The sequence below is a fragment of the Puma concolor genome, chromosome C1 (genome assembly GCF_028749965.1).
Source record: "Puma concolor isolate L17-30 chromosome C1, mPumCon1.1.hap2, whole genome shotgun sequence".
Taxonomy (NCBI): Eukaryota; Metazoa; Chordata; class Mammalia; order Carnivora; family Felidae; genus Puma; species Puma concolor.
Window position 1 is genome coordinate 126,088,079 of NC_141674.1, and position 144,179 is coordinate 126,232,257.

Genomic DNA, 144,179 nt, shown 5'->3' on the forward strand with positions numbered 1-144,179 from the left:
CCAGCAGTCTGGAACTTGCAAGGATGGATTATTAATCTCAGCCAAAAGTATTTGAGAATAAGGTCTGTATTCTCCTTCTGGAACTAGTTATGTGCAACATGATAGTGCATTGTTATTCTTACATCTACTGCTGATCTCTGGATTCTGGATTGTAAGTGAGCAGTTTAAAACACCACAGCCTTCTCTTACATGAAAGGAGAAACCTGTCTTCACCCAGCCTTCCTCTAATTGTGAAGACATGGCAATTATTTTTTTATTTTTTTTTTCATTTATTTATTCTCAAGAGACAGAGAGAACACAAGTGGGGAGGGGCAGAGAGAGAAGGTGACAGAATCCAAAGCAGGCTCCAGGCTCCGAGCTGTCAGCACAGAGCCTGACGCAGGGCTTGAACCCACAAACTGTGAGATTCTGACCCGAGCTGAAGTCGGACGCTTAACCGACTGAGCCACCCAGGTGCCCCAAGACATGGCAATTATTATTTGAAGGCACAATTATCTACCTATGAGTCTGATGGAAATTATTTCACCCATCTTCATCCCTAAAGCACTTTTCATTGAAAATATTACCCATATACAGGCAGGAAATTCATAACAGATGTGTAGCTTCCTTTAGATGTGCATTCTGGCCTTGTCACATTTGTGTCATCAAACACATTATTGACAACGTGAAAATAAGCTCTCAACATCAAGATGGTGACATTAGAGAATGTGGTATAAATAGAATATCATATGTTCTCAATTAGAAATAATTTTTTAATGGTGAAGGACAAATTTAAAGTATTGTCCAATTTTATTGAAATGTAGCAGACACACCATGTTGTATTAGTTTCAGGCATATATAATAGTGATTCCGTGTGTATACGTTATGCTCTCCAGATACCTGTACAAGTGTAGGTATCATGTGAAAGCATGCAACACTTTCTTACAGGATTGACTATATTCCATAGGCTGTACCTGGTATCCCAATGACGTATTCATTCCATAGCTGGAAGCCTGTATGTCTTTCTCAAGGGTGTCAATTTTTTATTCAACCCAAGTATTTTTGTGGTAAACACCACTGCCTGTGGTTCATTCAGCATGTGTCAATTTGTCGTCTGTATTTCTGGGAATGCTGCTTAAAGCATTACAAATGATATCATGACATCAATAAATTCGGTTTCGTTCTTCACTCAGTAAAAAGGAGAAGGAAAAGATTTCTTTGGGTCCCAGGCCCTTCACTAAGACCCTTCCCAATCTGGAGAACAGGCTTCACTGGACCAGCTGCACTCTCAGTACTTCCAGCTGAGCAGCCATGGCCTTGAGCATTGCAGGAATTCCCACGGAGGCCGGCAGGGGGCGCGCACGCACCACGCCCAGGGAAGGGCAGGGCGTCTGCGTGCGCAGTGATGGCCAGAGAAGGCGCCCGTTAGGCTTTTCTGATCCAGGGCGCCACAGAGCTGGAAAGGCTTCCTTGCTTCTGAGGACCCAGTGCCTCTGAGTGTGGGCAAAGAGCCAGAGCTGCATGTCCAGCAGGTTCCGCCCCCGGTCGGGGGGGGGGGGGGGCAGGGGTGCTGGGCAGCTTCCCCAGAAAGGCCAGATGGTCAGTGAGTGGCACAGTCCCTTACATTTTCTGGGTTGTTCCGTGGCTTATTCCTCATTTCCCCTGCCGCTTTGTGAACAAGATGTATTTCACTCAAGGATCCAAGGATTCAGGGGGTCCCGCCACGCCGTGTCAGAGAGGCTGGGGTTGGCTTGTGCCAGGTTCAGGCTTGTTTGGGGGAGAAATCCTGACACAAATTCGGAGGAACACGAGCCCCATTCAGTTGGGAAGTGAAGACGCCGAATGTTGACTCTCAGGACCTTCTAGAAGAATGAGCTAGGACCCACTCTCCGAGTCCTGCCGCAACCAGAGCCCGAGGTAAAAACACAATGTGCCCTCCACATCATACATGCTTTTATTAACTTTCAGTGGGGATTTTTTCCCAAGAATGTTCTCGTCGTTGAAAACAACTGAAAACCTGACAGGGACGTTGTGCCAGGAACCTCCCGTTATTCGAATGTTCAATATTATTCCTGCAACAGAATTCCTTACACTTATCCTTTCTTGCCTTTGTTGGAAGGAATCTCCTCAATAATACCTTCAAAACATACTCGTTACCTTATCTCCTTTTTAGTTGAGATTTGGCATGTTTTCTAATTTCTCATGAACTCGTGAACATCTGAAATACTTTTAAATTGATTGCAGATTTTACTAAAAACTCATTCATGGGATCCCTCTGTGACTGCTGCTGGTCAAAGGACATACCAAGGCCACTTCTCAGTGTGGGTAGGACTGTAGCAAGCAAACATTGTGAATCAATTTTAGAAGAAAAAGCCTCATGGTATTCTGTCTTTATGAAACTTGATGCTCAGATCCCCTGTTCGATACATTTCCACTGTTTTTTAATTTTTCTTTTTTGCTCATTTTCTCATTCAGAGATTCATAGACCTGCCCGAGTTTTACATTCACCACACATACTTGCAAGGCTCCTTTCTGTCACCGTAAGAGAGAAGACAGACCTGATGCACATGCAAGTTTCTGTAACTTCAAGATTTGTTGTGTAGGTCTCTGTTAACTTTTCCCACCCAGTTGAAAATATCATCCCACCTTGAGTGGTTCCATAAAAAATGTAATCTATGTGCACCAGTATGATTTCATTTCATTATACTGGGTTTCTTCACTGGATATTTTATGTATGTGTATACATTAGATGGTTTAGTCCTGAGAAAATCCCACACGTAGTTGAATTTGAAAGAAAAATGTATATCCTATACAGAAAATTAGAAGATTTGCACATTAAATTCATAAATGTAGAATTTTTGCAAGTGAAATTAGGGTTATTTTCTGAGGAAGATGCAAGGGGAGAATAACCATTTCAGGGGAAAAGAATGGTGTGTAGTTTTCACATGTCTGCAGGAGTTACTCAATTACATATGTGTTTATGAGCAATTTTATGACAGTGTCCCATTTTTCCAATTCATTAATGATTTCATAAGCTACGTATATCATTTTTCATTCCAAGATTATAAAAGTAAAACTTTTATCTTCTGTTGCTATGAGAGTATTTCCATTTTGTAGTAATTTTTAAAATTCAAGTGTAATTAACATCGGGTTAAGTTTGCTTCACGGTGTACAGTGTAATGATTTAACACTTCTTGTATGACTCCATGCTCCTCACCATGGGTGTATTCTTCATCTCCTTCCCCTATTTCACCCACCCCCCACCCACCTGCCCTCTGGCAAGCACCATTTCCTCTCTAAATTTAAGAGTCTGTTTTTTTGTTTTTTTGTTTTTTGTTTTTTTGTTCTGTCTTCTTTTCTCCATTTTCTTTGTTTCTTTGTTTTGTTTCCCAAATTCCACATAAAGTGATGCCATATGGTGTTTTTCTTTCAGCGCACAGCCTCATGGGGGGCTTGAACTCCTGAACTGCGAGAGCATGACCTGAGCCCAAACCCAGAGTCAGACGCTTAACTGACTGAGCCCCTCAGGCACCTAAGGTGAATGACTTTTTAAATGCATTGTTGGATTTGGGTTGCAAATGTTTTCTCGACAATTACTATATCTATGTTCATCGGAGATATTGGCCTGTTGTTTTGCTATTGTTTGTAATGTCTTTATCTGGTTTGGTATCAGGGTACTGATGGCCTCATAAAATGAACTTGGAAACTTGCCTTCCACTTTCATATTTTAGAATATTTTAAGAATAGGTATTAACTCTTTATTTTTTAATATAATTTATTTTCAAATTGGCTTATATTCAACACCCACTGCTCATCCCAACAAGTGCCCTCCTCAGTGCCTATCACCCACTTTCCCCTCTCCCCCACCCCCATCCACCCTCAGTTTGTTCTCTGTATTTAAGAGTCTCTTATGGTTTGCCTCCCTCCCTCTCTGTTTGTAACTATTTTTCTCCCTTTTCTTCCCCCATGGTCTTCTGTTAAGTTTCTCAAGATCCACATATGAGTGAAAACATATGATATCTGTCTTTCTCTGACTGACTTATTTCACTTAGCAAGACACCCTCCAGTTCCATCCACATTGCTGCAAGTGGCATGATTTTATTCTTCCTCATTGCCAAGGAGTATTCCATTGTGTACATAAACCAGTTTCTTTATCCATTCATCAGTTGATGGACATTTAGGCTCTTTCCATAATTTGGCCATTGTTGAAAGCACTGCTGTAACCATAGGGGTACATGTGTCCCTATGCATCAGCACTCCTGTATCCCTTGGGTAAATTCCTAGCAGTGCTCTTGCTGGGTCATAGGGTATTTGTAGTTTTAATTTTTTGAGGAAGCTCCACTCTGTTGTCCAGAGCAGCTGCACCAGTTTGCATTCCCACCAACAGTGCAAGATGGTTCCCATTTCTCTACAACCTCGCCAGCATCTATAATTTCCTGATTTGTTCATTTTAGCCACTCTGACCATTGTGAGGTGGTATCTCAGTGTGGCTTTGAGTTGTATTTCCCTGATGAGGAGTGACATTGAGCATCATTTCATGTGTCTGTTGGCCATCTGGATGTCTTCTTTGGAAAAGTGTCTATTTGTATCTTCTGCCCATTTCTTCACTGGATTATCTGTTTTTCAAGTATGGAGCTTGGTGAGTTCTTTATAGGTTTCGGATACTAGCCCTTTATCTGATATGTCATTTGCAAATACCTTTTCCTATTCCGTCAGTTGCCTTTTAGTTTTGTTGATTGTTTCCTTTGCAGCGCAGAAGGTTTTTATCTTCATGAGGTCCCAATAGTTCATTTTTGCTTTTCATTCCCTTGTCTTTGGAGACGTGTCGAGTAAGAAATTGCCACGACCGAGGTCAAAGAGGTTGTTGCTTGCTTTTTCCTCTAGGATTTTGATGACTTCCTGTCTCACATTTAGGTCTTTCATCCATTTTGAGTTTATTTTTTGTACGGCATAAGAAAGTGGTCTAGTTTTATTCTTCTACATGTTGCTGTCCAGTTCTCCCAGCACCATTTGCTAAGGAGCCTGTCTTTTTTTTTTCCATTGGATACTCTTTCCTGCTTTGTCAAAGATTTGTTGGCCATCCATTTGTGTGTCCACTTCTGGGTTCTCTATTCTATTCCATTGGTCTGTGTCTCTGTTTTTGTGCCAATACCATACTGTCTTGATGATTACAGCTCTGTAGTAGAGGCTAACATCTGGGATTGTGACGCCTCCTGCTTTGGTTTTCTTCTTCAGTATTACTTTGGCTATTCGGGGTCTTTTGTGACTCCATACAAATTTTAGCATTGTTTCTTCTAGCTTGGAGAAGAATGCTGGTGCAATTTTGATTGGGATTGCATTGAATGTGTAGATTGCTTTGGGTAGTATTGACATTTTAACAATAGTCTTCCAATCCATGAGCATGGAATATTTTTCCATTTCTTTGTGTCTTCTTCAGTTTCTTCCATAAGCTTTCTATAGTTTTCAGCATACGGATCTTTTACATCTTTTTGGTTAGGTTTATTCCTAGGCATTTTATGGTTCTTGGTGCAGTTGTAAATGGGAACCGTTTCTTTATTTCTCTTTCTGTTGTTTCACTATTGGTGTATAAAAATGCAGCCGATTTCTGTACATTGATTTTGTACCCTGTGACTTTGCTGAATTCATGTATCAGTTCTAGCAGTCTTTTGGTGGAGTCTTTTGGGTTTTCCATGTAGGGTATCATGTTGTCTGCAAAAAGTGAAAGTTTGACTTCTTCTTTGCCAATTTTGATGCCTTTTATTTCATTTTGTTGTCTGACTGCTGATGCTAGGACTTCCAACACTATGTTGAACAACAGTGGTGAGAGTGGACATCCCTGTCATGTTCCTGATCTCAGGGGGAAAGCTCTCCATTTTTCACCATTGAGGATGATACTAGTTGTGGGCTTTTCATCTATGGCTCTTATGATGTTTAAGTATGTTCCTTCCATCCCGACTTTCTTGCGGGTTTTTATTTAGAAAGGATGCTGTATTTTGTCAAATGCTTTTTCTTCATCTATTGAGAGGATCATATGGTTCTTCTTTCTTGTACTAATGTGATGAATCACATTGATTGATTTGTGAATATTGAACCAACCCTGCAGCCCAAGAATGAATCCCACTTGATGATGGTGAATAATTCTTTGTATATGTCATTGAATTCGATTTGCTAGTATCCATGAGAATTTTTGCATCCATGTTCATCAGGGATATTGGCCTGTAGTTCTCCTTTTTTGTGGGGACCCTGTCTGGTTTGTGAATCAAGGTAATGCTGGCTTCATAGGATGAGTCCTGAAGTTTTCCTTCCATTTCTATATTTTGGGGACATCTTGAGAAGGATTGATATGAACTCTGCTTTAAATGTCTGGTAGAATTCCCCAGGGAAGCCATGTTTGTCCAGGACTCTTATTTGTTGAGAGATTTTTGATAACTGATGCAACTTCTTTACTAGATATGGATCTGTTCAAATTTTCTATTTCTTACCATTTGAGTTTTGATAGTGTGTGGGTGTTTAGGACTTTGTCCATTTCTTCCTGGTTGTCCAATTTGTTGGCATAGAATTTTTCATAGTATTTGTGGATAATTGCTTGTATTTCTGAGGGATTGGCTGCAAGAAATCCCTTTTCATTCGTGATTTTATCTACTTGGGTCCTCTCTCTTTTCTTTTTGAGAAGCCTGGCTAGAGGTTTATCAATTTTGTTTATTTTTTCAAAAAACCAAATCTTGGTTTCATTGATCTGTTCTATTTTTTTGGGGGGGTGGGTTCTGTATTGTTTGTGCTCTGATCTTTATTAATTCTCTTCCTCTTCTGGGTTTGGGGTTTCTTTGCTGTTCTGCTTCTAGTTCCTTTAGGTGTGCTGTTAGATTTTTATTTGGGATTTTTCTTGTTTCTTGAGATAGGCTGGATTGCAATGTATTTTCCTCTTAGGACTGCCTTTGCTGCATCCCAAAGGTTTGGATTGTTGTGTTTTCGTTTTCATTTGTTTCCATATATTTTTTAATTTCTTCTTTAATTGCCTGGTTGACCTATTCTTTCTTTAGTAGAATGTTCTTTAACCTCCACGCATTTGGAAGTTTTCCAAACTTTGTCCTGTGATTAATTTCAAGTTTCATAGCATTGTGATCTGAAAGTGTGCAAGGTATGATCTAAATTCTTTCATATTTATTGAGGGCTGTTTTGTGACTCAGTATGTGATCTATCTTGGAGGATGTTCCCTACGCACTCGAGAAGAATGTATATTCCACTGCTGTAGGATGAAAAGTTCTAAATATATCTGTCAAGTCCATCTGGTCCAGTGTATCTTTCAGGGCCATTGTTTCTTTATTGATTTTCTGTCTAGATGACCTGTCCATTGTTGTAAGTGGAGTGTTAAAGCCCCTGCAATTACTACATTCTTGTCAATAAAGTTGTTTATGGTTGTGATTAATTGTTTTATATATTTGGGTGCTTCTGAATTCGGTGCGTAGACATTTATAATTGTTAGCTCTTCTTGATGGATAGACCTAATAATTATTATATAATGCCCTTCTTTATCTCTTGTTACAGCCTTTACTTTAAAATCTATTTTGTCTGATAGAAGTATGGCTACTCCAGCTTTCTTTTGACTTCCAGTAGCATGGTGGATGTTCTCCATCCCTTCAGTTTCAATCTGAAGATGTCCTCAGGTCTAAAATGGGTTTCTTGAAGGAAGCAAATAGATGGGTCTTGTTTTTTTTTAATCCATTCTGATACCCTATGTCTTTTGATTGGAGCATTTACTTCATTTGCATTCAGTGTTGTTATTGAAAGACATGGGTTTAGAGTCATTATATTGTATGTAGGTTTCATGCTTGTGGTGATGTCTCTTGTCCTTTAGTGGTCCTTGCATCATTTTACTCAGAGAGTCTCCCTTAGGATCTCTTGTAGGGATGGTTTATTGGTGATGAATTCCTTCAGTTTTTGTTTGTTTGTTTGGGAAAACCTTGATCTCTCCCTCCTTCTATTCTGAATGACAGGCTTGCTGGATAAAGGATTCTTGGCTGCATATTTTTCCTGTTCACCATATTGACAATTTCCTGCCACTCCTTTCTGGCCTGCCAAGTTTTAGTGGATAGGTCAGCTACTACCTTTATGTGTCTACCTTATATGTTAAGCCCCGTTTATCCCTGGCTGCTTTCAGAATTCTCTATTTATCTTTGTATTTTGACAGTTTCAGTATGATATGTCATACAGAAGATTGATGCAAGTTACATCTGAAGGGGATTCTCTGTGCCTCCTGGATTTCAATGTTTGTTTTCTTCTCCAGGTTAGGGAAGTTCTCAGCTATGTTTTGTTCAAGTACATTGGCCCCTTTTTCTCTCTTCTTCTTCTGGAACTCCTATGATATGGATATTGTTCTGTTTGATTGCATCACTTAGTTCTCTAAATCTACCCTCATATCCAGAATTTTTTTTATCTCTCTTTTCCTTAGCTTCCTCTTTTTCCATAATTATCTTCTAATTCACCTATTCTCCCCTCTGCCTCTTTAGTCTTCGCTGTGACCACCTCTATTTTATTTTGCACCTCATTTATAGCATTTTTAAATTCATCATTACTATTGTTTAGTTCCTTGATCTCTGCAGCAATAGATTCTCTGCTTTCTTCCATGCTTTTCTCAAACCCAGCGATTAATCTTATGACTGTTATTCTAAATTCTTGTGCAGTTATATTGTGCATATCTATTTTGATCAATTCTTTAGCTGTCATTTCATCCTGGAATTTCTTTTGAGGAGAACTCTTCTATTTCATCATTTTGGATAGTGATGTGTTTTAAAAGCTTGTTATGTGCCCTGCACCTGCGAGCACTTGTATATTAAAGACGGGCCATACCCTATCCAGAGCCTGGCCCTTCAGGAGATGTTTTTTTGGAGAGTGTTACTAGCTCTCTCTTGTTGTGACCTTGGGTACTTTATCTCCCAACTGGTAGTGATGTTTTAGACCCTCCACCAGGTGTGCTTTGACTTGTTCATTGAAGTAGCTCTGGAAAGGAAAACAGACAAACAAAAAACAAACTGAAAACAAAAACACACAAACACACAAGCAAGCAAACAAACCAAAAAAACCTAGAACAAAAAAACCAGAAACACCAGCTACGACTAAATCACAGGGTGGAGGTAGTGCTGATAGAAGAGGCCTTATCCCATACAAAGAGAGACATGACATGGGTGGGGAAAAGAAAGAGTAAAAATGGACCAGAGAAACTTTTTGGCTTAATCCAGAGAGAGAGAAAGGAAACTGAAGAAGGAGGTGGGGAAGAATGAAGGAAGATAAAGTTGTCCAGACAGAGAAACTATAGGGCTTAATCCAGAGAGAGAAAATGGAGAATAAAGAAGGAGGTTTGGAACATATATCAAGAGAATGGATTAAATATGTCTGCTTAAACAAACCAACAACCAGAGTAACCAGACTAGAGGAGGGAAGAGATGAGAAGGAGAAAGGAAGGAAGAATGTATCTATATAATTAGAATTGTTTGAGAATTAAACCAGGCAATGCAGCAGTGCAGGTCTGGAGAAGGGGGCATCCACTGTGGGTCCTGCTGTCCAATCCCTGAGGCCCCATCTTGGTGGTTGTGGGGAGAAAAATGGCAGCCCCCCCCCCTCCCCCAGTCTCTCCTCCGCAGACCACTCTGTTTGAGCTATCTGTCCTCACTGTGCCGTGGATACAAATGAGACAGTTTGTCTCGCTCCCCCGACTCCCGTGCCTGGCATTTGGCTGGGATTTAAACTCTTGCTCCCTGGGCCCCGGGAAGCATCTCTCCCCACCACCTGATATGTGGTCCCTGACTGGCAGGTGCAGGCAGGCTTTGTCCTGTCCCACAGGGAGGGGGATCACTCCAGGGAGGGGATCACTTTTTCCTAGTGTGGACTGTGCCCCTGACCTAGCCCCCGAGCCTGGGGGCTGGCTCCCCTCCTCCCCAGGTTTGTGATCGGGCAGCTGGCCCCAGTCCACAGCAAGCCCCACAGTTAGAGATTGGATCTTTCTCTGTCCTGGCCTGAGATTTTTCTCTTGTCCAGATACAGTCCTATGCTTCCCCAGCCACTCTTTCTCTTCCCTTTGTCTCTCAGAAGAAGCGGATCCCTCCCTCTGTTCATTTCATCTCTCCCAGGTCACAATCACGCACCTGTGGCCCATCAGGTTGTCCCATGGGTCCCTGGAAGCGTGATTGTCTCTTTTCCACCCAGACTCTTGGGATTCAAAGTCCTTTGGCTTCAATACTTCTTTGTTTGGGAGAAGAGGGAAGTTTGGATACCCCTACTTCTCTGCCATGTTGGCCCCTCCCCTCAGGCATTAACTCTTTAAATGGTTGAAAGGATGCAGCTCTGAAGCCATTGGATCTTGGCCTTTTGTTTGTTGGGAGTTTTTGGATTACTGGTTGAATTTGATTGCTATTCATCAGTCTGTTCAAATTTTCTATTTCTTTCAGGTTCAGTTTCGGATGTGATGTTTCTAGGAATTGATGCATTTCTTCTAGGTTGTCCATTTGGTTGGTCTATGATTTTTCATGATATTCTGTTATAATATCTGTGTATTTCTGTGATGTCTGTCATTATTTATCCTCTTTCATTTCTGCTTTTAGTTTAGTCCTCTTTTTGGGGGGAGGGGGATGAGTGTAGCTAAAGGTGCATCAATTTTGTTTATTCTTTGAAACTATGAGCTTCTGGTTTCATTGAAGCCTTCTGTTATCTTTGGGGTTTGTTTATTTTTTTCTAACTGCTTTATGTGTAAGTTTAGGTGGTTTGTTTGAGATTTTTCTTCCTGAGGGAGGCGTGGTTTGTTGTAATCATCCCTCTTAGATCATTCATAGCATCCCAAGGATTTTGGACCCCGGTGTTTCCTTTTTCATTTGTCTCTCTATATTTTTGGATTTCCTCTTTGATTTCTTGGTTGACCCATTCATTGCTTAGGAGCATGTTATTTATCCTGCATTTCCTGATTCTTTTCCTGTGATTGATTTCCGGTTTCCTACCATTGTGGTCAGAAAAGATGCATGAGATGCATTCATCTTTTTGAATTTGTTGAGACTTGTTGCCTAACATGTGATCTCCTCTGGAGAATGTTCCATGTGCATTTGACAAGAATGTGTATTCTGCTGTTTGTGGATGGAATGTTTGAAATATATTTATTAGATCCATCTGGTCCAGTGTGTCATTCAAAGCCACTGTTTTCTTTTTGATTTTCTTTTTTAAAAAAAATTTTTTTTAACGTTTATTATTTTTGGGACAGAGAGAGACAGAGCATGAACGGGGAAGGGGCAGAGAAAGAGGGAGACACAGAATCGGAAACAGGCTCCAGGCTCCGAGCCATCAGCCCAGAGCCTGACGCGGGTCTCGAACTCACGGAGCGCGAGATCGTGACCTGGCTGAAGTCGGACGCTTAACCGACTGCGCCACCCAGGCACCCCTCTTTTTGATTTTCTGATTGGATGATCTGTCCATTGTTGTAAGGTGGTGTTAAAATCCTATACTAATTAGTGTTGCTCTGAATTTCTTCTTTTAGGTCTGTTGTTAGCTGATTATATATTTCAGTGCTCCCATGTTGGTTGCATGAATATTCACAATTGGTATGTCTTCTTGTAGATTGTTCCCATTATCACTATGTGGCATTCTTGGTCTCCTGATGTAGTCTTTGTTTGAAAGTCTATTTTGCCTGATTGGAGTATTGCTACCCCACGTTTCTTTTCACTTCCATTTGCCTGATAAATGTGTTTCCATCATTTCACTTTTGATCTACATGTGTCTCTAGTTCTGGAATGAGACTCTTGTAAGTAGCACATAGGTGGGTCTTGCTTTTTTATCCATTAAGGCACCCTGTGTGTTTTGATTGGAGCACTTAGTCCATTTATATTCAAAGCTATTATTTATTGTAGTATATTTTATTTGCTGAATAGTTAACATGCAGTGTTCTGTTAGTTTCAACAATTTTCTACATCACGAATGCACATCACAATAAGTCTACTCCTTAATCCCCATCAGTGATTCCACCCATCCCCCACCCCACCCCACCCCCTCTGGTAACCGTCGGTTCTCATTAGTTAAAAGAGTCTGTTTCATGGCTCATCTCTCTTCTCTCTCTCTTTTTCCTTTGGTCGTTTGTTTCTTAAATGCCACATGTGAGTGAAGTCATAGGGTATTTGTCTTTCTCTGACTGATTTATTTCACGTAGAAGTATACTCTGTAGCTCCATCCATGTTATTGCAAATGGGAATATTTCATTCTTTTTTATGGCTGATATGATTCCATTGTGTGTGTGTATATATATATGTATGTATATATATATGTACATGTATGTATGTCTGCACATGTATACATACCTGTATACGTGTGTGTGTGTGTGTGTGTGTGTGTATTTTCCAGGTCTGTATGTATTCATCTATCTAGGGACACTTGTGCTCTTCCATAATTTGTCTTGTAAATATTGCTGCCTAAACATGGGGTGCATGTATCCCTTTGAAAGAGTGTTTTTGTATTTTGGGGGTAAATACTCAGTAGTGCTATTGCTGGATCATCGGGTAGTTCCATTTTTAAGCTTGTTGAGGAACCTCCATACTATTTCCACAGTGTGGCAGCAGTTGGCATTCCCACCAACAGTGCACAAGAGCTCCTTTTCCTGCGCAACCCATTCTACCCTTGTTTCTTCTGTTGTTCATTGTAGCCATTCTGACAGGTATGAATTGATGTCTCCTTGTACTTTTGATTTGCATTTCCCTGCTGAGGGGAGATGTTGAGCATCTTTTCATGTGTGTGTTGGTCATCTCTGTATCTTCTTTGGAGAGAGATCTGTTCATTTCTTCTCATTTTTTAATTGGATATTTTTGTGTGGGTTTATTTGCACAAATTCTTTATATATTTGGGATACTAACCCTGTTTCAGATATGTCATTTGCAAATATCTTCTCCCGTTCTGTAGGTTGCCTTTTAGCTTTGCTGATTGTTTCTTTTGCTATGCAGAAGCTTTTTATTTTGATGAAGTCCCAATAGTTTATTTTTGCTTTTATTTCCCTTGCCTCAGGGGACATATCTAGAAAAATGTTGCTATGGTAGTTACTAGAGACATTACTGCCTGTTCTCTGTTCTGGGATGTTTATGGATTCATGTCTCATATTAGGTCCTTAATCCATTTTGAATTTATTTTTGTGTATAGTATAAGAAAGTGGTCCAATTTTATTCTTTTGCTTATAGCGGACTAGTTTTTCCAGCACCATTTGTTGAAGAGTCTGATTTTTCCCATTGGATATTCCTTCCTGCTTTGTTGAGGATTAATTGAACATAAAATTGTAGGTTTATTTCTGAATATTTTATTCTGTCCCCTCAATGTATGTATTTATTTTTGTGCCAGGACCATACTGTTTTACTGCCTACTGCCTTGGACTAGAACTTGAAGTCGTGAATTGTGATCCCTCCAGCTTTGCTTTTGTTTTCCAAAGCTTCTTTGGTAATTTGGGATCTTTGCTGGTTCCATATATACTTAGGATTTTTGTTTTAGTTGTGTGAAAAAATGCTGTTGGTACTTTGATAGAGATTACATTAAATCTGTGGATTGCTTTGGGTAGTGTAGACATATCAAAAATATTGGTTCTTTTTTATTTATTTACTGAAAAATTTTTTTATGTTTGTTTATTTTTGAGAGAGAGAGAGAAATAGAGTGTGAGTGGGGGAGGGGCAGGAAGAGATGGAAGCATAGAATCCTCCAGCCTCCACACTCTGGGCTGTCATTCAGCATATGGCCCAACGTGGGGCTCAAATGCATGAACTGTGAGATCATGACCCAAACTGAAGTTGGACACTTAACCAACTGAGCCAGCCAGGTGCTTTTCTTTTAAAAAAAATTTTTTTTAACATTTATTTTTATTTTTGAGACAGAGAGAGACAGAGCATGAACAGGGGAGGGTCAGAGAGAGAGAGAGAGAGAGACAGAATCTGAAACAGGCTCCAGGGTCTGAGCTGTCAGCACAGAGCCTGATGCGGGGCTCGAACTCATGGACTGCAAGATCATGACCTGATCCAAAGTCAGACGCTTAACCGACTGAGCCACCCAGGTGCCCCTAAAAAAATTTTTTTTAATGTCTTATTTATTTTCGAGAGACTGAGACAGAGCATGAGTGGGGGAGGGGCAGAGAGAGAGGGAGACACAGAATCCCAAGCAGATTCCAGGTTCTGAGCTATCCATACAGAGCCCGACGCAGACCTCAAACCCACAAACATGAGATCATGAACTGAGCTGAAGTCGGACGCTTAATCGACTGAGACACCCAGGCACCCCTGGTTCTTTCTGTGCATGAGCATGGAATGCCTTTCCATTTATTTGTGTTGTCTTCAGTTTCTTTCATCAGTGTTTCACAGTGGTCAGAGTAAAGGTCTTGCACTTATTTGCTTAGGTTTATTCCTAGGTATCTTATTATTTTTTTTGTGTGTGTAAATTAATTGGGATTGTTTCCTTAATTTCCCTTTTATTGCTTTATTATAATAGAAATGCTACTGATTTCTGCACATTGATTTTCCATCCTGTGACATTACTAAATTCAAGTTTCAGTTCTGGTAGATTTTTGGTGGAGTCTATTGGATTTTCTATATAGAGTATCACATCATGTGTGCATAGTGAAATTGTACTTTCACTATGTGAAATGCCTTTCATTTCTTTTTGTTGGCTAAGTGCTGTGACTAGGACTGCCAGTACTATGTTGAATATAAGTGGTAAGAGTGGAGATTTTTACTTTTTACTGACCTTGGAGGGAAGCTTTCTGTTTTCTCCACTGAGTACGATGTCTGCTGTGGGCTTACATAGATAGACTATATTAAGCTGAGGTATGTTCCCTCTAAACCTGTTTTTAGAGGGTTTTTATCATGGATGAGAGTTTTACTTTGTCAAATAATTTTTTCTGTGTCTGTAGAAATGATATATATTTTATCCTTTCAATTATTACTGTGATATTACAGGTTGATTGATTTTTGAATATGGAACTACCCTTGCATTCTGGAAGATATCCCACTTTATGCTAGTGGACTATTTTTTGAATGTGTTGTTGGATTCTGTTTGCTGAATCTTCGTTGAGGACTTCTGCATCTGTGTGCATGAATGATATGGACCTGTAGTTTTGTTTTTCCATGGTGTCTTTATTTGGTTTTAGTATCAGGGTAATGCTGGTCTCATGTAAGTAATTTGGGTATTTTGTTTCCTGTTCTGTTTTCTGTTATAGTTTGACAAGTACAGGCATCAACTTTTCTTCAGATGGTTGGTAGAATGTGCTTGTGAAGTCCCCTGGTCCTGGACTGTTTTCTGTTAGGTGATTTTTGATTACTGAGTCTGTCTTCTTGCTAGTAAACAATCTGTTCAAATTTTCTATTTCATCCTGCTTCAGTTTTGGTAGGTTCCATGTTTCTAGGAATTGATCCATATATTCCAGTTTGTCCAGCTTCTTGGCATATAGTTTTTCATAATATTCTGTTACAATTCTTTGTATTTCTCTGGTGTTGGTTGTTCTTCCCCGTCATTGTTATTTATACGTGTTGTTTCTGTTTTCTGATTAATGCGGCTAGGGGTTATCAATTTTATTGATCTTTTCATGGAAGCACCTCCTAATTTCATTTACCTTGTTCTACTGTAGTTTTAATTTCTGTATCATTTATTTCTCCTCTGCTTTTAATTATTTTCTTCATTCTGCTATTTGGGGGTTTTGTTTGTTGTCCTTTGTCTAGCTTTTATTGTCATAAGGTTTTGGAATTTACTTCAGGTTTTTGTTGTTGTTGTTTTCCCCCTGCGGCAGACCTATATTGCTATAAACTTCCCTGTTAGAACCACTTTTCCTGCTTTACAAAAGTTTGGATTGTTGTGTTTTCATCTTCATTTGTTTCCATGTCCTTTTGGATTTCTTCTTTGATTTCTTGGCTGACCCATTGATTGTTTAGGAGCGTGTTATTTAACTTCCATGTTTTTGTGCTTTTTCCAGATTTTTTTCTTGTTGTAGACTTCTACTTTCATAGCACTGTGGTCTGAAAAGACACATGGTATGACTTCGATCTGTTTGATTTTGTTTCGGCTTGTTTTATGACCTAATATTTTATCTAGTGTGAAGAATGTTCCATGTGCACCTGAAAAGAAAGTGTATTGTGCTGTTTTAGGATGGAATGTCCTAAATATATCGGTTAAGTCCATCTGGTCTACTCTATCATTCAACATCACCACTTCCTTGTTGATTTTATGATTGAATGATCTCTCCATTGATGCCATTGGGGTGTAAAAGTGCCCTACTAGGATTGTATGACTATCAATTCCTTTACTTTTGTTTTTGACTGTTTTGTGTATTTGGATGCTCTCAGGTTGAGTGCATATATGTTTACAATTGTTCTTTTTGTTGGATTGTACTTTTTATTATTAAGTGTCCTTTGTCTCTTGTTACAGTTATATTTTTAAATCTATTTTGTCTGATATGGGTATTGCTACTGCAGTTTTCTTTTGATACTTTAGTTCTATAATTAGTCTCTTATAGGTAGAAGATAGATAGGTCCTATATTTTTATCCATTCTATCACCCAGTGCCTTTTATTATTAAGAGAGAGAGAGCACAGGCGTGGGAGGGTGGGGTGGGGGGAGTGGGGGGAGAGAGAGAGAGAGAGAGAGAGAGAGAGAAAGAGAATGAGAATGAGAATGAATCTTAAGCAAGTTCCATGCTCAGTGCAGAACCCGACATGGGTCTCAGTCCCATGATCCTGGGATCACAGCCTGAACCCAAATCAAGAGGCGAAATCTCAAGCAATTGAGCCATCCAGGTGCCCCTATCTGTCACCCAGTGCCTTTGATTTGAGCATTTATTCTGTTTCCACTCAAAGTAATTGATAGACATGTACTTGTCATTTTATTACTTGATTTTGGTTGTTTCTTAATCTTTCTGATCCTTTCTTCTATTTCTCTTTTTTATGGTTTGCTGGGTTTCTTTAGTAACACATTTGAAATTGCTTGTCTTTATTCTCTCCACATATATTACTGGTGTTTGGTTTGTGGTTATTATTAGGTTCGTACCTAACCACTTCTGCATATAGAGGTCTATATTCAGTTGATAGTTGTTTAAGTTTGAACCAGTTCTTTACTCCTCTCCTCCCTGTGTTGTAGATATGTAGTATCATATTTCAAAATCTTTTATATCATGAATACCTTGACTGATGTTTTACAGAAATACTCGTTTTTATTGCTTTAGCGTTTTGCACTTTAATACTGTCACTTTAGGTGTTTCTTTTCCACTCAAAGATTCCCCTTTAACATTTCTTGCCAGGGTGGTTTGTTGGTTGTGAACGCGCTTAGTTTTTATTTGGGAACCTCTTGATCTCTCCTTCCATCTGAATGATAGTGTGCTGGATAGACTCTTTTTGGCTGCAGATGTTTTCCATTCAGCACCTTTAACATACCATGCTGCTCACTTACTGTTTCAAAGTTTCTTCTGAAAAAAATCCAGTGATAATCTTATAGGGTTTCCCTTGTAGGTAACTGTCATCTTTTGTTTTCCTGCTGTTAAAATTTTTCTTTATAATGACATTTTGGGTTTTATTTTATGACTTGGTGTGGATATGCTTCTGTTGAATATATTGGGGGTTCTTTGTGCCTCCTGCTTCTGGATCTGTTTCCTTCCCCGCATAGGGAAGTTTTCCATCTGTTGTGTCTTCAAGTAAATTTTCTGGTTCTTTTTCTCAGAGTTCTGAGAATCAGAGATAGGACAGGAAAGACCTGTTGAAGGTTCTCTGATGAGTCACTGGATTTGCATGCATGGAGGATAGATTTGGGACTCAAGTGAACAACCTAACTAACTTCAAAGAACTAGAAGAAAACAACAATCTAAGTCCAATGTTCTCAGAAGGGAGAAAGTAATACATATGAGAGTGGAAACAAATGAAACTGAGACCATGAAATCAGTAGAAAATATGAAGAAGACCAACAGTCGGTTTTCTGAAAAGTTAAACAAAATTGACAAGCCTGTACATAGACTATGCTAAGACAGAGAGAGGACCCAAATCAAAAGAATTATAAGTAAGAGAGAAGACATTACATCTGATAGCACAGAAACATAGAGGAGACAAAGAGGCAACTATGGCCAAATTAGATGCCAACAAACTGACTACCTAGAAGAAATGGATAGGTTCTGAGAAACACACAACCTACCAAGACTGTATCAGGAAGGAATAGAAGGTTTTTACAGACCAATTAAAGGAAGACTGTATCAATACCAGAAGATAACCAATGCAAGTAATTTGAATCAGTAATTGAAAATCTTCCAGTGAAGAAAAGCCCAGGACCAGGTGGATTCACTGGTGAATTTGAGCAAAAGTTTGTAGAAGAAACCTAACAGCAGCCCTCTCACCGATTAAAGAGGAATGAACACCACCAAACTCATTTCGTGAGATTGGAATTACCCTGTTAGGAAGCCAGAAAAGGATACTACCTGAACAGAAGACTATAGGCCAGTATCCCCGTGATCAATATAGATGAAAAATTTCCAATAATACACAGGCAAACCAAATTCAGCAGCACATTAAAAGGATCATTGACCGTGATGAAGGGTCTTTTTTTCCCTGTAAAGGAAGGATGTTCAGCAATGCAAATCAATAAATGTGACCCCTCACATACTTGAATGAAAGAAAAATCAAGCAGAAACCAGACTCTTAACTATAAATAGCAAACTGAGGGTTACTAGAAGGGAGGTGGGCAGGGGGATGGGTTAAATGGGTGATGGGCTAAGGAGGACACGAGTATTGAGGAACACTGGGTGTTGTATGTAAGTGATGGATGACTAAATTCTTTTTTTTTCAATATATGAAGTTTATTGTCAAATTGGTTTCCATACAACACCCAGTGCTCATCCCAAAAGGTTCCCTCCTCAATACCCATCACCCACCCTCCCCTCCCTCCCGCGCCCCATCAACCCTCAGTTTGTTCTCAGTTTTTAAGAGTCTCTTATGCTTTGGCTCTCTTCCACTCTCACCTCTTTTTTTTTTTCTTCCCCTCCCCCATGGGTTTCTGTTAAGTTTCTCAGGATCCACATAAGAGTGAAACCATATGGTATCTGTCTTTCTCCGTATGGCTTATTTCACTTAGCATAACACTCTCCAGTTCCATCCACGTTACTACAAAGGGCCATATTTCATTCTTTCTCATTGCCACGTAGTACTCCATTGTGTATATAAACCACAATTTTTTTTATCCGTTCATCAGTTGATGGACATTTAGGCTCTTTCCATAATTTGGTTATTGTTGAGAGTGCTGCTATGAACATTGGGGTACAAGTGCCCCTATACATCAGTACTCCTGTATCCCTTGGGTAAATTCCTAGCAGTGCTGTTGCTGGGTCATAGGGTAGGTCTATTTTTAATTTTGGGGGGAACCTCCACACTGTTTTCCAGAGTGGCTGCACCAATTTGCATTCCCACCAACAGTGCAAGAGGGTTCCCGTTTCTCCACATCCTCTCCAGCATCTATAATCTCCTGATTTGTTCATTTTGGCCACTCTGACTGGCGTGAGGTGATATCTGAGTGTGGTTTTGATTTGTATTTCCCTGATGAGGAGCGACGTTGAGCATCTTTCCATGTGCCTGTTGGCCAGATGGATGACTAAATTCTATACCCAAAACTAGTATTGCACTGTATGTTAACCAACTGGAATTTAAGTAAAAACTTGAAAAATACATACTAAATAAATACATAAATAAATAAATTGTTAAAAATTTAAAGTAAAAATAAATAAATTTTAAAAATTAAAAAGAAAACTCATATGACCATGTCAATAGACACAGAAAAAAGATTTGAGAAAATTTGGTATCCATTTGTGCTAAAAAAAACTTTAAAAATCCAGTGTAGAAGGAACATATCTCAACATAAGAAAGGCCATGTATGTGAAGCCCGCAGCTAACATCATACTCAATAGTGATATTGTGAAAGATTTTCCTTTAAGATCAGGTACAAGACAAGGATGCCCTAGTTATGTGAAGGGGATTGGGTGATGCGGGCTTCTGGTTATGTAATGAATAAATCACAGATAGAAGATACAACATAGGGAACATACTGAATGGTACTGGAATAGATGCATGGTGACACATGATAGCTACACCTGTGTTAGTGTAGCAGAATGTATATACTTGCCCAATCACTATGTTGTTCCTCTGAAACTAATGTAACATAGTGTGTCAGCTATTCCCAAATAAAATGATTTTTTTAGTAAGGTGAAGGAATGAAATAAAAAGTTTAATGTAAAAGAGCCTGTTAATATCTAATCAAGAAATGCAGTAAAGTTGCAAAATAGAAAGTCTCCATACCAAATTCTATAGCATTCCTATCCACTAACCACATTATGTAAAAAGAAGTAAAGAAAAGAATCCCATTTACAATAGCATCAAAAACAATAAAATATATAGGAATAAATTTAGCCAAGGAAGTGAAAGATCTCTCTACATAAAACTATAAAACCTGTGTGGAGAAATGGAAGAAATTCAGTTTGGATGAAAGAAACGAAGAACACACAAGTCAGTGAAAAGCCATCCATGTCCATCTTTTGGAGGAATTAATATAGATACAATATCCATACTACCCAAAGCCATCTAGAGACTCAATGCAATCTCTATCAATACTCCAATGCAATTTTTACGCAATTAGAAAAACATATCCTAAAATATATTTGGAACCACAAAAACACCCCAAGTAGCCAAAGCAAGAAAGAACAAGATAGGAGGCATCACACTTCTTGATTTCAAGCTGCATTCTGACACGAAAGAAATCAGTTATGTCACTGGCATAAGCACACACACAAGACAATGGAACAGAAATTGAGAGCCCAAACTAAACCCATGCATGCACAGTCAACTAGTATTTGACAAGGGTGTCCAGAATACACAGTGGAGAAAAGTAGTCTCTTGAATAACTGGTGCTGGGAAAATTGGATATTTACATGCATAAGAATAAAGCTTACATCCTTATGTTACACCACTGACAAGTATGAACTTGAAATGCATTAAAGATGTAAATGTATGATATGAAAACATAATTCTTCCTCATCATTTCAGCTCTTATTATGCCAAGATGGAGCTGTTGAGGTGGTGAAGGGCTGGGTGGAGAGTAGTCCTGGAAATAGAAGCCTCTGTGTGTGTGGAACAGACTTTCTTTAGTAGTCTGGAATTATCCCTCTGATCCTTTAAGACTAGCCACTTCCTTCCCTACATTTGCAGACACAGCTAGTACCATGCATGCTGCAAGCAATGCACTGCATTGTCTCCTCAAACTCCTAGAAGCTCTAGGTGGGACCTGGTGGGAAGGGTGGAGTTTTGTGGCACTGCTGCTGCCCTGTTGAAACCAGGTGGAGGGGAAGGAGACAGGCACTGTTCCTGCTTCACTGCGGTTCAGCTATGTTAGTGTTGGTGTTGTTGTTGGATTTTTCACCTTTTACCCTAACACAGCTCAAAAGTTTAATTTCTATCCTACAGGTCAACGTGGCTGCCAGAGCGTTTCCTCCTTTCCCAGAAGTGCCCTCAATGTCGTACCCTGTGGGCTGCCCTTTATCACCATCCATGGGCTTTGGGCCACCCCACCTTCTCCAACCTGGTGGCCTCTGGGACCTCACCCTCCACCTCCACCATCTGGAAAGATGATCTGAACAGTATGAGTTGACTTATAAAACACTTTTTGTCTTTTTACTTGTGTGTTTGGAAAAGATGCAGTGATGGCACCACAGGGCTTTCAGGTCGGCCTGACTGAGGATGTTACAAAGTTCTTCAAGTTTCTCAGGACATGCATGAGACAGGTTGTCATTTCCACATAGTGAGCTGGGCAACATGTGTCTCTTATAGAGAAGGAAAGAGGCCTTATACAGGCCGACAGACATAGCACTCCCTAGGATGTAGCTTGTACAGAGACCATGTGCTGGGCTCTCCAAAGGATCAGACACACCCTTAACTTTATTTCTAGCTACTTGAGATCTGAAATGCTCACAGCTGCTTGATCAGTTATAAAAACACCTGAACCAGGGCCCTGTGAACTGTCCTCAAGGAACAGGATCAGATCTCCCTCTTGTTCTCAACGGTCACCCGAGGCACCTGAAAAACCTGCTGCCCCTGGTAAAGGACCAGAGAATGGGAAAGAGTTGAATATAATGAGACATGGTGTGGAGGGTTTGTTTTTCTCCTGCACAGTCTATGCAAGTCAGAATCAACTTCCATCCACCTCCAGCCTTTATGAGACCCAGGATGTGGCACAGCTCCCATGGGGGAACATCAGTTGTGTCTCTACCAAGGAGGCAGAGTAAGACAAGGTAAATTCTGTTGCCCATTTCAGTTGCAATGATTTCTGGTAACTTTTATGTGGCCTTGTCTGGTTTTCTGTGTCCTCTGGTGTCTTTACTGTCTTTATTTACTTCCTCACAAGCCTCCAGGCTTCTCCAGTTTAAGATCTTCATGTTAGCTGGCGCCCCTGGAAGCCACAAGTGCGTGGAGGCCGAGGACCACGTGGCTCTCACTTTGTGTTTGTGGAAATAGCTTGAGGAGGATGACACTTCACCGCACCCTCAAGTCTTCTGGAGCAGCTGACTCCTTCCACACCTTCTTTACATGGGATTTTGTTATTATTTTCATTTTTTCCTATTTCAGTGTAGGCGATGAACTTGTTCAGAATGTCTGCGATGAGCCTCATGACTGGAAAAGATGAAAACTCTTTCCAACTTTATATTCTGTGCTTTGTGCAGTCCTGAGTGTTCTTAGATAAATTTCAGAATTCATTACTGATCCTTCTGTGTTGGTAAATGTGCGATAGAGAATTTCTCCAGTTGTCCCCTAGGTGGAAATACTCTGAATTATCAGAAGCAGCACGTGTACTCAAAAATGTACGTGGAACTGCAGTCGTGAAGGGAGAGAATCGGTGATTACCTGTAGGGCCAGTACCTCACAGAGTCCTTCAGTTGTGTTTATATGAGCAGGTTCTCTTGTGTCCCAGGAGCAGCTGTAACTGGTACTTTGTCTCATGATACCTTATGGGAGTTTCACAGCTGAAATTGAGACCTGTTTCTCTTCATTCTTTTATGTAGAATTTCTACTCCCTTTTACAATGGGACAAAATAGCTCTGCACCTCATATTGTACTTAAAAGCTGAATTATCTGTGTATTAACATAAACATATCTGAGACCAGTGAATGTGCACAGGTAACATGTTTCTCTCAGAAAACACATTTCCAGGCCCCCTGCATGACTCCAGGAATCCCCATCTCCTCATAGGTCTCTGTGGCCGTGCAGAGAAGATGCCTTTGTCAGGGAGGGAAGCAGAGTGAGGACAGGCACGGGCTGGCTGGCTGAGCTTTGACCCTGGGGTGGCCCTGAATTTCTGTGTGGTGCTGGGCTTTTCTTTCATTCCTTCATGTTCTGTCTATTCTCAACGTGCAAATAAAAAGCCTGCAGATGCGGTGGAAGAGGACACCAGAGGGGTCCTGGACACAGATGTCTGCCTCTCTGGAATATTCTCCTTTATTAGACTGGCATTACTGCCATCAATCTTCTAGAATAGGAAGCCTTGGCTTTCCGCATTTATAAACACGGGCAGTGACGTGTGGCAACAGTAGTTTCTTCTTGTAGCATCCGGTACCTTCAGGCTGTAGGTGGGATCTTGTGGGAAGGTAGAGTTTTCTGGCACTGATGCTCTGTTCTAGAACCTGTGAATGAACAAGAGGCCAGGTGCTGACACCTGCTTCCACTGGGTTTCAGCTCCTGTGGGCATTGTGCTTCTGTCTGTCATACCAACATACCCGTCACTTCTGTTGTGTAGGTCCCTGTGGATGCAAGAAGACCTCCTCCTTTACCAGGTCCACCCTGCAGGCCCTTCCCCACAGACCCCCTTTTATCACTGTTCATAGGCTCTGTGAGCTGCCTCCAGCTCCTGGATGTCCTCAGGGACAGGACCCACCACCTCCACCTCGACTATTTGTAAGATAATTTGAACAGTATGAGTGGACGTGTTCAGCACATTCAGCTTCTGCCTTGTTGAGTCTTTGGGAAGACGTAGAGATGGCCTCACAGGCTTTGCAATGCAAGGGTGCTGCTGGCTGAGGACACTGTTAAGATTCCTCAGGTTTCTCGGGACATATGTATGTTGGGCTATGTCATTTTCCCTTACTGAGCTTGGCTGCAGGTGTCACTTGTGGAGAAGGAAAGGGTCTTTTCGTAGAAAAGCAGGCATATCAGTTCTGCTCATGTTTCTCGTACAGAGTCCATGTTCCTGGGTCTATGAGAGATGAGGCACACCCCTACCATCAAGGGCTTCAGGTGTCCTAACGGGGAGAGAGTCACATGCATTAAATGACATGGAGCTTCTGATTTACAATAGTGGAAGCTCCAGTAATGGGTCCTCAAGTACAAGAGACAGAGATGTGAATCTCATGAGAATGAATTGGAGGCTGTGGGCGAGAAGGAAGAGCTGAGATGGTGCAGAGGGGAGGGTGATGGACTCAGTGAGATGGAGTTGGAGGCCATTTCTGGCAGGGCCCACAACCTGGGCAGGGAGAGTGAGTGCAGTGTGAGGTCCACACAGAGCTGCTGCATGGATTCAAGCACAGTTCATGCAGGTGTCATCTCTGAAATGTCATTGTGGCCAAAGTGCACCTAGCTCATTATCTAAATAAAGACTGTTGTTTCCCTTGGTTCTGTGTGAAAGAATGCCCTGGAGATTTGTAGTTTAAATTGGTTCTTATGGGATGCTTGTCTGCCTAAGTTTGTGTGCTTCTGTGAGACTAAATGCGACGGAAGGTTGTAGATCAGCTGTGCGGCTTCCTTGGCCTTCAGCCTGAGTCAGACTGTTAGAGGGAAATTCAGGGTTGACCAAGGAACCGCCCCTGCTGGACTCCTGTCATCGCACCCCTGCACTGCTGTCACCACCCTTCCTGAAGGTTTGCATCTCCAAAACTTCCCTCACAATTTCCTGAGGCTTTGCCTGTGTTCCCGCTGTCTCAGCCCTAATACCCACTCTCAATGGGGCCATCGCAGAGCCTCAGGTTTGTAATCTGAGAAACAGGGACAATGTTGGTTTCTGAGATCAGTATAATGAAGAGGTGGTTAAGCACATAAGGAATTTGTAAAATGTATAGGACGAATGGGCATTCACCCTTCTCAGGGTGGAAACGAATGTATCTGCACACAGAATATCATCAACAGATGTTCATTCAATTTCATGAAACTAAGGGTATAATGCCTGAGGCTGGGAGATTGGCAATTCCTGTTTCAAAAGATCCAACAAAGACGCCTGTGTGTTTTCTATGAAAATTCAGGTCCTACTTTACAAAGAAGGAAAAGATAAGTATGAGAATGTGTACATCCAGGGACCTACCTCTAAGATCTGAAGGTAATCTTCCATTACAGGTAGACACACAAATGCAGCCACACAATTAAGTGCTCATCCCAGGCCACACATATATCATAGAAGACAAAATGCATAGAGGAGAACAGAAGATCCCATTGCAATAACTCAAAATCACTTTGGCATAGAGGACAATCAGTCTGAAATTTGAAATGGACAGTGAACCATTACAAACCAGCTGTGGTTATTATATATTTAGAGAAGGTATCTAATCTGCCCCTTGGTCTGAATGCTTTCCCTGCCCACCCCATCCCCTCCACTTTGTCCTTCCTAGTGTCCCCTAATACACTTGTCACAGTTGTGTCTCTGTGTCAGCATCTGCTTCCAGGAAAATCGACACTCATTCCCCATCAGGTGTACCCTTTGGGGTTCCTGTACACACAGTTAACCAACAGGTAGAATGTATAGTATTGGTGGAAGAAGACAGACCATTCTTTGGGGTTGTATTGCCTGGAAAGGACCTGTAGTTCCATCTAGGAGTTGGACACATACTTTAGGAAGCTCTGGTGGTGGTGGTTAGTTTTGTAGATAGATACTCATGAGCATACGGCACCTGCTAGTTTATGGGGTTTGTGCTGATGAGCAGGGCAGGTATCTGTTTCCAGGAAAGGGTCTATTCTGATGGTGAGGAGTGGATTCAGGAGACCAGTAAGGAAGCTCTGCATTAATCCAGCTCTTGTGCCCTTGTGCACCTTACCAGCTGCCCCCAGTAGCACTAATCCAGGTGGCCTCCAAGGGGGCAAATGGCAACAATTTTTGTGGTGAGTCACAGGATGTCCCATAAACCTCCCCCTGTTGCCTTATTGAGGCATGGGGAGGGCAGAGGTCAATGGTATGAGATAGGTTCCTCCAACACAACCGAGGAGAGTTGGGTGTAAGATATGGCTCCTTCTGCATAGGCCAATCCAATCCACTTTGCCCCCAGGGACCTTGAACCCTGTGAGCCCCTTTTTCCTCCCAGCTTAGGGAAGCAGCCAGACTTCCAGCAGCTTTCGGGTTATGGCTGGGCCACCAAGGGTAGATGTCTGGTTGTCTACATGCTGCCAGCATTGCTATAGCAAATGTCAACATAAGCAGCTGCTGTATGGGGGGTGGGGGGAGATTCTCCTCTATTGTGATCAGGGCCTGGGACCAAACATGACAGGAGAGAGGGAGAGACAGGAGTGCCCTGTGCTCCTGGAGAGGGCTGCATGCACAGAGCAGATAGCCTGAAGCCTGGGGAAAGGTGGAGAAAGAGATAGGCAGGAAGAGAGACACTGGATGAGTAATGGGGGAATTGGGAAAGTCCTAGGGAGTAAAAGGAAGAAACAGAGAGAGATGGGGTTAGAGAGAAACAAAGAGGAAGTACAAGGAGGAAATTAGGGACCTGGTCCAGGTACATGGACAGCGTGACATGGGCCAGGGGAGAGGGGATGTATAAAGTGGCTCTGAGTGATGGGGCAGAAAAGGCTGGTATCATGGGCATCAGAGTTCCATGACTCCAAGACTCCAACTTCTCAGGGGCCAAGCTCTGCAGAGGCCATTGCATTTGAAAAGATGGGTGTCCCTCATTTCTCCTGGAATTGTGGGGCTCAGCCCATGTTCTGTCATGGAGAGAAATGTCTTGAGGGAGAATGTGCTGCTCTTTGGCAGGTAAACTCCAGAGCCTGCCCTTTGGGGAGGTGACCCTGAGCCATCTCCCTCACTGCCCCAGGCCCTGCTGCAGTCCCACCCCCACCCCCAGCTGGCCTTCCTCATGTTCTGAGCCCAGGCATCAGGCATTGTGTTGCCCCCAAGTCCTGCAGGCTGGACCTGGCAGAGGTGGACTGCTGATATTGATAAAAAGTGTTTGACAATAAGGTCCATATTCTCCCTCTGGAACTAGCAACGTGCATCAAGATAGTGGGTTGCTATCCTCCTGTCCACTGCCAATCTGAGGATGCCAGATGGTAGGTGAACCCTTCAAAACACCATAGTCTTCTCTTACATCAAATTCAAAGACATTTTCTTCCCCTAGCTTTTTAATTCGGAAGAGATGGCGATTAGTAATTGAAGGCATAATGGTCCTGTAGGAAATTGACCTATAAGACTGATGGACATTGTTTGATTCATCTATATCCCTAAAGCCCATTTCATTGAAAATATTAGCCAAGGATACTTACAGTAATCCATAACAGATGTATAGCTCCCTGTAAGTTGCATTCTGACCTTATCATCTATGTGTCCATCAAAGATATTATTAGTGACTTTTCAGACAAGCTCTCAACATCAAGATGGTGATGTTAGAGAATCTGGTATAAATGGAATTTCATAGATTCTAAATAAGGAATGATTTTTTATTAGTTTTACTTATTTTTGAGAGGCAGAGACAGAGCACGAGTGAGGGAGGGGCAGAGAGAGAGGGTGACACAGAATCCAAAGCAGGCTCCAGGCTCTGAGCTGACAGCACGGAGCCCAATGCGGGGCCAGAACTCACGAACTGTGAGATCACAACCCGAGCTGAAGTCAGACGCTCACCCGACTGAGCCACCCAGGCGCCCCAGAATGATTTTTTAATGTTTATTTTTTTCTTTTTTCAAGAGAGCCCGAGCTGGGGAGCGGGGAGAGAGAGGGAGACACCGAATCTGAGGCAGGCTCCAGGCTCTGAGCTGTCAGCACAGAGCGGGACGTGGGGCTCAAACTCATGGATTGCAAGTCCATGACCTGAGTCGAGGTTGGACGCTTAACCGACTAAGCCACCCAGGCACCCCAGGAATGATTTTTTAATGGCAAAGAAGGAGAAACTAAAAATAGTGTAAAGGATGTCGATTTTTAATTGAAATATTGTTCACACATTTGTTGTATTAGTTTTAGGCATACATCGTATTATTCCATATGACTATAAATTATGTGTACCTAACCACAAGTGTAGCTATCATGTGAAAGCATGCAACATTATTATTACAGGATTGACACTATTCCATTGGCTGTACCTTGTATCCCTTGGACTTACTCACTCCATAGCTGGAAGCCGGTATCTCTCTCTCAAAGGTGTCAATTCTTTATCTAACCTAAGTATTTTGGTGGTAAACACAATTACCTCTTGTTCAGTATGTGTAAATTGGCAGGCTATTTTTCTGTGAACATTGCTTAAAGCATTACAAATGATGTCATTACATAAATAAATGTGGTTTCATTTTTCACTCACTAGAAAGAAGGAAAAGATTTCTTAGTTTCCCAGGCCCTGTCACCAAGACCCTTCCCAATGTGGAGAACAGGCTTAGTTGCCAGAACACCTTCTATCCCTCAGCTGAGCGACCAGGGCCTCAACATTGCAGGAATTCCCATGGTGGCCAGCAGAGAGTGCTCGACCACCACAAACTAGGAGGGGCCGGTTCCTCTGGGTGTGCGGTGATGGCCAGCAGAGGGCGCCCCATCAGCTTTTCTGACCCAGGGCACCTCAGAGCGGGAAGGGCTTCTGTCGCCCCCAGAGGACTCAGGGCCTTTGCTGCTGCCTCAGGACAGAGACCAGAGCTGCGTTTCCAGCAGGTTCTGAAACCCGACCCAGGGGAGACCTTGGGAGCCTTGCAGCAACTTGGTGTCTCCTGAGTCGCCAGAGAGAAGCTGCCTTGTTGCACTGAGTGTTGAGGAGGGGGCGCTGGGTGGCTTCCCTGGGTGCGCTGGTTGGTCAGCAGCACAGGCCCTTGCATTTTCTGGGCTGTTCCCGTGTTTCATTCCTCACTTTCCCAGACAGTATTTGAGCAAGACGTATTTTACTAAAGGACCCGTGGATTGAGGGGTCTCATGACATCACATCATAGATGCCATGGATGGTTTGTTCCAGATTCAGGCTTGTTTCCGCGGAGAAATCCTGACAGAAATTCAGAAGAACGGAGCTGCATTCAGTTAGGACGTGAAGACATGAAATGCCCGTTTGTCTCAGGACCTTGTAGAAGAATGAGCTGGTAGCCACTTTCCGAGTCCTGCTGGAACCAGAGACCGAGGTAAGGGCACAAAATCATACATGCTTTAAAAAATTTCATGGGGGCGCCTGGGTGGCGCAGTCGGTTAAGCGTCCGACTTCAGCCAGGTCACGATCTCGCGGTCTGGGAGTTCGAGCCCCGTGTCAGGCTCTGGGCTGATGGCTCAGAGCCTGGAGCCTGTTTCCGATTCTGTGTCTCCCTCTCTCTCTGCCCCTCCCCCGTTCATGCTCTGTCTCTCTCTGTCCCAAAAATAAATAAATGTTGAAAAAAAAAAATTAAAAAAAAAAAAAAAACTTATGTTTTTTTCCCAAACCTAGTGAAGTGATGGAAAACTACAGAAAACCTGGTAGGTAGGTGTCATTCACCTTATGTTATTTTTTAATTTAAATTCCGGTTAGTAAAGATAGAGTGTAATATTAGTTTCAGGTGTACAATATAGAGCAACACTTTCACACATCACCGGGTACTTACCCCAGGTGCATGTCTTAATCCCCATCACCTGTTTCACCCATCCCCCACACCACTGTAGAAACCCTCAGTTTGTTTCCTAGTTAAGAGTCTGGGGCGCCTGGGTGGCTCAGTCGGTTAAGCGTCGGACTTCAGCTCAGGTCAGGATCTCGTGGTGCGTGAGTTCGAGCCCCGTGTCGGGCTCTGGGCTGATGGCTCAGAGCCTAGAGCCTGCTTCAGATTCTGTGTCTCCCTCTCTCTCTGCCCCTCCCCCATTCATGCTCTGTCTCTCTCTGTCTCAAAAATAAATAAACTTAAAAAAAAAAAAAAAGCTGCTGAGGATTCAACTCAGTTAAAAAAAAAAAAAGTCTGGGGGCGCCTGGGTGGCGCAGTCGGTTGGCGTCCGACTTCAGCCAGGTCACCATCTCGCGGTCCGTGAGTCCGAGCCCCGCGTCGGGCTCTGGGCTGATGGCTCAGAGCCTGGAGCCTGTTTCTGAGTCTGTGTCTCCCTCTCTCTCTGCCCCTCCCCCGTTCATGCTCTGTCTCTCTCTGTCCCAAAAATAAATAAACGTTGAAAAAAAAAAAAATTAAAAAAAAAAAAAAAAAGTCTGTTTGTCACTGTCTCCTTTCCCTCCCCGCCCCCCTTTGTTTTGTTTCATTTCCATGTGTTAGTGAAATCATCTGGTACTTGTTTTTCTCTGACAGGCTTATTTCACCCAGCATAACATTCTCTCGCTCCATCCACCTCATGGCAAAGGACAAGATTTCATGTTTTTATGGCCAAATAATATTCCATTCCATATACTACATCTCAGTTTATTCATCAGTTGATGGAAACTTAGGCAGTTTCCGTAACTTGGCTGTTGTAGAAAATGATGCTGTAAACATCAGGGTGCATGTATCCCTTTGAAATATTATTTTTGTATTCTCTGTGTAAATACCTTGTAGTGAAATTGCTGGATCATAAGGTAGTTCTATTTTCAATTTTTTTAGGAATCTCCATGATGTTTTCCAGAGTGGCTGCACCAGTTTGCATTCCTACCAGTAGTGCAGGAGGTTTCCTTTTTCCCCACATCCTTGGCAACATCTGCTGTTTCATCATCCATTGATTTGAGTCATTCTGACAGATGTGATGAGTTATCTTATTGTACTTTTGAATTGTATTTCCCTGAAGATCAGTATTGCTGAGCATCTTTTCATGTGTCTCTTGGTTATCTGTATGTCTTCTTTGGGAAAATATCTATTCGTGTCCTCTGCCCATTTTTGATTTGATTTCTCATTTTGGGGGTGTGTATAACTTTATATATTTTGGACACTAACCCTTTATCAGATGTCATTTGCAAATATCATCATGCTGTAGGTTGTGTTTTAGTTTTGTTGATTATTTCTTTGGTGACAGAAGCTTTTTATTTTTACGAAGTCCCGTTATTTTTGCTTGTGTTTCCCTTACCTCAGGAGATAGATCTACAAAGACGTTTGTACAGCCAATGTCAAATAAGATACTGCCTGCGTTATCCTCTGGGACTTTTATGGTTTCAGGTTTACCACATAGGTCTTTATCCATGTTGGATTTATTTTTGTGTATGTTGTAAGAAAGTGGTCTGTTGTTGTTTTGTTTTGTTTTGCAGGTTGCTGTCTAGTTTTTCCAAAACCATATATTGAGGAGACTTTAAGTGTATTTATTTATTTTTGAGAGAGAGACAGAGCATGCAGAAGAGGGGCAGAGAGAAATGGAGAGAGAGAATCCCATTCAGGCTCTACATTGTCAGTGCAGAGGCCTACACGGGTTTCAAACTGATGAACCCTGAGATCATGACCTGAGCTGAATCCACGATTAGATGCTTCAGTGACTGAGACACCCATGTGCCCCAAGACTATCTTTTTTTCCATTGGATATTCTTTCCTGCTTTATTGAGGATTAATTGACCATATAGGTGTGAGTTCATTTCTGGGTTCCATTCTATTGATCAATGTGTCTGTGCGTTTTTTTCTTTTTCTTTTCTTTTTTTTTTTTTTTTTTTTGCCAGTACCATACTGTTCTGATCACTACAGCTTTATAATAATATAAAGTCTGGAATTGTGATGTCTCCAGCTTTGCTTTTCTTCTTCAAGTTTGTTTTGGCTGTTTGGGGTCTTTTGTCGTTCCATACAAATTTTGGGATTATTTGTTCTAGTTCTGTGACAAATGTTTTGTTAGTGTGATAGGGATTTCATTACATGTGTAGATTGTTTTGAGGAGTGTAGACATTTTAACAGTATTTGTTCTTCCCATCCATGAACATGAAATGTATTTTCATTTGTGTCCTCTTCCATTTCTTTCATCAGTGTTTCATAGCCTTTAGAGTATAGGTGTTTCATAGCCTTTAGAGTATAGGTCTTTCACCTCTTTGGTTAGGTTTCTTCCTGGTAGGTTGTGGTATTTGGTGCACCTGTCAATGGGATTGATTCCTTACTTTCTTTTAATTCATGATTCGTCTATAGAAACACAATCAATTTCTGTACATTGATTTCTGTATATTGTGACTTCTCGAATTCATATATCACTTCTAGCGATTTTTATGGGAATCTTTCATGTTTTCTATAGAGAGAATCATGTCAGTTACTAATAGCGAGAGTTCTACTTCTTCCTTGCTGATTTGGATGCCTCTTATTTCTTTTGTTGTCTGATTGCTGTGGCTAGGAATGCCAGTACTGTGTGGAGTAACAGTGGTGAGAGGGGTCATCCCTGCCTTGTTCCTGACCTTAGAGGAAAAGCTTTCAGTTTTTCCCCATTGAAGATGAGATTAGCTGTGGGTTTTTCATAGATGGCTTTTATTATGTGCAGGTATGTTGAGTCTCAATCTACTTTGCTGAGGATTTTTATCATGAGTGAATGTGACATTTTGTCAAATGCTTTTCCTGCATCTGTTGAAAGCATCATATTGTTCTTATCCTTTCTTCTATTACTGTGGTGCATCATGTTGATTGATCTGTGAATGTGGAACCACCCTTGCAGCCCAGGAATATATCCCACTTGATTATGGTAAATGATTCTATTAATGTATTGTTGACTTTAATTTGAATGTATTTTAATGAGAATTTCTACATACATAGTCATCGAGCTATTGGTCTGCAATTTTATTTAAAAATTTTTTTTAATATATTTTTAAATGTTTATTCATTTACTTAGAGTACATAAAGGTGAGGGAGGGCAGAGGGATGGGAGAGAGAGATTCCTGAGCATGCTCCACACTGTCAGCACAGGGTCCAATGTGGGGCTTGGACCCAGGATAATGACCTAATCCGAAGCTAAGAGTTGGACAGTCAACCGACTGAGCCACCCAGGCGCCCCTGCAGTTTTCAGTTTTAGTGGAGTCTTTATCTGGTTTTGGTATCAGGGTAATGATGGCCTGATAGCATGAATTTGTAAGTTTTACTTTTTTATTTTTCGTAATAATTCGAGAAGAATAGATATTACCTCTTCTTTAAATGTTTGGTAGAATTCATCAGTGAAGCCAGCTTGCCCTGAACTCTTCTTGTGTTGGGGAGATATTTTTTTTATTACTGATTCAACTTCTTTCTGGTTTCAGATTTTATGTATCGTTTCAGTTTTGGTTTTCATTTTTATTTGTTTCAGTGTATTTTCTCATTGATTTCCTGGTTGACCCATTCATTTAGTAGCATGTTGCTTAACTTCCTTTATTTGTAGCCTTTCTTTCTTTCTTGCTTTCTTTCTTTCTTTCTTTTTTTTTTTTTTTTTTTTTTTTTTTTTGTGGTTGACTTCAAGTTTCCTAGATTTGTGGTCAGAAAAGACGCCTGGTCTAATCTCTGTCTTTGGGTACCTGTTGAGGCCTGATTTGTGACCTAGAATGTGATTGATTCTGGAGAGTGTCCCATGTGCACTTGAAAAGAATGTGCATTCTGTCATTTTAGTATGGAGTGTTCTGAATATATCTGTTAAACCCATCTGGTCCAGTGTGTCATTCAAAGCCATTGTTTTCTTATTGATTTTCTGTTCAGAGGTTCTTTCCATTGATGTGAGTGATGTGTTAAAGTCCTCTACTATCCTTACATTATTAGAAATGAGTTCCTTTATGTTGTTAATTGTTTTATATATTTGGTGATTGCCATGTTGGGTGCATAAAAGTTTACAATCGTTGGACCTTCCTGTTTGGTTGTCCCCTTTATTATGAGATCATGTCCATCTTCATCTCTTATTACAGCTTTATTTATTTTTTTTAATTTAAGTTTTAGTTGACATACAGTGCATTATTGGGTTCGGGAGCAGAATTCAGGGATTCATGAGGTACATACAACACCCAGTGCTCATCACAAGTGCCCTCCTTAATACCCATCTCCCACCCATCTCCCTCCATCAACCCTGTTTTTTCTCTATAATTAAGAGACTCAAATGGTTTGTTACCACTCTTCTCTTTTCCTGCCCTCTTCCCGTGTTTTCATCTATTTTGTTTCTTAAATTCCACATGAGTGAAATAATATATTTTTTTTCTCTGATTGACATATTTCACTTAGCATAATACATTCTAGCTCTATCCACACCACTGCAAGTGGCAAGATTTCATTCTTTTTGATGGCTCAGTAATCCATTTTATGTATGTATATACATATATATGTATGTATGTGTATACATACACACACACACATACCCCATACTTTCTTTATACCTTCATCAGTTGATGGATATTTGGGCTTTCTTCATAGTTTAGCTATTGTTGATAACGCTGGTATAAATATTGGGTGCATGTAATTTCACTATTCGGTATTTACCCAAAGGGTACAAAAATACAGTCTTGGTTTTAAAGTTTATTTTGCCTGATATAAGTATTGCTCCTGGCTTTCTTTTGACATTATTGGCATGAGAAATGTTTCTTCATTCCCTCACTTTAAATCTGCAGGTGACTTTAGGTCCAAATAAGGCTTTGTACACAGCATCTAGACGGGTCTTGCTTTGTTTGTTTGTTTGTTTTTCTTTTTTTTCTTTTGTCCATTCTGACACCCTACCCAATGTCTTTTGATTGGAGCATTTAGTCCATTTACATTCAGAGTAACTATTTATAGATGTACACTTAATGCCATTTTATTAGTTGTTTTGCCATTGTTTCTTGATGTTTTCTCTGATCCTTTGTTGTCTCTATCACTTTTGGTCTTTCATTTCCACTCAAAGAGTCCGATTTAAATATTCTTTTCTTTTGACTGGTATTACACTTATTTATTTTTAATATTTCTTTTTTTTTTTAATTTAAGCTCAAGTTAGTTATCTTATAGTGCAATACAGTTTCCAGAGAAGAATTTAGTGATCCATCAAGTACAAAAAATACCCAGTACTCATCCCAAGTACCCCACCCCCCCGGCCAGTGCCCGTCACCCATTTAACCCATTCCCCTATTCAGTAACCCTCCAGGAACCCTGAGTTTGTTCTCTGTATTTAAGAGTCTCTTATTGTTTGGCTCCCTCTCTGTATCTTATTTTTGCTTTCCTTTCACTATGTTCATCAGTTTTATTTCTTAAATTCCACAGACAAGAGAAATCATATGATGTGTGTCTTTCTCTGACATACTTTGCTTAGTTAGCATAATAGAATCCGGTTCCATCCACGTTGTTGCAAATAGCAAGAGTTCATTCTTTTTGATCGCAAAGTAATATTCCATTGTATAACTATACCTCATCTTCTTTATCCATTCATCAGTCAATGGTCATTTGGGCTCTTTGCATAACTTAGCTATTTTTGATAATGCTGCTTTAAACATTGGAGTGCATGTGCCACTTCGAGTCAACGTTTGTGTATCCTTTGGATAAATACCTGGTAGTGCAATTGTTGGGTCATTGTGTAGTTCTATTTTTAGTCTTTGTGATAAATCTCCATACTATTTTCCAGAGTGGCTACACCAGTTTGCATTCCCACCAGCATTGCAAAAGGGTTCCCTTTCTCTGCATCCTTGCCAACACCTTCTTTTTCCTGAGATGTTAATTTTAGACATTCTGATAGGTGTGAGGGGATATCTCATTGTGGTTTTGATGATCTCATTGTGGCCAGTGATGACGAGTGAGGTTGAGCATTTTTTCATGTGTGACCAATCTGGATGTTATCTTTGTTAACATGTTATCTTCATGTCTTTTGCCCATTTCTTCACTGGATTATTTGGTTTTTGGGTGTTGAGTTTGATAAGTTCTTTATAGATTTTGGACACTAACCCTTTATCTGATATGTCACTTGCAAATATCTTATCCCATTCCATTCAGTTGCCTTTTAGTTTTGCTGATTGTGTCCTCTGCTGTGCAGAAGCTTTTTATCTTGAAGTCCCAATAGTTCATTTTTGTTTTTGTTTCCCTTGCTTCTGGAGACATGACAAGCAAGAAGTTGCTGCAGCCAGGATCAAAGAGGTAGGTTGCCTGTTTTCTCCTCTAGGATTTTGATGGTTTCCTGTCTTCCATTAGATCTTTCATCCTTTTTGAGTGTGTGTGTGTGTGTGTGTGTGTGTGTATGGTTTCAGAACATGGTCCACGTTCATTCTTCTCACTGTCCAGTTTTCCCAGTACCACTTGCTGAAGAGACTCTTTTTTTTCTATTGGATATTCTTTCCTGTTTTGTCAAAGATTAGTTGGCCATATGTTTGAGGGTCCGCTTCTGGGTTCCCTATTCTGTTCCATTGATTCATGTGTCTGTTTTTGTGCCCATACCACACTGTCTTGATGATTGCAGCTTTGTAATACACCATGAAGTCCAGAATTGTGATGTCTCCAGCTTTGTTTTTCTTTTTCAACATTACTTTGGCTATTCGGGGTCTTTTCTGGTTCCATACAAATTTTAGGATTGTTTGTTCTAGCTCTGTGAAGACTGCTGGTGTTATTTTCATAGGGATTGCATTGAATGTGTTGATTGCTTTGGGTAGTATTGACATTTCATGAATATTTGTTCTTCCAATCCATGAGCATGGGATGTTTTTCCATTTCTTTGGGTCTTCTTCACTTTCTTTCATAGATCTTCTGTTAATTTTTTTAATGTTTATTTTTGAGAGAGAGAGAGAGAGCGTGCATGAGCAGGGGAGGGGCAGAGAGAGAGGGAGACACAGAACCTGAAACAGGCTCCAGGCTCCGAGCTGTCAGCACAAAGCCCTGCATGGGGCTAGAACCCACAAACTGGGGGATCATGACCTGAGCTGAAGTTGGCGCTTAACCGACTGAGCCACCCAGGCGCCCCCCTGTTTTTTTCAGTGTACTGTATTTTACCTCTTTGGTTAGGTTTATCCCTAGGTATTTTATGGTTTTCAGTGCAACTGTAAATGAGATCAATTCCTTGATTTCTCTTTCTGCTGCTTCATTATTGGCATATAGAAATGCAATCAGGGGCGCCTGGGTGGCGCAGTCGGTTAAGAGTCCGACTTCAGCCAGGTCACGATCTCGCGGTCCGTGAGTTTGAGCCCCGCGTCAGGCTCTGGGCTGATGGCTCGGTGCCTGGAGCCTGTTTCCGATGCTGTGTCTCCCTCTCTCTCTGCCCCTCCCCCGTTCATGCTCTGTTTCTCTCTGTCCCAAAAATAAATAAAAAACGTTGAAAAAAAAATTTTAGAAATGCAATCAAATTCTGTATATTGATTTTATATCCTGAGGCTTTCCTGAATTCCTGTATGAGTCCTAGAGGTTTTTTGGTGGAGTCTTTTGGATTTTCCATGGAGAGTTCATGTCTGCAAGGAGGGAAAGTTTGACTCCTCCTTGCCAATTTGGACACCTTGTGTTTCTTTTTGTTGTCTGATTGCTGAGGCTAGGACTTCCAACAGTATGTTGCATAACAGTGGTGAGAGTGGACATCCCTGTCATGTTCCTAACCTTAAGGGGAAAGCTCTCAGTTTTTCCCCATTGAAGATGATATTAGCTGTGGGACTTTCATATCTGGACATTATGATGTTGAGGCACAATCCTTCTATCCCTCCTTTCATGAGGGTTTTTTCCATCAAGAAAGGATGCTGTATTTTGTCAAATGGTTTTTCTGCATCTATTGAGAGGATCATGTGGTTCTTCTCCTTTCTTTTATCAATGTGATGTATCACATCCGTTGATTTGCAGACATTGAATCATTTGTGCATCCCAGGAATAAACCCCACCTCATTGTGGGGATTAATTCTTTTTATGTATTGTTGGATCCGGTTTGCTGATTTTTGTTGAGAATTTTTGCATCCAGTTTCATCAGGGAAATTGGTCTGTAGTTTTCCTTTTTAGTGGGGTCTTTGTCCAGTTTGGACTCAAGGCCATGCTGGCTTCATAGAATGAGTTTGGAAGTGTTCCTTCCATTTCTCTGGCCATGACCTTATCTTGTTCTTTCATTTGGGATGCATTCCTCTTGTCTTGGCATTTTGGCTGAGTATTTGCCTTCTCTGTGTTACAAAAGCTCATTATGTTACCTGCCTGTGAGATGAATGGCTTTATGAAGAGGAGGTCATCTAGTGTCCAGGGCCTGGCGGCAGCCAGTGTGGGAATTGCCTTGTTTCCAGCAAGTGGCTCTGTGTGTACAGTGGGGGGCAGAGGAGGGAAATGGCACCACCCAGCTCCTCTGTCCCAGCTCCTTTGTCCCTCTTTGTGAACACTGCCTCTCAGGGATGCTCTCCAAGATGAGCATATAATCTCCCCACTGTGTGCACCAGCCATTGTACAGATTAGTTTCTATGCCATCTGCCTGCAAGTAGTTTGCTGCCTTCTCTCCAGAAGTAGGCCAGTGCCCTCAGGGCCCTCAGGCCCTCAGTTTCTGACTCTTGATCCTGGCTCAGATCATGACCTCGTGGTCGTGGGGTTCTCTCTCTCCCTCTCTTCCTGCCCATCCCTTGCATGTGCTCTCTTTCTGTCTATCTCAAAATAAATAAACTTAAAAAAAATTAGTGGTACAAAATACCTTATTTAGGCAATATTGCTTCCCTGAGGGGAATGGCAGGGGTCTATCAGTTAAATTTCCAACACTGACTAGGAAATTCTTTGTTGACTGGTTAAAGGTTACATTCCTGCAGGAATGAAAATAGGTTTGGTGACATGGAACCTTAACATAAGTAACTCCATGATGGGCCTGTGATTTTTCTTAACATTCCAAACCCAAATTTTTACACATCCATTTTTTATTAGAAAGATAGCCCTAAATAATATTTTAGCCATCTACTGCCAGCCCGATTTTCATATCCTGTGAAACTGTGACCATTTGCTAATCATAGATGAAGATCAACTCTGTGGCTCTAAGATCATTGTGGGTCTAAGTTACTTTGATCTATGTTACTAAGATCTTTGTGCGTCTAAGTTACTGATGGACTTTGGAAATCTTTGACACAGGGACCACAGCCAGGTTGCTGAGCCATCACTTAGGCACAGAAGCACCCTTTCCATGTCACCTCTCCCTGAAGCATTGCCTTTCCCTCTTGTACTTGTGGGTCTTACCCTTTGGCAAGTCACATATCCTCATGCAAACCTGTCAAAGTGGCCCAGAGAAAGCTGCTTGCCTGTGACTGCCACTTCATGGTCACATCTTTTCCTTCTGAAACCCCTTGAACTTCCTATCATTCTTCTAGTCTTTGAATATCTCTTTGATTTGGAAATATTTGATTCTGTTGTATTCCTGCTAAAAATATGCATGAAAATATTAAAGCAAGGATTCTTTAGAATAAGTGAGCCAGTCACAATGATTCATCTGGCCGTTTGTACATTTTTTTTTTTTAATGTTCAGGCATGATGTGAAGTACATCCTGTAAAATCTGGGTATCATTCATTATCTAGGATAACCACCTTTACAGAAAGCCATTCAATGACATGCTCATTCAAGATCAGAAAAAACACTTAATTTACATACCACATAATACAGTGGTATATACATATGTTATTACCTTAAAATATGTAAAGTAGATGTTTCTTTGAATTGTATCTCATTGTGCATTCGGTTTTCCGTAACATGAATGCTATTACTTAAATTAAACAATAGTAAGAACAACAAGAATAGGTGAATGTCAATCACTAGCAACTAATACTAGAACTAGTTATATAATATTATGTGTTGAAAAAGTAAAACCATGATTACTAATCTTTTCATTCATGATGGGTTTCTAGTTACAAAAAAAAATGAGAAGATAGTACTGAGATCTCCACATATATCAGACTATTTTCTGAATATTGATGTTATATGAGTTGGTACATTATCACAATCAATATCCTGAAGAGATACGGTATTATTAACTAAAGTTTATATGTTTACTCAGATTTCTTTGGTTTTAACCTCTTCTGTTCTAGACTCATCCCAGCTGGCACATTACATTCAATCATCCTGTCTCCTTAGGCTCCACCTGGTTATGACTATTTTTAGATTTTCCATATTTTTCATAATCTGCAAAGTTTTGAGGGTACATCTGTAGAATGTATTTTGTAGAATGATCCTTGGTTGGGATATGTCTAACGTTTGTTCATATGCTTAGGCCAGAGTTAATGTGTTTTGGAGCAGAAGATCCAGAGGCATCATGCCATCCATAATTATCACTTCACATAAAGGATGTTTACTCTGAAGACTGGGGTCTTTTGTGGTTCCATACAAATTTTAGGGCTGTTCTAGTTCTGTGAAAAATGCTGCTGGTATTTTGATGGAGATTGCATTAATTGTGTCAATTGCTTTGGGAAGTATAGACATTTTCACAATATTTCTACTTCCGATCCATGAGCATGGAATGTCCTTCCATTTCTTTGTGTCATATTGAATTTCTTTCATCACTGTTTTATAGTTTTCAGAGTATAGGTCACTCACCACTTTGGTCAGATTTATTCATAGGTATCTTATTTGGTGTGCAACTGTAAATGGGATGGTCTTCTTAATTTCTTTCTACTGCTTCATTGTTGTCTAGAAATGCTACAGATTTCTGTATGATTTTGTATCCTGTGACATTGCTGAATTCATTTATCAGTTCTAGCAGTTATTGGGTGGACTCTTTAGGGTTTTCTATATATACTGTCATGTAATCTGCAAAGTATGAAAGTTTCACTTCTTCCAGATTTGGATTTGTTATGTTTTGTCTGATTGCTCTGGCTTGGACTTTCAGTACTATGTTTATTAAAAGTGGTGAGAGTAAATATCCTTGTCTTCTTCCTGACCTTAGAGGAAAAGTTCTCAGATTTTCCCCACTAAGGATTATGCTAACTGCGGGGTTTTCACAGATAACCTTCATTATATTGATGTATGTTCCCTATAAACCTACTTTAGGGGGTTATAATTATGAATGGATGTTGTCCTTTGTCAAATGCTTTTTTCTGCATGTATTGATATGACTGTGGGTTTTTTTTTTTTTTTGAAACATTCATTTTTGAAACACAGAGACAGAAGGTGAGTGGGGTAGGGGCAGAGAGAGAGGGAGACACCGAATTTGAAGCAGGCTCCAGGCTCTGAGCTGTCAGCAGAGAGCCCAATGAAAGGCTTGAGTCATGAACCATATGGTCATGACTTGAGCCAAGGTCGGACGCTTGAAGGAATGAGCCACCCAGGAGCCCCGATCATACGGTTCTTACCCTTTTTCCCAGTGATGTAATGCATTACAGTGATTGATTTGTGAATATGTAACCACCTTGCAGCTTTGGAACAAATCCACTTAATTGTGGTGAATGATTTTTTAAGGTATTTTTGAATTTGGTTGGTAGTATTTGATTGAGAATTTTTTGCATCCATGTTCATCAGGGATATTGGCCTGGGGTTCTCTTTTTTAGTGGACTCTTTATCTGGTTTTGGTATCAGGGTAATGCTGGCCTCATAGAATGAATTTGGAAGTTTTCCATCATTTTTCATATTTTGGAATAGCTTAAGAATATGAGGTCTTAACCCTGTTTTAACTGTTTGGTGGAATTCACTTGTGAAGTCATCTGGTCCTAGACTTTTGATTGTTGAGAGTTTTTTGATTACTGACTCAATTTGTTTGCTGGCTATTGTTCTGTTCATGTTTTCTTTCTTTCTGTTTCAGTTTATGCAACTTATATGTTTCTAGGAATTTTTCAGTTTCTTGTAAATCGTCCAAATTTTTGACTTATAAGTTTTCATAATACTATCTTATGATTCTATTTCTGAGGTGTTGGTTGTGATTTCTCCTAATTTGTGATTTTGAGTCCTTTCTCTTTTTTTTCTATCTGATACAAGCATTGCTACCCTGGCTTTCTTTTGACATTCATTTACGTGATGTTTCTTGACATCCTCTGATTTTCATTCTGTAGGTGGCTTGAGGTCTAAAATGGGTCACTTGTAGACAACATATAAATCTGTTTTGTTTTTTCATCCATTTTTACACCCTATGTCTTTTTATTGGAGCATTCATTCCATTTACCTTCAAAGGAATTATTGATTTGTATGTATGTATTGCCATTTTATTACCTGTTTTGTTGTGGTGTCTAATGATTTTCTCGATCCTTTCTTGTCTTTCTCTCTTTCATGTTTTGCTGATTTACTTTAGTGATATATTTTGATTTCTTTCTCCTTATTCTTTGCATATTTATAAGTGGTTTTTGATATATGGTGACCATTAGGTTTTTACAGAATTTCTTTGCTTTTAGCTATTTGTATTAAGTTGATGGTCATTTACCTTTGAACCCATTATTTTCTCCTCCTTATGTTTTGGTACATGTTATTATATTTTATATCCATTTTTGTGAGTTCCTCAATTGATTTTTTACAGAAATATTCATTTCTACTGGATTTGTGTTTTCTACCTCTCCATTGTCACTTTTGGTCTCTCCTTTCCACTCAAAGAGTCCCCCTTAGTATTTCTTGCTGGACTGACTTAGTGGTGCAAACTCCTTTAGTTTTTGTTTGGGAAGCTCTATGTCTCCCTTCTATTCTGAATGACAGCCTTACTGGATAGAGTATTCTTGGCGGCTGATTTTTCCATTCAGCACTTTGAATATGTCATGTCACTTCCTTCTGGCTTGCCAAGATTCTGTTGACAAATCTGTAGCTGTCCTTTGGTGGCTGGGGGCTATGTACCAGGGCAACCAGGGGCTCAAGGCTGTGCACAGAGTATGTCAGTGGCTGGGGACATGTGGCTGGGTGAGACAGATGAGGGTAGCTGGGGGTGCACAGCTGGGTGCGGTGCAGATGGGCACAGTGTGCAGTGGCAGCTTTGCCTGCAGCTGGCCAGACAGGGTGTCCATGCAGTTTTAACAAAGTTTGCCCTGAGGCCAGCAGGCTTGGAGTGGGTGAGTCCCCCAGAGAACTCTTGGGACTGGCACACAGCTAGCACGTTAGGTAGCAAGTGTCTTTGCAGGTCCACTCCCTGGTAGGTGCCTCCGTGCTTAATCTGGGGGTGGGGGAGAAAAATGGTGACTGTAAGCTCCCTCATTGTTGGAAAAGTCCCCCAACCACCCAGAAGTCAGCATGAACAGATCTGTCTCCTGTTGCCTTGGCATTGTGTAAAATGCCATGTTTACATTGCCTCTCTACACAGGCAGGGACCTGATTATCTCTCATCCTCCTGGATCACCCAGTGCTGGGCCAACTGACCTCCAAAGCTCCAGGATCCAAATTCAAGGGAATTCAGCCCCTCTGGTTTTAAAGCCAAATGTTCTGGGGATTAGTCTTCCCTGTGTGAGCTCCCTGGTGTGAGGGCTCACTTTCTCTGCCCTTCCTGCAGGCAGCCGCCCTCCACCTTTCTGACATTCCTCACCTTTCAGATACAGCTTCTATTTAGTTGTGGAGTTTGTTCTGCCACTCTTTGGATTGCTCTGTGGTTTATGGACTTGGATGTGGATGTTATGTAGTTGAAAACATGGGACAGGATGAGCTCAGGGTCCTCCTAACTCTGCTATTATTAATTTTTTAAATGTCTTCATTTTTTGGATTGTTGAGATATGGTCAGACAAACTCCTATCACCCATGCACTTCAGGATTAGAAAGGAACTTTCCAGCATTTTCTTCAGTATTTTATGTTTGAAACTCTCTTTAATGAGGTGCAATTTACATATAACAAATAGCCTCAAGTTAAAGGGTATAATTTGATGAGACTTGATCTCATGGGTATAGCACCATGAAGTCACATGGTTTCTCTCTAACCCTTACATCACGATCCCTTTGTGTCTAGTACTAATGTTGCTTTGGAAGTAAGGACTACATTTTTTTTTTACACATTTTCGGATATTTCCCAGGTGTCTGAATGCCTGCACTGGGGTACTTCCTTTTCTGATAGATTATATTCCCATAAGTATTGCAGTGGGTCTACCTTTGGACTTTATCCTGTGTTGTATCTTTCAGTCTGTTCACTTAATTTTGTTGCAGTACTTTAATGTTGAGGAATTCATAATTGGATTGATTTTCACTAAATGGTATGAGCTGCAGTTCCAATTATGACAGAAAGCACGGGCTTCCTGTGTTAGGTACTCAAGAGCAAGGCAGATACCCTGGGCACTTGAGCTGAGAATGTCACTCTTTCTTTTTGCCAGCCCTCTTCCCTACCCTTGGAGACAAGAATCTCCTTTTGTTCACACAGAAATGTAGGTGAAGTCAGCAGAGAAAGGTCCTTTCTCTTCTCTTCCCTTTGTCTCTCAAACTCCCTGTCGCTACCTTCTGCCTGTCCCTTTCTCTGACTCAATCCCCCAGGTCCACTGCTCCACTCCAGCCATGATCAGGGTGTCTGCTAGCTGCTGGCCTCTGCTCTGGCCATCCCTCAGTGAGGAAACTGAAGGAGGATTCTGTAGTTCATGGGTCTGATCAAGAAATCTCTGCTCCTCAGAGACCTCCTACACATGGTGCTGTCTGTGGAGACCTGGCATACTGGGCGAGGGTCTGACTCCATGTGTGGCCTCCTCACTCCTCTCCCACAGTCACTGCTGGTCCCTCATCCTTCCCCACCATTAGAACTCAGCCATTTCCTAGGGACAGATACCTGTCTATCTGACCCAAGGCACCAGGGAGTCAGTGAATATTTCTAAAATAAGCACCCCATAAATCTAGATATAGGAAGTTACCATCACCCCGGAAAACTCCCTTGGGCTTCTCTCTTCCATCACCACCATTTCTGCCAGTTTGTTACCTGTGTGTACAGGAACCCCACTGTGTACACTCAATGGGGAGTGAGGGTAGATGGTCCTAGAAGCAGACGCTGACACAGAGAGAGAACGATGAAAGGTGTATTAGGGGAGAGTAGGAAAGACAAAGTGGAGGGGACAGGATGGCCAGGGAAAGCATTCTGGCAGATCCGACACCTTCTTAATATATATATATATATATATATATATATATATATATATATATATAATCACCATAGTTTGTCACTGTGCACAGTCCTCTTCAAATTTCAAAATAGTTGTCCTATAATGCAAAGAGATTTTGGTTTATTTCCCTCTGATCTTATGTTTTCCTACATGCATTCTGTCTTCTGTAGTTTATCTGTGGCTGTGGCCATAGATGAACACTTTAGTGTGTGGCTGCATCTGTGAGTCTATATGTAATGGAAAATGATTGTCTTCAGATCTAGATCTCTGAAGGTACACATTCTCATAATTATCTTTTCTTTCTTTGTCTGGTAGGGCCTGAATTTTAATAGAAAAATGAGGGACCCTGTCTTACTGTTTAAAACAGTGATTCCCAATCCCTGGGCTGAGTTGTTAATGGTCTTAGTTTAATGAACTCCTGTGACCCTCTTTTTTGGATGATCATTGTGTGGAGATATCTTAATTGAAACTGTGAGAAGGGTGAGTGGACACTTCCCAGAGATTTTGCAGATGCTTTATGTATTTAATGTCTTCTTCTTATAATGTTCTTAGAAACAAATATTACCCCTGTTTTCACCGATAACACAGCTGAGGCTCCGTGTAGGTCCCACTGAGAACTGGTATTAGGGCTGAGACAGCAGGAACACAGGCAAAGCCTCAGGATATTGTGAGAGAAGTTTGAGGAGATGCAAAGCTGTAGTCAGGGTGATGACAGGGGTCCAGTGGGGGCGGCTTCTGGCCAACCCTAGATTGTAGGTTGACCCACTAAGTGGGTCTGAGTCAGACTTAGGCTGAAGGCCAATGTAGGCACTGAGCTGATCTAGATCCTGTCTCCACTTTTAGTCTCACTGAGGGATATGAACTTGGGCATGCAAGCATTTCCATAAGACCAAGTTAAATTCCCCATATATCCAGGGCATTTTCTCCCCCACAAATTTCCAGAACCTTCAGGAAAACCCAGGGAGACAACAGTCCTTTTAGATGATTACCTACATGCACTTTGGCAACACACTGACATTTTGGAGATGAACACTGCATTGTGCACTGAGAGTGATCCCACTTAGCAGCTCTGTGTGGACTTCACACTCCCTGCTCAGGCTGTGGCCAGGAATGATCTCCAACTGCATCTCACTGATCCCAACACCCTCCCCTCTGCACCTCCTCAAACTCTGTGTACTGTCTTCAACTTCCCTTCTATTCCTGTGTGGTTCTGCACCGGATCCTTCACTGGTGTTTCCATTATGGTGATCACAAGGTCTGTGTCATTTAATGCATGTCTCTCTTTCACACAGGACACCTGATGCTCTAAAAGTTAGGGGTGAGCCTCATTCTTCACAGAACCCAAAACATTGTGTCTCCAAAATACACAACAGTACTGCTGATATGTCTGCTTTTGTGCAAAAAAAATCCTCTTTCATTTTGACAAGAGAAACCTATAGCTCACTGTATTACAGGGAAGTGACACTGCCCACTGTATGTATGTCCTGAGAAACTTGAGATATGCTACCGTGTCCTCAGGCAGGTTGCAGTTGGATTGCCAAAACTCACAACCATCTCGACATCATTCCCACAAAGTCAATCATGAAGAAGATGGATACGCTTTATCAGTCACTCATCCCGTTCAGGTCGTCTTACCAAACTGAGTATGTGGAGGAGCTGGTGGAGGAGGGGAAGTGGCCCATAGCCCATGACTGGTTATGAAGGGTGATCCATGGGGTACAGCCTGCAAGGCGAACCTAGGAAAGGGCCAGGCCCTCTTGCATACATAATGGCCTGTGGAACAGAAACGAAAGCTGTGTTCATAGGACAGAACCAAGCACCGACACTGGCAAAAAGCAAAAACCTAAAGGAGTAGCGCTCATATCCTACTATGTTTCCTACCACCGGGTTCCAAGCAGGCAGCATCAACATCAAAAGAACTCTACCCATACTTTGGGTTCCACTTACAGCTTTGGGTGGGGAATGGATGTTATTGGGATAAACTAGCATCTCCATGTGTCTGGAAATGTAGAAACAGCAAGGGCTCTTTTCCTAGATTTATAGACTGAATACCAAATTAGCAAAGTAGCATATTTCACATAGGAAGGTATCTATGTCCAGAATCAACCTCCATCCTTCATCCCCCTCCACCACAAGGCTGCTTATGTGTATGTGAAGAACTATAGAATGAGAAGGAATGACAATGCCAGTGTCCACACTGGAATCATAGCCCTCGTGGCTCAAAGCTCTGCCTCTAAGCCCCTGCCTGTGCCCAATCTACTTCTCTCCTGACAATGGGGAGATGGGGATCCTGAGGTCCTGCAGAGGACCTGGAAAAGCATGCTCTTAGAGAAACAGGTAACCTATACATGTTAGTTGGGTTCAGCTAATTTATTTTAATTCAGAGGTACTTCTCAGTTTAAGTATAGTACAATTTGCAAGGTAATTGTGTCCTCCGGAAAAATGAGCTGAAATTCTAACAGACAAAATTAACACAAATGCACTTTGATTTCTGGTGTAAGTTTCCATGTGTTAGCTGTACCTGTGACACGGGACACAAGAGAACGTGCTCATGTGAACACAAGTGAAGGACACGGTGGGGACTTGCCACACAGGTAATCTTGGATTTTTTTCTCTTCACAACTTAAATTTCAGTGCATGTTTTCTATGACAAATATGTCACCTCTTATAGTTCAGAGTATTTACACCCAGGGCACATCTAAAGGGATTCTGGACAGCAAGTTTACCAAAATGCTGATGGGTATGAAATTTGCTTTGTCTAAGACCATTCTAAATGACACATACAAAAATAGAAGTTGGAGTGAAGGCATTTTGCATTTTCAGATTGTAAGGATACCCACAGATTTTTCTGAACACATTAAAACCCTTGATAGAAATAGGAGAGGAAGAAACAGCAAGAGCAACGATTACACACTGAGGAGATCCAGGAAGAATGAGGCAAGGTAGGCGACTTCCAAGTGGAGTGTGGTGTCATCCTCCTTGATTTACTCCAGGAACACATTGGAAAAGCCCTATGGTCCTCACCCTTAAGCACGCTTAGCTTCTAAAGTTACCACAAAGAGATGCCAGGTGGAAAACAGGGAAGCCCGTAGACTCAGGGGTAAAGGTTTTGCATTTGGAAAAAACAAAAAAAACAAGAACAGCAGGCATACCATATGACACACAAACCAGAGATGATGGCAGGAGAGTGTGCTGCACAGAAAGATGCGGCTGTCCGTAAAGACATAGAACTGAAAATGGCCACAGCATTTACCTTGTGCTTCTTGGCAGTTCTGGCAGAGCCAGTGTTGATGTTACTCTTGGGAGTGACACCTACTTCTGGATCTGCAAAGAGCCCTAGAAGGGATGGAGGTTTATTCTGATTTGAGTAGACTGTTTGGAGATCAAAAACAAAAACACCCTCCCCTCATTCTTCCAACAACTTAAACTCTTTGCCCCAGTCAGATCTCAAATCACATGCAGAGGGTATCCCACATGCCCCAGGTGATCCCCGAGAAGAACTTGAAGAACCATCCCTTATAACTTGATGAAGACTCCTAAAAGCCCTGATTCAGATCTATTCATCGCTCATCGAACAACTATGGATGGCTGGGGCCAGACTAGATGGACATACATTAGGCTGTGCCTTATGCCTCACAGATCCCAGCATGTGGAATGTGTACAGGGCATTTCTGCTGAAGCGCTATGTCTGCTTTTCTGCACACAGCTCCATTCCTTCTCCACAAGAGACACCTGTACCAACACATGGTAGGGGAAATGACAAAGATGAGATCATGAGAAACTTGAGGAATGTGGTAATGGCAGCAGACACATTCCCCTTGCATCACAATGGTCTGTGGTACTGCCTCTGCACCTTGGCCAAAGACCTAACAGCAACAAAAATATGAGTGTGTTTTACAAGTCAACTTCTAGTGTTCACATCATCTTACCAAGAGTTGCAGGTGGAGGGGTTCGGGGTGGCCCCAGGGCCACCAAGATTCAGGAGGTGGATGTGCCTAATAGTCCATGGGGGCAGGGTGCCTCTAGGGTAGGGCAGGTAGAATCGTCCATTAATGGAGGAGGTCCCCAGAATCCAGACTGCCCTGCAGAACAGAAGTGACAGCTACATTCATATGCCAGACAAGAGAACCAATACCAAAAGCAGCTGTAACTCAGAGAAGAACGTGTCAGCACCTGCCACCTTCTCTGCCACCAGGATCCAAGAGAGTAGCATAAGTACCTGAAAACTCTGTCCCTGCCACTGGATAACACCTACAGCTTGGGGTAGTAGGTGCCAGAGGTGAAACTACTGTCATCGCACATCACTGCCCATGTCTGCAGAAGAAAAATGACAAGGGTCCTGTCCTACAGGGTTAACAGAAGTAATTACAGACTAATGAAGTAGCATTCCCCAGACAGGCAGACATCGATGTCCAGGTTCACCCTGCATCTCTCCTCTACAATGACTCCAGATGCTCTGTTTTTGGTATATTAAGAACACAAAAAAATGGGAATAAACAGCTCATATTCTGCTCATGGAATCACAGCCACTCCTGGCGAAAAGTTCTGCAGCCGGACCCTCACTTTGCCTCCTCTGCTCCTCTCCCTTACAAAGGAGTCTTCCCTCTTAAAGTGTTGTCAAAGGCCTCTGAGACCTCTGGAGAGTGGAGGATGCCTGGAATCTTGCAGGGGAATGATAGTCTTCTGTGAAGAACAAGTTACTTGTAAATGTCTACAAAGCTCAGATGTGTTCATCTTAATTCATAGGGAATTCCGACTTTAAGCATATTACAGGACACAGTAATTATGTCCAACAGAAAAAAGAGGTAGAAATTCACATAACAGATTTAATGCAAGTGTTTTGGTATAAAACTCCTGGTATGTGTCATGAGACTGTATCAGCTCTAACAGTGACTGGGGACACAACCAGAAACTGCTCATGTAAACATAACTGAAGGACACGGTATTCAAACTATTTATACATCAGGTATAGCTGGAAGGATTCCAGACAACTCATTTACCAACAAAGACGGGAAGGTGATGACTGGTGACATTGACTTTATCAAAGACCACTCTAAATAGCACAGGGCACAACATATAAAGTTGGAGTCATGATGTCTTTTTGCACTTTTGAATTTTAAACAATATGGCAGACTTTCTAACAGGTTCATCTCCTAGCCAGAATCAAGAAAGGAAGACACAGCAGCCACACTGTTCCCACAGAGGTGAAGTTGGAAGGGGTCACCCAGGCCAGGAGACTTCTGTTTGGAGTGTGGGGTCATCCTCCTCTTGTTATTTCCTGAAACACATGGAAAGACCTTAAGGTACTCAGTCTCTAAGAACTTTTGGCTTCTAAACTTACCACAGAAAGCTGACACACTACAAATTGACAAGCCTGTGGGCTCCTGGGTTATGAGTGTGCATTTGGAAAACAAAGAATTAAACAGACATACCATACAACATGCAAAATGGCATGACAAGGCCAGGAGAGTGTGCTCTACAGAAAAGAGGAGGTTTTCCCGAAAGACTTGTAACTGAGAATGGCCCCAGCATTTACCTTGTCCTTGTCTGCATTCTTGGTACAGAGCTGCTGTAACTCACAGAGGTTTCAGAGTTTCTGGATCTACTAAAGACCCTAGAAGGGACAGAGGTTTATTCTGCTTTTAGAGGACTGTGCGGAATGAAAACAATCCCTCTTCTGATTGCTCAAGTATCTTAAACTTTTCCCTACACTCAGGTCCCTGACCAGAGGCAGAGGGTATCCCACATGCCTCAGGTGACCCCCAAGGATAAGGGGGAGAACCATCCCCTCACTTTGATAAAGACCTCATGGTGCCCTAGTCCATGTTGTTTCATAATTAAATAACTGTGGACAGGTCAGGCTCAACTAGCAATTTAGAATTCATCAATAAAACAGAGGTTTCTCAGTATACATCATGGGAAATCACCATTTCATTACAGATTAAAAATAAATATGAGGACGCTTGGGTGGCTCAATGCTAACGCTTGGGTTAAGCATCTGACTCTTGACTTTGGCTCAGGTCATGATCTCACAGCTTGTGAATTCGAGCCCAGCATTGGGTCCTCAATGACAGTGTGGAGCCTGCTGGGGATTCTGTCTCTGCCTCTCACTCTATGCCTCCCAGACATACTCTGTCTCTCTCAAAATAAATAAACTTTAAAAAAAAGAATAAAATTGAGAATACCGGTTTGGTGTATATCCTCGATGAATCCTTAAGAAGGGTGCCTTTCTTCAGACTTAAGGCGAATTGTTCAATCTTTCAGCTTATCTATAAGCTGCCTTCCACGTGTGAGAAGTTATTATATAAGTAAAGACTAATTTTACACTATTGAGAAAATGAAAACTATGAGAATTTAGCAGTTAAACTGCAGAGTTGAACTGATAACATCAGAGGACTAAGCTATATGGAACTTGAATTTAGGCATGTAGGGCTACAGTTCACAAAACCAAACAAAAATAAAGAACATTAAAAATAGTAAATAAATGACCTTCTCCTCAAATAAACTAAAGTCTTCACATTGAGTCCAGGTGGGAAGAAGGATGAGGCCCATGTCCTGTCATCCTTTCCAGGCTCTTCAGACAGGGGGATGCTAGAGGAGGTGGGAGGGTCACAGAGGAGGGGCATGTGTCCACCAGTCACAGGGACAAGTGCCCCACTGCCTGCGGCACCAGAGGAGAACACCCTCCTATCACCCCTTCAGACCACCTGCTGTCCTTAGTGCCCGTGATTCTTTCCAGACCACACGATGATCACCCACAGGAACAGGCTGCACAGCAGAAATTAGGCCACTGTATGTCACAACATGCTCCTTACCTCTCCTTGGAGGGTTCTGCATCTCTGGTCTTCCAGGCATTGGTTTCTTCCTCATGTATCCCTCAGGCAGCCTCTTTCCTTCCATCCAATCCAGTCTTAGATACAGACAAAGAATGGACTTCTGTAAGAGTTGCAACAATACGTCCTCTAGTAGACAACAAACAGTGCAGGTGTCATCCCTCGAAACACCCATAAAAATGCCAGTCAAATGGCCACACCTGTATTTTAAGTAGGCGACCTCCCTGCTCTGCTCTGCCACCTCCCTGTCCCAGATCTGAGTCTTGATCTGGGGGAGAAAAAAACACATCCACCTTCAGTCTTGCCAGACTGTGCACCAAAGAAAGAGGAGGAAACAAGAAAGCACCCAGTTGTGCTGAGCATTCTTCTCATGAACTGCAATCTGAAAAAGCCAACAATGAAAAGCCCGTGTTTAGGGATTCCAAGGGCCACTACACTCACCTGCATGAGGTGCTTAGGGTTCAGTATGTCAGGCAGAACTCAGATTACCTAGTGTCTGAAGGTGAGCTCTGCCTGCTGCAGCTGTTCTTGTGTTTGTTCAATTTGTTGCCTCTGAGTTACAATTGCTTTTGTCAGATAAGGCCCAATATTGGGTATGATTTTAAATAATCTGCCCACGTTCCCATCAACCTCGTATCTGTCCCCGATACAATTTATTCTTACATGATTATAAATGTACGGTAGGATCAAAGCTGTTGTTACATCCTTTCCTTATTATTCCATGATTGTAGGGTTCAGAGTTCATAGAATTCCTTCCCATTTTCAATCTTGGCCTAATTCATCATGTGACAAGTGTCTTTCACCATAAAGCTCTATTCTCCTTTAACTTATATCCTCACCATGTTTCCCAGGGTTGCAAAGACAAGGGCCATGAAATGGCACTACCATGTTGATGGGTATGATTCATCATATGACACACTGCTCTCCTATAGATTATGACAATTGACACCACCCCCAAGGAATGTTGGCATGGACGAAGTTTCCACACAGTCTGGCCATTGCTTGAGATCCACAAATGTTTAGAAACTTAATTGTTTTGTTCTAAAACTTACCTTTTTTTTTTTATCTGTTAATACTCTATGCATATGTCCTCTGAATTTTTGCTTATATTACTATGTTGAGTCTAAACACTGTAAAAAGGTTAAAAACAAAAAAATGAACAGATGTTTCATGAGCTGCTGGTAATCAGTAGCTGAACTCACTTGTACTTGTTTATTTCTTCTGTAGCTATTTTCTTTTTTTTAATGTTTGTTTATTTTTGAGACAGAGAGAGAGAGAGAGTGAGCGCGTCCATGAGCGGGGGAGGGACAGAGAGAGAGGTAACAGAATCAAAAGCAGGCTCCAGGCTCTGAGCTGTCAGCACAGAGCCTGACACAGGGCTCGAACTCACGGACTGTGAAATTATGACCTGAGCTAAAGTTGGACACTTAAACGACTGAGCCACCCAGGCACCCCTTCTGTAGCTATTTTCAAATTTTACCTGCAGCTGCCAGCTGATTCTTCTTTGCCACCAGTTCACAGTGTCATTTTCAGCTTCCTAAGATGGGAAAGATATATACACAGTCAGGACCAACGTCCAGAAATTCTCCCTTTGTACCTCCCAGCACTCTTGAAGGCCTATGCAAATATCCCTTCCCCCACATCTCCCATAAATGCACAGACTGACAACACAATCAGAGAAATGAAGTGAACACCCCATTTAAGTTAAAGAAAATTCAACTTCTGTCTGCTGCCACAACTCTGCTATCAGAACTGTCTTTCTAGTTCTCTGTTTCCTCTCCTTTATCATAATGTCATCAAATAACATTGCACTTTGTGCCTTCCCAGAGTTGGTCTTTTGTTTGAGATGGTGAAGACTCATTTCATCAATGTGAAAAACCATGTCTGACCAACTGTACCCATTAGGATGAAGCAGGGGATCATCACTAGTCTTACACCTCCCATGGGGAGACCTGATTCTCAGTCCAAAAGTTGTACCGTGACACAATCACCCTGAAAGATGACCTTCCAGGATATGGCTTCACCAACATTGCAGCTCACTCCCAGACATTGCTAGAGTTCAGGACTACAATCCCTGCCTCCACCTTCCCTATCCTGGTGGAGAAAAAGGCCAATCTTTGCAGTAACATCTCCTGAAGTACAACCTGATATGAATGGTCACACAGTGTGCGTTTACTTCCTGGAAACAGATTTCAGATGGAAAACTCTCAACTTCATAGAACCAAATCTACTTTAAAAAGACTGATTCCATTGATAGTGAAAGCAGCAACAGGCAATGCTTGGCAAGGCTGGTTTGCTGTGTTGCCCTCAGACTATTTTGTTTGTGGTGTTGATCTGGTTTCAACTTGACACTTGATGTACTCAAGAATCACATGCAAAATTGAAAATCTCTTAGAAACGGACACAAAAGCACTAGACAGAGAAAGGCACAAGCATTTACTTCTGGCCTCTCAGGGAGTCCTTCAGCAAATGTTTTCTGGAGTGGTTGTCATGTAGTGGCTCTGTTGTAAGGGGCTGGAGAGAGAGAGGTGGTCAGGGTGCTGCACCCACTCACAGAAAGAGCTTATGAATTAACAAAAACAAGATGCGACACAGAGCAGGCCCTAACCCCAGGTGTGGGAAGGACTAACATAAAGCTGAGTCTCCAGGGAAGAGAAGGAAGACTTCACTTTCCAACATGAATGAGGGACTCTAAAGTCCCTGATCTCCTCGTGAGAACAAAAGGAAATCTGTACAAAGGAGGAAGCATGTGAGTGAATGCACCAAATATCTAACAACTCCACAAAGACACACAAGACCAAGGAGGAGAAGAAGGAAGCCCAGAACAAAGCCAGCCTGGCAGTTGGACCCAATCTCCCTAGGACTCATCATTGATTTGGGGGGGGGGGGGGGCGGCATACATCTGAACAGCAAAGAAGCTGAACAACTTTATGGGCACAGACTTAGAAGTAAACAAGTGTAGTTCAGGGGCGGCCAGCAAAGATGAGCCCTAGTGAAGCTGCAGACTTTGATCAAGACTCAGAAGAGTTACACTTAAAAACTCAGGGGACAGGAAACAACTTCACTTTCTTAGGGATTGGGCCTACAGTGAATAATCTCACTGGCAGAATGGATGCAGGGATCCAGTACTGCTGGCATCCCTACCCACTTTCCAGAAAGCAACATCTATTGTTTCTGCAGCAAGATAATTCAGTTTTTTCCCCACACATATTTGACCCATGTCTGGTCCTGAACAAAAATGACCTAATTGCTGGATGACAAAACAGTGTGATGGGATTGAAACCTACAGGACAATCCAGAGTACCTTCCCTCTTCCACCCCCAAATACATGACGCAATGTGTGACAAGCACTTAGGACAGAAAGGAAAATGCAGGTTATGTTACAGAAAGCAAGGTATGAAGGGCAGGCCCAATTCTACGGAGTTCATTTGGCAAAAACACCCTGGATCCAGTTCCAAAAGAAATAGAATTATCTCTACTGTCTGCCACATTCTTTCATACAATGCAGTCCTTGTGACAGTTCTCACATGAACATCTTACTTTTCTGTAGCCACTTTTCTTTGTTCATAGAATTCTTCCAGTTTATGTGCTTTTTCCTTCAGCTGTTTGACTTTTGCTTCCTTTGTGGCTTTCACAGACCTCAATGCATGACACTTGTCTTCCAGGGTCTTTTTATTTTCTGTAAACAAACAAACAAACAAACAAACAAACAAACAAAAAAGGTGTTTTCTTTATAAATGTGCACATGACCTGCGTCTTGATTTTGGTGAGACAGAAAAAGGGCAAGAACCATGAAGGTATGAAGGTATTCTTTCCCTTTCCAATGCAAAGTCATTGCCACCATATGGGGATTTCTCCCCAACAGAAAATATACCTTCCAGTTGGCAGTTATTGGACCTCAAGGCTCTTAGCTCTACATCCTCGAATTCAACATTTGCATCTTGTGGTTAAGACAGATATGAGAAAAGACTTTCATAGAAAACTGATTGCACAATTTGAGTGTACCTCACACAGCAGGATTGTGCATTACAATAAACAAAGACCTTGAGGCATAAATATAACTAGAAGACAAAGATGGTGGAAAATAGTTCATGTCTTAAAAGTCATAAATGGCTTTCTCAGTGGTATACAAATGTGTGTGTGTGTACACACACACACACACACACACACACACACACACACACACGTGTGTGTATCCCCCTCCCCCATTCATGTTGAAAATTCACTGTTCAACATTAAGAGAGAAAGAGACTATGGAGCACCTGGGTGGCTCAGTCAGCTGAGCATAAGACTCTTGATTTTGGGTCAGGTCATGATTCTAGGATCATGAAATCCAGACCTGTGTTGGGCTGCACACACACTGAGTGTGGATCCTGCTTAAGATTCTCTCTTTCCCTCTGCCCCTCTTCCCAATTCACATGCCCTCTTTCACTAAAATTTAAAAAAAAATTCATAAAGAATTATTTAAAAATATTTTTTTAAAGTAAAGGATTATACACTGTGGCTATCACCCTTTCTCTCCCAACTATATTTGGGTATTTTCTACATATCTTGGAGGGCAGAATTGAATGATGTGATAATTACCTAGTTGTGAAAATAAAAGATAACACCTAGTCCTTGAAATAGCAAAACTCATCTTGGTGGTCCTAGTGAAATTCCAGCTCATTGTTCAGAAAGAGGTTTGGCTCCCAGAGGCCCACTCTCTACTGTGGTAAACGGCAAGCAAATATGCTGTGCTCACTTCACCCAATGAACAAAAAGCCTCCAAAGCCAAATTACAGTAAAACTCAGCAGCCAACTCTTACCACTTCCTGATTCTTCACATTCCTCTCTCTCTCTCTCTCTGAGTTTGCAAGGTAGCAAGTGCACTTTGAAGGGTATCATTTAAATTTTCATTAAAGTGGGTCCCTGGGTGGCTCAGTCAGTTAAGCATCTGACTTCAGCTCAGGTTGTCATCTCATAGTTTGGGAGTTTGAGCCCTGTGTCGGACTCTGTGCTGACAATTCAGAGCCTGAAGCCTGTTTTGGATTCTGTGTTTCCCTCTCTCTCTATACCCTCCCCTGCTTGTGCTCTGTCTCTATCTCTCAAAAAATTAATAAACACTATTTTTTAAAAATTTCATTAAAGTGCTCCACTATTTTGATGTTCTCCTTCAACAAAACATGTTTAATGAGTAATAATAGTTTGTTACTTTTACTTGTGTTTTTAGAATGCAATCCAGGCAAAGAAGGGATTCTTACCATCAATTTAAGAGCTTCATCAGAGAGAAATTTACTTTCTCTCTTAGTTTCCTGAAGACACTTCCTTAATTCATTGTTGTGTAAAACACGAAAAAGGGATCAGAATTAAAAAAAAAAGCATAATGCTAGATAAACCTATCTTCTAATGTGTGACTCCTTTCACAAATAAAGAGGTAGCTCTTTACATTTGTGAAGGTTGTCTTGAATTGGTACTGTTTATAGAACACATGAAATAGGTCAGTAGGATGATCTACCAGAGTGGAAGTAACCACAATGAAATCACAAAAAAATATTTGAAAGGGCAATGCTACCTGCTGTTCCCAAATGGATATTTCTTCAGCAAGTGAAGTTCTCTGTTTTCTTTCTTAAAAGTATTGACCTTCTCAGTTATTTGCTGTAAACTAACTAAAAGGAGATAACACATTTTCTAAGGTTGTTACCAAACCAGTGACATCGAATAATCCCAGTGTATTAGCAGCACAGATACATGATCTGACAGGTGGGTGTAACTAACATTTTAGCTTTCCTGTTGTGCCTGAAGAAATCAAGTTTTAGCACATTCTAAACCTAAGAAAACCTTATTTCAATGAGATTCCTATTTAAAATATTGTCCAAAATGGAGAAACACAATAAAATATCTTCTAATTTCTCTCCCATCTGGAAGCATCCTTCTTGGAAAATTCAATCACTTCAAATACTTATGTCACCACCAGAGATGAAACAGAAAAATCAAATCCTATCAACTTACATTTCTCTCTTCCAAGTATTAAGGTACATAGATAGGTCCCTGCAAATAAAGGAACAAACAAAAACAAAAAATCATCATTTAGTCTTGATTTGAGCCACTTACACCCCCAGGTGCTATTTGGAATTCCACACAAGGAAAGCTCAAACCGCTGACTGATTGACTACTCAAAGGCCTTGGATGACTTCCTGCTGCTCACAGATTGCCGTTCATGAACCCAAGGCTGGGGGCCCTGGAGGACAAGGTCTTTGGAATCAAACATACGGGTACCATCTCAGCTTTACACTTAGTGGCTGGAGGCTCTGGATTAATGGCAATTCCTAGAAGACAAACTTTTTTCATCCCAACGTGAGAATGTTACCCTCCAATCTTACAGGAATATTATTCAACACACACGAAGGACCCAATTACAGGCAACACATGTAAGCTCTAGAACAGACTCCTCTAACAGGGATTCTTTCTGTCATCTGACCATAAAGTGCAAACTTCTCTTCTGTTGGCCCAGTGTGAGAACTCTCATGCTCTGAGATCACTCTTCCCCGCCACCACTGCTGCATTCAAAGGGATGAACACCAGCCTTTGAGGGCTTGCTAAGTGTCAGGCATCCACCCTGGCTGTCAACAGACAGCACCACAGAATCACCACAGTCTATTAAGCCCATGCAGAATACATTACCCCCATTTGTAACAAATTCATTTCCACTCATTCTCCCCTGGCATGAATGGCTCCCTCCACCTCAGACTCAAAACCATAGTTTAAACCTCTCTTGTGACACACACCCTGCCTGGCAATATCTGGCTTCGTCTCTAAGCTTAGGCTTCTTGATAGGCTTGTAGATAGAGTGTTTTCTCATTCTCACATTTCACCAAGAACCAGGTCATAGCAAAGTACTCACTCCAAACCTCAGGCTCATATCATCACTTGTTTCCTAACCATTTCTATGTAAAATTACACTCATTTCATTCCCTCTACTCTGGTGACATGTTCCTCCTCCTGATGTCTTAAGGGATGGCAACTCCCTCCACATTATTACGTAGGCTCTAAACAGGGAAGAGAAAGATGAATTTCAAGAGTTAACAAGTCAATTAGACGTCAGAAGTCACCATATTTATCCTTAGGTGAATTAAAACGTACATCAAGGGGCACCTGGGTGGCTCAGTTGGTTGCATGTCTGACCTTGGCTCAGGTCATGATCCCACGGTTCATGGGTTCTATCATCCCATCGGCCTCTGTGGTGATAAGTAGAAGCCTGGAGCCCACTTTGGACTCTGTGTCTCCCTCCCCCACTCACACTCTGTCTCACTCAAACATTAAAAAAAAAAACAACCCATCAAACACCAGTACTGAGAAAATATTGCAAAGAAAACTAAAGCTTAAATTCTTACCGTGATATTCTTGAGGCTCTAAGAGGGGAAAAAACAAAATTAAATTTGTTGTCAAAACATATTATTAGTAAAAACCTATAGTTCCTGATAAATAACAAAATAGTAAGTAATCCAATGAAATTACAATAATTTTATTTTGCATAATTAATTTACAGCAAGAAGTTGCTGCAGCCAGGATCAAAGAGGTAGGTTGCCTGTTTTCTCCTGTAGGATTTTGATGGTTTCCTGTCTTACATTAGATCTTTCATCCATTTTGAGTGTGTGTGTGTGTGTGTGTGTGTGTGTGTGTGTGTGTGTGTGTGTTTCAGAACATGGTCCACGTTCATTCTTCTCACTGTCCAGTTTTCCCAGTACCACTTGCTGAAGAGACTTTTTTTTCCATTGGATATTCTTTCTTGCTTTGTCAAAGATTAGTTGGCCATATGTTTGAGGGTCTGCTTCTGGGTTCCCTATTCTGTTCCACTGATCCATGTGTCTGTTTTTGTGCCCATACCACACTGTCTTGATGATTGCAGCTTTGTAATATACCATGAAGTCCAGAATTGTGATGTCTCCAGCTTTGTTTTTCTTTTTCAACATTACTTTGGCTATTCAGGGTCTTTCTCTGCTGTCCCCTATGCTTTTTCCAAGCCCAGCGATTAATTTTATGACTATTATTCTAAATTCTTGTTCTGTTATATTGCTTAAATCGTTTTTGATAAATTCATTAGCTGTTGCTACTTCCTGGAGTTTCTTTTGAGGAGAATTCTTCCATTTCATCATTTTGGGTAGTCCCTGCGGTTGCTCCAAACTGCAGGGCACTTCCCTGTGTTGTCCGGAGTAGCTTGTGTTGATGGGCGGGATGGCAGTCAGACCTGATGTCTGCCCCCAGCTCACCACTGGGGCCACAGTCAGACTGGTGTGTACCTTATCTTCCCTTCTCCCAGGGGCAGGACTCACTGTGGAGTGGTGTGGCCCCTGTCTGGGCTACTTGCACACTGCCAGGCTTGTGGTGCTGCTTCGTGGGGATCTGGCATTTTAGCCGGGATGGATCCACAAGATGCACAGGGGCGGGAGAGGCAGACTCAGCTCGCTTTGCCTTTGGTGGTCTGCTTCTGGAGGGGCCCTGTGGCACCGGGAGGGAGGCAGACCCATCGGAGGGATGGATCCACAAGAAGCACAGTGTTGGATGTTTGCGCAGTGCAAGCAAGTTCCAGGATGGGAACTGGTTCCCTTTGGGATTTTGGCTAGGGGATGGGCGAGGGAGATGGCTCTGGCTAGCGCCTTTGTTCCCCGCCAAGCTGAGCTCTGGCCTCTGGGGCTCAACAACTCTCCCTTCCATTGTCCTTTAGCCCTCCTGCTCTCCCAGCAGAGCTGCTGACTTATAACATTCCAGATGTTAAGTCCCGCTGGCTGTCAGAACTCATGCAGTCTGGCCCCTCCGCTTTTGCAAGCCAGACTCGGGGGCTCTGCCTTGCCAGGCAGGCTGCCCCTCCACCGCCCCGGCTCCCTCCCGCCAGTCTGTGTAGCACGCACGACCTCTCCGCCCTTCCTACCCTCTTCTGTGGGCCTCTTGTCTACACTTGGCTCTGGAGAGTCTGTTCTGCTAGTCTCCTGGCATTTTTCTGGGTTATTTAGGCAGATGTGGGTGGAATCTAAGCAATCAGCAGGACACAGTGAGCCCAGTGTCCTCCTATACCACCATCTTCCATGATCTCTCTCTTCCTGACAGCTGATGTTTAAAAAAAGAGCAAGAAGTGCTCTCAGACGTCAGTCACGCCTGACAAATTCTAGCTCAATCAAATCTAGGCATGACCCAGTTTTGACACCATTAACTTATTTCCCCATTCTAAAGTTTTAAGGGATGATGAAAGGCTTAGGCCAGCCCTAAACTCCTGCCAGGATATTGGAATATCATCATGCTATCAAAAAGCCACTTAGGAAACTCTGAGCTTCCCTGTGTCACCCAGCCCCATGGGCAGGGGAAATGAAAAGGAATATGAACACACCAAATACTTAATATGTGTGTTTCTTTGTGAAGGCAAGTTTTCTACAGTGGCAGGGAGAGGGGGAAATACTCATTTAGAAATAAATTCCAAAGTATTCTGTTCTTCCAGAAAAGATCTGCCCTCAAAAGGAACTAAGAGCCTAACTGGGGATTTCCCAAAGAGTAAGCAATACAGGTGAGGGAAAATACTCAACTCCAGGGCTCTCTCCTTCCTGTCTCACCTGGGAGTAAATTCAGCCTAACTCCTAGCCAGATAAATATAAAAACCTCACACTCATGTCCTATTTACCTCAGTTTCTTTACCAGCACATAACATTTACCTTTCAACACAACTTACAAGGCATAGTAAAGTAAAAACCACACAGTTTGAACACAGACAGGAAGCATTAGAATCACACTTCCTATGGCAGAGATGTAGGGATTATCAGTCTGGGAACTTAAAACCACTTCCATTCCTATGATAATGCAGACAATGAAAAAAGTGAACAACATGCAAAAAGAGATGGTGAATGTAAGCTAACAAACATTAGCACCTCTGTTGCTCTAGTTACCTTTATTATTCTTATTTTACTAACAATCCTTGAATTTGCCCTAGCCCTAATTCAAGCTTATGTTTTTACCCTACTAGTAAGCCTATACCTATATGACAATACCTAATGACCCACCAAACCCATGCATATCACATAGTCAACCCTAGCCCATGACCACTTACAGGAGCCCTTTCAGCCCTCCTAATAACTTAAAGGTCTAGCCATATGATTTCACTATGACTCAACATTACTACTAACTTTAGGAATAACTACCAACATATTAACCATATACCAATGATGGCGAGACATTATCCGAGAATACATTCCAAGGTCACCACACACCTATTGTTCAAAAAGTTCTGCGATACAGAATAATTCTCTTCATTGTCTCAGAAGTGTTCTTTTTTGCAGGCTTCTTCTGAGCTTTCTACCACTCAAGCCTAGCCCCAACTCCCGAATTAGGAGGCTGCTGACCCCTCTTAACCCCCTAGAGGTATTACCCCTCTTAACCCCCTAGAGGTCCCATTACTTAATACCTCAGTATTTCTAGCCTCTGGAGTATCAATTACTTGAGCTAACCATAGCCTAATAGAAGGTAATCGAAAACACATACTCCAGGCCCTATTTATTACAATTTCCCTGGGAGTGTACTTCACACTCCTTCAAGCCTCAGAATACTATGAAACATCATTCACAATCTCAGATGGAGTTTATGGATCCACTTTCTTTATAGCCACAGGATTCCACGGACTACATGTAATCATTGGCTCTACTTTCCTAATTGTATGCTTCTTGCATCAACTGAAATATCATTTCACATCAAATCATCACTTCAGATTTGAAGCCGCTGCTTGATACTGACATTTCGTAGACATGGTCTGACTATTCCTATATGTTTCTGTTTATTGATGAGGATCCTATTCCTTTAGTATTAACAAGTACAGTTGACTTCCAATCAACCAGTTTCGGTATAGTCCGAAAAGGAATAATAAACGTAATACTTACTCTACTCAGCAACACACTCCTATCCACACTACTTGTACTGATCGCATTCTGATGACCTCAACTAAATATCTACGCAGAAAAAGCAAGCCCATATGAGTGTGGATCTGACCCTATAGGGTCTGCTCGTTTACCCACCTCCATGAAATTTTTCTTAGTAGCCATCACATTTCTGTTGTTTGACCTAGAAATTGCATTGTTACTACCCCTCCCTTGAGCCTCACAAACAAATAACCTATCGACTATGCTCACCATGGCTCTTCTACTAATCTCACTATTAGCCGCAAGCCTAGCCTATGAATGAACCCAAAAAGGACTAGAGTGAACTGAATATGATAATAAGTTTAAATTAAAACAAATGATTTCGACTCATTAGATTGTAGTTTGCCTTATAATTATCAAATGTCTATAGTCTATATTAATATCTTTCTAGCTTTCATTATGTTATTTATAGGACTAATATATCAGTCCCATCTAATATCCTCCCTCTTATGCCTAGAAGGTATAATGCTATCTCTATTCATTATAATAACTGTAGCAATCCTAAATAGCCATTTCACACTAGCTAGCATAACCCCTATTATCTTACTAGTATTCGCAGCCTGCGAAGCAGCATTGGGCCTATCCTTACTAGTAATAGTATCAAACACATACGGTACTGACTACGTACAAAACTCAAACCTCCTACAATGCTAAAAATTATTATCCCTACCGCAATACTCATACCACTAACATGACTATCAAAACCCAACATAATCTGAATCAACTCAACAGCCTACAGCCTGTTAGTTAGCCTCATTAGCCTTACTTACCTCAACCAACTAGGCGAGAACAGTCTTAACTTCTCACTATTATTTTTCTCAGACTCACTCTCTGCACCCCTATTGGTACTAACAACATGACTCCTACAATTAATACTTATAGCCAGCCAATCACACCTATCAAAAAAACCCCTAACCCGAAAAAAACTATATATTACAATACTCATTCTCCTGCAGCTTCTCTTAATTATAACATTTACTGCCACAGAATTAATTATATTCTACATTCTATTTGAAGCCACATTAATCCCTACCCTAATCATCATTACCCGATGGAGTAACCAAACAGAACGATTAAATGCCGGCCTATATTTCTTATTCTACACCCTAATAGGCTCACTACCTCTACTGGTCACACTATTATATATCCAAAATACAACAGGATCCTTAAATTTCCTAATTATTCAATACTGAGCCAAGCCAATTTCAACCACTTGATCCAATATTTTTCTCTGATTAGCATGCATAATAGCATTTATAGTAAAAATACCTCTGTACGGACTCCATCTCTGACTACCAAAAGCACACGTTGAAGCTCCTATTGCCGGATCAATAGTTCTTGCCGCCATATTATTGAAACTAGGCGGATACGGAATGATACGTATTACGGTCTTACTTAACCCTGTAACAAACCAAATAGCATACCCCTTCATAATACTATCCCTATGAGGAATAGTTATAACAAGCTCTATCTGCCTACGCCAAACAGACCTAAAATCTCTAATTGCATACTCATCTGTAAGTCACATAGCTCTAGTAATTGTAGCAGTACGAATCCAAACACCATGAAGCTATATAGGAGCAAGAGCTCTCATAATCGCCCACAGACTAACTTCATCAATACTATTCTGCCTCGCAAACTCAAACTATGAACGAGTATATAGCCGAACAATAATCCTAGCATGAGGCTTACAAACTATTCTTCCCCTAATAGCTGTCTGATGACTACTAGCTAGTCTTGCAAACCTAGCCCTGCCCCCTACAATTAACTTAATCAGAGAGCTATTTGTAGTAATAGCCTCCTTCTCATGATCTAACGTTACCATTATTCTCATAGGTACAAATATTATCCCCACAGCCCTATACTCTCCTTACATACTTATTACAACCCAACGAGGTAAGTATACACACCATATTAAAAACAACCCATCATTTACACGAGAAAATGCTCTAATAACTTTCCACCTACTCCCACTCTTTCTCCTATCGCTTAATCCTAAAATCATACTGGGTCCTATTTACTGTATATATAGTTTAACAAAAACATTAGATTGTGAATCTAATAATAGAAGTGTAAACCTTCCTATTTACTGAAAAAGTATGCAAGAACTGCTAATTCATGCCTCCGCATATAAAAACGTGGCTTTTTCAACTTTTATAGGATAGAAGTAACCATTGGTCTTAGGAACCAAAAAATTGGTGCAACTCCAAATAAAAGTAATAAACTTATTTGCCTCATCTATACTAACTGCAATATTCATCATACTACTACCCATTATCATATCTAATACTCAGCTATACAAAAATAATCTATATCCACACTATGTAAAAACCACAATTTCCTATGCCTTTGTTATTAGCCTGGTCCCGACCATAATATTTATTTCCTCCAGACAAGAAGCAATCATCTCAAACTGACATTGACTATTGATCCAAACTCTTAAACTATCACTAAGCTTTAAACTAGACTATTTCTCAATTATTTTTGTACCTGTAGCACTCTTCGTTACATGGTCAATTGTAGAATTTTCAATATGATACATACATGCAGATCCATACATTAACCGATTTTTTTAAATATCTCCTTATATTCCTAATTACCATAATAGTCTTAGTAACCATGAACCCCTAAGATTTTAAAGTGATTCGAGATATCAAGAGCACCATAAAAGAAATAAAAAATGCCTTTGATGGGTTAACAGACTCAACATAGCTGAGGAAAGAATCATTGAGCCTAAAGAAATGCCAGTAGCACCTTCCAAAAAGGAAACACAAAGAAAGAAAATAAAAAATATGGCACAGAAAACCCAAGACCAGTGGGACAATTGCAAAATGTGTAATACACACGTTAGGAATACGAGGACAATGGAGAAGAGAGTTATTTGAAGCAATAATGACTGAGGATTTTCCCAAATAAATAGTCACCAAATCACAGATCCAGGATGCTCAAAAAATCAAAAGCAGGACAAATACCCAAGACAAACATACAAATGACTAATAACAAGAACAAAAAACCCACCAACTATGCTTAATATATTCAACTATGGATAATTAAAACAGCCTTGGAAATCTGGAGCAGGGGTTGTGGGTGTAAGGAGAGAGGGGTAAGAACACCTTACCCAAGAGGAACAAGGATAAGAAATACCTGAGATTTCTTTTCATAAACCATGCAATCAAGAAGAATGGAATATTTCAAGTGTTAAAAGAAACATCAAACTATCTAACCAGTGAAATTATCCTTCAAACACACTACAGAGTAAGGAAAATTGTCAGGGATAATGACTGGCATTACATCAATGGTAAAGAAGTCAGTTCTCCAAAAAGGCACAACAGTTTCTAATGTGCATGCATTAGCAAGAGATGTGTCAAGATACATAAGGCCAACATTGACAGAACTGCTGGTAGAAAGAGCTGAATCCATTACTACAGCTGGAGAATTCAATACCCTCTATCAGTCACTGACAGATCCAGCATACAGATATTCAGTAAGATCACAGATGACCTGAACAGTATCACCAATCAACTGGATCCATTACCATCTGTAGAACACTTCATCCAACAGAAAATTATATATTCCTGTCAAGCTCACAGAACATTCACTGAGATAGGCCATATTTGCGGCCATAAGATACATCTGAACAGCCACAATAACAGAAATCATAGGAACTATGTTCTCAGACCACAAATGAGTCAAATTAGACCTCACAAACAGAAAGATATCTGGAAAATGACAAAAACATTGTAGATTAAATAAACTTCTAAAGAACACATGGTCTGTTAGAGGGGAGGTTTGTGGGGGGATGGGAAAAAGAGGTCAAGGGGATCAAGAGTACATTTATGGTGATGAGCACTGAGAAATGTAAAGAATTGCAGAATCATAATGTACACCTGAATCTAATATTACATTGTATGTACATTATACTTGGACTTAAAAAAAATATATATGTGTCAAAGAAGACATTTCTACAGAAATTTTTAAATAGTTCAATCTAAATGATAGTGACAATTGAACAGATTAGAGGGAAATTTGTAATACTGAGTGCATATAAAGGCACAGTGAGTATAAAATTTTCTGCTTATTTATGATTTAAAAAAATATAAGGTACTTTAGTATACTCACAGCAAGTACAGTTCTGAAGAGGCAAATTAGAAATGCACAAATTCCCAGGGAGGCAGTAATAATGTTATGATTCCACAGAATTCCAAACACATCAGAGCCAAGAGAGAAATGGTATGCTAAAATATGGAGAAGCTGAAATAATATTGGAGACAACAAGGAATCCATCAAAGACATTTACAATATATCTGTCACAAAGAATCATCTTTACAAACTCTCAACCAATCTCCAGGAGACTTTCAAATGCCTCCTCAAAGGAGGAGGACAGACGGCTTAGAAAGCAGCAGGAGCAAACTTTTGGGAGTGATGGAGTGTGTTTACTCTCTTACTGTGGTGATAGCTTCATTACTCCTTACATATGTCAAATATCAACAAATCATTTCCTTTAAAAAGGTGTTACTATACATAAATTACACCACACTGAAGCTATTGGAAAACTCTAACAGGCAACACTTAGGGATTTTATTTTGCTGACAAACACATTCCAAATACTTTCTAAATAGTTAACTTAAGAATTTATAAACAAACTTAAAATAGAAAAATATGTAATGCAAACATATGGTACATAAGAAGTCAATGACTTCTATTGTACATTCTTAAAGTACCTAAATAAACTCCTTTGAAATATCCCCAAAAATATGCCCCAAATTTTTGGAAGAATGGGAGAAAGTAACAATAAAAAATGTACTAGAGATACAAATGAGAATGTTAGACAGATAGATGTTTACAGATAGGGATATAACTGAGAGAGATGGGTAGTTGCTATTATAAATATGAGATTATTATTCCAAGCAAATTATACTTCTTTTTCACTTCCTAAACCCATTGACATTTTCTTTTAATGTTTGATACCAAATCATAGCCCAAAATGTCAGATTTCTGAAGTAAATAAAGATTTGCATAATCAGATGATCTTGTATATTCTGATGATATCTATGAGATTTTAAGTTCCTCTGAATACACCCGTCAAATAGCCAATGAAAGGAATTCACATTCCTATTTCACAGTATTGTACCTAAATCAATCAATAACAACTTTGAAAATTAATTTCTAAAAGAATACAAAAGTCCTGGATATGGTTATCAAAACAAAAGAACACATATCATTTTACAAAAACTAGACTTACCAGTATTTTAGGAGCAAACACACACACAATGCAATTCACACGAATTCACATATGAAGCTGTAATTTTGTGCAACTGAACCTTTCTAGAAAGTAGCCTCCACAATGTGTACCATTTGTTTCTTCAGCTCTCAGAACTGAGGTCACTAAAATGTGTGCTGATTGGAAGTGTACACGGTCTTTGAGTGGCCACTGTCTGAAAGAGAGCAGGGGCTGTCAGCACAATGATCATGGGGATCAAATGCACCAAAAATGGGCCATATTGATATGAATGTAAACCATCCTCAGTCTTGGGTACTCTTGAAACATCTGGCAGCTGTCTAGCTGCTAATATTAGTAATTGACTCCTTTTTAAAAAAAAAAATATTGTCAGGTTAGCTAATATACAGTGTATACAGTGTGCTCTTGGTTTTGGGGGTAGATTCCGTGATTCATAGCATATATACAACACCCAGTGCTCATCCCAACAAGTGCCCTCCTCAATGCCCATCATCCATTTCCTCCCTCTCCCATCCCCCCCCCATTCAACCCTGTTTGTTTTCCATATTCAAGAATCTCTTATGGTTTGCCTCCCTCTCTGAAACTATTTTTTCCTCTTCTCTTACCCCATGGTCTTCCATTAAGTTTCTCAAGTTCCGCATATGAGTGAAAACATGATAATCTGTCTCTGACTATACCCTCCAATTCCATCCATGTTGTTGCAAATGGCAGGATTTCATTCTTTCTCATTGCCAAGTAGTTTTCTCTTGTATGTATAATCCACATCTTTATGCATTCATCAGTTGATGGACATTTGGGCTCTTTCCATAATTTGGCTATTGTTGAAAGCATTGCTGTAAATGGTATAAAGGGTATATGTGCCCCTATGAATCAGCTCTCCTGTATCATCTGGATAAATTCCTAGTAGCACTATTGCTGGGTCATAGGGTGGTTCTATTTTTAATTTTTTGAGGAACCTCCACACTGTCTTCCAGAGTGGCTGCACCAGTTTGCATTCCCACTGACAATGCAAGAGGGTTCCTGTTTCTCCACATTCTTGCCAACATCTGTTTCCTGAGTTGTCAGTTTTAGCCACTCTGACTGGTGGGTGGTATCTCAGTGTGGTTTTGATTTGTATTTCCCTGATGATGAGTGATGTTGAGCAGTGTCTGTTGGCCATCCGGATGTCTTCTTTGGAGAAGTGTCTATTCATGTCTTCTGCCCATTTCTTCACTAGATTATTTCTTTTTGGGTGTTGAGTTTGGTAAGTCTTTTATAGATTTTGGATACTAACTCTTTATCTGTCATTTGCAAATATCTTCTCCCATTGTGTCAGTTGCCTTTTAGTTTTGTTGATTGTTTCCTTTGCAGTGCCGAAGTTTTTTATCTTCATGAGGTAGGTCCCAATTGTTCATTTTTGCTATTTCCCTTGCCTTCAGAGATGTGTGGAGCAAGAAATTGCTGTGGCTGAGGTCAAAGAGGTTGTTGCCTGTTTTCTCCTGTATGGTTTTGATGGTTTCCTCACATTTAGGTATTTCATTCATTTTGAGTTTATTTTTGAGTATGGTGTATGGTGTAAGAAAGTGGTCCAGTTTCATTCTTCTGCATGTTGCTGTACAGTCTCTTCACTACGTTCTCACAGACAATGTCCATTAACAGGGGCAGGTGGGAAATACAACAAAAGTTAGTTTATGCAAAACTCAGAGATGAGGTAGGAGAGAGAGCTGAACTGATCTATGAGATGCAACCCAGGTAGAGAAGGAAAATTCTAATAAAGACGACCAAGAAATTTCCTCCTTTGTAGTCTCAAAAGAAACAGAATAGATTCTATTTTGACTAGAGTTATTCATGGGGGATGATTCTGCCTCAATACAAGGGTTGTTCCAGATTACTGGGGCTTTCCAGATCCAGCTCTATGAATCTGGTGCCTGCCAATCTAAAGAAATCTACTTATTTCTATAGGTATTCCCTGTCTCTCTCCCCTGGGGGGTACAGATTTTGATGTTTAAAAATGTTTATGTATTTTTTGAGAAAGAGGGACCATGCAAGTGGGGGAGGGGCAGAGAGAGAGGGACATAAAGAGTCCCGAGCAGGCTCTGAGCTGTCATTGAAAAGCCCAACATGGGGCTCAATCTCACAAACGGTGAGATCATGACATGAGCCAAAATCAAGAGTCACACACTTAACTGATTGAGCCACCCAGGTACCCTATAGGTTTGCCTTTTCATAAGTAAGTGAAACATTCACATCGGGATCTAGGTATATCTTTATATTCGAATAATCCTAAAGACATTTGGGAACTTTTTGCTTTGGGTAAATCAACCCTCTGCACATACATGGTTAAAGAAAGGACAAATTCCTTCACTTCCTGATCATGTGGCTTCTAGTTATTTTCCTATTGTACATGTCCCAGCAGGATGCAGCTAGTTTCTGCTGGGCTGCTCAGAACTCCCATCAATGTTATGGGACAGAGTCCCTAGGGGCAGCCTCCAAAACCACAAAGAATAGGCTGATCAGAAATTCTTAAAAGTCAACAAACAAGGAAGCAAAGAGCACAAAGGACATTTCACTTTTTAACCCTCTAGTGTGAACACCAATGCTTCAGATACCACTGTTCCCAGGGCTAGCAAACTTCACAAATATGAACAGTGTGCTGACAGGAAAACAAATCACATCTAAGACGGACCCTAAACTTACAAGGCTTGAATCAGGATCTTGACAGGGCTTCCAGGAGTCAATCTAATATCCATAGATGCTATTAAATAAGTTTCTTACATTTTTGAAAACAATTTTAATGAGATATAATTCACATATCATATAAGCCCCTATTGAAGACTCAGATCTCAGTGGCTTTTAGTATCTTCATAAATCCTTCCTTGTTGACACTATAAATATACTGTTTTTAGGTTCCCATCCTGTCAATGCTGATCTTTTTGGACAAAGCAGCACAAACCGAACCCAGAACTGGATGTGGACAGCTGTGGAGAAACCTGGCCTGTGGTCTTCAGTCTTCAGGAAGAACTGAAGTTCTTCTGAAGTTCCCATCAAGAACCCCATGAAAAAGCTGTTGTTTAACCACAGTATGAATGAACCCAATAGGAAGGAAGAATCCACCTATGTCCCATGTTTACTCACATTTGGGTTTGAGTAACTGGAACACCAGAGCATGAGTAGACAGAAAAACACCCTCTGCACCTTCGTGTCCTGGTTGTTATCAGGGGGCACCGGGGCACCAGGGAGGAAGTGGGGGAATGGAGTGGGGTGATAATTGGGGCTGGAGGTGGTGTTTCAGTAAGGGTGGGATTGGGGAGGGTGTGTGTGTCAGGAGAAGAAGGGGGTGAGGGACAGTACCAAGATCAGATCAAGTTCTTGAGTGGAGGAAGGGGGGTTCAGACAGGTTAGTTGGTCAGCAGGTCAACAAATCACTAGGTGAGCAGGACACAAGTAGCAGCTGAAGCAGAGGAGGATCCATCTATCTTCAAGCCTTCAACTCCCTGAGCATTAACAGCCTGTAACATTTATACTCTCTCTCTCTCTCGAACAATCAGCTGCCTTCACCCCTGGTAGATCAACACAGACACCCAGTGTGACTTAATTTTTTAAAAAGCCACTTCTCACCTGCCACATCACCATGTGCCATCCCAATGACTGTTGCTCTCTGGAACACTGGCAGATCTTCTGGTTTCTGGTCCCTCCCAACCCAGGTCCCTTTCCCCTCTTCTTGGAGCTCTCTCCTTCCTTTCAGAACTCCAATGAAATACATAAGCAGAGTGAGCATCTTCAACCCTCTCTAAATAACCCAAAGAAGATAGAACATACATAAGATATAGATCTTGATAGCAACCATCTAAATCCTACAGCAATATCCATTTATGTGTCCACATCTACATGTAACACTGTTGAGGACACATTAACTTTAAGCACATAGGATGCAGATATAAAAATTCACACTATTTTGGCCATCCGTGAAATTTCAATATATTCCAAAGGAATGAAACACACAGAATATCTTTTGGTAATTTAATGTGCTAGAAATAGCTGCTAAAAACCTAACTAGAAATTCCCGTATGTTTAGTAATTGAGAAGTACCTTCATAAATATGAATAAAGAAATCCCAAAGAAAAAGAGCTATATTTGACTGAATGGTATGAGCATGATAAAATTATATCAAATATGTCTCCAGACCTGGAATATCCTGAAATATTGGTGTGAGAAGATTGTCTGGTCCCCAAATCATCTCTAACTGACCTAGACCTTTTAATACCCCAAATAGTGGTCGATCTGTCACTTGTCTATATGACCCTCCTACCCATTAGGATGGACTTTACATTATGAATCCCAGAGGAGGAATAATCCAAGGTGACTCTCATGGGATCTCCTGGGATCTGCAGGAATGAGAGCATTTTAAGAGAAATACTTCATCAGCTTATCTCCTGGGAGCCCTGGGACAACACCCATATTGTTGGCAGCACTAGGTGTGCTGGGCAGGGAGGGCCTAGCAGGTGGCCAGGGTCACCCCAATTATAACTGGAGCAGGGATCAGGGAAAGAAGCAGCAGTGAACAGAGACTGGGGGCCTCAAACAGGTGAGATCATTCATGGAGGTAAAGTAGTGTCCCCAAAGCCAGTATCAGCTTCCCATCTGGAGAGCCCTTTGTGGCCCCTGGGGACAAGGCCAGGAGCCTAGAGTTTGAGATCCAGCTGTGCTGCTTACCAGCTGTGTGACCCTGGGCTGGTTTCTTTCAGTAAAATGGTGTCCTTCCGTATCCATGCCTGTGTCTATAACTGTGCTGTGGACAGGAGGAAGCCACGTCTTGAGCACCTGTGCACATTAGCATCACCATCTCCATGTGATGCAGGATCATCGAGCCCAATGGTCATGAATGAATTGAGATATCGTATCGTGCAAAAAGGTGTTTTAATTATACCACAGGGACAGGACCCATTGGCAGAAAGAGTTGTACTTGAAAGGTGAGGAATGATTGTATACTTTTAAGTTTGGGGGTGTGTGGAGGGTAAAGATAATCTAAGTCTCTAAAGCGATTTGTGCATGTTAAAGAAGAGTCATGGGATCCTGGAGTTCTGGCTGTTGTGAAGACAGGGTTGCTTTCAGTCTCTAGCAAAACATCACCATTAAGGCAGACATGAGCGTCTTGAGCAGGGTCACGCTCTGCATGTCTCAGGGATTTATCAGTGGGCTGCAAGTTGTGAGAAAATATAATTTTGATTATTATTCTCTTCCCTTTGTTCTCCTCATTCTCCCACCCCGAACAATTTTTTAAGTTTCTTTATTTTGAGAGAAAGACACAGAGAGTGAGCAGGAGACGGGCAGAGAGAGCGGGAAAGAGAGAATCCCAAGCAGCATCCACTCTCCTATTGCTGAGCCCAATGCAGGGTTGAACTCACACCATGAGATCATGGCCCAAGCTGAAATCAAGAATCAGAGCCTTAACTGACTGAGCCACCAAGGTGCCCCCCTGTCCTGTGAACAATTCTGACCCTTAAATCTTTAAGATTGTTGAAGGCAGGTGGAAGGCCTCATCTTCTGTACCATCTTCCTGCTGAATAGAGACCTAGAGATGTCCCTACCTAATGGGTCAACATTGATTAGTCAGGAATGTATAGGGGAATTGGGAAATGTGGAGGCAGCCAAGTCCAATGTGGACATCAAAGAAGTATCTCTGTGGGTGGTAAGGACCATCTGTCAACCTGAAGTTATTGTAGTGATGGAGTCTTGGCACTAGCAGAGAAACTTTGGAAAAGGCAACATATGAGGATTAGTATGGCTATAAGAATGAGAAGCCCAACAAAGAGACCCATAATAGTTGACCATAGTCCTCCTGTGAACCAGGAACTTAACCAGTCCTTGAAAGAGAGGGAAGAATTTTGTAGACCCTTAATTTGAGCATAAGTGTCAGGTGGTAATCCTGTCTTATTTTTGTGAAAATCTGGAGTACAAACCTACCACTTTGCTTTAATGAAGCATAGGTGCCTCCTTGGGTTGCAGTCAGGATATCAAGGGCCATTCAGTTTTGGAGGGCCAGTTTTTAAACTGAGCTGGGTCTTTTAAAATGGCTACTGTATGTATGCTTGGCTAAAGCCTCTATTTGCAATTTTACATCAAAAGAGGTGGCCCCTGGGGCGAATATGGCTAAAGGATAAAACCACCAAGAAGTCCTCTTTGTTTGATGTCTAAATTTAACAATATCCTAATTATGAGGAATCACTGGCAAGTGGGAGAAAACTTGCCTCAGGAGATAAGGGCATCCCCAAGTGTATCATCCAATCCAGGTATAAGGAAGTGGGGCCATCCATTATATCCACAAGCATGGTTGACCCCAAGGACTGGGACACACTCTGGTGTTGTCATCCCAGCCACACAGAATTGGTCAAGGTGATAGCTGAGTTTACCACTGTGGGAATCCATCCCATTTTCCAGCTGTTCAAATAATCATATGCCCATGGAGTCCTATTATTATGCCCAGATAATAACAAGCAAGAAGATTCTCTATACGTGAGCTACTGTGGCAATTTCTCTGAAGTTTACCTCAAGTTGTCTAGTTTAGGCAAACAACAGACATTCAAAGACAATCAGAACTAGAGTTTAACACCTGCAAAGATATGTTACTGAAACATAATTTTCTCTCCAAAATCACCCTATTTCCAGAGATAGCCAAATCAAAACTAATTCATTTGAAAAACAAGTTTGGTTTTAACAAACTTGGCCAAATTATTTACATAGGCTCAGCAAGAATAGTGACTGGTCATATAGATCTTTGCTAGACAAATTTGCTTTCCTGGAACTTTTTATAAAGAATGTTGATTGAACTTTTAGTAGCTGCTCTAGGCCAAAGTCCAAGCCAAATATTTGCCATCAGACATGCCTGCAGTACCTGTAGATGTGGGTGAGTTCCTCTTCTTAAGGTTCCCCAAATATCCTGAGGTTCCTACACCAGCCAGGAAGTGATATTCTTTACTCACCTGGTAAGGCTGCTGGGAAATCTATAAGCAAGGTATCAGGCCAACAGTTCAAAGAGGCTTTGCTGGCTTAAGTTTCATTTTTTAAAATGTTTATTTTTGAGAGAAATATGGGGGGGGGATGAGTAGGAGAGGGTCAGAGAGAGGGGGAGAGAGAAGATCCTTGAAGGCTCTGTACTGACAGTGCAGAGTCTGATGTGGGGCTCGAACTCACAAACTGTGAGATCATGACCTGAGCTGAAGTTGGACGCTTAAGTGACTGAGCCACCCAGGGGTCCATTGGCTTTTTGTTTCATAAAAGCAACCTTGGTTCCTTAAAGCTGTATGGTCATATCTGACATCTATGTATGTCTCTCTGAAATATGACATTCCAGTCAAAGCTTTGGTAAAATAACCAATATTTCCAATGGTGTCCTGTTACAAGGAGAACAGATTCTTTTTTTTAAAATTTTTTAAATGTTTTTATTTATTTTTGAAGGAGAGGGAGAGATAGAGCATGAGTGGGGGAGGGGTAGAGAGAGGAGGAGACACAGAATCGGAAGCAGGCTTCAGGCTCTGAGCTGTCAGCACAGAGTCCGACGCAGGGCTCGAACCCACGAACCATGAGATCATGACCTGAGCTGAAGCTGGACGCTCAACTGACTGAGCCACCCAGGCACCCCTGAGAACAGATTCTTATTGAACTTATGCAAACAACTGTAATTGCCTTGAAAGAAAGGATATTCACTGAGAGCTTTTGAATCTCAAAGGGTTCAGCTAGGGAGGAAAGTTCGATGCTTCAGTTTGTTCACAAATGAATATCTTACCATGTTTCTGTAAGTCAGAGAGAGTCATCTTAAGAGAAAGTTTCTTAATCTGGAAAAGCAAATATCAGAGAACAAGCAATGTTTCAAATAAGAGTCACAAAAACTATAATCATCTTCTTCAGTTCATTTAGTTCCATGTTACTAATTCTTGTTCAGTTTGAATGTAGCTTTTCATTAGTTCTGGAAATTCTTCCCCATTTCAGCTTTATGATTTTTTTTTAAGTTTATTTGTTTGAGAGAGATAGAGAAAGCACGAGTGGGGAGGGGGCAGAGAGAGGGAAAGGAAGAATCCCAAGCAGACTCCACACTGTCAGTGCAGAGCCCCACACAGTGTTCAACCTCATGAAGCATCAGTTCGTGACCTGAGTCAAACCAAAAGTCAGACGCCTAATTGAGTCACCTAGGCACCCCAGTTTTATGATCTTAAAAATATCAAAAACCTGCATTTGTTAAAAAAAAAAAGTCCTTTTTATGAATCTGGTTTAAGATGAAACTCATTTTGCAAATGACAAAAGACCATAATCCAATTGATAAGAAAATTCAGTTATGTCTGTGACACAGAACACTTCAATAATCAGAATATCAAATGATATTAAAATGTCAGGAATTTCATATCTATCTATATCCATATCTATCTTTCTCCTTATATGAACAGTTATAGCATTTACCCAAGCAATACAACCTAAGGTTTATCATTATTTGTTTGTACTTTCCATGTAACTTAACATACCAAATAAACAAGCGTGGTTGGTCAAAAAGACTTCATTTACAATTCAAATCGTGGTAAAATTTTAAAGTTCATGCCTAAAAAAGATTATGGATCATTATAAAACTTGAAATTTAATTATTTATTTAACCAACGTTACAAAGGTGAATAGATAGGGTAATATACTTGTTAGTAAAACTTAGCTCCTTTGACATTGAGAAGTTTTAACTTTCTTAACAAACCAAAGACCTGATAAAGACAAAACACAGAAACTGGTTTTTCTGGGCAAGGAAAAGAAAAGAGAAAAAAACTTTGTTTACATTTTCTTATCAAGTGCAAACTAGCAATCCAAGAAAACTTTGTCTTTTTTTAGAAGAGAGAGAGCAGAATTTCAATCTTCTAACAGTGAACTTTTAAAATCCATTCATTTGGGGGTGCCTGGGTAGCTCACTTGGTTGAGCGTCCCACTCTTGATTTTGGCTCAGGTCATGGAATCAAACCCTAAGTCAGGCTATGCACTGGGCGTGGAGCCTGCTTGAGATTCTCTCTCTCTGCCCCTCCCCCACATGCACACACACACACACACACACACACACACACACACACACACTCAAATACAAAATAAATAAAATCCATTCATTTCAATCTTATTCTGTCTTGACCACATATAAAATTGCTGTCCAAAGTCTTTTCTTCACAAACCTTCTACAACTTTCTTTAGCATTCAGATTTTCTCCCAAGCCCTTTCTTTCCAAACAACCAATCTCATTTTAGGAGAAAATTACTTTCTTCTACCTCAACAGAAATGTATTCTTATTCCTCACATCTTTCTTACACATCTCTTCCTTTTCTACATGCAGAGTTACTTTCCTTATTTCCGTCAGTCCTAATTACATTTAGCAGAAAAATTTTAACTGTTAGAAACCTACGTCTCCAGTGAAAACTAAGTAGTAATCAATTGTGAACTGTCTGTTATACCAGAATTTTTCTAGATCTAAAATTTATAATTATATCTTATAATTAAACAATATTTTTCCATAGTACAATCTTTTAATAAATCACAATGCATATTTACCAATAGACCCAAATACCCTCAGCTTCTCTGCAGTAAGAAGCCAAAAGCACAAATCTATGTTCAGTTATCAATGCTACAGCACTCAGTCCTATTTGGAAAAGGCATAGATGGCCAATGAATTCAATTGTATTCATCATTCAAGCAAAACTTTCAAGTTAAAGACTTTGAAAGCTATCTTAACAATTATCCAAGAAAACTCTGAGACAGACAAAATTAAGAATCATTTTAAGTCATCTTTTTGCTAACAAACTGCAACAGAAATAACACAAGCTTATTTGACTTTCTGCACAACTTGGTAGAATAAAAGTTTTATATGTAATGCTGACAACTCCAAAGACACGTCCATCTTCATTAAACCAACAAATGTAGCTTAAATACCATATATATTCCACCTGGGGCCACTAAAAAGTCAATCAGTTTGTTCCCCATGGTCAATTTTTACCTGGGGCCACAGCTGCAAATCTGAAGTAAGTGGTGTAAGTCCAAGGGGGTATTCTTTGCTCCTTGACGATGAGGATAGAAGAAGCCAGTGCTGCCAGAGGCACCAAGGATGGTATGTGAGCCTAATATGAAGGCCATACCCCAGGTGGTAGAGAAACAGGAGGAGGGATCCTGGGGAGGCTCGCCTGTCTCCCGCACTTGACCTGGCCCTGTGAAACACCCCCGCTCTAAGTGTACCCTGTCCCTACCGTGTACCCCTGTCCTCATGGCCATTCTACCCTTTCTGGAATCCAGGTCTGGGCAAAACCCTCCATAAGCCACTGGCATGGGACAGATGCCCAGCACAGGGTTGGAACCAGGAAAATGCCTTCTTCCATGACAACTTAGATGGAACAGGTCATGCCAGGGTCTGTGCATTCCATCTGCCTGTGCTGGCCTTCAATGGAGTGCCAGAGTTATGTATAATGTGGTGTGTGTGTGTGTGTGTGTGTGTGTGTGTGTGTGTGTGTGAATCTACAGTATGCCCCTGTGAGCTTGAGTTCTGTTTCTGTGAGTATATTGACTATGGACATGAGTTTCCTCTTTTTGGTTGTTTTCATGTTTTACTCATGTTTATCTGTGTGCATGTGTATCTGTGTCTGTCTGTGAATGAGCATATATCCACTGTGCAAATCTCTGTGTCCGTGACTGTATTATCTGTATCTCTCGGGTATGTGTGTCCCTGTGGGAGAATCTGTGTGTATCTCTTTCATGTCTGTGTGTGAATTGGTCCTATGTGTGAATTTGAGGCCCCTTTGACTGTTCTTGAACATACCTGTGGGTATGTGTGTGTGTTTTCTGTGTGTATGTCTAGTATGTGTAGAGTTTGCTTTATGGGGCTGATTCACGTAGCCCTGAGTGTGTGTGTGTGTGTGTGTGTGTGTGTGTGTATTCCCCTCAGGATGTCATTGGCTATGCCTGGTGTGTGTGTGTGTGTGTGTTCCCCTCAGGGTGTCTAAATCTGCTGTGTGGGTCTGTGTGTGAGCCTGTCTATGAGCCCCATACCTGAGTCCCCAGATGAGGCTGTGGGTGGTTCCATGCCTGTGTGTCTGTGTTTGTGGTGTCTGTTTCTTCCTCTGCACATGTGTGTCTGTGCAGCTCAGAAATAAGCAGCTGCAGAGGGGGCCCTTCAAGGGTGACTCCTGGGGTGGATGAGCAAGAGACAATATGTGCTTTCCCCACCCTCAGGCTCAGCTCCCTCTGCCCATTTTTCTCTCATCCTCCGGTGTTCCCCTCACCCCCCACCCTTGTGGTGCCATCTTAGTCCCCAAGGATGGACAGAGTGAAGGGTCAGCTCAGGATCACAGGCCAGCAGCTGGGAGAGCTGCAGATGGCAGGAGGAGGTGATAAAGTGTGGTGGGGTGGGGGCTCTGGGCCCCTGGTGAGGCTGAGAATACTATTCCTGGACCCTGGGAAGGGTGAGTGAATGGAGGCCCCAAGGGAGGGCTGGGGAAACAGAGCTCCTGGGACCCACGGAAGGAAGGCAGGATTGGGCATCCCGGGAAAGAGCTGGAGGAGTCCTGCAGGACTCATGAGTCCCCAAGGGGCAGATCCCTCACTCACCTGTGCTGGTACAGGCTGGGGCCGGGAAGCAGCAGCAGCATTCAGAGGCAGCAGAGGCAGCAGATCCATGGGATGGTGGATGGAGCAGTGAGCCATGGTCTTACAGGCAAGTGGGGTCACCACGCTGGGCTGCCCTCGGCCCCTTCTCCCTTCCCCAGACACCTCACTAGCTCTGGCCCTGGCATCACCTCCAGCAGGGCATGGGCAAACCAGGCAGAGACGGACACCTGAGGCCACAGGAGTGTCCCCCTGACCTCTGTGTCCTAGTTGCTGAACGGGCATAAGAAGTCACCCAGGGCCCCTGGAACCAGGAGAGAGAATCTAGCCCTGGAAACTTCTCTTATGGGACTTGGGGAGAATTATGCAGGGACAGCATTTAATTCCAGTTCATTCACAGAATAAAAGCACAACACGAGGTTACCTTAGCTGCTGCTGTCAGTGTTTTCTTGCCCAGGCCACATTTGAGCACTTACGCAGGGATTTGGAGGACTTAGATGCAAAAGAACTTAAAATTCAAAACTCTCAATAAATTTGGTATAAAAGGAATTTACTTCAACATAATTAAAGGCCATATATGACAAGCCCACAGTGAATATCACATTCAGTAGTCAAAGTTGAAAGTTTTTGCTATAATATCCAGAGCAAGACAAGGGTGTCCACTCTCTCAACTTCTATTCAACGTAGTATTGGAAGTCCTACAACAGCAATCAGGCAAGCAAAAGAAATAAAAAGCTTCCAAATCAGGAAGGAAGTTGTAAAATCACCCATTTGCAAATAACATGATCTTATTATATAGAGAAAACCCAAAACCTCCACCAAAAAAGAAAGAAGCAAACAAATGAACATAGTACATGTTGTCACTACATTTACCAAGTCACTGTATTTTAAGGGCAAATCCTGGCAATATGCCATTCCATCCATTCCAAGGCTCTACAGTAACTGTACTTAATCTGCTGTATGTACTGCAAAGTCAGTTGCTAGGGCTTATATTCAGGCTAGGGATCAGCCTGATTGCCAGGGGTGTGTCAGTGCCTTATGGCCTTGAAGGAGAGGGAGACCAGCAGCTTTAGTAACTTAACCTGATTGTGCATGCCATGCATGTTGGCAGGGGGAAGCAGCACTGTCAGGCATGAGGCGATAGATTGGGGCAGAATGCCATACCAGGACCCCCATGTTCTCTCCTCTTTCGATGGGGTGTGCTCCATTCCAGGTATAGTGCATTTCCACAGGTATACTTTCAGCAGAACAACAGAATCACAATGGAGATTGAGTAGATCCTCTCACCCAGGGGTACAGAGTAACTCACCTAACCTATAGGACATCCCAGTGCAAATTCCAGTAGACAACACCTTTTGGTGTTCTCAGCAGCACAGCATATGAATCCACAGTGAGAGCTGGGGCCATAACTGTCTCCCTAGACTTCTATACCTTTATAGTATTGGGTGCCTCAGCAGGGGTCCCCAGTCTGGCATATGGGGCCACAGACCCTACTGTTTGATCGTTCAAATGCATTAAAGCCTGTGACAGCACATTAGTCACTGGGCCAAGGTGGTTTTCCCTGTTAATAATTTAATCTGCTGCTTTAATATTCCATTTTTCCTTTCTACCAACCAGTGCTTTATGAGCCAGGACATGGAAAACAGTGAGGATCACCTCAGGCTCTTGCAGGTGAGCCAAATGTCCTGATACCATAGGGCTTAGTTATGATAATCTGCCCTTTGGCTTCCCAGTGTCTAAATTCTAGGCTTATCTCTTTAGAATAGCCCACCTGTCAGTGCAAAGGGTTAATGGCTATAGCTCATGAGTGCTCACCAGTGAAACCTTTCTGAGTTCAGCCCAGTGACTGCTTAGCTTGTTCCTGTTTCCACCCAGATGGTGTCAGTATTGGGTTGAATAGCAACTTGAGTTCCTCTGTGTGGGTTTCCCCAAGTAGATCTGTCTGTATATTAGGCATCAGAGGGAATTTCTTCCATTTCCTCTATAGGCCACAGAGGCCACAACACAAATAAGAGTGGGGGCATTTGAAGAATCTACATATTCTATAGGACCCAGTAGCACCTACATTTCTGGAGACAGTGGGCTGTACACGGAAAATTATAAAACTTATATGAAAAATTAAAGAAAACAGAAACAAATGAAAAGATATCCTATGTTCATGGATCACAAGAATTAATACCATTGAAATGTCCATATTACCTAAAACCATCTATAGGTCAATGCAATCTCTATCAAAATTCCAATGGCATTTTCACAGAAGTGGAAAAAAAAACAACCCTAAAATTTGTATGGAACCACAAAAGATTTCAAATAGCCAAAGCAATCTGAGGAAGTATATAAAGCTAGAGGCCTCATACTTCCTGACTGAAATTGCATCACAAGGTTACAGCAATCAAAACATTATGGTACTGGCATAAAAAAAAGACACATAGGCCAATAGAATAAAGATCCCAAAAATAAATCCATGCATATGTGGTCAATTAATTTATAACCAAGAAGGCAAGAATATACAATGGGTAAAGGACAGTCTCTTCCATAAATGGTGCTGGAAAAACTGAGTAGCTACATGCAGAAGAATGAAATTGAAATCATATTTTATACTAGTCACACAAATTAACTCAACATACTTAAATGTTGTACATGAAACTGTGAAAGTCCCAGAAGAAAACCAACAGGAAAAGCCCCTTAATATTGGTCTTGACATTTTTTGGATGTGATACTAAAAGCACAAGCAATAAAAATTAAACAAGTGGAACTACATGAAACTAAGAAGCATCTCACAGCAAAGGAAATTGTCAATAAAATCAAATGTGAACCTACAGAACGAGAGAAAATATATGCAAATCATATATCTGATACGGGGTTAATATCCAAAATATTTAAAGAACTCATATCACTCAATAGCAGAACCCACAAATAATCCAATTTAAAAATGGGCAAAGAACTTAAATAGACATTTTCCCAAAGATTTTTCCAAAGACACACAATGGCCTACAGGTACACGAAAGGTGCTTAATATCACTAACGCCAGGGGAGTGCAAATCAAAATCATAATGAGATAACTGTCTCACACCTGTTAGAATTCTTATTATAAAAAAGATAAGTGATAACAAGTGTTCTTGAGAATGTACAGAAAAGGGAATCTTTGTGCACTGCTGGTAAGAATATAAATTAGTATGCCCACTATGGCAAACAGTATGGATGATCCTCAAAATATTGAAAATAGAACTACCAGGGCACTTGGCTGACTAGGCCACTGGATCATCCAACTCTTGATCTTAGGGTCATGAGTTTGAGTCCCACACTGGGTGTAACAAACAAACAAACAAACAAACAAACAAACTTAAAAAAAATAGAACTACCATATGATCCAGCAAACCCACTCTGGATATACAACCAAAGGAAACCAAATTACTACCTCAAAGAGATATCTGCCCCTACATGTTCATTGCAGCATTATTCAAAATAGCCAAGACATGGAAACAACCAAAGTATCCACTGACAAATAAATGGATAAAGAAGATGTGATTTATATATATAGATATAGATGGATATATGATATATGAATATAATACACATAATGAAATATTATTCAGCCATAACAAAGGAAATCCTCCCATATGTGACAACATGGATGGACCTTGAGAGGATTATGCTAAGTGAAATAAGTCAGAAAGAGAAAGACAAATCTTACATAATACCACTTATTTATGAATCTAAGAAAGTCAAATTCACTCATAGAAACCAAGAGCAAATTGGTGACTGCCAAGGGCTAGGGATGGAAAGATGTTGGTCAAAGTACGCAAACCTTCAAGTATAAGATAAGTAAGTTCTGGGGATTGTGCAGCATGGTGACAATGGTTAACAATACTTACTGTATTGTATACTTGAGAGTTGCTAACAGAGTATTTTTGCCACCCCCAACCCCACATACACAAACAGGTAACAATGTGAGGTGTTGGATGTGTTGACCAACCTTACTGTGGCAATAATTTCATAATATACATGTGTACCAAATCATCACATTGTACATCTTGAACTTACATAATGTTATTTGTTAATTATATCTCAATAAAGCAAGAAAAAAAATCAGGTCAAGCATCTACTTCCTTATACAGCCTTTCTGGGACCCTTTTCCCATCTAGTGAGAGTTGACTCAGTTCTTCTGTGCCAACCATACTATGGAATATGTTCTGATAATAACACTAATCACATTTTATTACACTTATTTACCTATACGCCTATCACCCACTAAAAGATTATAAGCTCTTTGAGGACAGGGACAATTTTATTCATCATTATACCTTTCATGACTAAAATACAGCTTGACATAATTAGATTACAAATGGGAAAAATTAAATTATCAATGGGAAATTAAATAAACTTTGCTTCTCCAATAAAAATTCAAACTGAGAAAAAACAGATGTGGGAAATTTGGCTCAAACTTCTCAAGCATGCTTTAAAAATTCTATTTGAGGGGCACCTGGGTGGCTCTGTTGGTTAGGTGTCCAACTTTGGCTCGCGTGGTGATCTCGCGGTTCTTGGACGGAGCCCTGTGTGGGGATCTGTGCTGACAGCTCAGAGCCTGGAGCCTGCTTCAGATTCTGTGTCTCCCTCTCTCTCCCTGCCCCTCCCCTGCTTGTGCTCTGTGTCTCAAAAATAGATAAACATTAAAAAAAATTTTTAATTCTATTTGAGCTGACAAGGTATAACTTTTTTAAAAACCAAGAGGGAAACAAGAGGTTGTAACATATCCTGAGGTCGCTATGCCTACATACATTATGCCCTAAAGTCTGAGGCAATGAACACAATAAAAAAAAAAATCTGTTTATTCTTCTGGGAAAAATAACTCTTTACGTAAATGACTGATATGTTTTACATGGGAATACTCCTCACTTGTAAGGAATTTTCTATTTGGTAGGGTGCTTGTTAAAAACTCAGATTCCTAAAGCCCATGCCAAACAAGCCCTATTAAATCTGAGTCTCTAAGCAGGTGCAACTTTTGCAAGGTTCCCAGATGTTTCCTGACATTTGACCATGGCTTCTCTACCCCCAGTTTATTGTCAAAGTCCCAGATTCTACTCTTGGGGGCTGGGGCTATTTTCCCCTCTTTCCTGACAGTTCTTAGAACTGGAGATTTTTTCTCTGATGCAAACCTAATGGCCCAATTATACATGACTTTTTAACCCCAAATCTTATTATTGCAAAGCACATTTTTGCTTTGAAAATCACTTCAAAGTGGAGATAACCCAAACATTCACTGGTTTATTTGATTAAGACTCTAAGCCCTTCTGATTACATCACACCTGTCCTCTTCCCTCTGCACTAGCAGTATGCAATTTGCTTCAGAGCACAGGTCTATGGGCTTGAATCTGTTTAAACCTAACAGCAGAGCTTCAGAAAATATACATATATGTCATTATGCGGTCATTAATATCGGTAAGTGAATCAATATAAGATTTTGTGGTAGTAAGTTATATGCAGTACCTATTGAACATATGTGGTAGAATTTTTCTGGTCAATCAAAGCAATACTATTATGGTATTTTCAGTAAATTTATAACAATGTAGAGGTTAATTAACAATTAGTGATCCTCATAGATGCCAGTTTACCAAGATATTATTCTATTCTCTTAGCAATGGAGCAATAAAGCCCTCCAAATCACACAACAGATGTTATACTTTCATTGTTGGTCTCATGGAACTTTTCCAACAATCTATGAGGTTTTCTGAAGGTGTTAGAATTACATCCATTTGAACAACAGAAAGTATATGGGTTTCTATTTATATCTATCATGAGTCAAATGTTCAAACAATAGCTTTTTCGGAGATTAGTGCCACAAATGCAAAATAATCCATACCCAATGGAGCCTAACAGAGAGAATTCCTTACATTCTTTTCTTATCAGAGAAGTAGGCTCTGCTTTGAGGGGGGCTGGGTGTTTTTATCTGCCTTTTCACTAATTTTACTAGGAAACAAATGCATAGTTTACTTCCACATATAAATTCACAAAGCTGTAGAACAAAAGAGCCAGAAGGGACTTAAGAAGTCAACCTCCTTGTTCAAGGTCAGTGGCAAAAATGGGACTATAACCAGATCTGCTCTTTCTACTGTTCCATAAATTCAGTTCAGGTGATTTAACATATGTATATTAGATACCAACTTTGTATAAAGGAAACATCTTTTGAAGCATAATGTTTGTAAAAACACAGCTGTCCCAAAATATCTGCCACAAATCCCTCCTTCGCTATGACATGGTCTCTTGATAAAGTTTTTGTTAAAGCAAAATGTATACCCTGTATACAATAACAATCTGAAAAGAGAAATTCTTTGTCCACCCATGACTCATTCATTTGTCCAGTCAATTATCAAGGATATAGTAAGAGTCTTACCATGTCAGGCACAACTAAGTCTAAGGGTAAGTAGATCAACCAGACATGGTTCCTACCGTTGAGGAATGTACTGGCTAATGGGGAGAGACAGAAATATCAACTAATGACTAATAGCATTATGACCAAGGCAAAGAAATGCTGAAACAGCAGTTTAACATTTAGCTTGAAGGTAGTCAATAAGAGAACATTTGTGATGGATTTGGAAGTACACCTGGTCATCTTTCTTTAAGGTTTGAGTGCAATTAATGGGATGCTACTCTGCTATGCTCGGAGTTACCAACCATCACGTACTGTAACAGAAAGTTCACTCATTCGGAATCTCTAAAATTCTCTTCTCTTTCATACATCAAAACAGCAGTGGGATTCAGTTTTGCCCTAACCCAGTTTGCTAAGTGGAGATTTAAAACCTGGCATCAGCAGGCTGTGTTGGAAGCATGGTACTGGGGGTTCAGAAGTTATCTCAAGGAGTAATGCAGCATCTATTCACAGTCATAAAGATTCTGAGGATGGAAGAACACACTCCCCAGCATTATGCTCAGAGAAGGGGCCAGGACTCTGAGGATCAATGCTCTGTCATTTCCTCGCCTATGCATATTTGCAAGGCATAAGGCAGCCCCAGAGTGGTGAGGTCAAGTCAGGTGATTACAGAGTGCCTGTCACCTCAAGGGTTAGTGATTATGGAGTTCAGGCTGTAAGACGAACATTTTTTTAGGAATAATGGCAAGAACTGAACAGAAGATTGTAGGGGGCTGTGCTCCTGCATAGGAAACTTTTCCCAAAGGCCCTATGAGGACAGCTATAGGGTTTGGTTGAGATGATATCTTGCCCTAATGGGCCCAGTTTTCAAGGCTTCTCTGAGTCAGTTTTTCAGTTCACCTGCCCAGTTGCTTACAGGAGAGCTAGCTGGCTGGGTTAGGACTAGTTCCAGGGCTTGCCACATCATAGAAACAGAGTACTCTCTTTGCTTCTTGCCACAACTCAGAACTATTTCTGATCCCATGTCTCACCATGATAATAAGAGTTGTCACCTTCTCTAACACCGTAACGTACCAGAAATGAAGTCATAACTCAAGCTTTCTTCCTAAAATATCCACAGACTCCTTTATGCCAATTTATCCAATCCTTTTTAAGAACACTCAGATGCCATCACTAAGAGGAACTGGCTGGCTTCCATAAGTCAAATGAAAGTCTCTATTCACCTTTTCTGCAGACCTCCTTAAAACAACTTCTATCTGTAAGCAGCGTAACACAATGGTTGAAAGCACAGCCTTTAGAGCCATATTCCTTGAGTTTAAAATATCCTGGCTCGCTTTGGACCAGAGCCCTTTCCTACGGACCTTACCTCGCTGCGCCCCTTGGAAGAGGAAGGCCTCCACCAGAACTGGGGCTTGCTTCTTAGGTGGGGTGCGCCAGACGTTTTTATGGAAAACACAGAGAGAAGGAGCCTCGGGGACCCACGACTCCCGGCAGATTCTCCTCCCAGGATTCCCCTGGCATTCCCCTGGAACTCGTGAGATCCCGCGAGATCCACTTCCTCTGGGAAGAGCCGCGAGTGGAAGAACTAGCAGTAACTTGTTCCTGATACCTATTTTCTGAGCCGCCCCTGACGCAACGCGCCTCCAACCCTATCTTTTCCTGCCCCTCCATCTGGTTTCTCCTACTCTCTCTAAACACTGCGTGTCCGGAGGGAGAGAGGGAAGATGGCGGCGTAGGAGGACGCTGGGCTCACCGCGCGTCCTGCTGATCACTTAGATTCCACCTACACCTGCCTAAATAACCCAGAAAACCACCAGAGGATTAGCAGAACGGAGTCGCCGGAGCCAAGCGCAGACCAGAGGCCCACGGAAGAGGGTAGGAAGGGCGGCCAGGCGGTGCGCGCTCCACGGACTGGCGGGAGGGAGCCGGGGCAGAGGGGCGGCTCGCCGGCCAAGCAGAGCCCCCGAGTCTGGCTTGCAAAAAGCGGAGGGGCCTGACGGACTGTGTTCCGACAGCAAGCGCGACTTAGCGGCTGGGAGGTCATAAGTTAACAGCTCTGCTCAGAAAGCGGGAAGGCTGGAGGACAAAGGGAAGGAGAGCTGCTGAGCCCCCGGACGACAGAGCTCAGTTTGGTGGGGAACAAAGGCGCTCGCCAGCGCCATCTCCCCCGCCCATCCCCCAGCCAAAATCCCAAAGAGAACCAGTTCCTGCCAGGGAACTTGCTCGCTCCGCGCAAACACCCAACTCTGTGCTTCTGCGGAGCCAAACCTCCGGCAGCGGATCTGACTCCCTCCTGCTGCCACAGGGCCCCTCCTGAAGTGGATCACCTAAGGAGAAGCAAGCTAAGCCTGCCCCTCCTGCCCCTGTGCACCTTGCCTACCCACCCCAGCTAAGACGCCAGATCCCCAGCATCACAAGCCTGGTAGTGTGCAAGTAGCCCAGACGGGCCACCCCACCCCACAGTGAATCCCGCCCCTAGGAGAGGAGAAGAGAAGGCACGCACCAGTCTGACTGTGGCCCCAGCGGTGGGCTGGGGGCAGACATCAGGTCTGACTGCGGCTCCGCCCACCAACTCCAGTTATACACCACAGCACAGGGGAAGTGCCCTGCAGGTCCTCACCATGCCAGGGACTATCCAAAATGACCAAGCGGAAGAATTCCCCTCAGAAGAATCTCCAGGAAATAACAACAGCTAATGAGCTGATCAAAAAGGATTTAAATAATATAACAGAAAGTGAATTTAGAATAATAGTCATAAAATTAATCGCTGGGCTTGAAAACAGTATAGCTGACAGCAGAGAATCTCTTGCTACAGAGATCAAGGGCCTAAGGAACAGTCACGAGGAGCTGAAAAACGCTTTAAACGAAATGCATAACAAAATGGAAACCACCACGGCTCGGATTGAAGAGGCAGAGGAGAGAATAGGTGAACTAGAAGATAAAGTTATGGAAAAAGAGGAAGCTGAGAAAAAGAGAGATAAAAAAATCCAGGAATATGAGGGGAAAATTAGAGAACTAAGTGATACACTAAAAAGAAATAATATACGCATAATTGGTATCCCAGAGGAGGAAGAGAGAGGGAAAGGTGCTGAAGGGGTACTTGAAGAAATAATAGCTGAGAACTTCCCTGAACTGGGGAAGGAAAAAGGCATTGAAATCCAAGAGGCACAGAGAACTCCCTTCAGACGTAACTTGAATCGATCTTCTGCACGACATATCATAGTGAAACTGGCAAAATACAAGGATAAAGAGAAAATTCTGAAAGCAGCAAGGGGTAAACGTGCCCTCACATATAAAGGGAGACCTATAAGACTCGTGACTGATCTCTCTTTTGAAACTTGGCAGGCCAGAAAGAATTGGCACGAGATTTTCAGTGTGCTAGACAGAAAAAATATGCAGCCGAGAATCCTTTATCCAGCAAGTCTGTCATTTAGAATAGAAGGAGAGATAAAGGTCTTCCCAAACAAACAAAAACTGAAGGAATTTGTCACCACTAAACCAGCCCTACAAGAGATCCTAAGGGGGACCCTGTGAGACAAAGTACCAGAGACATCACTACAAGCATAAAACATACAGACATCACAATGACTCTAAACCCATATCTTTCTATAATAACACTGAATGTAAATGGATTAAATGCGCCAACCAAAAGACACAGGGTATCAGAATGGATAAAAAAAACAAGACCCATCTATTTGCTGTCTACAAGAGACTCATTTTAGACCTGAGGACACCTTTAGATTGAGAGTGAGGGGATGGAGAACTATTTATCATGCTACTGGAAGCCAAAAGAAAGCTGGAGTAGCCATACTTATATCAGACAAACTAGACTTTAAATTAAAGGCTGTAACAAGAGATGAAGAAGGACATTATATAATAGTGACAGGGTCTATCCATCAGGAAGAGCTAACAATTATAAATGTCTATGCGCCGAATACCGGAGTGCCCAAATATATAAAACAATTACTCATAAACATAAGCAACCTTATTGAGAAGAATGTGGTAATTGCAGGGGACTTTAACACCCCACTTACAGAAATGGATAGATCATCTAGACACACGGTCAATAAAGAAACAAGGGCCCTGAATGAGACATTGGATCAGATGGACTTGACAGATATATTTAGAACTCTGCATCCCAAAGCAACAGAATATACTTTCTTCTCGAGTGCACATGGAACGTTCTCCAAGATAGATCATATACTGGGTCACAAAACAGCCCTTCATAAGTTTACAAGAATTGAAATCATACCATGCATACTTTCAGACCACAATGCTATGAAGCTTGAAATCAACCACAGAAAAAAGTCTGGAAAACCCCCAAAAGCGTGGAGGTTAAAGAACACCCTACTAACGAATGAGTGGGTCAACCAGGCAATTAGAGAAGAAATTAAAAAATATATGGAAACAAACGAAAATGAAAATACAACAATCCAAACGCTTTGGGACGCAGCAAAGGCAGTCCTGAGAGGAAAATACATTGCAATCCAGGCCTATCTCAAGAAACAAGAAAAATCCCAAATACAAAATCTAACAGCACACCTAAAGGAACTAGAAGCAGAACAGCAAAGGCAGCCTAAACCCAGCAGAAGAAGAGAAATAATAAAGATCAGAGCAGAAATAAACAATATAGAATCTAAAAAAACTGTAGAGCAGATCAATGAAACCAAGAGTTGGTTTTTTGAAAAAATAAACAAAATTGACAAACCTCTAGCCAGGCTTCTCAAAAAGAAAAGGGAGATGACCCAAATAGATAAAATCATGAATGAAAATGGAATGATTACAACCAATCCCTCAGAGATACAAACAATTATCAGGGAATACTATGAAAAATTATATGCCAACAAATTGGACAACCTGGAAGAAATGGACAAATTCCTGAACACCCACACTCTTCCAAAACTCAATCAGGAGGAAATAGAAAGCTTGAACAGACCCATCACCAGCGAAGAAATTGAATCGGTTATCAAAAATCTCCCAACAAATAAGAGTCCAGGACCAGATGGCTTCCCAGGGGAGTTCTACCAGACGTTTAAAGCAGAGATAATACCTATCCTTCTCAAGCTATTCCAAGAAATAGAAAGGGAAGGAAAACTTCCAGACTCATTCTATGAAGCCAGTATTACTTTGATTCCCAAACCAGACAGAGACCCAGTAAAAAAAGGGAACTACAGGCCAATATCCCTGATGAATATGGATGCAAAAATTCTCAATAAGATACTAGCAAATCGAATTCAACGGCATATAAAAAGAATTATTCACCATGATCAAGTGGGATTCATTCCTGGGATGCAGGGCTGGTTCAACATTCGCAAATCAATCAACGTGATACATCACATTAACAAAAAAAAAGAGAAGAACCATATGATCCTGTCAATCGATGCAGAAAAGGCCTTTGACAAAATCCAGCACCCTTTCTTAATAAAAACTCTTGAGAAAGTCGGGATAGAAGGAACATACTTAAAGATCATAAAAGCCATTTATGAAAAGCCCACAGCTAACATCATCCTCAACGGGGAAAAACTGAGAGCTTTTTCCCTGAGATCAGGAACACGACAGGGATGCCCACTCTCACCGCTGTTGTTTAACATAGTGCTGGAAGTTCTAGCATCAGCAATCAGACAGCAAAAGGAAATCAAAGGCATCAAAATTGGCAAAGATGAAGTCAAGCTTTCGCTTTTTGCAGATGACATGATATTATACGTGGAAAATCCGATAGACTCCACCAAAAGTCTGCTAGAACTGATACATGAATTCAGCAAAGTTGCAGGATACAAAATCAATGTACAGAAATCAGTTGCATTCTTATACACTAACAATGAAGCAACAGAAAGACAAATAAAGAAACTGATCCCATTCACAATTGCACCAAGAAGCATAAAATACCTAGGAATCAATCTAACCAAAGATGTGAAGGATCTGTATGCTGAAAACTATAGAAAGCTTATGAAGGTAATTGAAGAAGATTTAAAGAAATGGAAAGACATTCCCTGCTCATGGATTGGGAGAATAAATATTGTCAAAATGTCAATACTACCCAAAGCTATCTACACATTCAATGCAATCCCAATCAAAATTGCACCAGCATTCTTCTCGAAACTAGAACAAGCAATCCTAAAATTCATATGGAACCACAAAAGGCCCCGAATAGCCAAAGTAATTTTGAAGAAGAAGACCAAAGCAGGAGGCATCACAATCCCAGACTTTAGCCTCTACTACAAAGCTGTCATCATCAAGACAGCATGGTATTGGCACAAAAACAGACACATAGACCAATGGAATAGAACAGAAACCCCAGAACTAGACCCACAAACGTATGGCCAACTCATCTTTGACAAAGCAGGAAAGAACATCCAATGGAAAAAAGACAGTCTCTTTAACAAATGGTGCTGGGAGAACTGGACAGCAACATGCAGAAGGTTGAAACTAGACCACTTTCTCACACCATTCACAAAAATAAACTCAAAATGGATAAAGGACCTGAATGTGAGACAGGAAACCATCAAAACCTTAGAGGAGAAAGCAGGAAAAGACCTCTCTGACCTCAGCCGTAGCAATCTCTTACTCGACTCATCCCCAAAGGCAAGGGAATTAAAAGCAAAAGTGAATTCCTGGGACCTTATGAAGATAAAAAGCTTCTGCACAGCAAAGGAAACAACCAACAAAACTAAAAGGCAACCAACGGAATGGGAAAAGATATTTGCAAATGACATATCGGACAAAGGGCTAGTATCCAAAATCTATAAAGAGCTCACCAAACTCCACACCCGAAAAGCAAATAACCCAGTGAAGAAATGGGCAGAAAACATGAATAGACACTTCTCTAAAGAAGACATCCGGATGGCCAACAGGCACATGAAAAGATGTTCAGCGTCGCTCCTTATCAGGGAAATACAAATCAAAACCACACTCAGGTATCACCTCACGCCAGTCAGAGTGGCCAAAATCAACAAATCAGGAGACTATAGATGCTGGAGAGGATGTGGAGAAACGGGAACCCTCTTGCACTGTTGGTGGGAATGCAAATTGGTGCAGCCGCTCTGGAAAGCAGTGTGGAGGTTCCTCAGAAAATTAAAAATAGACCTACCCTATGACCCAGCAATAGCACTGCTAGGAATTTATCCAAGGGACACAGGAGTACTGATGCATAGGGGCACTTGTACCCCAATGTTCATAGCAGCACTCTCAACAATAGCCAAATTATGGAAAGAGCCTAAATGTCCATCAACTGATGAATGGATAAAGAAATTGTGGTTTATATACACAATGGAGTACTACGTGGCAATGAGAAAAAATGAAATATGGCCTTTTGTAGCAACGTGGATGGAACTGGAGAGTGTGATGCTAAGTGAAATAAGCCATACAGAGAAAGACAGATACCATATGGTTTCACTCTTATGTGGATCCTGAGAAACTTAAGAAAAACCCATGGGGGAGGGGAACAAAAAAAAAAAAAAAAAGAGGTGAGAGTGGGAGAGAGCCAAAGCATAAGAGACTGTTGAGAACTGAGAACAAACTAAGGGTTGATGGGGGGTGGGAGGGAGGAGAGGGTGGGTGATGGGTACTGAGGAGGGCACGTTTTGGGATGAGCACTGGGTGTTGTATGGAAACCAATTTGACAATAAATTTCATATATTAAAAAAAAATAATAAAAAAAAAATAAAAGCTAATGCTTCTGCTACTGTAAAAAAAAAATAAATAAAAAAATAAAATATCCTGGCTCCACTACTTACTACCTGTGTAAATTTAAATGTCTTGTGTCAACCATTTGTAAAATAGACATTACAATAGCTCCTACTTCATGGGGTTGTTATGGTACCTATAAAATAGATAAAGCATTTAGATCAGAGTCAACATAATATAAACACTAGTGATTATTATTTTAGTAAATGCAACTAGAAGCTGTTTTCATGAGAGAGGAAAATCTGACAGGATGCTGTATTACAAAAAGATTAAAAAATTGCCAAATAAACAGCATTCAGGACATCTCAGAGGAAAGAGTTCATATAAAGATACGAAGGTATTTGATCTTTGAACATGTATTTATTGAAGCCCTGTTCAAAGCACCAGTGATATAGGCATTCACAAAAAAGACCCCACTCTCTGTCCTCATGGAGCTAATACTCAATGGGGGGGTTGGGGAACAGATAATTTACCAAAAACATAGGCAAAATGATATAATATATGAGCTCAGGATGAGTATTATGGAAAAAAATAAATGGGTATGAGAATTCAAAGTTGGGAAAGATGGTGTAATTTAGTTAGGGTGGTTGGGAAAGCTTTATTGACAAGATAGCATTTGCTTTAGGGAAGGAGGGAAGGCTGCAATCCATGGGTATAGTTGAGGAAATCCTTTCCATGTTTCTTGCAAAGTTTCTGAGATAAAAACTTGGTGTGTTTGAAAAACAGCAAAGAGGTCAATATAGGTGGAGCAGAGTAAGGGAAGGAGAGACTGGTAGAAGATAAGGTCAAACACTAGCAAGGATGGGGGCAGATAATATAAGATCTCGTAAGCCACAGGGTAATGACTCTGGGTTTTACTCTGAGAGAGCTGGAAGATAATGCAGAATTGTGAATGGAAGAGTCATATAGTCACACTTCAGTTTTTAAAGGACCATTTTGGCTTCTGTGTTAAAAATAATAATAATAAAATTATGAGTCAAAGAGGGAGAAAGCAGGATACCAATGAGAAGGCGGCTACAATGTTCTAGATGAAGAATCATGGTAGCTTGGACCAGGGTGGTAATATCAGAGAGGATGAAAAGGAGTCTGGTTTAGATATATTTAAAGGTAAGGCCAACAGTACCTGCTGACAGACTGGATATGAGGGTAGGGTATAAAATAAAGTGGGGAGTCAAAAAAAAAAACTCCAAGAAATTAAAACCCAACACCTAGAAAAATAGAAATTATATATTTAAAAAAAATTTAATATTTATTTATTTTTGAGAGAGAGAAAGAGAGACAGAGTGCAAGTGGGGGAGATGCAGAGAGATGGAGACACAGACTCCAAAGCAGGTTCCAGGCTCTGAGCTGTCAGCACAGAGCCCAATGTGGGGCTTGAACTCACAGACCACGAGATCATGACCTGAGCTGAAGTCGGACGCCTAACCAAGTGAGCCACTCAGGTGCCCCAGAATTTATATTTACTATGGGAAAAGGACTATGGAATGAGAAGGTTGTAAGAGGATCACAATTTTAGTTTTGAATATAATGTGTTTGAGACGTTTGTTAGACATACAAGCAAGGGCATCAAGTGGAGAAATAGGAGACAGGAGTTTGGGGGAGGTCTGGGCTGGTGATTTAAATTTGAAGATCATCAGGGGAAAAGGTATTTAGGAGAGTGATAACAGTGAAAGGAAGAGATGTAAGGATTGAGATGTGGAGCCTCCAATATTTAGGGTTTGGGGAGACAACAGGAACCAGCAAAGAAAACACTGAGGAAGAAGAGACTTGAGCGATGTGGTATATTGCAAGCCAAGTGATGAAGCTGTATCAAGGAGAGTGTCTTAGTTCTGATTAATATAACAGAATACCACACATGGGTGTCTTATAAACAATACAAACTTATTTCTCAAAGTTCTGGAGTCTAGAAGTCCAAGATCAAGGAGCATCATGGTCAAGTTCTGGTGAGAGCTCTCTTCTGGGGTGCAGATTTCTCTTTGTATCCTCATGTGGCAGAAGCAGAGAAAGGAGGCAGGCTCTCTCATGACTCATTACAAGGGCACTAATCCCTTCCTTAAGGACATCATCCTCATGACTGCATCTAATCTAATTACTTCCTGAATGTCCCACCTCCTAATACCATCATATTGAGGAGCAGAGTTTTAACATATAAATTTAGGGTAGGACATAAACATTCAGTCCCTAACAGTGAATATTTGCATTAATCTAAATATTATTGATAGGTCAAGTAATATGAAGACTAAGAATAAAGAAATAAGTCTAGTATTGCCCAAGGGACTTAGCAGTATGGAGATCTTTGGTGACCTTGAAAAAAAGAAGCCTGATTTGAGTAGCTTCTAGAGGTCATGGATGAGAGAAACTGGAAAAAATTAATGTATTTCTGGTGTCAGCAGCAAAAGGGGAACAGAAACATGGAATGGTATCTAAGACTGACCAATGGGATCAGGAGAGGAATATTTTTCTTAGGGGAAAGCAACATGTTTATATACTTTGGGGGATGATACAGTCAAGAGGGGGAAATTGACATGCCAAGGAGGTAAGAGTTGCCAACATCCTAAGTAAGGGGGAAGGAACTGAATGTAGTGAATCTAATTGGATCCAATGTAAGGCTGGAGGGGCTGGCTTCAGGCAGGAGCATGGACAATTCCTCTCTAGGAGCAGAAAGATATATCTAACTAATTCCGCTTTTTCAGTGGAATAGAGAACAAAGCAATCAGCTGCGATGAATGATCAAGACTGATGTATTAGAGGGGCGCCTGGGTGGCTCAGTAGGTTAAGCGTCCGACTTCAGCTTAAGTCATGAGCTCATGGTCCATGGGTTCAAGCCCAGAGCCTGGAGCCTGCTTCAAATTCTGTGTCTTCCTCTCTCTCTGCCCCTCTCCTGCTTGTGCTCTCTCTCTCTCTCTCTCTCTCAAAAATAACAAATCAACATTTAAAAATTTTAAAAAAAAAAGACTGATGTATTAGAGATTGGAGGAGTGAAGGAAAGCTATGGAGCAGTCATGTAGGTGAGTGGACCAGAGAAACGCAGTAGGATGGCAGGGTGGCACTACCACCCGTTTAATATTAGCACTTAGGAATTTCAATGAGACCAAGCAGCTGGAAAAGGCAGAGACAGAAGAGGTGAGAGTGAAGAGTTGGAGGGTTTGGTAAACAGTATAAAAACCCTATTAAGGATTTTATACTCCAACCTACAAGATAAAGGGAAGCTAATCCTGCTTGTCAAGCAGGGCAATGGCATAATTTAAGAGGGCTTGCCAGAGAGAAAATTCTGGTCAGCAAGAACATGATGGGCTAAAAGTTTTTAGTGGAGATATGGTCTTTGTGGTATCTAAAACTCCTTCTTATAACCAAAAAAAAAAAAAAAAATAGAGTTTGCTCTATAAAACTAACCCAGTAGGTGGGGGAGCCAAGATGGCGGAACAGCATGGAAGTTGTTTTTGCATTTCACATCCATGAAATACAGCGAGATCAACCCTAAACCATCCTATACATCTAGAAAACTTATTTGAATATTAACACAACAATCTGCATAACCTGAACCACAGAACTCAGCAGGTACACAGCGCAAAGAGGTAAACGGGACAGAAGCTGCAGAAGGCTGGGAGCTGTTTTTGCTTGCAGAGAGAGGACAGAGACGGGGATGAGAGTATGAGAAAAGCAGCCCCCTCAAAAGCAGCCAGAAAGAAATTGGAATAGTGGAAACAGTCGCAGGGACTGAACTAAAAAGGGAGAAAGGAGAGGGTTTAAATTCCATTAAGACTCTATAAACAGGGGGAGTGCAGAGTCTGAAACTCCAACGCTCAATACCTGGTGGTGCTCTGGTGGGAAGGGTGAATCCCCAGGAGCAGAGTGGGGTCTGGAAGGTCCTCGGGCCACCCAGGGAGAAGCAGTTTCACTGCTAGAAGGACATTTGGTAGAGGCTGTACGGCCACCTGGTCCCAGCAGACCCCAGAGAACAACCACATTCGCTGGTGCTGGAATAGGGTCATTGAAGGTGAAGTCTGGTGCCAGATGTGGGTTGTGATTTGCCATAATCCCTGAAATGCTGCTCCTACAGGATCACGTGAACTTTTTCTGTGGCACCCAGCTGCAGTCTCTGGGCATCAACAGCAGCATGGTCCTGGGTGAGGCTGGCACCCGGCCATGGTTCATTGAGACCCAACCCCAGAGGATCTGAGTAGGTCAAAGCTGCAGTCCCTCAGAAGTGAGGGGTCGGGAAACACAGCCACATCTGAGATAAAACTCAGGAGGGAAGTGGAGCCTGGCAACTTGATGGCTTGGTCATGGACAGTGTTAAAGCGGGGAATGGACAGAAACCAGAGACAAAGGATGGGTGTGCAATTGCTGGTCTGGGAGAGCACAGAGTTCCTATACTAGAGACTGGGAGGCTGGGTGATGCCATTTTCACCATTCCCGTGCATGCGCATACACACCAACAAGTGCCACAACATTCAACCCTAGTAAGCTAAGCAGCGCCATCTAGTGGAGAATAGAGCCCTTACATTAAGCCCCACCTGACTGGGCCAAACTCACTCTTCAGGAACACCACAAATCTCTCTGCCTGCTTAGTTTACGGACTACAAAGTGCTTCATAGTTTGACTTCTAGGGGAAAGCAATGTAATTTCAATCGTATTTCAGTCTGTTCACTGGTCCATGTATTCAATTTTTTTGTTTCTTTTTTTTCTTGAATACAGAAAGAGAAAAATCTATTTTTACTGTCAATTTTTATTAAAAATATTTTTCTTTATTTTTTCTTCTAAATTTTTTACTTTTTTGTAATGTTTTCAAATTCTATTTTACTTCCATTATTTCATTTTATTCTATTTCATTGTATTCATTTTCTCAAATTTTCAAACATTTTCCTTTTTTCCCCCCCTTTTTTATCTAATCTATCAAGCTCCTTTCAATAGCTAGCCCAAAACACACCAGGATTTAAAAATCATTTATTTGATTTGTGTGTGTTGCTTTTAATTTTTTAATTTTAATTTTTTTTTACCTTATTAATACCTTTTTTTCCTTAAAAATGATGAAACAGGAATTCACCGCAAAAGAAACAGCAGGAACAAACAACAGTCAGGGACATAATCAACACAGATACAAGCAAGATGTCTGAACCAGAATTTAAAATCACGATAATAAGAATACTAGCTGGGGTTGAAAATAGATTAGAATCCCTCTCTGTGGAGATAAAAGAAAAAAGCTAGTCAGGATGAAATAAAAAATGCTATAACTGAGCTGCATCTCGAATGTATGCCATGGATAAGGCAGAGCAGGAAATCAGCAATAGAGAGGACAAACTTATGGAGAATACTGAAGCAGAAAAAAAGAGGGAGACTAAGGCAAAAGAGCACAATTTAGGAATTAGAGAAATCGGTGACTCATTAAAAAGGAACAACATCAGAATCATGGGGGTCCCAGAAGATGAAGAGAGAGAAAAGGGGTAGTAGGGTTCTGTGAGCAAATCATTGCAGATAACTTTCCTAACCTGGGGAAAGACACAGACATCAAAATCCAGGAAGCATAGAGGACTCCCATAAGATTCAACAAAAAACCGACCATCAGCAAGGAATATCATAGTCAAATTCACAAAATACTCAGGCAAGGAAAGAATCATGAAAGCAACAAGGGAAAAAAGTCCTTAACCTACAAGGGAAGGCAGACAGTTTCACAGCAGACCTATCCAAAGAAATTTGGCAGGCCAGAAAGGAGTGGCAAGATACATGCAATGTGCTGAATCAGAAAAATATGCAGCCAAGAATTCCTTATCCACCAAGGCTGTCATTCAAAATAGAAGGAGAGATTAAAAGTTTCCCAAACAAAACTTAAAGGAGTTCGTGACCACTGAACGAGCCCTCGAGAAATTTTCAGGGGGACTCTCTGAGGGGAGAAAAGATGAAAAAAAAAAAAAATACCAAAAGCAATAAAGACTAGAAAGCACCAGAAAACACCACCAGAAACTCCAACTCTAAAAGAAACATAATGGCAATAAACTACTATCTTTCAGTACTCACTGTAAACATCAATGGACTAAATGCTGCAATCAAAAGACATAGGTAATAGAATGGAAAAGAAAACAAGACCCATCTATATGCGGTTTATAAGAGACCCACATTAGACTGAAAGACACCTTCAGATTGAAAGTAAGGGGATGGAAAACCATCTATCATGCTAATGGTCGCCAAAAGAAAGCCGGAGTAGCCATACTCATATCAGATAATCTAGACTTTAAAATAAAGACTGTAACAAGAGATGAAGAAGGGTGTTATATCATAATTAAGGGGGTCTATCCACCAAGAAGACTTAACAATTGTAAACGATTATGCTCCAAATGTTGGAGCACCCAAATATATAAATCAATTAATCACAAATATACAGAAACTCATTGATAATAATACCATAATAGTGGGGGACTTCAACGCCCCACTTATAGCAATGGAAAGATCATCAAAACAGAAAATCAACAAGGAAACAATGGCTTTGAATGACACACTGGACCAGATGGACTTAACAGATATATTCAGAACATTTCATCCTAAAGCAGCAGAATATACATTCTTCTCCAGTGCACATGGAATGCTGTGCAGAATAGATCACATACTGGGACACAAATCAGCCCTCAACAAGTACAGAAATATCGGATCATACCGTGCATATTTTCAGACCACAATGCTGTGAAACTCGAAATCAACCACAGAAAAAAAATTGGAAAGATGGCAAGTACTTGGAGACTAAAGAACATTCTACTAAAGAATGAATGGGCTAACCAAGAAGTTGAAGAGGAAATTAAAAGGTCCATAGAAGCCAATGAAAATGGTAACACTACAGCCAAAACCTCTGCAAAGCAGCAAAGGTAGTAACACAAGGGAAGTATATAGCAATCCAGGTCTTCCTAAAGAAGGAAGAAAGGTCTCAGATACACAACCTAACCTTACACCTTAAAGAGCTGGAAAAAGAACAGCAGATAAAACCCCAAACCAGCAGAAGACAAGAAGTGATAAAGATTAGAGCAAAAATCAATGCTATTGAAACTAAACACACACACACACACACACACACACACACACACACACACACACACACACACAAAACCAAAAACCAAAACAAAAAACAAAAAACAAAAAACAAAAAAACAGTAGAACAGATCAAGGAAACCAGAAGCTGGTTCTTTGAAAGAATTAACAAAATTGATAAACCACTAGCCAGTTTGATCGAAAAGAAAAAGGAAAGGACCCAAATAAATAAAATAAAAAATGAAAGAGGAGAGATCACAACCAACACAGAAATAAAACCAATAATAAGAGAATATTATGAGAAATTGTACTCCAATAAAATGGGCAATCTGGAAGAAATGGACAAATCCCTAGAAATATATAAACTACCCAAACTGAAACAGGAAGCAATAGAAAATTTGAACAGACCCATAACCAGTAAGGAAATCAAATTAGTAATCAAAAATCTCCCAAAAACCAAGAGCCCAGGTCCAGATGGCTTTCTAGGGGGAACTCTACCAGACATTTAAGGAAGAGTTAACACCTATTTTCTTGAAGCTGTCCCAAAAAATAGAAATAGAGGGAAAACTTCCAACCTCTTTCTATGAAGCCAGCATTACCTTGATTCAAAACCAGAGACCCAACTAAAAAGGAGAACTATAGATAAATTTCCCTGATGAACATGGACGCAAAAATCTTTCACAAGATATGAGCCAACCAAATCCAACAGTACATTAAAAAATTATCACCATGACCATGTGGGATTTATACCTGGGATGCAGGGCTGGTTCAATGTCTACCAAACAATCTATGTGATTCATCACATCAATAAAAGAAAGGACAAGAACCATATGATCCTCTCAATAGATGCAGAGAAAGCATTTGACAAAATACAGCATCCTTTCTTGATAAAAACCCTCAAGAAAGTAGGAATAGAAGGATCATACCTCGAGATCATAAAAGCCATATACAAAAGACCCAATGCTAATATTCTCCTCAATGGGGGAAAAACTGAGAGCTTTCTACCTAAGGTCAGGAACAAGACAGGGATGTCCACTCTAGCCACTGTTATTCAACATAGTATTGGAAGTCTTAGCCTCAGCAATCAGACAAGGCATCCAAATCGGCCAGGAAGAGGTCAAACTTTCACTCTTTGCAGAAGGCATGAAACTCTATATGGAAAACCCAAAAGATTCCACCAAAAAACTGCTAGAACTGATCCATGAATTCAGCAAAGTGGCAGGATATAAAATCAATGCACAGAAATCGGTTACATTCCTATATGCCAACAATGAAGCAACAGAAAGAGAAATCAAGGAATCGATCCCATTTACAATTGCACCAAAAACCATAAAATACCTAGGAATAAATCTAATCAAAGAGGTGAAAAATCTATACACTGAAAACTATGGAAAGCTTATGAAAGAAATTGAAGATGACACACAAAGAATGAAAAATATTCCATGCTCCTGGATAGGAAGAACAAATATTGTTAAAATGTCAATACTACCCAAAGCATCTACATATTCAATGCAATCCCTATCAAAATAACACCAGCATTCTTCACAGAGCTACAATAAACAATCCTACAATGTGTATGGAACCAGAAAAGACCCCGAATAGCCAAAGCAATCTTGGAAAAGAAAACCAAAGCAGGAGGCATCACAATCCCCGATTTCAAGCTGTATTACAAAGATGTAATCATCAACACAGTGTAGTACTGGCACAAGAACAGACACTCAGATCAATGGAACAGAATAGAGAACCCAGAAATGGACCCACAAACATATGGCCAACTAACCTTTGACAAAGCAGGAAAGAATATCCAATGGAGTAAAGACAGTCTTCTCAGCAAGTGGTACTGGGAAAATTGGACAGCGACACGCAGAAGAATGAGCCCGGACCACTTTCTCACACCATACGCAAAAAAACACTCAAAATGGATGAAAGACCTAAATGTAAGATAGGAAGCCATCAAAATCCTCAAGGAGAAAGCAGGCAAAAACCTCTTTGACCTTGGCCACAGCAACTTCTTACTCAACATGTCTCCAGAGGCAAGGGAAACAAAAACAAAAATGAACTATTGGGACCTCATCAAAAAAAAAAAAAAAAAAAAAAAAAAAAGCTTCCGCATAGCGAAGGAAACAATCAGCAAAACTAAAAGGCAACTGACAGAATGGGAGAAGATATTTGCAAATGACATATCAGATAAAGGGATAGTATCCAAAATCTATAAAGAACAACTCAAACTCAACACCCCCAAAACAAATAATCCATTGAAGAAATGGGCAAAGACATGAATAGGCACTTCTCCAAGGAAGACATCCAGATGGCCAACTGACACATGAAAAAATGCTCAACATCACTCATCATCAGGGAAATACAAATCAAAACCACAATGAGATATCCCCACGCCCCTGTCAGAATGGCTAACATTAACAACTCAGGCAACAACAGATGTTGGCGAAGATGTGAAGAAAGAGGAACTCTTTGTACTGCTGGTGGGAATGCAAACTGGTGCAGCCACTCTGGAAAACAGTACGGAGGTTCCTCAAAAAATTCAAAAGAGGACTACCCTACAACCCAGCAAGTGTACTACTAGGTATTTATCCAAGGGATACAGGTATGCTGTTTCGAAGGGGCATGTGCACCCCAATGTTTATAGCAGCCCTATTAACAACAGCCAAAGTATGGGAAAAGCCCAAATTCCATTGATGGATGAATGGATAAAGAAGATGTGGTATGTATGTGTGTGTGTGTGTATATATATATGTGTGTGTGTACATATACACACATATACACACATATATATACACACACATACATACTCATACACACATGTGTATATATATATACACATACATACATACATAAACACACATACACAATGGAATATTTTTTGGCAATCAAAAAGAATGATATCATGCCATTTGCAACTACATGGATGGAACTAGAGAGTATTATGCTAAGGGAAATTAGAGAAAGACAAATATCATAGGACTTCACTCATATGAGGACTTTAAGACACAAAACAGATGAACATAAGGGAAGGGAAGCAAAAATAACATAAAAAAAGGGAGGGGGACAAAAACATAAGAAACTCTTAAGTGTGGAGAACAAACAGGGTTACTGGAGGAATTGTGGGAGGGGTGATGTGCTAAATGGGTAAGGGGCATTAAGGAATCTACTCCTGAAATCATTGTTGCACGTTATGGTAACTAACTTTTGATGTAAATTTAAAAAACAAATTAAGTAAAAATTAAAAAAAAAAAAAACAGTAACCCAGTAAATAAAAGATTTCCCCACAAAATATTGTTGAAAACTCCAAGTCAGTCATGAGTCCCCACTAAGTTTTGTAACTAAGTGGCTTTCTTAATTCCCCTAGTTTCTCATAAATACGGACCATATGCTCTGACACAAATCTGCTCTTGCCCTGCCTCAAGGTTAGCAAAAAGAAAATATTCTCCTATTACTTGGCTTGTTAAAAAGAAAAGAAAGAGGGAAAAATTCATTTGAGATAAACCAACTATTTCTCATGATGGAAAATCTGCATGATTACTTTGGACATAATGTATTGCATTTATTTCTGGCTGACTTTGCGTAAGTTAGTGACGCTTTTTAAATGACCAAATATTGCACATTTCACACACATACACACACACACACATGAACAGCATGAAAGAAAAGTGAATAGGATATAACATAAATGCAGTAAGAACATAAAAGATTAGTTTTCCTATAAAATGTAAAATAACTGCTTTGGGAACAGTTTTCCATTTTATAACTTCACAAGCAAATTTATGTTTGCTTCTAATTTATTAACCATTTTTAGAAATACTATTTTCAATGATAACCCTAAATACAAATGTGATTATGGTTCAGAAAGAGGGAAACATTTTTTTCTCTTTAGTAAATTAATCATGTTGAAAACTGAAAGGATATCAGTTTTGCAAAAGACAATTCCAACAGACAACATTGTCTATATCCGAACCATCATTTCAGTAAAAGTACAGTCAGTGAGGCTGTATCCTTGACTCAAAATCATGTACCATTTGTGTTGGGAACCCCAGAAACTCTCCTCCAACATGATGATTGTCATCCAGGAGCTCTCTCTCTCTCCCTCTCTCTCTCTCTCTCTATATATATTTTTTTACTGATGAAATGGAATGTTCAAACTATCTTTATCATGACTCCAGGATCTGGCTTTTTAAGTCCAGCTCAGTTCTAAAATGGTCTTAACTCATTTGCCTCGGGTTAGTTATCTTAATTCTGAATACCCAAATAAAAGGGACCTCAAATTAATTCTTTGATCATTAAAGAAAACAGGTCTACAACAATGACACATACCAAACCTTACTAGCTAAGATAGTATGCCTATCTCTTCCAAGTTACTAAAAGATTGATGCTTTCTTTCAGCTTAATGGTCAACCTGATATATGATGGGTGCCTCAGGAAACAACAGTAATTTATGCTTGGAGATTCAGGCTATTTCTTTGTTTTAATCAGCAGTCATTATAAGTATGTTACTGTCTACAGATTTATTCTAGACCTATTTTCTATGTTTTAGTTCATATTTGAGAGAGAGAGACACAGAGCACGAGCAGGGGAGGGGCAGAGAGAGGGAGACACAGAATCTGAAGCAGGCTCCAGGCTCCCAGCTGTCAGCACAGAGCCTGACATGGGGCTCGAAGTCACGAGCAGTGAGATCATGACCTGAGCTGAAGTCAGACACTTAATCAACTGAGTCACCCAGATGCCCCTAGACCTATTTTAAATTCGCAAATTAATATCAGACTCCAAAAGTATTGATTATTATCTAAGCCTTTAGCCCATTCACAAGGTGCATTTACTTTGAACAAAATGTATTTCTATAAAATGCTCTAGTCTCCTATTTTTAGGAGCTACACAGACATAGAAGCAGAGAACCAACAGCTTCTTCATACACAAGAGCCATCTCTACACCCCTGATGCCAATTGAAAACAACCTTTACATGGCCACTTGATCAACATCCATAAGCTCAGGGCAATGGTTTGAAAATGCCAAATGAAACCAGAGCTCAACAGGTATAAGGAGTCACACCATGACCTATAGTATTTCCATCTACATGTCCAAATGACAACTATTAACAGCTGCTTTCCTGTCAATTTCATGATTGCACAACTTGTATGAATGCAAATATAACATACTTTTTAATGCAAAGCTCACTCTAAAATATAAAATCTATGGAGAAAAACCCAAAGTTCTATTTTAAACAATCAGCTGCACCCAAAGAGAGAACGATACTTTCCTAACTATAAATAACTGACTTTCAAAGTCTACGATGGTTTTTCACCAATAGAGCTCAGGAATGTTATCAAGAACACATGGTAAACTCTTACAACAAAGGCAATGACCTTTTCCTGTATATTTTAGGATAAAATAACAGCTATTGCCTTGACATTATGAATTCATTGTATAATTCCGACCTCTTAAAAAGGAAACAAACTCTCTTGGTATTCTTAGTGGCTAAATTTTGCCAAGGGAAAAATACATTTAGATAATCATTGAGGATAACAGAAATTGCAGCAGAAGAAAAAAAAAAAGGATATGAGATTCAAATTCAACCTGTAGGTATAATTACTCAGATTCTAAACTTAATCCCATTTCCTGAGATGTGACACCAGCTTTACAGGTACCATTGCTTATATCAGGCTGAAGTATGGCTTTTCCCCATTCATCTTGGGGACAGTGTGGTAGATGAAAGAATGTGGGCTTTGGGGCCCATGAGAACGAAGTTATCAAAATGACAGCACTTACTAATACTGTGATTTCACAAACATGACCTACTCTCTTTTGAGCCTCAGATTGTAGATTTTCGAAATGAGAGTAATCATACTTACCTCACCTGGAGGTTATGATGTGCATGCTAAGGATGTAATTCCAGTGCCAGCCAGGAACTTGGAGTACAGAGGTAGAAGGAAGATGCAAACCTATACAAATAAATAAACAGAGTTATAACCTGGGGTGAGGGCAAACTGGGATTAGCACTGGGTGAGCAAATAATGGCACAAGGGCATACAGAAAAACAAACAAACAAACAAACAAACCCATGTGGGTAGTGACTAGGTACTACAGACACAAACCTGTCATGGAATGGATTTGCCCCCAAAATCCATATGCTGAAGTCCTAACTACCCCATGTAACTGTACTTGGATACCAGATCTTGAAAGGTAAAGTGGAGGTTGAATGAACTCACTTGGGGGGAGGGACCCTATCTGATAACTGGTGTCTTATAAGAAGAGAGTGGGCACCTACACACACAGAAGGAAGACCACGTGAAGACGGTGGGAAGGAGGTCGTCCACCAGTCACGGAGAGAGAAGACCCACCCTAGCCACACCTTGATCTAAAGTGTGAGAAAATAAATAAATCAGTTTCTGTTGCTTAAGCCACCCAGTCTGTGGTACTTTGTGATGGCAGACCCAGCAAACTGATATGAAATCCCAACACTTACTCATGCAGTGAATGGTGTTTGAGCTTTTGTAGGAGTTAGGCACTGTTCTAGGGCCCTAAGGAAACAGCCCTAAACAAAGCTAGTTTGGTCTTTGAACCCCATGGAGCCGACATTCTGGCAGGGACTGCAGCAGGCGACAGACAGCAAGCAAGTAAGAAAAACAGATGATGCCAAGGACCGGGAAGAAAAAGAAGGCGGGGAAGGCAGATCGGGTGTTTGGGTCGGAGAAGGAGCAGTTTTCAGTTTTACATAGAGAGCTAGCAGAGACCCCACTGAGCAGGTGACGTCAGAGCAAAGATATGACAGAAATGAGGGAGTGTGTCATGTGGGTATGTGGGAGGACATTCCGGACAGAGAGAGACAAAGCAAGTGCAAAGACCTGAAGCAGGAGTGTGTGCCTGACATGCTCAGGGAGCAGGGAGGGGCCGGTGTGGCCAGTAAACGAAGGGAGGGGAAGAGGAGATGCCTTCAGGGAGGGGCCAGAGGCTGGGGAGAGTAGCACCTGTGTGGTGTGTAATTGGAGTCAGGCGTCTGGAGACAGGAAAAGCTGGGGGCAGAGCATAAAGACCTGGAGGCCCCAGCTGCTGGTAGATAGAAGCCTGAGGCTGGCTGAGATCACCCCAGAGTAAGGACGGGTGGAAAGCTGATGGGAAGTGGGAAGAAGATGAGGACAAACCAACACAGACACTGGTGAGCAGCGGCCTGGGCAGTGGGAGGAGGATGGAAGTAATTTTTACAGAAAGGGAGTAATCACGTGTATCTGTAAAATGGTGCCACATAGTCTGCAAACTGGGGGTTGAGACTTCACTGTGAGCTTCAGCAATGTGAGTGTCGTTCATTAATGAGATGAGAACTAGGGACAAGTGGGAGAGGAAGCCCACTCAGACTCAGCTGACAGAGGTAAGGTCTGCAGGCGCCGACAATTGCAACGCTAGGACTCAGGAAGACAAAACAGGTGGTGGTGAATGGGAAGTGATTGCTCCCCGTGGGCTGGGAGAAACAGCCGCAGGTGCACAGGATGGCCGGTCCGAGGAAACCCCTGGTGTGCAGGAGAGAGTGAAGCGGTGCAGGAGCCGCGTTAGCAAGATGGCTTCCTCCCTTAGGAACACTGCTCAACTGTGGCAACGGGGCACCAGCCAGAGCCGTGGGGACAGACATAGCAAGGTGGGTGGCCGTGAGGTTGCTGGGACTGTGTGTGACTGGGAAACACTGTGAAGATGCCCTATGTTCTCTCTGCCTCTAGAACGGTATCACGGCCAGGATTTCGAAAGTGATGCACATGAGAAACAGAGCCATCAAGCCCTCCACAGGGACCCCAGTTTTGTCCTCTTACAGCAGACATTCCCACCTCCTTCCTGCCCCCATCACCTCCGCGGTGTCTGGCAAGCCCTCATCTGCTCTCCATTTCTATGATTTTGTTGCCTCGAGAATATTTTACAAGTGGAATCGAAAAGCACGTGACCTTTTTAGGATTCGCTTTTTCCCCTCTGGGCATAATTCTCTGGAGATTCGGTCCTGCTGCAGTGCCTATCAGCAATACGTGTCCTGGCACTGCTCACCGGTGAGCACCCCACTGCACGGGGCTAGCATGGTTTTGCTGCCTCCCTATGGAAGGACACATTGTACTAGGCTGCACAATGGCCCTCAAAGAAATCAAGTCCTAATACCTGGAATCTAACTCCCATCGATGGGATCTAGTTAAGGATCTTGAGGACTGGGTTGTCTGAGTGAGCCCTAGATGGAATCACGAGCATCCTTAGAGAGGCAAAGGGAGACTTGACAAAAGAGGAGGGACTGTGTCCATGGAGACAGACTGGGGTGATGTGGACACAAGCCAAGGGAGGTTGGTGGCTACTGGGAGCTACCAGAGAGAAGGGATACACTGTCCCCCGGAGCCCTGGGGTCTCCACAGGAAGTACAGCCCTGCTGACACCTTAGTCTCAGTGAAGCGAATTTCGGGTTCCTGGCCTCCAGAACTGTGAGAGAACACTATTTTGTTCTCATAAGCCACCAAGTTTGTGGTATAAGAGCAAGCAGGTGTGCGCACAACAGGTCCCCATTCCCATCTCCCTCCGACCTTGGAATCTTCCTTCCCTGAAAAAGTCAGGGAAGCTCTGGCATTTCAACCTAGTTGACTACAGGCAGCCATTGAGTCATTATTATGACCATTCCCGGTTCTCAAAGCAACACATTAAATTACATTTCCTGTGGGAGGAACTGTGTATCTATGTCTGGCCTATCGTACATCACCCTCTTTGGTTTAATACTCTTTGAATCCACTCCCATACTCGCTCCCCAGTCTCCTACCAGTGCAAAGTGGTAACTCCCCTGTGTGGGCACCTGATCCCGTGTGGACCTGATTCTGTACCTCTGTTTGGAGTACACTGGCATCCGGTTATTTTCCAGGAAGTAAACACGAATACTAGACATGGAGACTGAAGATCACTGCTCTCTGTCACGACAGTATTGTCTTAGGTGAAGCCATCGAAACCTTTTCTCTAGGGGTCCTGGGGGTGGGGTAAGACTATTTCCCTTGGACGGGGGCGGGGGGAGCTACTTCTCTTGGCAACAAAACACAAGATACTCCCCTCATGAGGCCATACGTTTTCTGATGTTTCGCCCTTGCTTTCAACCTCTCCTATTTCCTGTGTATACCCCAGACACCCAAAACTGACCCTGGACAGTCTCTGTAACTGCCCCCCATGGCCACAGTGAGGACCCCACTTGCGATCCTTTAGCATGCTGTCCTCCATCACTCTGAACCAGCACTAGTGGTAATGTGAACAAATAAGAAGTCACCTCCTGCCATCAATGACCAGTATCCACTTCTGCCAACAAGGAAGCTACTTGTATGTCCCCCAGAGAGAAGAGCAGTCCAGTCTCAGAGTCCCAGTTCCAGGCGGTTTTCTGTGGCCACTCGCAGTACAAATTACCATTTGTGCAGGACTGCAACAGGAGACAGACCGCACACCCAAAAGCAGTGAGTGAAGAGTGCTGCAAGGGTAAGGGAGCCTCCAACAGATGGCGGAGAGGGCAAAGCAGCCGTGCTTACCAAAGGCAAGATGTTTCCACTAAAAAGAAAGTGCAAGGAAAAGTGGTTCCTGATCCTGTGAGATTTATCAGGAGATGAGGGTCATGTGGGGAGATGTGATACAGAAGAACACGACTACAGAAGCCCCCCCGTTATCCATGGGGATATGTCTGGAGACCCCAGGTGGATCCCTGAAACCACAGACAGTACAAATACTATAGTGGCCATGAAGGGGTGCTGGTGGCACACTGCCACAACACCAATGAAGGGGGGCAAGCGGCACACCTGCAAATCTACGATGAAAGGTTGCAAGACACCCATGCGTGTTTGCAGGCGGCACACCCCACAATGGCAATGAAAGGGTACAGGACGCCGATGCAAGGGTGCAGGTGGTTCACCCCTCCATGGCCTATGAAGGGGTGCTGGTGGCACACCCCTACATGGACCAAGAAGGGGTGCTGGTAGCACACCCCTACATGGAAAGGGTGCAGGCGGCTCACCCCTACCTGGCCCATGAAGAGGCGCGGGCAGCTCACTCCTACATGGCCCAGGAAAGGGTGCTGGCGGCACACCTGAAACGGCCCATGAAGGGGCACAGGTGACGCATCCATACATGGACCATGAAGAGGCGCAGGCGGCTCACCCCTACATGGCCCAAGAAGGGGTGCAGGCATGATGCCCCTACATGGCTGAAGAAGGGGTCCAGGCATGACATATCTACATGGCCGATGAAGGGACACAGAAGGGGTGCAAGTGTGACACCTCTCCATCGCAATGTAGGTGTATCAAGGCTGTCCTAGAAGGGTGAAAAATATGATTTGCGTTCTGTAGGCGGCTGTTAGGGATGCGGCCATGAGCATTCACAGTAGGGCTCAGGCATTGGTATATGATCTTAAGATCTGAATACCAAAAATAGACAACCAACTCCTACGTTATGACCGGGTGAATTTCACAATACAAGCAATAATGCTAGTATGTGTAACAAGTATTTGTCCTTGCATAAGCTTCTATCAGAGCAGATGACCACGGATAGTTAACAATAAGATAAAAATAACCTAACTGTAGGGGCGCCTGGGTGGCGCAGTCGGTTAAGCGTCCGACTTCAGCCAGGTCACGATCTCGCGGTCCGTGAGTTCGAGCCCCGCGTCAGGCTCTGGGCTGATGGCTCGGAGCCTGGAGCCTGTTTCCGATGCTGTGTCTCCCTCTCTCTCTGCCCCTCCCCCGTTCATGCTCTGTTTCTCTCTGTCCCAAAAATAAATAAAAAACGTTGAAAAAAAAATTAAAAAAAAAAAGTAACCTAACTGTAAAATCAGTATCAAACCAATTGTTGACCCAACACATATAGGCAATCAAGGAAAGATTAAAACTAAAAGGAACTCAGCAAACAGAAGCCCTGCCTGTTTACCAGTAACATCATGTCTAGCATTTCTAGTATTAGAGGCCCTGCCTGCCCAGGGACATTCGTGAAACGGCAGTGGTATCCTGATCATGCAAAGGTAGCATAATCACTTGTTCCCTAAATAGTGACTCATACGAATGGCCACACGAGGGTTTTACTGTCTCTTCCAATGGGTGAAATGGACCTTCCTGTGAAGATGCAGGAATAGGACAAGAAGACCAGAAGACCCTAAGGAGCTGGTTTAAAATGTTTTTAGCTTCATTTTTTTTTGAGAGAGAGAGAGAGAGAAAGAACACAAGTGGGGAAGGGGCAGAGAGGGAGACACGGTACCTGAAGCAGGCTCCAGGTTCAAAGCCATCAGCACAGAGGCCGTCCCAGGGTTCGAACCCACAACCCGTGAGACCATGAGCTGAGCCAAAGTGGGACGCTTAACCCACTGAGACACCCAGGCGCCACAAAAAATGTCTGACTTAAAAAGAAACATCACCATTACATCCCCGATGAAGGGGCGCAGATGGGGCACATGCATGACCTCCTCCCGCGCAGAGGTGGGGCAGAGCACATGAGTGCCACCCCTCTCTTGCGAAGGCGATGGTGCAACGGTGACCGCCCCCCTCACCTGGGGGGTGGGCATGTGTGAAATCCTACATTGCGGGGGGGAGGCGGAGGGGAGGGGGGGAGGCGGAGGGGAGGGGGAGGCGGAGGCGGGTGGGGCGCATGCGTGAACCCCCTCCTGGGCCTAGGGTGGGTGGGGCGCTTGCGTAAAACCCTCCGGCGCCAAGGGCGGGGGCAAGACACTTGCGTGAACCATCTCCCTGAGGGGTTGCAAGTATGACCTAACCCTTACCCTAGCCACTTGCTGTAATCTTAACCATAACCCTTACCTTAAGAGATGCCTGCTTCTTCAGCTGTGAAAGTGGAAAGAGCCATTCATGAAATGTCAGGTTTAATAGTGGCATTACTCCCTCGCTGAGGGGTGGCGTAGCCCATGGGTGACCCCCTCCCATCCCGAGGGGTGGCGAAGCGCGTGCATGAACTCCCTCCTGTGCCAAAGAAGGCCAGGGCGCAAGCATGAACTTTCTCTGATGCCGAGGGGGGGCGGGGTGCATGGGTGAACCACCTCCTGCGCCGGGGGGGGGGGGGGGGGGGTTGTGCACATGCGTGAACACCCTCCAGCGCCGAGAGGGGCGGGACGCATGCGTGAAACCCACACGCGCCGTGGGGTGCTGTGCATATGCCTGAACACCCTCCTGCGCCGAGGGGTATAGGGCGCATGCAGAAACGCCCTCCCTCGCAGAAGGGGGCAGGGGCACATGAGTGAACACCGTCTCGTGCCAAAGAGGGGACAGGGCGCAGGCGTGAAATTCTCCCGCGCCGAGAGGAGCAGTGTGCATGCGTGAACGCCCTCCCTCGGTGAGTGGGCACTGTGTGCATGCGTGAACAACCTCCTCCACTGTGTGGGGCTGTGCGCATGCGTGAACACCCTCCCTCCTCCTGGTACAGATCTCCAGCTTCCGAGAACAGGCATCATCAACACCCTTTACCAGGAAAGCCAGAGAGCTCCAAGTCCATTACCAAATGACATGTCATTGATCATTTCTGGGTGGAGCAACCTCTTCCCCTTTGTGAAATGGGCAGGGAATGTTGCATTCAAACCCCATGTTTTCAAATCTGGTGCTGGCAAGAGTGGTAATGGGTGGAGAGATGCATGTGGGTGCAAAGGGTAGAGAGTCCTTTGGTCAGTTCATCTTTATTTGGTACCTGGTCTGTGCTTAGCAACATGATACATGGTGTGAGAGTAAGACATTCTTATCCTCAAAGCAACTAGACACTAGCAACATAACTACAATAATAGTGATGAGGATTTACCTTCAACGCACACTACTAAGTCAGGAAGCATGGAGTTGGGAACCCAGGGGTGGAACCACAAAGCCCAGGAATATGTATCGCTCCACCACCAGCTGCCCGGGGCTAGCCTCACTTTCCTTATTTGGGACACAGAACTATGAATCCCTTCCTCATAGGAGTATTATGAGGATAAACGGCAATAATCATTCATGTATTCAGCACAGTGCATGGCACAAAGTAACTGCCCGGTGAGGCATGGCCACTGTTGAGAATACAAGGGGATTTACATGAATCTGAGGGAGATGAGTGGTGGTGGTGGGGGGGGGGGGGGTTCCTAGCATGGGTTTGAGCTATGCCCACAGGGTGAGTGGGCTTTGGACAAGTAAAGGAAAAATAAACCATTTTTAGGTGAGAAGGACAATCTGAAGACAATTGTTAGGGCGGCTTGGTATCCAGCTGATTATGTAAAGGTTTGTTCAAGAGTAAGCCCCAAGCAAAATACTAAGGAGCCCCATGTTGTCACTGCCTCCCTTCCTCTGGTAGGCTCTCCTCTTCTCTGCTATGTCTTTTCTCCATGTGCAGTGCCTCAGATGATTCCCGTTACATCCCTCCACCAGTGCTCTGCTTGCCCAGCCTCATGTTCAAATTTCTTGAGGGCTTTTCATGTAATAGGAATGTTAAATTAACTCTTACTAAGGTTTCCATGGCTAATCCACCCATATATGTATACATGTACATATATACAAATCCACATATATATACAAACCCACATTTGTATGCATGTATTTTCACATATATGCAAACATATATATGTACACACACAATTTTTTTTTTAAGTAGAATTTTTTTCCCTGAAATCAAAAGTGTGACTATAAAGGTAGCAACTCCAAGTGTTAACAGCATGCTGTTCGGAGACAGTGGCCTTTGAAAACCTATTTCACATTTTACTATATATATTTAAGGATACTCCAGTTACATCTACAATAATCTGAGGATAAGTTATTAACACATACATATTTCAGAGACTGTTTTCAACAAAATACTCCTCCTACACTTTTCAAAAAATCCCTGCATAATAAGAGACTTGAGTTCTGCTGTGAGTCCTGCCTCTGAGTCACTGTGAAAGTCCTTTGCCTCAGCATCCTTACCTTTAACTGTCCTCTCAAACTGGGGAGGCCTTTTGTGCTACATGTCTCAATTTGCCCATCACAGCCACGCTCCATGTCTCGATCTTCTTCCCTGTCCTGGCAGTCTGATCACATGGAAGGAACCAATGGTTTCCTTGCTGCAGCTGTGTTTAGCTATTGAGAGCCGTGTCAGGAGAGCAAAGAAGGAAAGAAAGGCCAGGGAATCTATATATTCCTCTGTCCTTGCCTAGCAGAGTCATTGCAAGCAGATTCCTCCCTCCACCTGCAGAGAGTAACAGCTCTGGGAGCTCTCACTGTCTCTGAGTTCTGGTAACTGCTCACTGCCTCACTCCTTCAGCCTTTCCAGCCCCAGGGATTACTCTTCCCCCACGGTTTCCCTATACCCTGTTCACACCTTTGAAATAATCACTTTATGAAACTCTCCTCAGCTGGGACCATTTTGTCTTGCTGGGGCCCTGACTGACATGATGGCCATTACTTGTCTGCTCATCAGCTCCATACCCCTCCAGGAGAAACTGCTCTAAAACCCTACTCCCCCCAAAACCATGTGTTGTACTGTGTGAAGTTTTCTGCCCACCCTAGCCACAGCTGACTGGACCAAGTGTGGTCATCTGACAAAACCTTCCATAGCAGGCTGGACAGTTACCTATGACTTGTAAGGTCTGATTCCAACAGATAAGCTCAGCCAATCAGATTCTTCTTTAGGAATGGAGGCCTGAGAGACAGAGACAACAGCAACAGCTGTGGCAACTAATTTACAGAGGTCATGAGGCAGATTTGTGGAAATATGCAAAACCTGAATCTAATCATGAGGAAACATTAGGAACAAATTGAAAAGTACCCATAAAACAAATTCCCTTTATTCCTCAAACTGTAAGATCATCAAAGACAAGGAAAGATGGAATAAGTGTTCCATGTTAAATGAGTCCAAAGAAATGTGACAACAAAATGAAAAGGGTGATCCTGAATTGGATCCTACATGGGAAAAACTCTTTTTTCCCCCCTTTTGGCTCAACAGACACTTGGGACTCCTACAGATGAGGAAAATGAGACCTGGAATACTTATGTAAAGACATGGCACCAGAGCACAGATAACCTGTTTTTCAAATCCCCGTCTATCATCCTATCTCCAAATAACTTCAAGTTTTATTTCTAGCTTTATTATTATTTCTCTATTATCATCAACTCACCCAAAGTTGATCTAAAGCAATAAAATCTCAGCAGTGACTCTCCCTCTAGTCTCAGGGCTTCTGATGCCTTTTGATTCTGTGCTGCTACACATACCTATTAAATAACAATACATCATGAAGCTAAACCTGATAAGTTGGATGAATTTCCCATTTCTGTTCAAATCCATTGTCTGATGATATTTCAGAAATAAAAACCCAGGCAATCAATAGTTCCATTGTAGCAGTATCAGTTTGGGCTGAAAGGTCTATATTTTTAGACTTAAAAGTATTTCAAGGGGGCAGTGAATGTTTTGAAAACTCTGGGAGATTGAGGAAGATGTTGTAGGTAACACATGTCTATTCAGGAACTGAGTATAAAGCACTGATAGATGGCTTAGGTTGGTGCCCAGTAAAGATAAAGGAATAAAAGGAAAACTTTCAGCTTGCTTTAGGCTTTATGTGGGCTGCTAAAGCTTAACTGAGATACAGGGAGCCATACAAAAAAGTTTATATTATATAATACAAGCTTAAATGGATAGGCATCACCAATGAGCAAGAAAGAGAAAACAACTTTTTGTAGTGACGGAACTTACTTTCAGAGCTCTTAATCATTCTCCAAGATGAAAATATATGGTTGATTCTTTGTTTTGCTTTATTGGTTTTCAGCAGGTGCCCATAGTTTTATTAACTATCGGCATCTCTTTCTCCATTATGTATTCCCAATTTCCAATATTGGGATGTCCTCAACTGCTTGATATTTTATTTCACTGTTTTTTCAGTTACTTACTTTCCACTTAATCAAAGTACTTTTCCACTTGATAAAGTACAAGATATGTATAGCAAAAGCCTGGTCCTGCTGAACATTTTTACCTTTAACTTGGAAGGTAATAATAAAAAACATGTCCACTAAATGTAGAGGAATACTAAATGCAGTGTGGGGAACTCTTAAATAACACAGCACGAACTGGCAGAATAAACTGTGTTTGGTAAGAAGCCACTTTACTTTTAAATTTTATATATTTATTTATTTATTTTGAGAGAGAGTGTGTGTGTGCACGCTGAGGGGGCAGAGAGAAGGAGAGAGAGAGAGAATATCAAGCACTGATAGTGTGGAGCCTGATGCAGGGCTCGAACCCACAAACCGTGAGATCATGACCTGAGCTGAAATCAAGAGTCGGTAGCTTAACCGACTAAGCCACCCTGAGGCACCCTGGAAAAAGTCACTTTATTTTTTTTTTCAATATATGAAATTTATTGTCAAATTGATTTCTATACAACTCCCAGTGCTCATCCCAAAAGGTGCCCTCCTCAATACCCATCACCCCCCCCCCCATCAACCCTCAGTTCGTTCTCAGTTTTTAAGAGTCTCTTATGCTTTGGCTCTCTCCCACTCTAACCTCTTTTTTTTTTTCCTTCCCTTGCTCCATGGGTTTCTGTTAAGTTGGAAGAAGTCACTTTAAATAGCACATGAATTTTAGCAAAACTTTTTAAAAATGTGTAAAAAAGATTACTATATTGTCAAAATGAAACAAAGATAAATACTGAATAATATTAGCAAATATCATATGCATGACACAATTAGAAACACTATATATATGTATATTTGTATATAAACATATATAATAGGTTAGCATATATGAACTAATTTTTAAAATTTTTTTTATTATATGAAATTTATTGTCAAATTAGTTTCCATACAACACCCAGTGCTCATCCCAAAAGATGCACTCTTCAATGCCCATCACCTATCCTACCCTCCCTCCCACCCCCCATAAACCCTCAGTTTGTTCTCAGTTTTTAAGAGTCTTATGCTTTGGCTCTCTCCCCCACTCTAACCTCTTTTTTTTCTTTTTTTCCTTCCCCTCCCCCATGGGTTTCTATTAAGTTTCTCAGGATCCACATAAGAGTGAAAACATATGGTATCTGTCTTTCTCTGTATGGCTTATTTCACTTAGCATAACACTCTCCAGTTCCATCCACGTTGCTACAAAGGGCCATATTTCATTCTTTCTCATTGCCACCTAGTACTCCATTGTGTATATAAACCACAATTTCTCTATCCATTCATCAGTTGATGGACATTTAGGCTCTTTCCACAATTTGGCTATTGTTGAGAGTGCTGCTATAAACATTGGGGTACAAGTGCCCCTATGCATCAGTACTCCTGTATCCCTTGGGTAAATTCCTAGCAGTGCTACTGCTGGGTCATAGGGTAGGTCTATTTTTAATTTTTTGAGGAACCTCCACACTGTTTTCCAGAGTGGCTGCACCAATTTGCATTCCCACCAACAGTGCAAGAGGGTTCCCGTTTCTCCACATCCTCTCCAGCATCTATAGTCTCCTGATTGGTTCATTTTGGCCACTCTGACTGGCATGAGGTGATATCTGAGTGTGGTTTTGATTTGTATTTCCCTGATGAGGAGCGATGTTGAGCATCTTTTCATGTGCCTCTTGGCCATCTGGATGTCGCTTAACCAGATGGATATTGATATCCAGACCCATAGTCCATTCTGTCTGAGAAAGGATTCATGGAGGTTGCAAAGGAACATGGGAGATGCCCTATTTATAGGCTTTCCTTCTTAAAATATTTTCTAATATTTATATATTTTAAGAGAGAGCAAGCAGTGGAGGGGCAAAGAGAGAAGGAGACAGAATCTTAAGCAGGCTCCATGGCATTACCACAGAGCCCAATGTGGGGCTCAAACCCACAAACTGTGAGATTATGACCTGAGCCAAAATCAAGAGTCAGACACTGAGCCACCCAGGCACCCCATATAATGTTTCCTTCTGTGCTTTATGGAATCGCTGAGTTCCCTAAGTCAATATTCTTGATCTAACATTTTTCTTTCCCTCTTCTTTTCAGCTTTATTATTTTCCATAATTTTATCTTCTATATCTCCTATTCATTCCTCTGCTTCTTCCATCCTCATTGTGATTACAGTCAGTTTTGCAACTCGGTTATAGCATTTTTATTTCAGCCTGATTAGTTTTTAGTTTTTAGATCTGCAGCAAGGATTTCTCTGGTGTCTTCTATGCTTTTTTCAAGCCCAGCTAGTATTCTTATGACTGTTGTTCTAAATTCTTGTTCAGATATATTGCTTAAATCTGTTTTGAGCAAATCCCTATGGTTTCTTCTTGATCTTTATTTTGGGGGAGAATTCCTCTCTCTTGTTATTTTGTCTAGGTTTCTGTCCTATGTGTGTTATGAAAGCTTGTCATGTTTATTGTTCCTGAGGCTAATGGCTAAATTAAGAAGAGGTCATATGCTATCCAGGACCTGGTGCTTCAGGAAGTGCTTTCTGGTGGATGCTGTGTGCATCCTGCTGTTGTGATTTGGCTGCTCCTTCCCACAGGTTAGTCCTCTGCAGAATTCCTCCTTGCTTGCAGTGGGGTGTATTTGGATCTTTAACTAGGTGTGCTTGAATTTGTTTGTTAAAATAAACCTGATTAAAAAAACAAAGTCTGATCCAAAAAAGACAAAAGGAAAAGGAACCAAAAAAAAAACCCCAAAAACAAAAAACAAAAACAAAAAACCTATAAGCCTGATTCCAAACAGGGGGGAAAAAAAGAAAAGAAAAGAAGCCAGATCCAAAAAACAAAACAGGAAAGGAAAAAAACAAACAAACTAATAAATGAACAAAAAATTACAGGCCTGATTCAAAAAGAAAACAAAAGCCTGGTCTTATTTCCACCAGAACTAAAGAACTGAAGCTGACATTTTGAAGCATTATATGATCAGTAGACTTGCTGCACGCGGTGGGGGTTGGGGCTCTGCTGGTCCTTCTGGGGGAGAGGCCCACGTGCTGGCTCATAACCAGATGTGCCCTAATAAGGATGCACCTGTAGGGCACTGGGAAGAGAGGTGCTGGTGTAAATACCTTTAGCCTGCATTAGGGGTGCTGTGTTGCACACTGAGGTCCCACAAACCTAGGAGGACAGGGGGAAAAGGCATCACCATGGTCTATCATCCCTGAACAGGGGAGCTCATGCCCAGCACTGTTTAAGAATCCCTCAGATAAAAGTAAACAATCTTCCCTCTGGTGTCCCAGGCTTCTATCAAATCACTGCTTTCACCCTGTCTGTGTCCAGGCTTTTGGCCTGCCAGGCACCATAGCTCTCCTGTGTTTCATCTCTGGCACATAGCTGGGATTCAAAACTTCACATCTTAAAGGAGCTGGCATGGCACAGAACCATTCCCCTCTTCAGTAGGCTGTCTCTGGTGCTATTTTGCCCCAGAAAAGCAGTCGGACAGCCACACATGTGCTTGGAATTTATGGGGAAGCACAATGAAAATCAGTGACCACTTTATCTGCCCTCTGCACACACCTCTGTTGAAGGGCTTCTCAAAGGTACCATCCACGTCTTTTGTCCTTGGAGAGGCAATATATTCTCTTCTAAATTAAATTTAGGAAAAGGAATATTCTCTCTCAGTTTGACCCAGGGGATCCCCCACCACAGTGTCCACTCCAGGGCCTCTGTGTTCCTTCCTTCCAGGAGCACCACCAACCACATGCTCAGATTGACTCTAGTGAATGGAGAAGACTTCCAAAATCTTGTAATTTGAGCTCTACTATTTGCAAAAATTTGTGATACTCCACACCTCCCAATTCCCCAGTTAACGGTTTTGGGGGAGTGCTTTTCTTGCATGAACTGGAGGTGATGTTCCCTCTCCCCCTCTCTTCTTCTCTCCATGAAAGGGCCCCCTACCCTCCACTGCTCCAAGGCTTTTCTCCCCAATTCATGTTTCTGCACCTCAGACCTGTCAGGTTCTCTCTCTCTCAAATTATGCAGATTGTTCTCTTAATCCTCAGATCGATTTCCTAGGTGTTCAAAATGATTTGACGTTGATCTAGCTGTGTTTGAGGGATGAGGAAAGCCCAGGGTCCCCCTACTATTCCTCTATCTTAACTCCTTCCCCTCCTGTAAAGTATCCTTCTGAATGGTCTTGCGTGATGCTGTGGGTCAATTATCTAAGATCTCTATTTACTATCTTCAAACCTTTTTTTCAATTTTGTTTTCAGTAAATTGTTTTCAACATGTACACCTTTTGAATAATTAGTTCCACAGATTGTTTAATCACATGAAACTTGGGATTAGGTTAATTAATAGTGTAGGGTAGTTAATCTACTAGTGGAACCCATTACAACATTAAGAACTTGTAGCCACTCCACAGGGTAGACTATGTGTTTCAGCTTGCAACTAAGAATACCCTTCATTTGAAATAGATGAGCTCCTAAACATGGCACTTAGACAGAGTATGTAATTGTCATGAGTTTTAAGTATGAAAACTATCCCCATCAACATGTTGAGGTATATAGACCAAGTATTTCTATCCAATATGAGTATCAAAAGGTTGTGTAAATATTCAGAAAGGAGGGCAAGCAAGAAGATCACATGGTAAAGTGAGGACCAGTGAATGTGAATTTTTTTTTCTTGTTTTTCTTTTTTTTCTTTTTTTTTTCTTTTTTTTTTTATTTATATATGAAATTTATTGTCAAATTGGTTTCCATACAACACCCAGTGCTCATCCCAAAAGGTGCCCTCCTCAATACCCATCACCCACCCTCTCCTCCCTCCCACCCCCCATCAACCCTTAGTTTGTTCTCAGTTCTCAACAGTCTCTTATGCTTTGGCTCTCTTCCACTCTAACCTCTTTTTTTTTTTTTTTTTCCTTCCCCTCCCCCATGGGTTCCTGTTAAGTTTCTCAGGATCCACATAAGAGTGAAACCATATGGTATCTGTCTTTCTCTGTATGGCTTATGTGAATGTGAATTTCAACCCATACTTTACACCTCAGCATCAAAACCTTATCCCATAGCTTAGTAAATATATGGCACTTTATTAGGAGGTATTAAATAGTAAGCCTTTACTGGTTGAGGCCCACAATCCTGTTATTGCTAAGCTTTCTGCCATAGTCAGAGACAACTTGTCTCTAAAAACCTAAAGTATCCCAGGAAAAGCCCTGCTCTGTAAACACTAGCCGGGGCTTTGGGACCAAAGCTCATCTACCTGGTAAGTTGTCTAGGCATGTGAAGCATGAGGTGTGACCAGTTTACCTAGAGTGGACACAACATTAGTAATCTACTCAGGGCCTGCTTACCCATACCTCATACCAGCTCTTGTTCACCTTTCCAAGAGCAGGATTATATTACCAACTCTACCAGAATGCACCCTGAGAAGAGAACTGCAAGAAAGCATTTGTTTAAGAGAGTAGATCTTAAAAGTTCTCATCACAAGAAAATATAAAAAAAAGGAACTATGTGTGGTAATGTATGTTAACTAGACTTATTGTCGTGATCATTTCATGACATACAAATATGGAATTGTTATGTCGTACACCTGAAACAAATACAAAATTATATATCAGATATATCAATTATATCTCAGTTTTTTTTTAAAAAAGCATCTGCCCCTCATAGTTTCATATAGATTTTCTTTTTTCTTCCTCCTTCCCAAAGCTCTTCCCCTAGAGAGATAGCCTCATATAAATCCCAAGCATGGAGTGACTTTCCATAAAGATGTTCCTAGAAATGGGTAGTTCACCAACAGTGACATTCAATAGACTTGCAGTAGTGACTTGAAAATTAATAAAATTACCCCTCCCCAGACAAACATAACTAGTAACTGGCTTTTTAAGCAGCATTCAGACATAAAACACTTGAGCAATGTTGAGGTTCCTAACAACTGTTTTACAAGTATAGCCAAGTCATGATCCTTCTGGAAGGCACAGCAGAAAAAAACAAATCAGCAAACTAGCCAAAATCATAGATTTTTAAAATCCCTGCAAATTGATATGTAGCCTTCAGGCTGAGAAATACTGTGGAAAAGCAGCCATTCTTGTAATATTCTTTGCATAAAGAGTCTGGTTCATCCTCAAATGGTAACAGGTGGGCATTTCAGTCTAATTTCTTGTTCACTGGAGACAATTCCAAAACCCTCCTTTTACCAAAGTGTTTCTCCCTAATATCTGTCTGATATGAATGTTAGGAATAGACTAATTAATGTAGGAACCTGAAGGAGATCTCAAGCGGCAAAAATATCTGAAATTTCTGAGGCTCCTGCTGACCACCCTGCCTGGTAAGGAGCTGAAAGTCCTGTTAGTGACAAGCATCAGTAGACATTCCCCACTTTGGATCATTGTCATTCAGGCAGAGGGAGAGGACCTTTCTGAGGAGCAGACCACTGATCCCCTGTAATTTAAAGGAGAGAGCCACATTATGCAGCTCTCTCATTTGAATTATATAAGACTCAGAGATAAGTATTTCCTCTCTGCGATAAGAGCAGGGGCCTATAATAGCCATAGAACTATTTTCGTGAAAGGGTCTCATTTGCACCCTTAGCAGCTGCTACGAGAGATGTGAGCAGCCAGCTGAGGTCTAAAGTGAGCCTGACTCCTAAGCTTAAAAGAAAGACTTGGAGGCACAGCTACTGGGGAAGCTGGCCACTGATTAGACACCAACATTAGTTATGCTGTTAGTCTTCAGTATCAGACCATTAGTTCCAGGATTCTGCTGAGACCCAATTGAAGCTAGAATGGGAACATTCTTAAAGATGCAGTCTGAGAAGAAGAGTCACAAATGTCAGTTGCTTTGGGTGACAACTTTTTCCTACCTGAAAACCAGAGCAGTCAGTGGGAAGGAAATTATTTTCTAACAGTATCTGATATGTGCAGACTTCTGACCTGGAAGCAGAGCAGCCCCCTTACTCATGTGTTCATTCATGACCTCAGGGTGATTCCCATGTATGCAGGGGTGGGGGGTGTGTGAGAAAGCCTGAGGGCATGGGGAGCCCGGTACACCCAGCATCACAGCAGCATAATTACTGGGAGGTCAAGTGATCAAATATTCTCTTTTCTTCCTTTTTTTTTCTTTCTTCCCTCTAGAAGGAAAATGGCAGAATTGATCTGCTAAAATAAAAGAACAATGTGGGTATTCAAGGCAGGAGGAGCCTACCAAAACATTGGCTAGGAGGACACTTGTTACAAATAGGCCCACAGGAAATAAATATGAAATGGATGGGGCTCAAGGGGAACCAGAGGGTGACTAGGAACCAAGGCCATCAACTGCTTGGACAGGAGAGACCTAGACAATCACACAGGGCAGGGGAGCCCAAAGGCCTTGGAATTCATGGGTTCATCAGGTTGCTTTTTACACAGATATCGGAAAATAATATGAGATAGCAACAACAACAAAAAAGGATGATTATAGAGAAATATCTAAAATCCCTAAAACACATCAGTGGAAAAAGTTTGGGATAACAAATTAAGTAGTTGTCCATTATTCTGAATAGTCATTCAAAACCAATAGCTAATCACTTCATGTTTTTACAAAGTGCTACAACATACATTATCCTATTTACTAGTCATAACAAAGCTGTTCATGAGAAGATAGTTGTGTGTCAACTTGACTGGGCTAAAGGCTGCAAAGATATTTGATCAAACATTATTCTTGATGTTTCTTTCAATTTCAGGGCATTTTTGGATATGATTAACATTTAACTGGGTAGATTGAGTAAAGTAGATTGCTCTCCCTAATGTGGGTGGGCCTCATTAATGTGGGTGGGAAGGCCTGAATTGAACAAAAAGATTAGTCATACCTTGAATAAGAGAGAGTTTCTCTTGCCTGTCTGCTTTCAAACTGAGACATTGGCTTTTTCATGCCTTTGGATCGAACCTTTGGTTCTTCCCGGATCTTAAGCCTGTTAGTCTTTAGAATGGAATATACTATCAGCTTTTCTGGATCTCTAGCTTGCCAACTACTTACCCTTGCAGACCTTGAGACTTGCTGGCCTCCATAATTGTGTGAGCTAATCTCTTATGACATATTATACAATCGACATACATATATACAACCAATAGGATGTATTATTTATATGTATTATATTTATATATATATGTATATATACATGTATATGTATATACACTATAACATTATATACTGTACTTAATATATATGATATATTATATATATAATACATCCTTTTGGTTGTCTTTCTCTGAAGAACCTTGATGAATATAATAGTATTACCATGATTTTATAAATAAATAAACTGAGATTTAGAGAGATTTCATAACCACCATAAAAGCACTCGAGAGTTAATGGCAAGGAAGGTGTTGAATATGGGTCTTCTAACTTGAAGATATATTAACTTGTTCTTCCCCACATTTGGGATAAGATCATCAATTCATACAGAATTGATAGCTTTATTTTTTAAGTAATAGCTATTACTTTTTAGAATAGTTACAGATTTACAGAGAGACTGAGCAGATAGTACAGAGTTTCCATATAATCCTGTACTTAGTTTCCCCCTTTTATTAATATTTGGTAAAAATAATGAACTAATGATGTGTTATTATTACCTAAATTCCACACTTGATCCAGATTTCTTTTTTTTCCTCCAAACTTTAGTTTTACTTGATATTCTTTTTCTATTCCTGGATCCCACCTAGGATACCACATTACATTAGTGGTAATATCTCCTCAGGCTCCGTTTGGTTATTAGAGTTTCTCAGAATTTCCTTTCCTTTTCTTTTTTCTTTTGTTTTCTTTTCTTTTCTTTTCTTTTCTTTTCTTTTCTTTTCTTTTCTTTTCTTTTCTTTTCTTTTTGATGACTTTGGCAGTTTCAGAAGTACAGTCAGGGATTTTGTAGGATTTTGTAGTCACTCTATTGGGATCTATCTGATGTTTTCTCATGATTAGACTAAGGTCACGGATTTAGGGGAGGAAGACCACAGAAGTAAAGGGCCATTGCAAGGGTATATATTCTCAACACAATTTATGACTGTTGATGTTTACCCTGATCACCTGGCTGAGATGGTGTTTGTCAGGTTTTTACACAGTAAAGTTACTCCTTTATTTCTCTTTCCATATTGTACTCTTTGGAAGGAACTTACAATGCATAACCCACATTTAAAGAGTTGGGAATTATGCTCCTAGAAGCTGGGATAGCTACATAATTTATCTGGAAGTATACATAGGAGAATAGTTTCTTCTTTTAATTTATTAATGCATTCGATTAATTTTGAGTTTGAGGATACATGAAATACTTTGAGTTATAATCCAATATTACTTTATTTTGTTACTCAAATTTTTCCAGGTTTGGCCATTGGGAGCTTTTTCAGTTCACTCCTGTGCCTCTTTGACTTACCCCATCAATTTTTTTTTTTTGTTGTTTGTACATTACCTTACTTTTTGGAACAAGACGCTCCAGCTTCATCTTGTAAATTTTCTGTCCCAGTCCTAGAATTAGCCTTTTCTCCAATGAGAGTCCTGGCACCTCATTGGAGAATGATATTGGAAACCAAGATCTCAGTACTAGGTGTGTTCCCTGTTACTGGTGCGTCATTACTTCTAGGCCTTCTCAGTGGATACAGCAAAATATATGTTTGATGAAGCCAGAAGCTGGTTCTTTGAAAGAATTAACAAAATTGATAAACCACTAGCCAGTTTGATCAAAAAGAAAAAGGAAAGGACCCAAATAAATAAAATCAAGAATGAAAGAGGAGCCATCACAACCAACACAGCAGAAATAAAAACAATAATAAGAAAATATTATGAGCAATTATACACCAATAAAATGGGCAATCTGGAAGAAATGGACAAATTCCTAGAAACATATACGCTACCAAAACTGAAACAGGAAGAAATAGAAAATTTGAACAGACCCATAACCAGTAAGGAAATCAAATTAGTAATCAACAATATGTAAAAAAAAAAAACAAGAGTCCAGGGCCAGATGGCTTTCTAGGGGGAATTATACCAAACATTTAAGGAAGAGGTAACAGCTATTCTCTTGAAGCTCTTCCAAAAAATAGAAATTGAAGGAATACTTCCAAACACTTTCTATGAGGCCAGCATTACCTTGATGCCAAAACCAGACAAAGACCCTACTAAAAATGAGAACTATAGACCAATTTCCCTGATGAACATGGATGCAAAAATCCTCAACAAGATATTAGCCAACCAGATCCAACAATACATTAAAAAGAAGTATTCACCATGACCAAGTGGGATTTATACCTGGGATGCAGGGCTGGTTCAATATCTGCAAAACAATAAATGTGATTCATCACATCAATAAAAGAAAGGACAAGAACCATATGATCCTCTCAATAGATGCAGAGAAAGCATTTGACAAAATACAGCATCCTTTCTTGATAAAAATCCTCAAGAAAGTAGGAATAGAAGGATCATACCTCAAGATCATAAAAACCATATGCAAAAGACCCAACGCTAATATCCTCCTCAATGGGGAAAAACTGAGAGCTTTCTCCCTAAGGTCAGGAACAAGACAGGGATGTCCACTGTCACCGCTGTTATTCAACATAGTATTGCAAGTCTTGGCCTCAGCAATCAGACAACACAAAGAAATAAAAGGCATCCAATTCGGCCAGGAAGAGGTCAAACTTTCACTCTTTGCAGAAGGCATGAAACTCTATATGGAAAACCCAAAAGATTCCACAAAAAAACCGCTAGAATTTATCCTTGAATTCAGCAAAGTGGCAGGATATAAAATCAATGCACAGAAATCGGTTCCATACCTATACACCAGCAATGAAGCAATAGAAAGAGAAATCAAGGAATCGGTCCCATTTACAATTGCACCGAAACCTATGAAATACCTAGGAATAAATCTAACCAAAGAGGTGAAAAATCTATACACTGAAAACTATAGAAAGCTCATGAAAGAAATTGAAGATGACACACAAAAAATGAAATATATTTCATGCTCCTGGATCGGAAGAACAAATCTTGTTAAAATGTCAATACTACCCAAAGCAATCTATATATTCAATGCAATCCCTATCAAAATAACACGAGCATTCTTCACAGAGCTAGAACAAATAATCCTACGATGTGTATGGAACCAGAAAAGACCCCGAATAGCCAAAGCAATCTTGAAAAAGAAAACCAAAGCAGGAGGCATCACAATCCCGGACTTTAAGCTGTATTACAAACCTGTAATCATCAACACTGTGTGGTACTGGCACAAGAACAGACACTCCGATCAATGGGACAGAACAGAGAACCCAGAAATGGACCCATAAACATATGGCCAACTAACCTTTGACAAAGCAGGAAAGAATATCCAATGAAATAAAGACAGTCTTCTCAGCAAGTGATGCTGGGAAAACCGGACAGCGACATGCATAAGAATGAGCCCAGACCACTTTCTCACAGCATACACAAAAAGACACTCAAAATGGATGAAAGACTTAAATGTAAGACAGGAAGCCGTCAAAATCCTCAAGGAGAAAGCAGGCAAAAACCTCTTTGACCTTGGCCATAGCAACTTCTTACTCAACACATCTCCAGAGACAAGGGAAACAAAAACAAAAATGAACTATTGGGACCTCATCAAAATAAAAACTTCTGCACAGCGAGGGAAATAATCAGCAAAACTAAAAGGCAACTGACAGAATTGGAGAAGATATTTGCAAATGACATATCAGATAATGGGTTAGTATCCAAAATCTATAAAGAACAACTCAAACTCAACACCCCCAAAACAAATAATCCATTGAAGACATGGGCAAAGACATGAATAGACACTTCTCCAAGGAAGACATCCAGATGGCCAACTGACACATGAAAAAATGCTCAACATCACTCATCATCAGAGAAATACAAATCAAAACTACAAAGAGATACCCCCTTACCTCTGTCAAAATGTCTAACATTAACAACTCAGGCAACCACAGATGTTGGTGAGGGTACGAAGAAAGAGGAACTCTTTTGCACTGCTGGTGGGAATGTAAACTGGTGCAGCCACTCTGGAAAACAGTATGGAGGTTCCTCAAAAAATTAAAAATAGAACTGCCCTATGACACAGCAATTGCACTACTAGGTATTTATCCGACAGATACAGGTATGCTGTTCCAAAGGGGCACATGCACCCCAGTGTTTATAGCAGCCCTATCAACAATAGCCAAAGTATGGAAAGAGCCCAAATGTCCATTGATGGATGAATGGATAAAGAAGATGTGGTATATATTTGCAACGGAGTATTACTTGGCAACCAAAAAGAAAGAAATCTTGCCATTTGCAACTACGTGGATGGAACTAGAAGGTATTATGCTAAGCGAAATTAGTCAGTCAGAGAAAGACAAATATCATATGACTTCACTCATATGAGTACTTTAAGACACAGAATAGGTGAACACAAGGGAAGGGAAGCAAAAATAATATAAAAACAAGGAGGGGGAAAAACATAAGAGACTCTTAAATATTTAGAACAGAGGGTTACTAGAGGGGATGTGGGAGGGGGGATGCGCTAAATGGTTAAGGGGCATTAAGGAATCTACTCCTGAAACATTGTTGCACTATATGCTAACTAATTTGGATGTATATTTCAAAATGAAATTAAAATTAAATTAATTAAATTAAAAAAAGAAATATATGTATGTATACTACTATCTGTAAACTTTTCTATATGTAGCCACTTATGTCTACATTAAGTTAAACATTAGTTCCCACTGCCATCTTCAAATCTAGTTTACATGGATTATTCTTTTAATTTTTTGAGACATAATTGACATTTAACACTATCATAGCTTCATGTGTACAACATAACAATTTGATATTTCTGAGTATTGCGAAATGCCACAATAAATCTGGTTAACGTCTATCACAACATACATTTACATTTTTTCTCTTGTAATGAAACTTTTAAGACAACTCTCTTAGCAACTTTCAAATATACAATAGAGTATTAACAATAGTAACTATTAATTATAGTCCCCATGCTGTACATAACATCCAAGGACTTATTTATTTTCCAACTAGAAGTTTGCATCTTTTGACCACCCACATAGGTCATTCTAACCTCTGCCCTTGCATGTCTGTAAATTTCCACTACAACAGTGAGAAACCTTGATCTCACTATTCACCATCCATTTGCTTAATTGTTCAATTCCAGTATATTTGTATAGTAGTATCAGAATGTCAACCTGTTTCCTTGTGAAAAACAACTTTATCAACTAGATTATATCTCTTATGTGTGGTTCCTTTGCCTTTGATCTACAAACCACATTAATTTCCAAAGTTATTTAGGTCAGCATCTTTTCCCCCATCCCTTTCAGTGGATTATTTTGTACATTTCTAATGCAATTATATTCTTTTGTTACAGTATACATTCTTTATTAGAATCTGCGAACTTCCTAAACTAGTTTTTAATTGGTGTGCACTAAGGTTCATTCTTTGTGCTATAATTTCTATGGGTTCTGGCACATGCATAATGTCATGTACAAAATTACAAAATCATACAGAATTTTTCACTCCTCCTAAAAATCTCCTATACTTCACCTCTCCCCTTTCACTCTGGGCAATCACTGATCTTTTTACCTTCTTTATTTGCCTTTTCCAGACTTTCTACAGTTGGAATCATACAGTTTGTAACCCTTCCAGACTGGCTTCTTTCACTTAGTGATATTCATTTAAAGACTTCCCCATGTCTTTTTGTCATTTGATAGCTCATTTCTTTTTTATTTTTTTTAAAGTTTATTCACTTATTTTGAGAGAGAGAGAATGAGCAGAGGAGGGGCAGAGAGAGAGGGAGAGAGAAAATTCCAAGCAGGCTCTGCACTGTCAGCACAGAGCCAGATGTGGGGCTTGAACTCATCAACTGCGAGATCATGACCGGAGTCAAAACCAAGACTCAGACACTCAACCGACAGAGCCATTCATGCACCCCTAGCTCATTTCCTATCCCTGAATAATATTCCATTTTAGGGATGTACCACAGTTTATTTCTCCATTCAATTGTTGGAGAACCTCTTGGCTGCTTTCAGTTTTTATAAGTTGTAAATAAAGATGCCATAAATATTTGCATGCAGTTTCCAACTCAATTGCATAAATATCTAGAGGTGTGATTGCTAGATCATATGGTGAAACTAGGTTTAGTTTTGTAAGAAGATGCAAAACTATCTTCTGAAGTGACTGCATCATTTTGAATTCTCACTAGCAATGAATAGGAGTTCTTGTTGTTCCACATCCTCACCAGCATTTGGTATTGACAGTTTTCTGGATTTTGTCATGCCAGTAGTTATATGGTGGCATCTCATTGTTTTAATTTGCACTTCCCTTATGAGAAATATTGTTGAGCAGAGGGGTTTTTTGTATGCTTTCAGTACAAGTCCATTCTCAGATAAATGTTTTGCAAATATTTTCTCCCAATTTGTGATTTGGCCTCCTCATTCTCTTAACAAATGTCTCAGTGAAAAGATTCTCTTTTCACAAAGCCTAACATTTTTTTTCATGGATTTTTTTTATATCATATCTAAAAATGTGTTTCCAAACCCAGAGTCACTTAAATTTTTTGGCAAAAAGTATGAGGTCTATGTCTAGACCCCAAGGGTCAATGTGACGTCCAATGCCAAATAGTGAGATAGCTATAAGATTCCATTTGTCCACCACTACCACCATTTTGAATATAGTCAATGAATGAACACTGGTCCCACACAGATCAGTGGTGATTTACCTTGACAATGCTCTTGAACACCTAGACCACTATACACCAGAGTGGTATTCTCAGCATAGGTTAGGTTATAACTTGCTTTGCTGTATCCTCCTGTGCTCAACAAGCTTCTAAAACAGGGCATGTCCTGCCAGTGTCTACTTGCCTCAGCCACACACTATTTCCCTTACATGTAAACCCTTAGGCAGTCCAGGTTCTCCTCTTGTGTTGTTCTTCTCCATGCTGGCACTGTGTATTTTACCCCTATTTTCTTTGTATTAGAAGAGCATCTTAAAAATGCAAGTATGTCAGTACCCTGACCTACACATTTCATCACTGCACTTATAGCTAAGGAACGTTGAGTACTTGCTATGTAGCAGATACAGTTAACCACAGTTCATCACAGTAATGAAGGGAATCAAATCACTGTCTTCAAAAAATCTAAAGTTTAGAGGACACAACTCATAACCCAAACAAGAAACAAACAGGCTAAGTGCTTTGACCCATAAGGTGCTGTGAGAACCAGAGGAGGATTTCAACTATCTCAGAATTTTCCAGCAGTCAAACACTGTATTGCTCTCCTTTTGGTTCAAACCTTCAGGCTTGTGATCTTTGAACAAGACAGTAGGAAAATGATCGGATACACCAGAGTCATTTTTATAAACCAGCAAATTTATAGGGATTCCCATAGCATCCTGGAGAGAAAAAGCAGCTGCTATGACATTGTTTTCCCCTTTCCTTCAGCATTCAATGTTCCCATCCTTAGCTCCTTCCTTTCCCCTGTGAAATAATTTAATCCTGTATGCACAAAAATGGCTTGTCAAAAACGTAGCACTTGTAGGGCTGATGGCTCCTGTGGGGGATTATACCTGAGCAGAGGGGCTACCAGCTACCCACAGTGAGTGGGTTAAAATGTCTGTAGCCACAAGCTGTCTCCAAATCAGCAGATTCTGAATTACCAGCTATAGGTGTTATAATTCTGGTTAACTGGGTGAGCACAGACATCTGCAAAATGAATCTGATTCAGATGAACTCTGAAGTTGATATCATTTCAGAAAGGAAATCATTAACTCATTTATTTTGTTCTCCATATGCTGAGCTCACTCCTTTGGTCACATTCAAAATTTTAGAACACAGGTTGCTTAGGTTTAATACACAAGCACAAAAACACATTCATCTCTCCCACACCACCTTCAGAGATGCCAGAAGGCCCTTTCCAATGTTTTCAGGGGTGTTGAAACTTCAGCCTCCATTCACGCAAACACAAGAAAGGAAGCTCAGTACAAAACTACCATGTCCCAGGCACCTGCTATGGTTTGGGAAATGGGGCAGTGTTAAGAAAGGTGGAATAAAGGAGAGATGAACAGACATACACAGTAGGAGGTAAAATCAGGGAGATACCATAATCATACAAAGTAAGCAGCTAATTATGGGCATGTCACTCAAGAGACTGCTATGAGTGCCCTCAACCAGAAACATTACTCAACAACTAGATTGCTAAAAGGGCACACATGGGGGAAATCATTCCATTTGGATCAAGAAATGAAGACACTTGTCTACAAAATTTCCAGTAGAAGGTAACATATAACCAGTTATACACACTCTTGCATTGTCATGGTTTGGAATTTCAAATTAGCCGGTCATCTAGCAGGGCTTTGAAGAAACAATGGAACATGGGGGTAAACTTTCATGACAGAGAGGAGACAGGTAGGAACTAGAACACTGTGAACACAGAGGAAGGCAATCCTAGGTAGGTCAACTCTCATTTAGTAATTTATTCATGCAAAAAACATTATTGACATTTTTACCATGTTTAAGGCACTATGTATGGGAATATGGAGATGAACAAAGCCCTCAAAGAAGGTGTGGCCTGTGTGTGTGTGTGTGTGTGTGTGTGTGTGTGTGTGAACACGCACGTGTGTGACTGTGTAGGAGAGGAAACAAATCAACTAACAACCAGATATATTACAAAGTGAAAGTGCTCTAGTGGTGCCTGGGTGGCTCAGTTGGTTAAGCATCTGACTCTTGATCTCAGCTCAGGTCATGATCTCATGGTTTGTGAGATTGAGTCCCTCATTGGGCTCTGTACTGACCACACAGATCCTGCTTGAAATTCTCTCTCTCCCTGTCTCTCTGCCCCTCTCCCACATGAGTTCCCTCTCTCTCTCTCTCAAAATAAATAAAATATAAAGAAACTTTAAAAAAAGAAAAAAGTGCCCTAACATAAGAATACTCCCAGAGCAAAGGCATCACAGATGAAGGAACCACTGATTCAAACTTAAGAGGGAATAGGACTAGGTCTGAGAATGTTATTCAGAGAAAAAGTGACTTAAGAGCTGAGAGAGTAGGAGCAGTGGACCAAGAGGACCAAACTCACTTCCAAATCAAAGGAGGGTTCTTTGATGTGAATCCCCAGCCTCCTTTCCACAAAAGAGAACATCCTTTTTTCTCAATAGATTTCCAGTCAAAAACATATTTGCCAGCCCCACCCACATCCACATTCATAGCTCCACCTTTTAGCTGCAACACATCAGAAAATCTCAGGCTGAGGAGCGAGAAGCACCAGGTAAAAGCAGGGAAGCTGCCTGGCCATCAGCTCGTGGGCAAGCCTGTGGCTGGAAAAGCCCATGGAGTCCTGTGCCCTGAACCCCATGTTGCACATGGTTTATAGGTTCTAGGTTCCTCATTTTACCTTTATCCTTTTATTCCTACTTTTACTAGGCTTCTATAGACTGCCCCCCAAATTTGCTATTTACATAGTCTTTGGACAGCCATCTAGTTATGCACTCTGACTTTTGGTTACTTAACTGTCTCCAGACTGCTATCTAGATGCAAGAGGCCCCCCTTCTAGCATCCCAACAATTCCTCTGCTAGTTGCTAATTATAGTTATGCTTGATCAAGAAGCACAGCAGGAGAGCTTTTATGCTGGATGCTCCATTGGTCCTTCCAGGGTTACCCTCCATACTCTGCACCAGACCATGTGTCCCAGGGGCTGACTTGATGGACCACACTGATGGGCAATTTTGTCTTCTGATTCCATTAGGTTTGATCAACTTGGCAGGGAGGGCAGGAGACCAGAGCCTTTCCTCAGCTGTCTGAGGCCCTTGTCAACAGGTCACACTCATGTCAAGCAGACATCTGTGGGTAGCTATCCTTTAGGATTCTGGGGGTGGCTCCTGTCCCCCGCTCCCTTCAGGTATAGGGGTGGTATGGCTGTTGCTAGTTTCACATTATACCTTGTTAATCTTCAGCCCTGCCCACAGGCCCCCTTCATTTAAACTTTCCACACATCACCCGGACTGAAGTGCTGGAGGCTTCCTGATGGGACTCTGCCTGACAGAGCTGGGTGTTCTTCTAGAGACAGGGAGAGGCCACCTCCCTTCCTGGCCCAGGAGCCAACAATTCTACAAGATTTCTACAATTCTACAACAATCCTACAATTCTACTGAGAGCCTACAGAGGACAATACCAGGATGTGGTGGTAAACCAAACAGCAAAACATACTGCATTCACGGGTTTTGCATCCAATGAAGGGAGACAGACAATAAAAGATACACAACAAGTGCTATAGAGAAAGGGACAAAGGTGAAGGAAAGGAGAACAGAGAACGCCAGGGATTCAATCTGATATAACATGGCCAAGGAAGGACTGGTTGTCTTTCTGCAGCGTGTGACCATCAGGCTATAACAGGAAAAAGGAAAATCCCCAAATCAAAAAAATATCAGGAAATTCATGGAGAAAAATTTTGACTAACTGGATGAAGGCATCAAGGCTTTATTTAACATGCCATAATATTTAGAGAGAATCCAAAGTATATCAAAGTTGGCAAAGCTAAACATTTTAACAAAAAAATTAAGTACTTTAAGAACTGTATTTAACCTGACTTTGTATCATACCCCAAAACATCACTTTGTCCTGACAAGATATGAGAATAAAAGGAAACTTTATCCCCCTTAAAAAAAAACATGAAAAAATTAAATTGTTATTTCGAAGAATAATTCAGGGCAAAATGGTTTTTTTCCTAATCATTTTTTAATCCTGATAAACTGATTCCCTCCTCTCCATTTAAGGAGATATAGCCTGTCATGGGTTCATTGCTGCAAGGGCGATAATGTCAGGAAGGAAGTATTTAGTGGATCTGAGAGGATTTGGATCGTAAACAAGATGTTTTGAAGAAGCATTAGTAAAGAGAACAGCCTCTGTCCCCACAATGCCTCCAGGCACCAGGCAGGTACCATCCTGAGTGAAGAGACCAGGGTAGTGAGGGGGACTGGATGGCTAGGCTCCTCTAAGGGAGCAAACAATACCATTGCACCCAGTCATGCAGCATGACCTGATCTTCCATTTTTCAAGAGCAGCCAGAAAGCTAAATCTTCATGTGAAATCCTGATTTTCAAATGCTAGCAACAAATGGAAAGGTTTGTGTACAACACTGGGCCAGCTAAACAGTACTTCTATGGATTGCCTTTGTTTTCTGGCCAGATTCAGCTTGTTGGCCACAAACTTGCCACCTCCACTTCGGAGAGAGACCAAATGCAAACAGCAACAAGGAGATGCAAAACCCCTCATTGGCCACAATCCAGTACAAACAAGCACTGCTACAAACAAACACTGTGTGTGAGAGATGTCTGCAGAAGAAAGCAGAAGAAACACTTGAAGAATAAATAGAGAGTGTGGGACTGTAAGACTCCTCTCTTGAACTGTGTGGCAGGCACAGGAGCTCAGAATCCATTGGGAAAGCCAAAGCAACTGTCTCCCCTAAAATCTGGAGAGATGTGCCCCCCCCCCCCCGCTGCCCTTCAGATGAGGTTCCAGCCAATTTTATTTGGAAGGCAAGGTATTAGAACGGGGAGGAGGGTCAGCAAAGTAGCTTCCAGACTGAGAAGTCACTTTAAGATGGATAAATGAAGCAAGACACTCCATACCCTTCACACAGCTTTATTCAAAGTAACTTGCTGACAGTGGGGGAATAGTGTAGACAATGACCCAGCCACCATGCAGCCATTCTCCACCCAGCCTAGACCTTAAACCATAGCATCTGTAGAGTGAGGGAGCATGATGGTGAGGTCACAGGGTAGTTACCTAAAGTAAGGCCCTTGTATGCCACATTAGGGAAGATCAGAACAAGCCCTCCCGCATTTCATTCAGGGCATAATTAACCTCCAAGGGGCCTGGAACACATAGCCTTGAGGGAGGTCATTGTGTGGGCATGAACAAGATGGAGGGCCAGGTATGGAGTCCATGCTGTCAATGCTCCTACACAGAGTGACTCAACTGGCAACTAGATGACCTAAAGATGAGGACACTGTGCTCAGAGGGATGGAGTGATCTGCCCATGCTCACATGGTTAAAAAGTGGTAGAGACCCGGCACCTGGGTGGCTCAATCGGTTGAGCCGCTGCCTTCAGCTCAGGTCATGATCTCACGATTCGTGAGTTCAAGCCCCACATCTGGCTCTCTGCTGTCAGCATAAAGCTGGCTTGGGAACCTCTGTCCCCCTCTCTCTCTGCCCCCCCCACTTGCACACACTCTCTGTCTCTCAAAAATATATTTAAAAAAAAAAGGAAGGGGTGCCCTGGTGGCTCAGTTGGTTGGGCGTCCGACTTGGCCTCAGATCATGATCTCATGGTTGTTGGTTTTGAGCTCCGCGTCCAGCTCTAGGCTGACAGCTCGGAGCCTGGAGCCTGCTTCAGATTCTCTGTCTCCTTCCCTCTCTGCCCCTCTCTCGCTTGTGTTCTGTCTCTCTCTGTCTCTCAAAAATAACTAAATATAAGATAAAAAATTTAAAAAGGAGGTAGAGATAGGAGGTGAAGTTTGGTTTAGCTTACTGGGAAGTGTATGCTCTTTCAGTAGCTAGGAATCCTGTAGTTATCACAATTGTAAACTTGAAAAAGACAAAGATGAAGAAGAAGGGGAGGAAGAGGAGGAGAAGGAAAAAGGATGGGGAAAGAGAGGAAGAGGGAAGACTGAGAGAGAAGGAAGTAAACAAATAAGGAAAAGAAAGGAAGGAAAGAAAAGGGATAAAAATAAAGGGCAAACAACAAGAAAAGGAAAAGAAGGACAGAAAAATCAATGAAAATGGAGGCAAGGAGAGGGGAAATGGAGAAGAAAAAAAGAGGCCAAAGGAAAAGGAAAAAATAGAAAAAATGGAAAAAGGGAAAGAAGGAAGGACATAGGAAAGTTTAGCAAGAAAAGGCAAGAATGAAAAGAGAAGAAAAATTGCGAAGGAAGGGAGGAAAGAAAATGGAAGCAGTAATAGAGAAGTGAGAACAGGAAGTGAGAAAAGGGGTAGTGAGAAGAAAGGGAAGGTAGAAATGGAAGTGATGAGAGGGAAGCAAGGATAGGACAGGAGGATGGGAAAAAGGGAGGGAGGGAGGGGGGAGAGAGGGGAAGAGGGAGGGAGGGAGGGAGAGAGAGAGAGGGGGGGGAAGCAAAGCTATTTTCAAATACACATAAGAAAAGTAAGTAATGGCTTCCATGTACATACTCATTTCTAGGTGAGGGTTCTCCCCAGAACCCTCATGCCCCTAGTTCCTCTTGGCCAAGCCCAACTGCACAAGAACCAGACAGAACTCAGAAAGGATGAGAAAACACAAGGAATGACTAACGCCCTTTGCTTAATGTGCCCAGGGCAGCATGAGGAATGGGCTTGTGCTGCCTGAGCCAGAGGGAAATCCAGTTAATGAAAGATTTTTGTCATGTGAGCCAGGTTTAGCAACTCCCTACCATGAAATCTTTGTTATCCAAAGCATGAAAGAGTGAAGGAACTGACTACATCCACTCATGTTTCCCAGGTGCCGAATGCTCTGCTTGCTTCCCCTCCCTCACGGGGTGCCTGCGGCCCAGCTGCGCTGCACAAGCTTGGAGAGAAATACTATTTACTCCAGAGCTGTGGTGGCTTCTAAAGAAAGTTTTAAGGATGTGAAAGATAAGTTGGTATCATTCCTGCCCTAGTATTGAGCACGTCGCCAACTTCTATCTCTAGGATTTACGTGAAGAGGAATGGAAAACACACGCTACAAACACTTTTTGCCCGGTGCTAGGCCATAGCAGATAAGATGCTAGTGGGCTTGAATGGAATGCTACTCTCTTTCTACTTTTAAGATCTTGTGTGATCAAAGGATTCCAGCTGTGGAAACCACTGTCCTCTGTTTACAAAAGAAATAAAAGGGGGTGCATGAAAACTCTCATTTTTTAAGTAGAGCACAGAGAGTTTTCATGACTTTATCCTACAGATAAATGAACATCTGGTACTCCCCCACAACACCTAAAACCTAGCACAGAATTTGCAGGTTGCAGATGTCTACTCAAACTTGAAGCTGTATGGTGTATGGCAAAGAGCCCTGGACTGGCGTATTCTGCCTCCATTTTGACAATAACCAAAGAGAAGTCATCCAGCAAGTCACCAAACAACACGTTGTTGACTTCTTCATGTAAACCTGACAAACTGATTTAGTTTAGGGGTCTCAAACCAGCAGACCTGAAGCTGGATCTGACTAGCAGACATGCTGACTGTGGAAGCTGCTGTGTCCCCAGACTTTCCCCTAGGCTGCCCAGCCCGTGAGTCTGATGGCATTCTCCCAGGTTAGCCAGTCTGAAGGTCTTCACTATGGTGATGCAGCACACATTCCCCCAAGGGAAAAACAGACAGGCTACCATCATGCCACATTCCTTCCCACCTCTGTGACCTGTTTGCCCAGGCTCCTTGGGGGGCTGCACTTCTTCTGCCCATTTCATAAATTTTGGGCTTTCTCGGGGTCCTCCACATCCCAGTCTACACAACACACCCTGGGTGCTTGCTTCAATACCCAGTGCTTCCCAGGCTGAGTGCTTATGACTCCCCACCTACATTTTCATCTCTAAGCTGCTCCGTTTTTCTCCTGAGCATCTCTACTTAGATTCTCCCAAATACCACAGCCTCAACATGTCTGAAGTGTACCCCGCATTTTCTCTCCTCCCTTCTCTAGAACACCACCCCTAGCTGCCCTTACATATCTCTCTCCTTCCAACCTCTGAACTTCGCTGATCTTCCATTTGCTTGGAGTAACCGCTACTCCTTTCTCTGCCTGAAGCACTCTTTCTCATCCTGCAGGTACCAGCTTACTTCCTCACGCAAGCTCTCTGACCACAAGACTGCTTCTCTGTGTTCTCACAGCTCCCTGGATTATTACCTCTCTCACAGCACCTGTCACATCTGGGCAGTCCTGCTTTATTCTCCCATTTACTGTCAGCTCCTAAAAACAGGCTCAGTGCCTTGTTTACCATTGTTTCTACTGTATCTAGCACCGTACTTGCCCAGTAAATAACTACTGAATAAGACAATCAAATTAGAGACACAGTGTTCCTCGCTCCTAAAAATGTATAATCACCTCTAAGGGTCCTTTTCTTCATTTCTTTCTCCTAAGCTTAGCTCATAAATTAATGACCTGCCATGATACATTCTTTTGCAGTTACTTTCCAGTGATGTAATTTGTGCATCGGAGCAAAAGCTGTTGTCTGCATGGATTCTCCTGTGTTTAAGTCACTGTCTTCATGACAGCAGGCTGTGCACTAAAAGAGAAATGTTTGCCTACAAGGGGAGTAAAAGTTTACCATTTAATTCACAAGTGAGCTGATTTGGTAGAACTGAATTCTACAGGAAATTAGACCTCCCTTGCTGGGAAGGCTTTTCTGTGCCTGGTTAACATATATGACATGTTTCTGGTGTTGCTGAGAATTGGTCCACTTTGCATGTTCACTGAGGGTGGACCTCTCTCTATCTCTCTCATCTCCATCCAGCTTCTGACCCCTCAACACTCATTGCCACTTCAAATGGCCCTGGCGTAGGGATCAAGTGTTGTGTGCCTGGTGACATATTTGCAATTCACCCACTTCTTTAACTTGACCTTGGCAACAGGACAAGGTGGTTACAGTGAAGATTAATGAGACAATTATTTTTACAAGAATATAAACAGCCTGACTTGGCTGTGTTAACAGCAGCCCTGATATGTGTTGCTCCTTAGCATCAAGATTTTTAGTTCCTTGAATTCTGAGCAGTGGAAAGTCAATGCAAAGTGTGCTTTGAGGTAATCACTTATAATGGAGAAAAGTAAATTAAGATACAGCTTGATATCATTACAACAAACACTATTAACACTGAAGTCTCTTTAAAAATACAAGGATAGAGGGAAAAGCCTCAGAACAAGGTCTTGGTACCACCCGTCACTAACTCTGGCACTCATACAAGCCAACTAAAGACTCAGAGTCTCAGTTTGCTCATCTTTAAAATGGAAATAATTACCCATGAAAAGGAAAGGAAAAATCAGAATTAATGTAAGAAATGGCTGGGATGCCTGGGTGGCTCAGTCGGTTGAGCATCTGACTCTGGCTCAGTTCATGATCTCGCGGTCTGTGGGTTCAAGCCCCGACTAGGGCTCTGTGCTGACAGCTCAGAGCCTGGAGCCTGCTTCGGATTCTCTGTCTCCCTCTCTCTCTGCCCCTCCCCTGTTCATGCTCTGTCTCTCTTTCAAAAATAAATAAACATTTAAAAAATTAGTGTAAGAACCAGCTGCAGCCACTTTTTTTTTTAATATTTATTTTTGAGAGAGAGAGACAGAGAGACAGAGAGACAGAGAGACAGAGGGCAAGCAGGGGAGGGGCAGAGAGAGAGGGAGACACAGAATCCGAAGCAGGCTCCAGGCTCTGACCTGTCAACACAGAGCCCGACGTGGGGCTCAAACCCACAAACCGTGAGATCATGACCTGAGCCAGAGTCGGATGCTCAACCGACTGAGCCACCTAGGCAACCCTACAGACACTTTTGTGAAAGTAGGAATTCAAATCTGGGAAGATAGTTCTTTATTAAGGAAAATACCTTATAAGCTTCTTTGAGAATAAAGCCAGGCCCCTCCAAAGCATGGTCTGAAAAAAAAAAAAAAGGTTGAAGAAAATCAAAGTTAGAGAAAATTTAAGCCCAGAGCAAAGGGGCAGAGAGTCATCAGAAGTGAAAGAAAGGAAAGATGGAGTCCACAAAGGCAGCAAGAAGGTTCCGACAATATGCAGAGGCTGAATAAGGAATTTCCCTGTGGTGAAAAGTGCTCAGTATATTTCTGAGCACTATATTTCATTCAGATGAACAAGAACATCTGAATGGAATTTGAAGTGGTTTTTTGCCTGTGGTGTAATTACCTCCCTTTTCCCCCCAAACTTCAATAAAGTCTGCAACACACGGCAATCTGGAATGAGCGGTGAATGGTCAGGATGAAGAAAGGCTGCTGAAGGGCAGCACCCCCACGGGTCAGGCAGCTCTCTGAAGCACACACACCAGCAGTGTGGGCTTACCCGGGGCTGTAAAACCTCCCTCACCGGGGCCCCAAGGGGGGGCTCATCATCGCTCCATCCTCTGCCTCAAGCTTGCATCCCCTGGAAATTCATGGAACCATGAATTCCTGCTGGCCCCAGACAGAAGGGAGACTGGAGCCCTTTTATTTGGATACTCAAGTGGAAGGGGACCCCAAAAGGCTGGAGTGCCCAGATGCTCTTAGGTTTCATAGCTGTCCTGACCACCTCATAGAGATGCAGTGAGGATTGGCTGGAAATAATAGATGTGAAAGGAGCTACACAAAAAAGCTACTTTCACAAAGTAAAATAGCTATTGTGGAGAAAATAATTTTTACAAGCAGTTTTAATAACATACAATGCAGGATACTAATATAATTAAAATTCACTATTACATTTGAGTTTGTGACCCACTTCTTCCAAGCACTCACCAAGCAATAAGATTTGTAGCTCACTGGGGTTCATTAGAAAGGGTTCATAAGGACCCCGGCTTCGGGTGAGCAACAGCCCCACTTTAGGTGAGCCCTGCTTCTCTCTCTCTCTGTCTCTCTGCCCATCATTCTCTTTCTCTCTCCCTCTTTCTCTCTCCCTCCTTCTCTCTCTCTCTGTCTCTCTCTCCCTCTCTCTGCCCTTCGTGGGATTCTCTCAGTCTCTCCCCACCCCTCTCCTACCTTGCTCATTTGCACCCTCTCTCAATAAAAAAAAAAGGAAAAGAAAAAGGGTGATAATAAGTTATATCTTGCAGTTGTTATAATATTCAGATAACCATATGTGTAGCTTCAAAGCATACTTTATTAATAAAATAACAGTATTTATAGAGAATTATGTGAGAGATGCTGTCTATGGATGGATTCACAGAGAAGAAGTGCTATTTATGGTCACTGAGCCCAGAGATTATAAAGAAAAAGAAGAAAAAACAAACTGACAGAAACTTAGCAGGCAAAGCATCTGTCAAATCTGAGTTCCAAGCCCAGCCTAAGCACAAACTAATCGTAACTTTGAACAAACCACTCAGCTTCTCTGTTCTCAGCTGTAAAATGGCAATGAATATGTCTGCTGTCCTATCTACCTCTCAGCACTGTTGAAAGGATAGGATAACATACTACATATGAAAACCCTTTAACTATGAAGTCCTCTGAAAAAGAAGGCATCACTGTGAAGAAGTCTGTTTTGGAGGGTTTGAAGGTTTTGATTTGAGGGTTTGCTTTCTAGGCATTTTGGTATTAGATGAACTCTGCATTAGCCTGCTCATGCTGCATAAAATATCTGACCTCTTTAAAAATACTCAGTGAGGGGCACCTGGGTGGCTCAGTCAGTTGAGCGTCCGACTTCAGCTCAGGTCATGATCTCACAGCTTGTCAGTTCGAACCCCACGTCAGGCTCTGTGCTGACAGCTCAGAGGCCGGAGCCTGCTTCTGATTCTGTGTCTCCCCCTCTCTCTCTGCCCCTCCCCTGCTCATGCTCTGTCTCTCTCTGTCTCAGAAATAAATAAACATTAAAAAAAGTTAAAAAAAAAATACTCAGTGATAAATCATTCACCAGGCATCCTCCAGGGGGAGGGGAGTGGTTGTGGTTCTGCCCCCCTCCCATGTTCTGGAGAACAGAAGGGCAGGAGGCAGCCTGGATGGAAAGTGATTCAGCTCAGGATCATCCTCTGATTGTTTTTATACAGGTAAAAACTGGAAAAGAATACAAAATACTAGAAAATAATAACTGCATGGGTTAGCATAGTGAGATTGAACACCCCTGTTTTATGTTTTAAATGCTTCCTTTTTTATAGCTGCAATGCTCTTATGCAATAATAAAAACAAGGAAGAAAAAAAACCCTGACATGCACTTGGCAACACCTTGCAGTCACAGAGCATTTTCACACAGAGCAATTGGATTCTCACTACTGCTCTGTGATGTCGAGGGGGCACTGTTACTGACCCCGTTTTACAGCTGAGGAAACTGGGGCTTGGACAGGCTGAAGAATCTATACATTCTTTCCATTCTTGGGCTCTACTTCCCAGAAGAAAAGGAGACACTGCTTCAGGGAGGAACTAAGAGAGGTACAAACAAGCAGAGGTTTGCTTGGAGGACCATTCTAGAAAGAGGCAAGGTGAGGCTGTGGTTCAAGATGAGACTAAGGCTCTGAAAAAGTGGTAAAGATGGCCAAACACATGTAAGACAGTGTTGATCTTGCCTGTGAGAAACCAGCCTTCTATTTTCATGAATTTCTTGGCAAATGAGCCAAGAAATCCTTCCTCCCCTTAGAGTAGGATACAAACCCCAGCGCACACAGACATGGTAGAGGGACTGGGAGCACTGGGACGTGTGGCAGTCACAAAATGTTTCTTGTAATTTGATGACTTGGAAATTGGTCAAGGTCTTACTTATAGAAGAGAAAATTGTCCGAGAAGAGCTGCTGTAAGCTAATACCAAAAAGCAGTGCCTTGGGGACAGCAGGGTGGAGATGCAAACTGGTGGCCCACAGGTCAAACCGAACTCTTGGATATACCATTTGGAGTTCCCAGAGCTATTATCACAGGTGCTGGTGTCATTTTCACATGAATCAGTTGCCAACATTTTACTATGGTTGGATTTAACACAAAAATCTAGGTCTCTAGCTTTTCTTGAAGATATCAAATGTTCTGACTTCCTAGGCTCAGGACACCTGCATGGGGGCAATTTGCTACAACATTCTCTGCACCTCCCCAGACACCCCCAGCTGAGGGTCTTCACATACCTTATCTGGATGGCCCTGTACGCAGTTG

At 41.5% G+C, this 144,179-nt stretch overlaps 3 long non-coding RNA genes across 4 annotated transcripts; 2 read left to right on the forward strand and 1 right to left on the reverse strand.

The window, feature by feature from the left end:
* The first annotated feature begins 3,410 nt into the window (after window positions 1–3,410).
* LOC147578432 (uncharacterized) lies at window positions 3,411–22,275 on the forward strand. Of its 2 annotated transcripts, none has more exons than XR_015254271.1 (3): window positions 3,411–3,516; window positions 21,449–21,621; window positions 22,154–22,275. It is a non-coding gene; the product is annotated as an uncharacterized LOC147578432 (long non-coding RNA). The 2 variants fall into 2 exon arrangements; XR_015254270.1 differs by lacking the exon at window positions 3,411–3,516 and adding an exon at window positions 14,638–14,798 and having other exon boundaries at window positions 21,449–21,705; window positions 22,154–22,274.
* A 5,849-nt stretch (window positions 22,276–28,124) lies between these two features.
* On the reverse strand, window positions 28,125–51,022 carry LOC147578433 (uncharacterized). The gene is made up of 4 exons (XR_015255189.1): window positions 50,472–51,022; window positions 48,865–49,017; window positions 48,189–48,271; window positions 28,125–29,299 (listed from the first exon to the last, which is right to left on the reverse strand). It is a non-coding gene; the product is annotated as an uncharacterized LOC147578433 (long non-coding RNA).
* On the forward strand, window positions 29,189–72,048 carry LOC147578434 (uncharacterized). The gene is made up of 2 exons (XR_015255188.1): window positions 29,189–29,317; window positions 70,824–72,048. It is a non-coding gene; the product is annotated as an uncharacterized LOC147578434 (long non-coding RNA).
* Window positions 72,049–144,179: the final 72,131 nt, after the last annotated feature.